The sequence below is a fragment of the Macrosteles quadrilineatus genome, unplaced genomic scaffold, assembly GCF_028750875.1.
Source record: "Macrosteles quadrilineatus isolate MER2022 unplaced genomic scaffold, UCM_ALF_1.0 Scaffold_1__1_contigs__length_201487025, whole genome shotgun sequence".
In the NCBI taxonomy this organism is placed as follows: Eukaryota; Metazoa; Arthropoda; class Insecta; order Hemiptera; family Cicadellidae; genus Macrosteles; species Macrosteles quadrilineatus.
The window spans coordinates 178,348,030-178,492,208 of NW_026542594.1; the positions used below are offsets into that span (position 1 = coordinate 178,348,030).

Here is a 144,179-nt window from a genome sequence, read left to right on the forward strand (position 1 = left end):
TTGGGTATTATATTTCTCTTGGGTATGAACAAATGATTAAGGAAATAGTGTGATATTGTTAGTCAAATATTTTATTTGCATTCATTCTATTCAAAGACTTATTTCAATACGGAATAATTCAATATTTTGGTAAACATATTACTACTTGAATTTGTATCCAACAATTTTAGTTATGACTGTTCGGAATTGTTTTGCTAAAATTTCAATTCAGGTTTGTCAGTTTAGTAAATGATTTGTTTTGGAATCTGAAAGGACGTCAGAATTCTCTATACGAGAGCGAGAAGCTCATATTTGGATAAATAATCCATGAACCATGTAAAATGTGTAATGAATGTTATTTGGTCGAGGTAAGTAGATGTTTTTAAAATAAAGGGTTATCCAATAAGGCAGTTTTGAGGGGCGTTTTTGACTTCAAAGAGAAGGATTTATATTCGATTCATTGTCCACTTAGTTTACTTTATGAAACTGCACACTTTACCTATTCTAACAAAGGTTGTAGTTGAAATTTTGATTTAGAATAGGTTTATAAAAGTCGTACGATAAAATAGAAGATTTGACAATATCGTTTGTTGGGCGACTTTTATTAATTTGGCAAGATTTTTTGTAATTCTACGCAGTATTATTAAAGTAATTGTTTCGTTGAATGTTTGTAATAGATGAACTAAGCTGAACAATATTGCGATTGTGTGAGGGCAGGCCTATATTAAATTAGTTAATTCAAATAAAACCTTATAAACCAATATACAATATATAAATCAATTAAGTGTAGCCTACTCAGATTCAATCTTGTTTAGTTGAAGAACATTTTGGGGCAAGTTTCGAGGTCGTATAAATAAAGTCTTTTTACGTTTTCCATATATTTATTTTATTTTTAGCTACTTCAAAACTTTTTACAAAATAAATCAATCAGTTGGATAACAAGACCTATTGCCCATTATCTGATATTTTGATGCAAACTAAAGCTCACACTTCCAATGTTACCCTAAAAACCATACGAAAACTGTTAATATATCCAATATGACCATAAATTAAACAAACCCAATCTTCTTGAGGTTTCACTGATACTAGAGTACTATTAAAAATACCCCCGTGACAGCAAACCTTCAGACTAAGCTAATTTTAATTTGCCCGATTGGATTTACACTAAAATATCTCCTTAAAAATATCACTATTATTCCCTATTTAAATAGAATTAGTTTAACGAGTACTTAGGTTTGCTGCAACAAGGAGGGTATGTGTTTTTTGTAAAATGTTAATAGTTGAGTATAAAATAAATTCATTCACCAAATTTGATCAAATTACGTTCATAAACGCTAACTACAACAGTTTACTTATTCTCCATAAGAATAATATTGAAATGTTAAATTTACAATCTTTGGAATTTTTTCCGTAACTATTAGGCGCATAACAACGCTTTAATATACTAAATTATTTGTTTTTTTCGCTCTATAAAATGGTGTGGAAAGAAATTGTAAAATTGTCAATTTTTAGGGTCAAAAATGGGAAAAACCATTTTTTACCCCATAAACCACCGTTCCCATAGTCCTATCATGCTGGTTCGCGAGCTCGTTCGAATAATTGTAGGTTTACATGTTTGTACAAAATTTCATTAAAATCGGATGATTTTTGCTCGAGTTATCGTGCTAACGGACACATATAAATAAATAAATGTATACATTTGAATTCGAACGGATGGTGTTTTTGGTCTCTATTGACCTCAAAACGAAAAAGTAAATCGATCCCGGGTTCAGGTCTTACCATCAGTATTACGGTAAAGCTAATTTCCTATGTGGGAAATTCGCTAATAGTATTTTCTAATGTATTTATTATGAAGAATAACGTTTGCCATGATGTATAATTTACAGTGGCTTTAAATTAACCACTTGTAGTGACTTTGTTTGACTGAATCTGCTTTGGACATTCACCTCTCTCACCTGATACAAGTATGATTGAAATATGATCTCTTGTTACAAATATATGGTACTTATAATATTTCATATCTTGAAAACTTTGATGAATTCGGGAATGGTTTATTTAGCCCTTTTAGTTAGACGGAGACATACTTTGAAAGCGTATTTTAGACTGGATATACTGTAAATGCAGATGAAAATGGAGTGGATAATCAGCGTGAACTTGTATTAACTAAAACCAGCAGTTATTTTTAAGTATTTGTTGAACCAATAGATTATTACAAATTCCATGATAACTAAACTACAAGTATAATCTAGCCAGGCATGGTACACAATTAAACTAAAACTACATTATTGTAAGTAGTTAGATTTTCATGAGGTTTTAAAACAACCTAAATTACCGAAGTCTTAATTCTTACTTTTATTGTTGTTACACACTTCACATGTTTTTTAAATTATCAAAATAGTTTAGTATTACCTGAAAACTTGGTGATATTAAGTTTATTTTTCGAATGCAAATTGTATTTTTGTTATTAGGTGTGCACTTTAGGCGGTCGTTAGATAACAATTTCGTAATGGTGCAGCGTTATACGGACCATTTCTAGGATCGTTGGGTTTTACTATTATCGGCATGTACCTAAATTACTTCAATATTGTAAAGTGCCCCAGAAAAAACGTCCATACATTGTTGAGTATCATTATAAATAGTACTTTCCAAATTGTCTATTTATATGTTTATTAGAAAACTATAAGCAGGGTGGTCTTAGATGGTGCTTTCATTTCCATTGGGTGTTAACTACTTAATAACTTTACAACTTGTTACTTATCAGAAACATCATTTACCTGCGTATTCAAAATAAGGCCCAAGACAAGTTAGCTTTAGCTCTCAATTTGTGATCTATTACAAAAAGCCTACATAAATAATTTGTATAGCAATGACTTTAAATTAAATGATTTTTACTATTCGTAAAAAAAAAATAGTTTTTTTGTCAAAAAGATTATTTTATGTACAACAGTTGTATATCAAGGTAATCCAGATCCATTCAAGTAATTAGTATTTAATTATAAAGTAATTAAGTAGTATTAAGTAGTAGGTAGTAATTAGTAAGTAATTAGATTTAAACAGCAATTCACTTCTTAAAGTAGGTTGGATTCTATTGTAACTTTATTTTTGTGTGATGACACATTTATAATGTTGTATTCGTTTACTTTAAAACTTATAAATGCACCAATCCAGTTTGCATTGCCTGACAGTGTGTAAATATTAAACCAACATTTCTAACACGAATAAACAGACCAAGAGCAAACTAAGCTGTAACGCTTCCGTTGTTGATTCTTGTCGAAGCTTCCGAATAAATATTTTGTATACTATAATATATAATAAATAATGCAAATACAGTTATTTAAATGATATTACTAAGCAACATAACTCGTTCCAACTACATGAATTCGTATACGTTTAGAATTCTCATCTGTGTATAAACATAAATCTACCCTAAAGAGATTACTTTCATGCTAACATTTTATAACGCACAAACTAATTAAACCCATTAAACAGTTTTTCTGGTTTACACTATTTAGTGTGAAATATATTTCCTGCAGTTATTATTCAAAATATATATATTTATAAGTATATTTTAAACATTTGAGTACAAGAAAAAAACTTCCGACCTTTTAAGCTTGCAATCGTATACTTTCTGCTCATTAATAAGTATTTTAAAAACTTATTGTATGCATTTTATTGAATAAAATCTGTAAACTAATTTTGTATAGTAATTATAACAATATTTAGTTACAGAATTCCACCTCACCTCACAATAAACTATCAATAACTATCAATAAAAAGCATACATCTTTCTTCATGGTGCTACCAACGGATTTATAAATAAGTTGATGTACTATTAACACAATTTTAAATAAAAATTCTATATTTTGGCTGAGGCCTTCCTCAGGAACAGATCAACAATAACAAAAACAAACAATGTGTTTATCACACGAATCAGATAGTCTTGTAAAAATAAAAAAAATATATAATTTTTATGTAAATAAAAAAGATAATATTGGAAAAAAATTAAAATTTTTGAAATCAATACTTTGTAAAATATCTCAAATTTTGACCAGATAGTGTTTTAGATTTAAGTATTAATTGGTGAGCTCGCTCAAGCTGTCCTAATTTTATGTCTGAGGCATCATTGACTATTTTTTTTATTCCTTTTAGTTAATAACAATGTAAATGTCGGGACTTCTCTCTAGATTTCTGATACATTCCTTTAAAATCCAATGTATTTTGTGTAGAACAAATAAACTAAATAAAATGTAACTTATAAATAATTGTGTTTGAAAATGACTTATCTCAGAATACCCCCTCCTTTATTAGATTTTTCTTCCAACTAGTTTAATTTCCTGTAATATATCTTTGAATTTGTTCCTGCTATAAGTGCAATGAGGCTGCAGAACAGAGCTTGGATTTGACAACCCAATAAATCTTGACAACAATAGAACCTTGGTCCACCATTGGCCAGCCATTGACTTGAGACCGATTAAAACTTTGGTAGATGTAGATCATTCACATAAGGCATTTACTGTTTCTAGCCTTAATCGATTATGGTAGTAAATTTCAACTGTTCTAACGTTTATCGTGTAGCTTCTTTGCTCCTGAATTTGTACTTTAAACTTTACGAGTGGTAGAACGATACTGAAGTTTAAATGTTGCAAACAATAATTGGAACTTGAAACGGATATAATATTTCAGGTTTTAGGTTTCTTTAATATCTTTAACTAAGTCGTAGTCCTAATAACTAATGAGGCAGCTTACATATTTAACGAGTTTCAATCAACTAGGCTCTCATTTCGTTGATGATTTTTCACCTCTTTCAGGAATAAGATTTTTAGGAAATCAAGACCCAGATAAAGATAAATCAATGTTGGATGAATCGTGGTCATTGAAAATGTTTTTAGCGAATTTCCCTATAGGGAAGTAGCTATTACCATAGGTCTGATGGTAAGACCTAGGCCCGGGACCGATTTACTTTTTCATTTTGATGTCCCCAGAGGCCAAAAACACCATTCGTTCAAATTTTTATATATGTATTTAATATCTAATATAGATATATATATGTGTCCATCCGCACGATAACTTGAATAATCTTTGTCCGATTATGATAAAATTTGGTTTGAAGGTGTAAGGTGGGATAAACTTGAATGAGTTCGCAAACCAGCATGATCGGACTATTGGAACGGGGGTTAATGGGGGGTTTTATGGGGTAAGAATAAGTTTTTCCCATTTTTGATCCTAATAACACAAAATTTCACAATTTCTTTCTGAACCATTTTGTGGAGATTAAAAAAACAAATAATTTAGTATATTGAAGCGTTATTATGCGCCTTATTGTTACGGTGAAAATTCAAAAAAATTGTAATTTTAAAATTCCCATGTTATACTTATGAAGAATAACTGTTGTAGTCTGCTTTTTTATAAACATATTTTGATCAAATTTGAAAAATACATTAATTTCTTACTAAACTACCTTTTAACATTTTACATAAAAATAAAAATAAAACTTTTTTACCCTCTCTGTTGCAGCAAACCTAAGTCCTCGTTTAACTAATTCTTTTTAAATAAGGAATAAATGTGATATTTTTAAGGAGACATTTTAGTGTAAATCCAATCAGGCAAATGGAAATTCGCTAAGTCTGCAGGTTTGCTGCGGTGGGGGTATTTTGTTTTCAATTAACTAAGGTCAATTTAAGCTAGATACAGCTAAAAATTCATGAAACTTTGATTAATTTGACTTTAACCACTAAATCCTTAGTATCAATATGTTATAATAACAATGAATACAAATCATTAATACGTACATGATAAGTATTGATAGACATTTCTTATCAATGTAAGTGTTAATGATTGCATTATCATTAACTGTCAATGTTTTTAACTGGATTATATACGATACTAAATATGTCTTCCACAGGAAGCATAGGCTACAAAGGTAAGCACAGCCTACAGCGAGAAATACCATACTAATGTATCGAAACATGTAACTTGATATATGGACAGAGTGCAGCTGCTAGAGTACTCCAACCTTTTACACTATTGTGTCCTGCCCTGAGAAATTGAGAGTTTTCTTTGACATTGCCAGCATTTGACCATTTATTACTTCTCTTCCACTTCCAAATTGACCACTGCACTTCATTTGTATTTATGCAAACTATTTACAAACATCCCTATTGTGTTGGAATAGCTATGTGATTAAAATGTATCGTGTATTTGATCGATTGATTTATACATTTAGTTAAATCTATATTTTTAACCACTTTTTGTTCATAAAAAATTTGTATCCAAGCTAATACAATAAATTGAATTAAATACAATAAAAATAATACAATTAGAAAATTAACATAAATACACTAATAACTACTGAGTTAATGTTGTATATTGTAAGTATATTTACCTAAAAACTTAAATTTGAAGGCAAATTTACATACCGTTGAATCTATTTAAACAAGGTCGACATCTTGTTTAAAACATAGGCAAATAAAACTATGTTCAGCAAACTTTCATTCTTGGCCAATTCCCAGTCCAATTATTGAGTTTATATTCGAAAAAAGATAATAAAAAATAAATTTACAATATGACTACATGCCTGGCATAAATAGCATTGTAATATTTAAGAACTTTTTTCATGCTACATTTTTAATTGCCTAGTATAAAGTCTTTATCTATATAAATAAAATTAGAGTTTTGTCTGTACATTGCTTAGAATAATGAACTTTTTGGTTATTTTTACATTTCATAGGTCAGAGAAACCGAATCAAACCTTATCTCAATTTCTGTCTGTCTGTCTGTCTGTCTGTCTATCTGTCATTCTCTTGGTAACGCTAAAATACGCACTTTATTACAACTACTCCTCAATAACTATAGCACTGTCCCGCCTGAAACTTATTTTCCAAATACTATACATATATGAGATGGTTTTAGACGTATTTCATCGAATATGAGACAGTTAGATATTTAACAGTAAACCCTTGAAAATCAAGTTTTTGTCGATTTTTGACGTGGAATTTCTGGAAGCCCATGTTAACCTTATGAGAAATGAAATTATTGAATCTTAACAGCTGTTTCAATTAAACAAGTTGGTTCTGTTCTGTGATGTTCAATAGCATTAAAGTTACAAGGATTACCAACAGGGTGCAGCACTAGCACTATTATTTCTTTTACATTTATGACAACAGCTAATTTGCAACCTGGAGGCGAGTGAGCGTAGCGAACGAGCTAACCTGAAGGCAAGTGAGCGTAGCGAACGAGCTAACCTGAAGGAAAGTGAGCGCAGCGAACGAGCTCCAACATACAGGTGAGTGAGCGTAGCGAACGAACTTCAACCAGGACGTGATTGAGCCATGCAAACGAGATCAGATAGTAAAAATAAAAGTAAGCCTACCGTTATAGGATCGACCGGCAGACACAGAGGTAATTTAACCTTTTATTGATTGTCATACCGATCCGGAACAACAAAAAACAACATAAAATGAAGCTATGTATAATAGTTTGGCCAGCATATCTTAAAATATGCAAACCAACTGCTGTTCTTTATATAAGAAGGTTTCAACTGAATATTATAAGATCCCCGTGCGTAGAACGGGTACACAGCTAGTACAGATTAAAAAACTAACATTTAAACTAGTTATGGTATAAACCATTTAATCTATTGGATGTATAGCTTAAATGCATGATGCCATAATCATTAGGTTGTATACATTCATACAGTAGTACAATATAGACTACAACACAACACAACAATTGTAGTTTTGTAAAAATTAAATATTTTTGCCTGCCATTGATCTTTGAAAGCCCTTAAGGCAGAGCCCTAGGTTAATATAGAAGTGTTTTATAGAGCCTTACTTTGGTGTGCACACCAGTTAATATCTACTACTACTACTATGAGTAGGTGGCAGTGCATGGAGAAAACGTGGTACATTACCCACACACACACTCCTTTTATATATATAGATTTAAACAATAATTAAAACAACAAAAACACTCTCCACTAACACAAACCTTTCTTTATATACTCGATGTTCATTAAATATTGAAATATAATTAGAAACGCAGCTGTAGATTTAGATGCTAATGTACACTACCATTTGATTTAACATGCAACCCTGCTTAAATTTTAATGTGGTTCTACCTACGCTGGATACCCACTGTATTTACCTTTAAACTTTCAAGTTTATATTTACTGTTTGAATAGATAGTTAGTTTGTTTATTTTTGTGTTTCAACAACATTCCTTCACAAAATACCAGTTAGTCATTTTACAAATCACACATTTTAAAATCATTAAAACTTTTTAATTTTATTTTAATCACTGTTAAGACTCAAGTTGAATTACAAGAAATTTTACAATAATTAATAGCCTAAACATATATATTTCTGATCTAAGTTAATGAAATAATTTGTACATCTTTTTCTTCTTAACAAATGTTATGTGCAATTATCAATTTTACTCATCTCTCTCAACTGGTTCTTTTCATTGTCTAAAAAAAATACGTTTTAGTATCTATTGTAATACTTTGGTTGTCAGTGCCTCTTCTTGTATGAGGAGCTAGCTGGTCTAGTGTTAAAGCGCGGGGCTTCGGTGCCCGAGGTCTCAGGTTCAAATCCCGCCATTCTGGACTAGAACTAATGTCCTAGGATGTGAAGGTTGGACAGTACAAAATTATCTTTTCTTGTAATACAATACTGGTGTAGTGCTAGTGCTAAGAGGTTACGCCTTCTGTCCTAGAGACTGAGGTTCAAGCCCTTCAATTCCCGAATGACTTTTGGCCACGTGAATACTGTGAAACTTTCTTCAGATTTCAATTAATTTGAAGTGTAAATTCACGAGACCAGATAGTAAAATCAATTTCTCATTAGTTTAGTTATGGAAAAATCTCTAGTCAAGATAACTTCCAATGTTGTATACTTCAGTGGTTTTAGATATAACAAAAAACTAAATCATTCTGTTCAAGACTTTTCCCCCTTGATCTGAATTTAACATGTGTATATTTATTTATCATATGTTATTTTTTCTTTCTGTTTACTTTTTCATTACATTGTTTTTATTGCTCAAGTCAACATGGTTTCTTTTTTATAATCTTAATTTTACCATTTTCCAATCCAACACATTCAATGTTCTAAATAAGTGTACGCAGATTTACAAAGATACCAAACAACCTTACTAAACAACCTTTTGCATTGCACAGAGAGATCTTATTTTAATATTCAACCATTCCCTTTAATATTAATACTTTCAAAGATTTCATCCCCAACGTAAGTTTTTTTTTGTAAATAAAAAATACATTTCTTTCAATTCAACCCTACTCCCGATGTAGAAAGACCTTTGACAAGACGCAGCAGTGCGTAGCGCGAACTACTTGAACAGGTCGATGGAGGAAGGGATGTTTCTATCAGTAAGGTGTCAATGATTGAGATCAAGCTGTTATCTAATGTAAGGGAGTGGGGGGTTTGGGGGGTAGTCTGGTAGGGAGATGTACCACCCCCTGGTATCCTAGCAACCAGCCAAGCCAGACGCTCTGTCCTCAGTACTTCGTGAGACTTCGTGTCGTGATGAAGTGCGTTGTGAGCTCTGTTTAATATATGTAGTCAGTTTGGGTGAGTACTGAAAATATTTATTTAAACGCTTTTGAACGTAACAAACATAAAACATACTTGATTCAATGTAAATGGGTTAAGTCATTATAAAAATACTTAACAATGTAATGAAAACGTGAAGAAGTATTTACTTAAATTTTGTACTCATTTTGTTTATTCTAACGAATTCCGTCAGTTAGGTGTAATAAAAAAAAACGCGTAATTGATCTACAAAATATAATTATTCTTTTCAAACTTTTAAGATATTTTTTTAAAAGACCAAGTTTTTTTTTTGTAAAATTCAACAAATGTTTGTGATTGTAAAAGAAATTTTTAAATGATAGGATTATCAAAGGTTGTAACATTTATCATAGTAAAAATGTGTAATGAATTGCCAAATATTCGGTAAAGGAAAACCGACTAAAACGATATTTGTATTGGACAGTTACTCATGACTTATTCATATTATATCGAATACAGTTAAAGATAGCTTAATACTTAATACTTAATTATTAATACTTAATAACTATCTATTAATTATCTATTAATACTTAATAGATACTTAATAGCTAACTTATTTTTCTGTTAGTTAGATTTCCACAGTTACACTTGACATATTCCTTTCGATTACAGATTATGTCAGAAAAGGTCTACTACTAACTAAAGGTTACTTGTGATATTTTTCATGGTTAGTTATGGATTATATAAAATGCAGACAAAGCTAATGCAATAATAGCTGTCATGCATTTCGTAGCATTTAGTATAAAATATTATCAACTATGGAGCATTAAAAATATTCTGCCACGAATTTGCTTACGACTTAAATTTGTAACATGTTTTATTCGTTAAAATGCTCGTCCAAACACATTATACAACAGTGCTACGTATTTGGGTATAAAATATGTTTTATTTCACTGCCTTTTATTATATTTTTTATTTATAATAAAAACATCACCAACATTGTTGTAATTTTAATTTAATCTCAAGTTTGGTGAAAAGATACAGATCGGAATACGTTGTACTGCTCTTTACAGGAGATTTATAATTTTATGAAAGTGTTATATCTATATATTTAATACACTAGGCATATTTTTGTCATAATTGTTTTGGAGCGGTGGTGCTACCGATCACCATGTCCAAGGTGCCGTTAGAAAGGTCTTAGAATGTAGTTTTGCCATCAAACAAAAAAACTTTGGAATTATATTGGTATAAATTTAACATATTTGAGCTTCAAGATTTATTAATGTTTTTCAGGGACGATAATTGACAAGTCAACGTATGTTAAAGAATATTGCATTAGACATCTATATAATACCATTTACATATGTAAATAAAATGACAAAAAACACAGCTCAGGGGCTAAAAATTGATTTTAATTGACAAAACACGCTAATTACTTTAAGTAAGATGATAAAAAAAATTAAGCACAGTAAGAAAATAAATCTTTTAATGCAAATGCTGAATGAATATTTAAACAATATATTTAGATTTTAGAGGACATTAAATTGTATAAGTAAGACTTAAAGGCCATTATCCCCGTGGCACTGGCTACATTATCCTTAATGGAAGTAGCTTCTAGTTTAGAAACAGAGCCAGCCAAACTTCGCAATATCAAATGACCTTGGGTTATTGGATATTTTGGGCAAAGAAGTCCCTCGCTCCCAGTTTGCTGCGAAAATTACTCTCGGAAATTAAGACGCATTGAAAGCAACCCTGTTTACAAATTCCCTTGAATATTTAGATGTAAAATTAAGATAAAGCATTTCACCAAATATTTTTTACTTTAAACAGAAAACTCTGCTTTTACTGTGGAAATTCATCTATTTTTTTCTTTAATTAATATTAAAGTATTTATTAAATCGTTATTCCTCAATAATGTTATATTTAAAAAAAATTAATAAAGCATAGTGTGTGGCCAGAAAATTAGTTTTGATACTATAAATTGAAGTAAATAACTATTATTACTATTTATATGATAATTATACTGGAAAAAGTTTTTACTAAGATATTGTTACAAAATTCAGACTAAAAAGACGTTTACACTTATAAAATGATATTACGTAAAACCTCTCTAAAAATTAGAATACACCATAGTTAACTATATTAAAAGCCATATGCAATCTAACCGTATTTTCAAGTAGGATTTGACTGACAAGCGATATCAGCTCTCACCTTAAAGTGCTTCAAATCAATACATAGAAGATAATTTTTTCAACAACAAAAAAACCTTTGTGAATATACAAAAAGTATGTAGTTACGTCACTGTATCCCTCCACTTTCACCTTATCCAGATAAAAAAATAGCTCTGCTATTTGTGTACCTTGTGAACTGGAATCTTAAATAATACTGGTAACAATCACAGAAAACAATTTTGTGAAAGCTACATGGTCAGCTTTTGCTTAAAAAACAAATCAGCCAAATATTTTGTTAAATATCACATCTTGACAAAAATACAAAAAAACCTCATCCCATTGTAAAAAAAGGAGTCTATTCGTCCATCGTGTACGCAAAAATAAGAATTATCTGGATCACTTTAGACCAGTTTCCGATATCAACAAAGGGAACTGTCCCTAAGGATTGTGAGTTTTGAGATGGGTCTATGGAAAGTGAAGTTTGGTCGGATTTTCAGGGAACAAAAATAACTCGACATTTTTGTCGTTTGGCATTCTCGAATACTCCATATATCACACTAGCTTATATATTTTTTGTTTTACACTGAATTGTAAAAAATTATGATAAACATAATAGGCCTAAAATTAAATATTATGTTTGTTTACCTACGTTTATTTAGCCTAACCTGTACACCAATGATTATAGAACCAACTAAATTTTAGTATATACCTGGGCAATACTATCATTTTTCACACAATAGCTTTCAAGTACAAATTTTATTAAATGATATTTTTTTTAAAACATTACCATTCATAAAATTGAAGTGATCGTAAGCCCTTGATGTTTTCTATTACTATGTCTTAATAGTTTAACCTCTTAAAAACTTTATGAAAAAAATAAACGGGCAGATATGTCTCATACATGTGCATTGGAGCTTTAAAAATGTTGAAGTAAAATGCAACTTTTATAATATGTATCAACGCATCAAGTTGGTGGTTATATCCATAAGTGGATAACTCCGAAACACCACCACATCACGAACAATCACAAACCCAACCCTTAATCCCACACAAAACTGGATTGGTCACCCAATCCATCAATCCAGTTTTGAATAATGATGCATTTGCTTTATGTCTGATAATGAATATCCTTCCTGATGATTAATGGATTTTAAAAGTTGAAGTAATCAGTTAGAATTATAAATGGATGCTATCAAGGGTGATATAAATTAAGACAGATTCGACATTTTGGCCAGCTTAACTTTTAAATAATCTTTTTTTTACACACACATTATCTCTTAAATATTCTAGTAAATTAGTTTTTTAATGGTGATATAGGAAATTAAATATTTATAATTTATAAGCACTATATTTTAATATTTTCGTTACCACTATCTTTTCAACCTTTATAATTAAATTATGACTTTTTGGTATTAAGGTACCAAAGGTTCTGTGTAGCTTTTACAGGTACAATAATTGGGAAGCTGTGTAAGTGTATAATACATACAGTTATATAATAGTTCATTTAGTTATAGTTGTGTTTCTGTCTAGTTTCTGTACATGAGAACTAATAGTTGTAATTGAGATTCATGATTTACCCAACGAAGTTTAAGTTTATACATACAGTACAATAAGCAGTAGAAACAAAAATTTTTTGTGTTTGTCAATTGATAAATGTTGGCAATAGCAGACAAACCAAATATTTACTATATACAAAAAAATCACAGTTTTACCTTTGCTTACAGATGCATTCTTGCACTAATGAGTCAGAAGGTTTGTCTATTTTTACCTAAACGTAAAAGTTAAATATCAAACATTGAGAAGAATTTTATTTTTACGTCAACTGTCGTACTTTGACTTCTGTGAAAGTTCAAAATATTAGAATTGAACATACCTAATGGACTACTTTGTAAAAATATATTATACTTCTAAAATGGTATGTGGTATCGATTATGAAATTCGGTGACACTTATTATTTATTATCAATTTTTACTAGTTAATATTGTACTCATATCAATGTACGTATGTGATTCATCTATATGTTGTTAATATAAAAATACTTGGTTGTCTTTGAGGGGTTGGAGCATTTACAACATTGTACAATTCAAAGTTCACTTCTTAGTACGCATTAAGGTAACTTTAAATGGCCGCAACTGCTAAATTTTAAAGCCTGAATATCCGTTAAGGATTTGAAAATCTCACCTCAAAACTTTGGACGTCCAAGGGGCGAAGCCCTAGAGGAACTCAGGAAAGTGAATAGTCCCGAGTCCTATGACATTCCTAGGTAGAACAATCTTTGTGCTTAATTTTGGCTGTATTGGATGAGATTCATCTATATATTGGTTGTAATAAAATATTCAGTTGTCTTTGAAGGATTGGAGCATTTATTATAAACATTGCACAATTCAAATTTCACTTTTTAGTACGCATTCTAAGGTACCTTTTGAGGGCCGAAACTGCTATTTTAAAGCCTTAGTTGGTTTAATAAATCGGTCAGCTTTAACTGAAGTTTCCATCACTCCTTGTGGTTGATCGTGTAGCACACCAACACGCTATGCTTAAAGCTTATAACTACCTTGTGAAATACCTCCATGAGCCATCAACCTTTTTTCTTATGCTATTGTAATATAACTTACAAAACGCAGCTAATAACGTAACATGAAAGCAAACATCATCAAACAAAAAGAATTGGCATCGAAAATTCATCTGGAAATGTCTTCGGTCCTAGGGACGTTTGGAGGATATTGGCAACTGTAGTAGGTAGTTTGTTACTGAGCCTCCAAATAATGTTTTATGGGAAAACATTTTGCAAATACTGTAGTAAAAAAATTATCAGTAATGGAACACAGTTGTTTTAAACGTAAACAATCTATATAATATTGGAATCAAGGCTGCACTTAATATCGTTTGAGGTTTTAAAAGGACGGCGAGGTAAACCGTTATTGATTCATCGACTGCAGCTATATAGGTTCAAATTGACTGAAATAGCTAAGACGACTGTGCGATTTTTTCAGTTTGTACTAACTCGTCGTGAATATTTTTAGAGTTTTTTTTCCTAGGACGCTAGGCCCCCGGATTGTTTTTCACATTATTTCAGGCTATACATAGGGGTTGTGGCATTATCGCATAGATAAAATCCAGTGGTGATTTGGCGGTATTTAACCCGGGATCTCTGGAACCGAAGCTTTGCGCTCTAACCACTAGACCAGCTTGCTCCCCAAATATTTTTAGAGTGGTACTATCCGTTACACGATTCCAATTAAATAGAGGCTGAATACCCTTATACAGAATACTGAATACTTTCCCACTCACCGCACATGAAACCAATTACTCAATTCAAATTTACTGACTGTACGACATAGATTTTCTGATTTGGGAAATTGTGAAACATTTTATGATTACGTAGACATTTTATCTTGTGACAGAAAGCTGGCAAGTTTAAAATGTTGTCTACAGCTGTGGGGGTGACAACTATTGTAGCTGTCAGCCATTCATATTCATTTAGAGTTATTGAGAGAGGTGGATCAATAACAGACTTCCTTAAACAAGGTGTGCTGTATAATAAGGTTAATTTGGCCTGAAAATTAAATGTCAAAGAAAAAATATGTTAAGGCCTTTATTTTTGTCCCTCTCCCGTGAGAAACGGCTTATTAAAAAATGTTTTCAAACGTGGTTGTTAGGGTAAGCAAATATAATAATACTTTTAAGGTTTGCGCACACAATAATAAGCAAAGTCTAAAATAATATTCATACATAGGCTCCACTTAGGAAATAACTTTTCACTGAAAACTTCAAGTGCTATTTCGGTTGCCAAGTAGCCATGGCAATTTTAGGAAAAATTGAACGGATGAAAACACGGTAGGGCACACGGAAGGGACTAAGGCCAACATATCTTGTAGTGTCAGCGTTCGCCGCCAGAACCGCTAAGTTGAAAACATTTAATATTTTTTTTATTTTTGGACTGTATAAGATAAAAATCTAATTAATGATTACTTATAATTTTTAATTTTATTAATTTTAAAATTCAGTATTATAAAATTAAACTGTCATAACCTAACCTAACCAACCAAACTTGCTGATATGAAATTTTTTTTGGCAAAATGTTAGTTTTATCAGTGGGATTCGAACCCAGGACCTCCTGATCACCAAATCGAAACGCTACTGACTATGTCACGAACACCGCTGAAAACACATCTTTCGTTACGGTAGTCGTGTTGCCTCAAGAGTAGACATTAGCCACTAGAGATATGACGTCACTACACCTTTAGCCTTAGTCCCTCCCGTGTGCCCATTCCGATGACAACATGCTTATAACAAACCATCAGTAGTACACAAGAATATTACTAAATACACAAAAAAAGCAAAGGCCTTATACACATCGAGGATAAATACCATTATGTATATAATACACTTAACTTGTGCGTGGATTGATGTGGACTTTTCATATAAATAACCAAAATAATCAACTTTTCCTTAGTGCTCTATAAATGAATAAATGTAACTATTGATACTTTATAGATCCAAACGCTTTGTTTGTTATTATTAATTATGCCAATAAAAGCTAAGAGCTGAGAATGAGTGAGGGATGTGGTGTTAGGGGGAGGGGGTAGAATTGCAAGAGAACCCTTTTGTAGTCTAGTTACTGACAAACTGGTTCATTAACCAGGTTCATTAATAACTACACCACTCCTCTTGTGGTAGGATTGTAAACTTTGAACTATTACGTGGTAACATTCTTGTTAGTAACTTGACTGAAAATATTGTTGAATTTTCAAAAATAACTTTTTTGAATTCAGAAAATGACTGTTTTTTTGCATTTAAAATCCAAAATATCAACCATATCCCTAACTGGTCATCAAGGAATCAAGTAATAAAATGATTTATTGGGGGAAATATCTGAATATTGGTTTTTATACGATGCATTTTATTTTTTACACCTACAATGAAAATCTACCTTCGCTTTGAGTACAAATACCTTGTTACAAAACAGTATTTTATTCACAATTACCATAGAAGTTGAAACTAGCCTTAAAATAAATATAAATGTGAGTTACATATATAATATGTAACTTTAATATAACTTTAAAGGGTTTTTTTTCAATAGATTCAAGTGAATCTCTTATAATGTGCACTATTGATTTCAGACAACAGTGTTGGTCCTTGCATGAGGAAATTAAAATTGTGTCCACTTAACCAACCCTAAGGAATAACAAAAATATTTAGAATATATGTACAAAATCCAGAGGTTCACTAGTTCAAATCTCACAATACAAAACATGTGTCTTACATCATGTAAGGCCATTAACATACACACATTTTTTCGAACGTCTGGGCTTTTTCCTAAGTTCACAAAGCATTTTACATGTGTTTGAGTTATTTCTTTGAGAGATTTATTTAATTGTTAATCATTGCAGGACCAGTGACTTGTCTGAAGTCAATACTGGACACCCCTTTACTGAATAATATATCTGCAGATATTTAAAATGTTGCTTTCTTTGTTAATTCTTCGACCATCGGGCTTTGGAAGAAAGACATGCAATACCTCTGGCTCATTATATTTAAAATATTTTATACCCTAATGAATATTTACCCTTACAAGAGGTCAGCTGTAGGTTTGATCACAAATTCGCGTGTCAGACATAAAGCGTGTGCATTACTGAATTCAATAACACAGGACAACAGAATGATTGACACTGACTTACTGCATGACTGCGGGACTATTTATGCTGGTTTAATGAGTAATACGCAGCTGTATTTGCATAACACAGTATGCATAGCTGCAATTAAGCTTGACATTTACTACAAATTGTTACTTATGCAACAGTGAACTGAAGCTTAAAATAATAAGCTTTTGTATTTTAATAAGCTACCATAAAATCAACTTTTTGAACTTCAAAAATCTACGTCGATAAATGTTTAATAGATTTACGTTTACTATTATATATATTAAAAATATTATGTAGATAACAAATGGGGCTTAGTTATGTTCCTAATAATTATGATTTTAGATAAAGAAGTTATATTTTTTAGTTGGCATAGTAATAAAAGCCAACATCATATCCTGATTTCGCTACTGAGTCTGTCAATTGTAAAAACTATTCTAAAGATTGGTTGTACTATTAGTCTTAATTCATGAAAGATAGCTTAAAACTAACTATCCTAATTAGGGTGAAAACAATCCAGTTTCTTATCATAGAACAACCGGTTAATTAAGTGTTATTCCCAGGGCATTTATACCTTATTGTGTAGTGTAGCTCTAAATTAATGTTCATAAAATCAATTACCAGCTTAAACAACCCCCTTCCCAACTAGCAAAAACTAATTCCATCTATGTTATTTATATCTAGTTTTTATGTTGTACATTTGGTTAATTTAACTAAATTTTTAGTAAATACATCTTGTTATGTATTGAAACTCGTGATTATTTTTTTTAAAGAGATTGGTGGCTTCTTTTAACCTTGCATTTGCCCGTCTACATAGACTATAGATCTGTGCGTGAGACGTATACAGCAAAGCAAGGGGTGAGCCGGTACAGTACAAAGGTGAACTGTACTGATAAAATGTTTGAGGCAATGACAAGGATCCGAACCCACGACGCGCTGCCTTGGGCTTAAGTCCGTGACGCTACCGACTGAGCCACCGACTCACCAATTATTACGCTTAAAGACTATTTTATATTATAAATTATACGGGTATTTATTTATAAAGCCGATGTTAGGTAAAAAACGTAATTAATTAATGGGGAAAAACCGCAGGAAAATGTTGGTGCAAGTATATTTTTAAAAATCGCACCGATTGTGTAATTTTTAAAATATCTCTCCATTGTGTTTTATAAAATATCTCTAATCTATAACGATATTTAATCTTCAAGCCTTGATTGAAAAAAAAAACTTTTTTGATTGTATAAAAGATAATAGTTATAATAACAAAAAAGCTCATAATGGAGGGTAAAAAATAACAAGAACTACTTTGAAATAACTCCGTCTTAATCTGTGTTTTAATATTTAGTAGGATTTATGCTAAGAGTTGCCATATATAGTATCATACCCGTTGATGGAAACCACGGCAACATGTCAGCTGATAATACTGCTAATATAACCAGAGGATTATGGGTAATAGTGACTGGTGTCTGTCGTAATCGTGATACACAGGTATTACAGCTCCATAACTGCTTACAGGTAATACGCTGCGTTGTTGTTGTTCTAGTCATGTAAGAAAAAACTAAACTATAATATTAGATAATTAAATATATTCTTTAGGCCAGTTTAACTATTAAAATTATCTCCAAAAATATTTATAAGGCAAGATTTTTTCCTAAAACAAAACTACATCACACTATTGATAACTAAGTACCAGAGATTTGGTTTTTATAAAATAAATCCTCATGTTAGGTTTTTATTTTTTTTTATAGCTGAAAAAAGTAAACTGTGGCAGAAAACAAGTCTTTGATGTAAATATTTGATATCGGATTTACTCGATTCTCAGAATGGTTGGCTATTTTATTCCATTTTCAGAAAGAACATAACTGGTGTATTTTGTCGAAATTAAAAATACGAAAGATAATATATCATAATGGCGGAAAAGCAGACTACAATGTTAAAATTTAGATTATCAATTATTATAAACTATGTATTTATCAATAAAACTAGTTAATTTATATGGGTAACATACCATTTCACAAAAAACTTAGTGTCAAACCCTTTCTAAACTTATGTTAGAAAATGAATCTTTTTGAGATAAACTTGTCAATAATTGTTTCACATGTAATTTCCTCCTAAAAAGGATCAGAAAACTTTTTCCGTGAAATATACGATTTATATCCGTCTCAGAGCGTAATAATTGAAGAGAAAGTTTTATTATTCAGTCAACACCTTATTATGCATACAACAAAAATATGCAACGAAATTAAAAAAAATGTTTTCTATGAAGGTTTGAACTCAGTAAATCTTACTGTTGGTTAGGAAACATACGTCATCGATTGTTTATTAGTAATAAATACATTACCTAACACTTTATCATGAGTTAAACAAAAATAAAAGTATAAAAATATAAATAAATAAAAAGGTCTTTATTAATCGAGCTTTTACCAGTAAACTAACTTTTCAGAAAAACCTTCGTCTCAATCAATAACAGTATAATTAACTAACAACAAACAAATATAAACAATAACATAGCAAGAAATAAAACAATCTAAAATCATCAAAAAAGAAAATAGTTTTTTATTATCTTTTTATGGATATCCAGTATATGTCGAGCTAGTGACAAAGCATTTAATATTATAAGTTGGTAATTTCAATTCTAAATAAAATCTCTCTACAAGAAAGAATCTATGAATTATTTTGATATTTAATATCCCACTATTAACCTACAAATTAAACAGTATCCCCAAAAAATGGAAATATTCCAGTTGTGTTATAAACTTTGTGTCTTGAGAACCAAATTGATCTATTGATCTCAATTCATCAATAAACCATCCCATTGTTACTGTTGGTCATCTATATTCATTAGGTTAGAAGATAGATCGATAACGTTACTCAGATAACGAATAGGTTGTAGGTTAAACTTTGGGTTGAAAAGAGGCAAATCGCATGACAATGATAATTCTCCTTCGGGCTGCATTCGTGACAAAGACTAGTTGATTTTTCTTAACCATTTTTGGAACTAATAATTAATATCACGATTATCAGAAATGACTGAAAATCGAACCAAACTTTTTTAAAAGTTAAGCGTCTACACATAGTTGAACTAGTGATCTTACGGCCACAGCGTGGACATGTAGCAATAAAAAGCACATATAATTTTATTTTTTTTATTTCACATCCAAAAAGATTTATGAAGCTGTAACTGTAATTCTTGCTGTGATTTAACAATTGATTAGAGATTGCACTTAATGCTTACAGCTATTGACGCAGATTAAATCTTATATTTCAAATTAAAAACCCACAACCTTTTTAAATGGCAAACTTTCTAAAATTTCCATAGTTTTTATTAGCATTCTATAACTGGTTTTATGATTTTTATAACAGCCCTATTCACTACACTACAATAATTTGAGTAGTTGACGTCTATTTGGAAAATCTTTGGCGTAGTTCGCCGTGGAAAAAGTGTACAGGATACAACTTTGTGTACAAGTAAGTTATTTGAATAAATAGACACAGATAAATTGACCACTTGAGTTTTAAGAAATGATTCGTGCCAAATAACCAGCTGAAATTTCTCAAAATAAGGGTTCCATAAAAATATTTTCACTCATAAAAAGCTCTTGTTTGTCATAAACACTGGTTTGGTGCAGTATAAAGTAAAGCTTCCATAATTCATTCTATCTTAACTTTGAAATAAGTTCACTTAGAGGGCAATGTTCTTATTGTATATATTTTAAACAAGAAACTATTTTTGTGTATGGGGTGGAGTAGAAGTTATTTAGAGTATTTTTTTTTACTAAAGTCACTTCTTTTTAGTCAGGAAACATTATTAAGTTAATTTTCAGTAATGTTAAAATATATCCGCCTGAGAATAGTTGTTAGTCTGATATTAAATCTGTAACTTTATATTGATTGTGCTATTTAAAATATTATTTCTTGGTATGGTTATGACTGTCACTTCGCAAATAGATTTGCCCTTATTAACTTAATTCTCCCTAAATTTTCATTTTTGAAATATCAAACAACCGCAAAATAAAGTTTGTTACTATATTTACACGGAACATATCTTCAAGTTCTGATTCGAGTTTTTCTAACATACGCAGTACAAAGTACGTAGGTTGTCAAAGATGCAATTAAATAGCATTCTTATACAAATGATTTTTGGTAGAGAAAAACCAAATGATCTGTCATTATAAAGTCTATTGTACGTTTGAAGTGAGATTAACTCTTGTCATTTTATTTTACTTATCGAAGACTTTCTCTTTGTTACATTTAATGACCTGTCTTTCTTAAACTAACAGTATTTTTCTATTTATTTTGAGTTATTTTTAGTAGCAGAGTTGTTTTAGACCCTATAATATTTTAATACAGTTAAAGACCTTTCTCTATCACACATGCTACAAGTGTTATTTTATAATTCCTTATTGTTGATTTTGTTGCTGGATTATGCATTATATTACATTATATGAAAAATACGAAACAGATGGCCTTGAATTTTCAAATTTTTTACATTAATCTTAAAAGTTTTATCGATGAATATTGCTGTTTCAACTACCATCTCAATGTGTTATTCACCAATTAAATAATAATATTCAACAAGTTAATTTATTTGATCAAAATGTGTTCGATCAATACAAGATGCTCAGCATATAAAAATATTGTATACCTTTAGGCAAGTTTAATATATTTTAGACTTAATCTTAAATACAATTAAAAAATATCAAGTAAATATTTTTCATTAAGTGTAACGAAAAGTACAAAATAGAAAAAAAACAATGTTAGTTTTGCATACTAGATCTCTTTTAATGTATAAACTAATAATACTATAGTAACTTACGAACTAACCTATTGTAAATCGAAGAAAAGTAGAGAGTACAAGCTATTACACATGTAGATAAATATTTTAAAATTAGACCTTGCACTTTGTCGTCGATAAAATGTGTAGTTAAATCAAGCAGCTGATTCAGAGTACATTGCATATTCAAACGTCAACAAAGTCTTGTTTATTAACACGGTATTACCGGGACTTTGGCTGTTTATATTTGCAAATCACTCTGAATGTGGTAAATCATTTTACATATCCTGGCTAACTACAGGGCGTTGTTTATTACATAAAGTGGTTTGGATTAGTGTCCGATTGAATTGTATGGTAAACAAAACAAACTTTACTAGATGCCTATCCATCACAATACAGTCAATGTTTGTTGCGACAGCACCACAGACTCTTTTTAACAAATATTATATGCAATAGAAATAATGTGTAAGGATTATTATTAATGAGAACTTGCAGGATAAAATTTATGCTTTAATACTTTTTAGTGAAATTACGACCATACAAAGTAGGTATTTTAATCCAAGTATGAATAGGGACGAGTGTAGGATGAGTGGTGCGATCTTGTAGTGCAATGTTAGTGACTAAGGCTGACATTTCTCTTAGACAGCTGTTAATTAATAGTCCTTACAGCTAATGGCAACTAAGGGACCTACAGTTTATAGTGGAATCCGAACCACATTTTTGACTTGGGTATGTACGAATTGGTCTAATTATCAGGAAATTATTGCGGATAGTTTATTATCCAACTAACGTAAAAAATTAAATTACTGTCGTTTAAAAACTATAAAGTTCAAAGAAATCAGGTAAATTTGTGACAAAAATATACAAACCACCATTCTTCCCAAACCATCCCAATTAGTATACAATATATTCGTATAATTATTAATTCTTTTTACCAGTAAGAAGGATATCAACAATGGAAATATGGTGTATCTGTTGTTAAATCACCTCATTATCCCTGCATCATAGCTGAAGGATACAAACAGATCTAATGTGACAGTTGCATTGGTCGTAATGCTCAATGAAGGATATTAACAATGGGAATATGATGTAATTGGTGTGTAAATCACATCATCATCCCTGCATCATAGTGATAAAGTTGGAGGATACACACAGATCTAATGTGTCAGTTACATTAGTCGTAATGCTCGATGAAGGATATTGACAGTGGGAATGCGATGCAATTGTTGTATAAATCACCTCATTATCCCTGCATCATAGTGGTATAGGTGGAGGAGACACACACTGATATAATGTGACAGTTACATTAGTCGTAATGCTCAATGAAGGATATCATCAATGGGAATACGATGCAATACATGTGTAAATCACCTCATTATCCTGGCATATCGTGATATTGGCTTTATGATACATATGAACGTATCTTTGATTTACAATTAGGTATTACGTTATTAAATAGTATATAATATAAAGTTTTACTTTGTAACAATATCATTTATTATTTATGACTTAAAGTGTGTAAACTATTTGATAAATCTTGTTGTAGTGTGTTTTTGTGTCATTCATGAAAATTAAGTCGGAAAATTGATAAGCTATGATAACGAGAAGCATAAGTATAAAATACCCCCGCCGCAGCAAACCTGCCGTCTAAGCGAATTTCCATTTGGCCGAATTGATTTTCAATTGATCTATTTAAATAACATTAGGTTTAACGAGTACCTAGGTTTGCTGCTACAAGGAAACTAATAAAGTAGTGTGTTTTTAGTAAAATATTGATAGCTTACTATAAAATAAATAAATTTGCCAAGTTTGATCAAAATATATCCATAAACAAGCAAACTACAACATTTTACAATATTCTCCATAAGAATAACATGGGAATTTTAAATTTACCATTTTTTTAGTTTTCTCCGTAACCAATAACCGTACAAAAACACTTTGATATACAGAATTGTTTGTTTTTTTAAGCTCTTTAAGAAGGATTAGAGAAAAATTGGGAAATTTTGTGTTTTGAGGGTAAGAAGTGAGAAAAACCAATTTTGACCCCATAAAACCTCCCATAAAACCCTGTTCCCATGGTCCGATCATGCTGGATCTCGAACTCATTCAAGTTTATCCCGCCTTACACCTTCAAACCAAATTTCATCAAAATCGGATAAAAATTACTCAAGTTATCGTGTTCACGGACACACATATATATATATATATACATATATAACAATTTTAACGAATGGTGTTTTTGGCCTCTGGGGACATTAAAATGAAAAAGTAAATCGGTCCCGGGCCTAAGTCTTACCATGAGACCTACGGTAATAGCTACTTCCCTATAGGGAAATTCGCTAAAAGGAATTAAAAAATAATTATTTGAATGTTTAACACAGATTAGGTGCCGTTTATATTATTTAAAAATGGCTAAAAGAGCACATTAGCTGAAATAACTAAACACTTGTTTTTAACCTAAGTTAAATTTAATTTTTCAATTTGATGTCCACAGGGGCCAAAAATACCACGATAATTTACGTAAATATCATCCGATTTCGAGAAAACTTGGTAAAACGTGTAAAACATTAAACTTATTCGAACTAGTTTGCGGATGAAAAACGAAGTTACACATTTGGAAGAATAACCTAAGATTGCAACCCATTTCATGTACCACCAGTATCTTTGAAGTTCAACCATATAAATGGCTTGCGCTGGTTAAACCTGTTATTATTAACATAGATTAAACATACTAGCTTAGGGAGTAATACCCTTAGGGAGTATGTTTAATCTATGTTATTAATTACAAATCTTATTACGTCGTTGGTATGCATTTTTATAAAATATTGAAAAATTATACATACTCTTTATTGTATTTTCAAATGAACTCGACAACAAACAAATATTATATATATATAAAATACTAGTTTTACTGTTGTGAAATATGTATCCGATTTCGACCCGAGTTTTAAAAAGTAGGAACGGAGTTGTTTCTACCATGGAGCCTCATTAAAAGAACAGTTAAAATAACAAGCAACATTTAAATCATAGTGGAACATAAAATTTAAGTTTTATTACTAAGTTTTTTTTTTTTTTTTACATTTAAGATGTTGTGTTGTATTATCAATTGTTCTTTTATTTGATCTGAGTTGTTTTGCAACCGACAGTTCTGATTTGTGGAAAAATTTCTAAAGGAAATAGCGTCCTCAATAAAAATAGTTTAAATAGTTAAAAATGCGATTTTAATTTTTTATTGACAAACCAACACGTTTCTGACGATACTCATGCAATGCCTCTGGCTAATAATATTTTTAAAATATGTTACCCCCTAATGAATATTAACCCATACAAGAGGTCAACCATGGTTTGATCACAAATTCGCGTGTCAGACATAAAGCGTGTGCATTAATGAATTCAATAACACAGGACTACAGAATGATTGACACTGACTTACTGCATGACAGCGAGATTATTTATGCAGGTTATATGTGAAGTTCGTAGCTGTATTTTAACATATATAATGTGCATGGCTGCAATTAGGCTTGATTTTCAATTTAAGTAGCAATTAAGTAACAGTATGACGAATGAAAAAAATCATATTTTTCAAATGAGTTATTGGAAACTTCTTTTATTAAATCGGCTTGAGATATAAATTAGTTTACATACTTTAATACTTTCCAATGAAATGGCAGCCATGCAAAGTAGGTATTTTAGGCCAAGTATGAATGGAGATGAGTGTAGGATGAGTGGCGCGATCTTTTAGTCTTGTTAGTGACTAAGGCCGACTTATTCCTTAGACACAGCTGTTAATTAATAGCCCATACAGCTAATGGCAACTAAGGGACCTATTTCAATTTACGTTGGGTTCCATTCGGTTAGCTGTTATTGACAGTGTAACTGTACGATAACATAAACTTACGAACATGAAATACATTTATGATATTTTGATCAATAAACGTTTACTTTGAAGCATTGATTTTTGGATACTGAAGCTTTGAAGTACATGTTTACATTTATTTTTACAGGGTGAGGCAGACGCGTACTCGGTGGCTTATGTAAACATTTCTAAAACTTCTTTTTAAATTCTCTATCAAATAGTTCCAAGTTTAAAAAGAACAAATATCAAAAATCTAAAAAAATCAAGATTTTTGTTGTACGTACCTGGAAAAATATGACCAAGCAAGAAAATAAAATAATTAGGTAAGAAATAAATAAGAAAATAAGAGTTAGCCTTATTGTGCTCTAAAAATAAAAACTTTCTATACCATTATATAAAAATGTAATGGTGTCCGTGTGTGTTTTATTCAATCACGTAAAACTACTGAACCCACTGGACTTGAATTTAAAAAAATATGGTAGAGCTACCACGATTTAATATTAAGCAGCTTTATCTCGCCTGAACGTCAGAAACCATGTTTTCATAAAACTTTGAACAATATGAATAGTTCGTTTATAAAAATATGTTTTTTAATCGGAACAGGAAACTTAAAGGCTAATTTGATAAAGAAATTACATAGGATCTGCGAGTATCAAGATGAATGTACATTTAAAGAAAGGGGAACTCTTGTATTTTTATTTTACTTGTCAAAGACGTTCTTTTAATGACCTGTCATTTCTTAATGAACCTATACTTTGCTTTTGAGGTCTTTGGCATATTATAGATTTCTTCTTTTTATGAAATATACGTTTACAGCCCTAAGAGTACTCTAGAACCAAACTAGAATTTAACAAAAGATAAAAAATAATATTGCTAATATATTTTATGAAAAGATGTTTTTATGAATATTATTATTTTGTATACATAATTTTGGAACTCTCACATATAAAAATAAATAAATATTTTTTATCTTAAATGTAATCTCAAGTTATTTTGCTATAACGGCTACCGTTGTAATATAGTATCTTGTTAAAATTAAAGGAATTTAATAGAATTCCTCCGTTTACAATAGTTTAAACTAATAATTTGTTTACAGATTTCATAATTTTGATAAATCAATTTACTAGAAGCAATTACTATACGAGTAAATTGATCATTATTTGTTTTAAATATTAAATAGAAAATAGTTTCCACAACACCTTAAATTATCAGATACATCGTATAAATCTGTATGCAAACATTTTTTTAAAGTACTTAATGATAAATACACATTGAGCTAATCATAAAGTACGAAGCCCAAATTTCATTAACTTAACAAGCGTGTATTTTTAATCACTAAATTTGCAATTTAATCAAGCAACTGGTACGAAGGAAATTGCATATTCAAGCGTCATTTTCATAGTCTTGTTTATTAACACGGTAATAGCGGGACTTTGGCTGTTTATATTTGCAAATCACTCTGATGGTGATAAATATTGTAATATATCCATGATAATTACTGACCAATCGTTGTTTATTTCATAAAGTAGTTTGGATAGCTATTAAATTCTACGGCACAGAATTTTAATTTATATGAACAGTTCAGCTACAAACTTAATTATCATTTTACAATTTATATTCATTTTTAATGCAATAACTGCTATCTTTATAAACGCCAAAATTACTTTGTAAATCGTTGAAAGTACGGGTTTTATCATTGACTATTGGATACTGAAGTGGACGTCCCATCTAAATGGACCAGCTGTAGCCACCTTTTGCTAAAAAAGAACGTAGTTGTGTGAGCCAGTCACAGAATGTACTAGTGACTAAAATTCTATTTCCAACCTTATTTTTTGATGCTCGCCAAGTTAATGGGTAATAAAAGTTGCTATAGATCACAACAAGTCATTCCATTAGTTTAAATTGTTAAAAAGATTATGTATTCAACATAAATCAGTAATTTTGTTTAGCACAATCCGTCGGTGGCCAACATCAAATACAACGAACAATTTTAGTTAAAAACTGGCTACAAATATAAATAGGGATGGAATGTATAGTTGTATTAATAGTCAAAGGTATTATCCAGGTGGCGTTGAAGGGTAAAATTTGGCAATAGTTATTTTGTGTAAACCGTAAAAACTTAATTTTTAAATGCCATAATGTTTTAGAAACATATACATATAACGTTGTATAATAAAACCATTCTGATACGGGCGATTTGTGGATCGTATAATGAACTCTTTGTTACATCATAATAACCTTATACTGTGGCATTATGTGGTTATCACAGAGGTTTAGCTGGAGGATAGACACAGATGTAATATGACTGTTGCATTGGTCGTAATGCTCAATGAAGGATACCATCAATGGGAATACGATGTAAAAGGTGTGTAAATCACCTCATTAACCTACATCATAGTGAATAGCTTGAGAATACATACTGATATAATTTGATAGTTAAATATGTCGTAATGCTCAATGAAGGCTATCAACAATGGGAATATGGGTCAGGTGGTATGTGGATGTGATACAATTGCTATATACATCACCTAATTATGCTTGTTTCACGTGGTATCACCTTTATGACACAGTCAGACATTTGAATTTTTATGTTTGAATTTCATTATAACTTCAAATTATCAAAAACTAAATATACAAAATAATACAATACATTGCAATAGATTATTTTAAGTTTTACATTAATATGTTTACTAAACTTTTTACATTATGAAACATGCTTGTCTTTTCAAACTTATCTCACGTAAAGTTCATATTGTTTATTTGCCTAAAGAAAATATATTGCATACTTTTTTAGGATTTAGAAAGTGGTTAAAAAAAAGTAAAGCGGTTTTGGGGACTGAAGATGGCACAACAACCCTTTTTTTCTGCACTGAGGTATTTATTTTCACCAAACGATTTTTAATTTCTTTTTTTCTTGTGAAATATTCAGAAAGCACTTCTTTACTACTTGTTTTCTATATTAATGTTTTTCATCTACCTATCGTGTCGAAGTTGGTTTAAATCACAATCATTGTTGATTTTATTACTATAGAGATTCATTGTGTATTTATAGCATTTTTGTTGCTTAGGCTGGCAAATCTTCTGGGTGGACAGTAATTAATTGTATCATTTTTTTTTTCAATATAATATATACTATCAACTATTTGAAATAATAGGATGCCTCTGTATTCTTATCTAAAAAGTACTTCTGCATATTTTATTTTGTACATAGCAATTTTCTTTTATTACGAAATAACTTTTACAATCTCTTTTAAAATTTTCAAATTCGAATTTTTTTAATAGAACACTTCTGAATCTTGAAAATTATTTATTGTTTTCATTGGTTTTTACTATCATAAAAATACAGAAATGGTGCCTAGCAAATATAGGTACTAACTAATTATGTTTTAATTGGCAATTACAAATCTGTATACACCCCCGTAACAAATCATGTGTAAAGTGTAAGGCAATATAAAACAAGTAAGATCCTACCTAAAACTTACTTACATAGGATTGCATTGTTATAAAAACCATACGATCTCCATACCAGCCAGACATGGTGAATTTATGACTAATTTATTTTCAAAGGGAATTGCTAGCTACAAATCAGCTGTTATGCTCAGGCTGCTTTGGTAGTCAAATAGGGCGACCGCGATACGATCACAATGTCTGTATTCTGTTTGTCTTATAGGGGTTCCTTATCACTAATCATGATCATGATCATGATAACTATTGGTGTTTAGGGTAATAAATAAAACAAGTAAAGGAAAATTTGTGTAACATTTGAGTGCTGCAAAAGTAGATGTGTGGGGATCTAAGATAGAAAATACTGTGTAAAGATGTTTTTAAATTAAAATCCACCGGTCGTTATCACATTTTGGTTTCTTCTCAACTCTTAGAACTTACATGTTTTAGTAACTTAAACATAATTGGATTTGTAAAATTATAACTTTGATCGAAGAGGGTAGATTTATTTTCAAGTTGAAATGTAATCAAAGACGAATTGATAGAATTCCATTAAAAGCCAAAAAGTAAACTAGATGTTCTGAATTATACACAGTTTTAACTGTCTTCCCTTCGTAGGACGAGCCAACAGCTTGATTATTCAGTTTTAAAACATTAACAAGAAAACTCGTTTTAAATATTTAGATACATATATTTTTAAACATATTTTTTTGCAAAAGAATTATTATTATTATTATTTTTTAATAATAATGCTAGATCTGCATTGAATGAAACAACCAATGTGTTTAACACCAATGTCATTAACACAACAACTGTGCTATATTCCCATTGTTCGTGCCCTTTATTGAGGATCATTACGACACATGTAAATGTCACTTTAGATCTGTGTGTATCCTCAAGCTATTTCACTATGACGCAAGGGTAATAAGGTTAATTGCATCGTATTCCCATTGATATCCTCAATTGAGCATTCCGACCAATAGAACTGTCACATTATATCTTTGTGTATCCCCCAGCTCCATCTCTATAAATGATGACACAATAAGGTTATATTGTTGTGATAAAGAGTCAATGTGGTCGATGAGTCAATCAGTTCACATATCATAAATGTCGATTACAATGGTTGGTGAACAAAGGAATACATTTATCTGACACAATGTTAATAAATACCAAGAAACAATTAAAAAATATGTGTCAAGCAGAAACTATTTAATGTCGAGTCTAAATAAATGTTTAGAAATTATTTATGTATTAATTGCCATAAATAAATGAAATACCTAGTAATATATTTTTATACCTTAGTTGAAATAGGATAGAAGTTATAGTGGTTTAATGTTCCAGAGTAATATTTCATTAATCAAACAATACTTCAAAGTATCACATGCAATAAAAATCAACTATCCAGCTCATTTACTGTAAACTGTCAGCTGTTATGAAGGATTTTTTACAAAAATTACAACCATCAAAGTGATTTGCAAATATAGACAACCAAAGTCCGGCTAATACCGTGGTAATAAACAAGACTTTGAAACGACAATTAATGACTTATTAACTTTGAATTATGACCTAATGATTTGTATCAGTGGCTTTATTGAATCAATTACATATTATTGGATAAAGATAAGCCTGTTTGTTTGTTTTGACTTGTAAATTATGTTTGTGTCGTAATTCATTTGTTGTTCTTTGTATTGATTTACAGTAGTTCTTTTTTGGGTTTGTTTTGTTAATATAACATGTTTCCTTTTAAGTATCATCGTGTATTATATTTTCAGTTTAAGTTCTATTAAATGAGATATAAATATTGATTACGGGACTAACTGTAACCACATTATTTATCAACACAAAATGCAATAAATAATATTAAGTTTTGATAAGTAAGACATTATGCTTCATATGTATTTTTTTTTTTAATACAGCTTCTGCAGTATTCAAGCAAGAATACAACAATAGTAAAAGAGTTGCTCCTCTAAGAATATTCCTTTGTAGTGAATTCCCTTATAGGAAAGTGGTTATTACCGTAGGGCACGGTATAACATAGACCCGAGACCAATTTACTTTTTAATTTTAATTAATCTCGCAAGAAGGCAAAAACACTAAACAATTTTCTAATTCTATTCATTCATCAATGCAAATTAGATGATTTGAAAATGTATTTGCGAGTAGCCGGTTTAACAATCAAATGCATAGGTAATACGTGTTCTTATTTGATATATATTTTTTCTATGTTGATAGTTCATAATTTTGTTAATTAATTTCTCGGTGAATTTCTTTATAATCAAAGTTGCGACAATATCTGTGACACAGTTTCTAAACTGTGCCTATTCTCTGGCACTAATCATGGAAAAATATTTTAACCAGGATGACTTAAAAAAATAATGATATTATACAGGGATAGGATTGAGTGGGATTGAGATGGGAAATCCTTTACTTGTTTATTCCCAAAAGAAATTTATAGCTACAAATCAGATTTTATGCTCTGGACGCTTTGGTAGTCAAATAGAGTGACTACGATACGATCATGATGTCTATGTTCATGCTGTATGTCTTATAAAGGTCACTTAGTATCCCTTAATGGTAACCATTGTGTTTTATATGTATAAACATTTTGTAATTGTATTTTAGAGGTTGAGTAGGTAAAAAAAATAAAAAATCATACTCAATCACATCACCTGTCAGACATCATGTGACTTTTAAGATAAGGTCATTTATTCAGCATACAAGTCACAGTCACAATAATCAAAACATTATTTGGTTTACTTACAAGAGCTTTATGTTATCATACTGAGATGTATGTTAGCTCTCACTATAAAATATAAAGTTTTATTGTCCTGGCAAGTTATTAAGAAAATTAAAATAAAATATGTCATACACACCTCTAATTTGGATAGGACTATAAGAAAACTATACATATTTTTTATTTCTTACCCACATGCATCGAACATAAGAAACGTACGAAGTTTTTAAGAATGGTGTTAAATTAAAGCAGAACTTTATAAAAATTACTTTTAAAGTTTTTCAGATAATACGTAAACTTTTTATATCTAGCAGAAAATAAATCCCAGCATAGCATATCATGTGGTTAGTGATAATTCTAGGCTAAACCAAGGGCGTGACGCAGTCTAACGGATCAATAGAACAATATGCTAAAGAGAGTGTTCTTAAACCGATATTACGTTGTTTTGGCCGTGAATAATCAAGTTAACTTATAGATCCATACCTAAATATATGTATTATCTAAAAAATGAGGATACGTGTTTGTTTATACCCAAAACTATATATTTCATTGCAAATATTTATTTATTTATCTAATATTTACTGGAATCTGAATTTAAAATAACAGTTTTTTTTACATAAATCGATTTAAGTAAGGTGAACACTTCAAGAAGTCTCCGTTTTAATCGGAGTTTTAATAACTATTCTTCAGATTCACAGAAAACTACTTCTCGAGTTTAAAGTCTATATGAATCATGTTTAATAAAAAATGTTGATTCCAAAGTAGTGTTTGATTCCACTATCATTCTTTATTTTTAAATATAATAACTAAGAACTGACACCTGCATAGACCATTTGTACTGAGCGACCTACATATTTATGAAGCTCTCTAATTATTTATGCCTTATAAAAATTGTGTGTGTTTACAAATGTTAAAACAATTGTATAACACAACTTAATACTTGATAATTGTTGGGGGCGTAATGGGTGAAAATGAAAATAATTAATAACTCGAAGGACCAGAACTAATTAATAGTTCAAGAGGAAAATGATTAAATTAGAGAAAATGGCGAATCTGCAATTTGAAGGGCACTGAGGTCCCGAGATGGAATAAAATGTCTTGTGAGGGGCAAATGAGATTAGTTTTAGAGTCTAATTAAAACACACACAAAACTTTAAGGTTGTACCTTGAGTCCAATTATCCAAAGGTGGAGAGTATGGCAGCGGCGTCGTCTATGGTGGAGCGATGGCGGATGGCGGAGTCCTTAGACCGAGTGCTTCTGTTTTGTAGAATTTTGGAGAACGCAACGCACCCAAGTTCATAATCACAAAGAGCTCACTAATACGCGGAAGTCGCGGTGAAAACGTACGGAAAGTCTAGAAGTAATACACGGACGCGCACACACTGTCTTGAGGTTTGAAGAGTCTGAAAGCACTAGATCACAATTTAAGTAATTTAATCACAAACAAAAGGGGGAAATTAAAATGTATATATAGTTAAATGTACTATAGAGGAGAGGGAGGCCAGATATAATTAATCTATAGCCTAAAAATACGTTTAAGAGAGGTAAAATGGGCAATTAATGTCCCGAGATACGAGAAACGGAATACACCGTGAGTTATGGACGCCGACCGTGGACAGACAGACGCCGATCGCCGGCTTCACACTTTGAAAAATGCAATTGCGGTTTAGAGGGGTCTAGGAATTCGATGGCCAATAGGAAATGCGATTGAAGCAAACACGGCGTCAGGTGATTCATGGGTATGTAGTACAGGAAAATAGGCCTTACTGTGGCGGGAAATTCGAGCAGGCTTAGCAATCTCATTTGAATATTGAAAGCGGGAGTCTATTTACAATAAATTGTTACTGAGACTAAATAATATTACAATAAATGTGGTGATTTATATACACATTAGCATGATTAATTAACCAGTGACTTAATTAACATAATGATTAATTTCTAAATACTCTAAAAATATGAATACCGAACATTCCGGCCCCCTTGAAGCATTACAGCTTCAACAGACAATTAATTAAAAAACACAAGAGCAAACGTAAACCACACTTAAATCTAATATGTACATAGAGTAGGTTTCTTGGACTTAGTCTTCATTGCATGGCAGAGGGAAGACCTTGTGAACAGGCCGTGTGAAAGTCCCAGAAGCTGTCTTCACTGTGACGACTCGAACTGTTCCATCAGCGCCAGGGTGAGTGGAGACGATGCGTCCAAGAGGCCAGGTGAGTGGAGGTGAATTGGAGTGAATGAGCACCAAGTCTCCGGTCTTCAAATTCTCATGAGGGGTGGTCCACTTGGATCGCTGCTGGAGGGAGTGGAGATATTCAAGCTGCCAACGCCTCCAGATACGCTGGTGAAAAGCCTGGACAAGCTGCCACTGACGAAGACGATTGAAGGGCACTTCAGACAGGTGAGGTTCCGGCAGGGCAACTAATGGAGCTCCGATGAGGAAATGTCCAGGGGTCAGCACAGAAATTTCGGAAGGGTCTGAACTAAGAGCTGTAAGAGGGCGCGAGTTTAGCATTGCCTCTACTTGAATGGACAAAGTTTGAAATTGGGTTAAAGTTAAAATGGTTTCACCAATTACCCGTTTCAGATGGTATTTTGCACTTTTAACGGCACTTTCCCATAAGCCACCTTGATGAGGTGCAGAGGGGGGGTTGAAATGGAAGTTAATTCCTTTGGGGGTGGTGAAATGAACAATTTTGTCCTGCGAATCAGGTGTAAGGATGGTTTCACGGATTACCTTGCGTAATTCCGAGTTTGCACCAACAAAGTTGGTTCCGCAGTCAGAATACAGATCGGAACAGAGTCCGCGTCTCGACACAAAACGTGTGAGAGCGGCAATGAAGCCTGAGGTGGTAAGATCGGTGACTACCTCTATATGAATAGCTTTGGTAGCCATGCAGATAAAAATACACAAATAGACCTTAATCTGTCTAAGAGCTTTGAGACTGCAAACGCGAACACTAAATGGTCCGGCGTAATCTACGCCTGTAGATGAGAATGGACGAGTAGGATTGACCCGATGAGCAGGTAAATCACCCATTAGAGGGATTTTGTTTCGTGGTTTATTTTTAAAGCACACAAGACACTTAAATATGCGCGAGCGGATAACGCTCCTGGCCGATAGAATCCACACTTTTCGGGCGAGTAGTGATTGAGTTAGTTGCGGACCTGAGTGCAAGTGTACCTGGTGGTAAAAGTCTATAAGCAAATTCACTACAGTATGAGACTTGGGTAGAACAATAGGGTGACGTATGTCATGAGCAAGCGAACAATGTGACAATCGGCCACCGACGCGTATGAGACCATTAGGGTCGAGGAAGGGGGTGAGTTTCTGTAATTGTGCAGAACATATTGAGCCTTTATTCAATAATTTAATATCCGCACTGAAATGGAGTTTTTGCACTAGTTTAAAAATTGTCACTTCCGCTAGATTTAATTCACTGAGTTTTAAGTGTCCAGAGAGTTTGTTTTTAGACCTGGAATAGTTTATGAATCGTAGTACATAAGCTAGCACACGGGTTAGTTTCAACCAAGATGAATATTTAGACAATAAGTCCCATTCCGAAGGGGCGACTGTTGCACTAAGTACACTAAGAGGAGTTTCTTTAATTTCGTCCGTGGGAGTGAGTTCAGACGGCGAAAAACATGAGGGGGGCCAGTTGGCCGCAGGGAGCTGTAACCATGGTGGGCCAGTCCACCATAAGGGATGGTCAATGAGAGATGAGGCTAGAATTCCTCGTGAGGCACAATCAGCGGGGTTTTCCGTCCCTTTTATGTGCCGCCACTGATAACTGGGAATGATTTCTTGCACTTGGGCTACACGATTAGCCACAAAGGTCTTTAGTCTGTATGGAGGGGTTTGTAGCCAAGTAAGAACTACAGATGAGTCACTCCACAATACAGTGGTATTCGTAGTAAGAGAGTTAAATTGTTTTTCACAATAATGCACTAGTTTTGATAAGAGGTGAGCTGCACACAATTCCAAGCGGGGTAAAGTTACCTTTTTTAACGGGGCAACACGAGTCTTAGACAATATTTGTTTCACAATAACTGTTTTGTCACTAGATTCACACCGGAAATACACTACCGCGGCATAACCGCATTCCGATGCATCACAGAAACCGTGAAGCTCGATATCAGAGGAGTGAGCGAGCGGAAATGCTCGGGGGATCTTAATTTGACCGAGGTGGTCTTTAGTGTTACTAGTGAACACATGCCACTTATGTGCGAGATCAGAAGGGAGAGGGTCGTCCCAATCAAGACCTTGAGTCCATAGTAATTGCATGAAGCATTTTGCTACCATGATTAATGGGGACAAAAATCCGCAGGGGTCATATAGTTTGGCAATAAAGCTGAGCACGGAGCGCTTAGTCAGCTTTTCAGACGGGGGGTTGAAAGCGTAACAGAAACAGTCTTCTTCAGGAGACCAATGGAGACCTAGGATGGAGTACTGGGGAAGCTGAGCGTCTTGCAGGAAACTTGGAGTCTCTAGATGTTCCGAAGGAAATTTTTCTAGAAGAGCAGAGGAGTTGGAGGCCCACTTGCGAAGTTCAAAGCCACCACGATGTAGAAGTTGGATAAGTTGGTCCTGTAGTTCAAGAGCAGCCTCAACGGAGTCAGCACCCGTGATAATGTCGTCCACGTAGGTGTGATGACGTAGAGAGTGAGAAGCCTGAGGGAAGGCATCACCTTCGTCTTCCGCTAACTGCATTAAAGTTTTAATAGCAAGGTAGGGGGAGCTGTTCATGCCGTAGGTGACGGTAGTAAGTTGAAACGTAGAGATTTCCTTTGAAGGGTCGTCACGCCACAGAATCAGTTGAAACTTTTGATCGTCAGGGTGCACTTGTATTTGGCGGTACATTTGCCGAATGTCACATGAAAACACAATTTTATGAGAGCGGAAGTTCAAAATTACGTCACAAATGTCAGTTTGTAATTTACGTCCTGTCAAAAGAATATCGTTTAAGGAGTGACCGGAACTGGTTTTGCTACTGGCGTCAAACACTGTCCTTAAATTGGTCGTGCTAGAGTCCTTCAGTACCCCATGATGAGGTAGGAAGTAGTGTGGGTGTATGTCTTCAACAAAATCTAGTTTTGTCATATGGCCGAGAGTTTGATATTCAGACATGAACGTCTTATACAAGTGTGAAAAATGGGGTTGAGCTTTAAATTTCTGCTCAATAGACAACAAGCGCTTTTCAGCAATGGGCCTAGATTGGCCTAGAATGGAGGGGTCCGTCTTGAACGGAAGTCGCACAACATAACGACCTGATTGATCACGAGAGTGTGATTTTTTATAGTATTCATCACAAAGAAGCTCTTCCTGTGACTTAACCTGGAAGTGAGGGGGTTCCTCCTGTTGCCAGAAACGTTGAAGGGAAGAGTGTAGTGAATTATCACTAACAGAGAGAAGAGAGATTGCAAAACCTGACACGGGTTCCGAGTTAGTTGCACAGGGAGATTTACCCATCAGAATAAAGCCAAGATGAGTACCTATCACATGAGGCATGTGCGTGCCGAGGGAGTAACTTTCATGAGTCCAGAGGAGGGGTAGCAGAGAACTACCTATAAGCACGTCAATGCCACCAGGCAAGTGAAAAGTAGGATCAGCTAGAACATAGGGCTTGATTTTTGTTAGCACTTCCGGTGATATAGGGGAGCGAGGTAAGTCGACGGAAATCTTATCAAGAATATGGAATTGATGGTCAGTGGCTATTACTCGACCTGAGAGAGTTTCAAGATTCAAGTAAGTTGACCCTTTAGTACAGGAAGCCATTTGAGAAAGACCAGATATTTTGAGTTGAGAAGACTGGCGTTTTATATTCAGGAGATTCGCAGCGCGTTCTGAGAGCAGATCACACATACTGCCAGTATCTAGTAGAGCACGAAACACATGAGAGATACCCTGAGGGGAAGTCAACTTGACCAAGGCGGTGCCGAGTAATACAGTATAATTACCCGAAGTCGTACATGAGTTATTTTGGGCAGAATAATTGCTTACATCCGCGACAGTGGCGGAGATAGAGGCTTGTGAATTAACATCACCAGTCTGAGTGTGAGATGGACCTGAAGTGGTCGGGGAAGTTCTTTGACCTTGAGGTCGAAAAGACATCTGAGAGGTTTGATTATTATCACCAAGGTGTAAGAGAGAGTGGTGTCGCTGTTTACATGTGCGACAAGTGAACTGAGAGCGGCATTCTTTGGAGCTATGTTCACCCAAGCAAGAAAAACAACGATTATGTTTTTTAACAATGGCGTGTCGCTCTCGAGGAGATTTATTTTGAAATACGTCACAAGTGTAAACTTTGTGATCATTTTTGTTACAAACAAAACATTTGTTATAGACAGGACTATTTTTAGTCTGAGAGCTATGAGAGGGGGGAGCATTAGATCTCGAAGTAGCTACCATGGCTAGGCCTACGTCAGACCGGAAATGCACCTTTTTTGGTATGGTTTTGTGAGGTGAAGGTTGAACGCTTCTGTGGGCCGATGACATGTTATGTATGTTAGCATCTTCTGTCTGCGAACATTCTTGGTTAAGAAATTTTATTATTTCACCAATTTCTGGTAATGAATGAGTAACTGGATCTTCGGTTTGACTGGAACGGAACGATTCAAGTTTTTTACGTAGTTCCTGGTCCATTTTACGCAAAAGGAGTGCGGACAATAGGGGGTTGTTGTCACTAACGTCACAATTTAATGCCTTAAGAGCTTGTGTGTGTTCCGTAAACAGGTTTACAAATTGGCGCAAACCTTTGAGTGAAGTTGCCGTAATGTTTGGCAGGTCCAACAATTGGTTAAGATGCAATGATTGCAATCTTCGATTGTTGTGATATCTGTCACGTAACAATTCATAGGCGACTAGATAATTAGGAGCGGTGAGATTTAAACTCCTTATTAAATTGAGAGGCTCTCCATTTAAGACAGAGAGTAAGTACTGGAATTTCATAACAGAGGATAATGAAGCATTACGGTGGATTGCAGTGTCAAAAAGATTGATAAAACTTGTCCACGTTAATGGATCGCCAGAGAATTTTTGTAAGTCCAGTTTAGGTAATCGTACTTGTGAGCTTGGATGAGTTTCTGAAACAGAAAACGATTCACTGAACGCGGAAGGGGTTTTTGGTGGTTCTGAGGGAACCAGAGTTTCAATCGTAGCTTGAATGTGAGAGAACATGTCTTCAATAGCATCTTGATCATTGGAAAGAGTCTTATCATCGATCCCTTCATCTTCCAGAACGAAGGCACGTTGAAGGTTATTTTCAAATTCACTGCGTTTCTTTTTTATTTCCAACGCGTAAGCGGATAATTTCTTAAGTTGTAATGGTGTTAGAGGGTCGATTTGAGTTGATAATTCATCTACTGTAGCCTTAAGTTTTTCAAAACGTGATTTAATCAGCGCCGTAGAACGGGTGTAGATTGCGGACTTAAAATCAGATGCTTTAGGAGGCATTGTGAAGTATTCACACGAAAATGGAAGTTATGGGTACACAAAAGGCTTGTAGCTAGGCCTATGAATGGTATTAGCTTAACAATGTAGTAATTAATTGTCCGCTGAATAATATAGAGATAAAATATTATAAATATCTAAAACATATATCCACCTACTTTGTAGCTTAATTGAGGCAAATAGTGAAAAACACTAAGTTATCAACACGTTAAATAGCAATAAAATATTTTTAAATGAGTGTGGCAGGTTTAATTCGATTTTCAAACTATAAATCAACAATTGAGCTTAGTTGAAAGTATTCAAGTACCTACGGTAATAATAATGCACAATAAAACAAGAGATATGATAGAACAAATGAATGAGTCACATGAAAGTTCACCGTTATTTACAAAAATAATAAATGGATCTAAATAAGTTTAATGAGAGTAGGCCTCATTAATGAAACAGTGTAGAATAATCCTTAGTAAACAAGAATTGCAACATAAAGAGTAAGTTATTACCCTAATAAATGAGAAAGGAACATAAAATTATAACCATCAATGAAATATGAATCACAATACAAATACGCTAGCTAACAGTTTTGTTTATATGTACAACACTAGTAATAAGAACCAGTAAAAACGGTTATTTTGAACTATTTATTAAAATGTTAATTGACAAGATAAAATTACCTTAAATATAATATCGCACGTTTGTCAACCAAAATTACAGAGATGAACTAATTTAACTTTACTTCATTTAAAATCAAAATTCAGAAAGCATAAACAATGTTAAATAACAATGACAAATTATTGTTTATTTAGTATGATATTCAAAAGAGCAATATTGATTCAAAGAATAATAGTAAATACCTAATAATAACCTAATAGTTGGTTATTAATAATATCAATCAACCTTATTACACAATACACCTTAAATGAGAAAATGTAAACAACAACAAACGCTGTACAGTGAGTGTGAGATATGCGTCTGCTACTAGTGTCGGCCGTCTGCACGCGACTAAATCCCGCAACTAAAACTAAATCCCGTTTTCGGGATAAAAAAGCCAAGTAGGGAAAAATTGTCTACTACTAGAGAGAACAGCAAATTGTACATGATTGTGACCTGCGCAGACGCGCGAGTGGAGAGAGATTGCTAAACCACGCCCACGAACGGAACGAACGCGAGCCGATATTTTACCAATATGGCGAAAATTGAAAATTGCAGATCGCTAAAAATATGGTTGATGATGAAAATTGGCTGAAATTAATTACCACAGGACTTTAGACAATGAATCCGGCTCGAAGGACCAAATGTTGGGGGCGTAATGGGTGAAAATGAAAATAATTAATAACTCGAAGGACCAGAACTAATTAATAGTTCAAGAGGAAAATGATTAAATTAGAGAAAATGGCGAATCTGCAATTTGAAGGGCACTGAGGTCCCGAGATGGAATAAAATGTCTTGTGAGGGGCAAATGAGATTAGTTTTAGAGTCTAATTAAAACACACACAAAACTTTAAGGTTGTACCTTGAGTCCAATTATCCAAAGGTGGAGAGTATGGCAGCGGCGTCGTCTATGGTGGAGCGATGGCGGATGGCGGAGTCCTTAGACCGAGTGCTTCTGTTTTGTAGAATTTTGGAGAACGCAACGCACCCAAGTTCATAATCACAAAGAGCTCACTAATACGCGGAAGTCGCGGTGAAAACGTACGGAAAGTCTAGAAGTAATACACGGACGCGCACACACTGTCTTGAGGTTTGAAGAGTCTGAAAGCACTAGATCACAATTTAAGTAATTTAATCACAAACAAAAGGGGGAAATTAAAATGTATATATAGTTAAATGTACTATAGAGGAGAGGGAGGCCAGATATAATTAATCTATAGCCTAAAAATACGTTTAAGAGAGGTAAAATGGGCAATTAATGTCCCGAGATACGAGAAACGGAATACACCGTGAGTTATGGACGCCGACCGTGGACAGACAGACGCCGATCGCCGGCTTCACACTTTGAAAAATGCAATTGCGGTTTAGAGGGGTCTAGGAATTCGATGGCCAATAGGAAATGCGATTGAAGCAAACACGGCGTCAGGTGATTCATGGGTATGTAGTACAGGAAAATAGGCCTTACTGTGGCGGGAAATTCGAGCAGGCTTAGCAATCTCATTTGAATATTGAAAGCGGGAGTCTATTTACAATAAATTGTTACTGAGACTAAATAATATTACAATAAATGTGGTGATTTATATACACATTAGCATGATTAATTAACCAGTGACTTAATTAACATAATGATTAATTTCTAAATACTCTAAAAATATGAATACCGAACAATAATACTTAGTAAGGAAGGGGGAAGTACTTAGATTCAGTAACTGTCCCAAATTAGACACATAACGAAATAGTAAAGTACTTTTAATGAGAATTTGAAAAAAAAATGATGAACTAAATATGTGAACTTCACCTTCATACAAATGATACAATTGAACCTTACCCGTATAAAAGAATAAATAATTCTATAACAATGTATGGGACCAATAATAAGCTGAAATATGCTATATTATATCCAGAAATGTCTTAAGCCTATCTGATACGTGTTCGCTCACTGCAAACAGCCATGTACAGACAGGAAACAGTAAATCTGGTTAATATTTCCTCCGTGCGTTTGCGTGAGCTGACATGCCAGCTGATAAATACGTGGCTAATTAAAGTTGTAGATTTAGATTTTAAAGGTATTTTTTCCATTTGGATATTGGATTTGGGTTGAAATAGCAAAATAAGTAAATGTAAAAATGTTTTTTGGTAGCTATAATTTTATTACACCCAACCTGGTTATATATTATATCCATATTACATTTGAAGGTGCTCAGATCATAAAGAACATTAAAATTGCTTTTTCAGTGTCTTTTGTCATCTTAGAGTTAGTCTTTCTCTTATAAAATATGACTGTCTCTAGAATGTTTAAGATAAACAGTTACTCGTATTATGTAAATATAAATTATTCATTTTTTAGTACAATTGTAAGACTAATTCATTTAAACATGTCCAATACAAATGTTTAATGCAGTGTAAATAAATCTATAGCTAGGCATATACGGTAACCATTTTTTATACCAAAATGACGATTTCTTAGATAGCCTGATAGCCTACATATCGTAAAGTCTAGAAATAAATATATATTCATAGATTTCTTGGAGCCTATACGTTGTAACTCATAAAACAATTACAAGAGTAGGACGGAAATTTCTAATTATAATTAGTTATGTCACAGTGCATTGGATATTTAAATACAAACACTTTGGTATTTGAAAAAAATATTTTGAGATGGTTAATAACTCTTCAGTGGCTGTTTGAAATTAACAAAATTAACATTCCTCTTTAGTGGTAAATCCAAGATGGCCGTTAGCATCCATGGACTCCCTTGGAAAACACTGAAATAACTACAAAGACCATTTCTGATCTCACAATGTAATATGTATTTAAATTACAAACACTTAGGTATTTGATAACAATATTTTTGGATGATAAATAACCTTCCAACAGCTGTTTGAAATAATCTTAGATGGCCGTTTGCCTCCAAGGACTCTTAATATAGAGAATGAAGAAGTCTCTTAATTAATGAAAAGTCTACTTGTCTTAGTAACTATATAGTTTATCATTTTCACTTGTAAAATATAAGGAACTGTGTGCAATATTGTATTACATTCGCGAGAGAATATCTACTCATCCCTATAATTCCCAGCGAAAGATCTTGACAATATTGGACATTATTCTCAGCTGCATAAAGCACTTTCTGCGATATTAAACTGACTGTAAAATACTTTACAACTTCCCTCTATTCAGTAATACAATGTAGCTAAGTATTTCTCTGTTTAATGTACAGCATAACTGTACTAACCGTAAATCAACTGGTTATCATAATATAAGATACTAGTAAAAACAATGTTTACATAATGGTTAACATTACATTTTGAAATAGTTATTCATTTCACACTGTTTATCATGATCATTGGGCTATGCTAAGATAGTTTTGTAAGACAAACTGTATGGATACAGACATTGTGATTGTATCACGGTCACTCTATTTGACTACCAAACCAGCCTGAGCATAACAGCTGATTTGTAGATGGAAATTTTCTTTGATAATAACTAGGCATTACTAACTTGTCATTAATAAGCCTTTTTTAGTTTGAGGACTATGCATTATGCAATGCTGTTTTTACATGTGATGGTTTTTAAATTATAAGATTTCTCTACAATTACTACTAAATACATTTAAATATGTCTGTGTCCAATGAGATTAAGTACTCTTCAGGACATCACAATTACAAAATCTATGTATGAAAAATATTTTTTTTTAATAATATCCAAATAATATAGGAACTGCTTTAGAAGTGTTTTTGCCAATAGAATTCGACAATGAAATACAGCCCTGCCAGTAACTGTGTAAAGCAATTTTTATTCTTATGTAATGAATGTGGGACATTAAGTGGTTGATTTTTAAAAGTCGTAGTCATTGAGCCAAATTAACAATCATATTTACATTGACCAAGTCCTTAACTAAAAAGGCTCCTCTACTCATTGAAAGTGGAAACTAATTAATAGTCTCACTTTTAGAAGCCATTGTGTGTAATTTAAAAATTAAATTGTCTTGAAAAACGTAGTCGCTGATAATAATTGGAATTTATGTATGCTACTATAAAAATGAATGCTTAGTAAATTTTCTAATTATTTCTGACTAGACCTAGGGGTTGCGGCATTGTTACTTAGATAGAATCCATGGGTGATTTGGCGGAATTTGAACCGGGGACCCCAGAGATGATTATATCTAAGGTCCTGCATTTGACCACTAGATCAGCTCGTTCCCCGGTCTACACCCTACCCTTAGTTTCCAATAATTTAAGATATAGTTAAGAAACTGTTCACTTGAATATTTAAAATGTAAATAAATAAAAGCGTTATGACTGACTAAAGAAAAGAGCGAGAATTTTTTTACCAACTATAATAACTTCCAAAAATAAGTTTGGAGTACCAAGTTGATGTTGAACAATAAGTTAGCACCAATAACATTTACTAGTTGACGTAACACCTAAGTTTATTCTTAAAATTGTAAGGAAAAAAAAACGACCTAAGAAGAAGAAATTATTTCAAACAATGTCTTTTCAAAAGAAATCAAAAAGGAAAGAATACGGTTCGTTTAGGAAAGACAGGTCATTAGTTGTAACAAAGAGACCGTCTTTGATAAGTGAAATAAAATGACAAGAGTTCGTCTCACTTTAAATGAACATCGATCTTGATTCTTGACAAAACCTAAATCTTCATTCATAAATAGGTTGGATTGAACTAATCCTTAGTCACTATCATTATTTGAATTATTTGGTGGTTGTTTTTCTACTTCAAGATGAAAATTAAGGCAAAAGACAAAATATCGTGCAGTTGATCTTAATTATGTAAAAATTACACCTATAGAAATTATACCTAGGAATTATTACTAGGAATTTAAAGTACACGATTTTTAATGGTACAATAGGCCTACGTTGTATTCGGATTTAATTTAAGAAGAAACCCAAGTTATGTTTATTATATATATTATAGGTTCACTACAACGATAGGAATAAGCAATTTTTTCCAACATATTTATTTAAATTTGAATGTTCAAGAAAAGCAGACGTCAAATTCAAATTATTGATATTTCTTTTTATAAACATAGATTTAACAAATTTTATAGTCAACGGTTTTCTCAGGTAAAGAGGCATACATTTTTTATTACTATAAACCTTACCCTGATCTAGTAAAAAAATAATCATATTTAAGGTAGTAAGAGAGTGTTATATTCCCTGTCAAAATGGATGAATATTTTTCAAAATTAAAAATGATCAAGGGTTTTGCCAGTTTTACTAATAAAACTAAATATTATATTTTAAGAAAAATCACAAATTATCCATAATAGGTTTGTTCTCTGTGTTCACTTTTTTATGATCTAAAGATCAAAAGATCAGCTGATCAGAGCCTAGACCTTTTATACAGGTTGAATCCTGCGTTCTCTGTTCATTGGGCTAGCAATTAATGATTGATTGTGAAAATCCAATCAGCTGCCCTTTGTCACGAACAATGCTACGGAAGAATTATTTCCTACCTGGTGATTTTCCTCTTTTCACCACAAACTAATTTATTGGGATAGATTATTGGGTTATATTAAAGCCTAATGAATATTTATTATTAATTCGATGGTTACAGTAAGGCCATATTTATATTTATGTATGAACTTCAATTGATAAATAGCCTATAATTAACTAGTGATTATTATTAATTATCATATATTGGTTTAAAATACGGCATATGAAATAAGATTATTTTAAATTTATTCAATCTTAATCAAAGTTACTAATCACCAATTAAAACAATTTTGATTTAATTTTGTAGAACTATATGGAGTATTTATCAATTGTTTCCTCTTAAATTTATTGATCCTGTTAATGTTATTGTTATGAATTAAATAAGTCACCAGGTACGCTAAGATAACTGATAAATTAATTAAAATCTGAATTTGTGGAGTTAAGTATAACAAATCTGAAACATACATAACAGTTTTAATTACAATATTTGTGGTAATCAAAGGCATTTTTTTCTTTAAGCAAGATTTAAAAATAAAAAATTTTGGAAGAAAACCTTGGCTGTTATTCCAGTTCTCAGAAAAGTGTTTCAGTTTACTGGTATTAATAGGGAGCATTATGGGTATATATTTTTTCATTGTAGACTCAAGATCATCAAAAATCAAATATTTGGAGTCAAATTAGATTTTTAATTATTTACAGTGAAACTAAATAAGAAATTAGAACACAGCCCCAGGTGATGAATGAAGGTATGTTTTCATTCATTATATTTCATGAAATGAGCACATGTAAGTTTTTATTGGTTAAGTGTTGCTATTTAACTAGGAATTACAGAAAACCCTGATTAAATTAGGAAGATTTAAACGTAAACATTTTAAAATTGGTAATCAGTATAAAATTCATAGTGTACAGTATAATTATTAGTATACTAAATTATAATTACAAAGTTTAGACTTGATATGTTTTAAAGTCAGGGTTTGCGTAACTATTTCGATTTACCCTGGACAACAATTCAGGGTATAAGCTGCAAGCAGTTATAAATGAGCTGCAATATCTGTGAATCATGATTACGACTGACACCAGTCACCATTACCCATAATCCTCTGGTTGTTTTAGCACTATAAACAGCTGACATGTTGCCGCCCTTTTCACTAACACAGTGTATGATCGCGATAATTTTGGAGGGTAAACAGATATAAGCTTTCAAACTTATGAGTTTAATATTCAGTTCTGTTATTTTCTAAACTTTCATGTAATTTGAAATCAATGTTAATGTTTTATTTCCATAAATAACTATTTTATTTATAAACATAATGTTTCAATATTAAATGGAAATGATTTAATAAAGAAGTCAGAAAACAACAAGTGTACAATATTGTTGTTTATTTATATGCTTTCAAAGAAACCACGTTTTTATTTGACATTACTATTTTTTTTATAATACTTCAGAGTATACCTTGTTTTGAATTTACTCTCTCAACAGATCATGAGTATTTTCACAAGTTAATCCGTCTTGTTACAGGGTTCTAAACAGTATTTGTACGTTACAGGTTTATTTTCAAATATACTTATAATAAAACTTATTCAATAGATAGAAATATGTTTTTGTTCACAACAATAATAAAAGAATATTTGAAAAAGAAAACTTTTATAAACATTTTGTTTATTTGTGAACACCAACCTTATTTTTAAATACTACTAGTTAACCGCCCGTGCTCTGCCACAGGAATATTGTCAGCAATAAAAGAAATAATAATTAACAAATACTGTTTATCTTTGTATTTTATTTAGGGGTTGTTTAATTTTTTACATGAAATAGAACTGATAGTTTGCCTGTATAAGCTATTTTATGTTAATCAAACCGATATATTATTTTAACTAAATGAATGTTTTATATTAATTCGAGTTTCATTTGAAAAATAAATAGTATACGAACTGGGCAATGCTGATAACCTAATAAGCAGCTATTTATGCTATTTAGATAATTTGCTCAAGTATATTCCTATATTCGTAGTTTTTTTTCATTACATTTGTTGTATGGAATAAAGATAGTCACTTACCCTACATGTAAATCACGCATCAGCAGTTGGTCGCATTTCACGAATCTTTGACCCATACTGTGAGTAAAAGCTGTGTTTACGTCGTATATATAAAGTTGGGCATACTTTGTTCAATGTTAGAGGGTATTAACGGTCCAATTTGATGGAAAAGGAGTCGTGGATTTTAAAGCTATGTAGACTACCACTACCAGAAAGATGTTGATTCAAGTGAGACTTTGAACTGGCCATTTCTAATGCAGATTTGTATTTTACTCAAATAGTTTTTTGTCTCTTTTGACCCTGAATACTTTTTTTATAGTCGCTGTTGATAAGATTTTCCATAAACTCAAAATGTTGATAAGGAGTTCATTTTACCTTCCCCTTGTGACAACATAAGGAAAAAATATTTGTGTCCTAGTTAGTCTGTTCTGACTCAAAATTCATAGATTTGCAGTACTGACAAATCCAATCTAACGACCCCAATTCAAAAAAATTGGTATTTTTTAGAAGGGACTTCCAGAACACATTTAACACCATCACTGCTCTTTACCTTTTTAGTTCGATGGTTCTCTTAAACTTAAACTCAATTACCACTTTCCTTCAGATCACTTTGCAGGAAAACTAAAACATTTCAAAAATAAGTTAACAAATACACTTTCCTTGATCAAAATCGTGTGTTTATAAACAGAAACTCCAAGTTTAATAATTGCATACTGAAAGTGAGGTTATAAAAATAATAACAAATGTCTGACAAACATTAAACAGCTGACGAATAATTTATAAACTGTGTATTAATATTCTTCAATAAGAATTGTATTGACTCGACCTTTAAAGGGCTGTAGGTCGTAGCCCTTAGAAAGAACGTAAATTCTAAGGAAGTTCGGCAAATCTACACACTATCCCCTTTAATTTGAGGCATAAATCTTGTAGATCGGTCCAGTAGTTACTGAGAAAACAGTGTTACAACTGTGTATTAAATATATAGATTCAATAGGACAAGGTTGGGACCTTTTTCGTTTAGCCCACTACTACCTTATAAGCTGCATGTAACAATAAACAATATAAGGTTTATGTAATTCTTAGGATCTAATAAACATGAACTGGGCCTAAAAAAGTTCTTTCACGGGATTTGTTGATACATAACATATCAACCTGTAAACATCACAGTGGAACTGAAACAAAGGAAAACTCTTATGACAAGTAGTTATACATTTATTTTTTACTACTTAAGTACCTGTTTTCCTTTGCAGTAATCCAACTCGAGAGTACATCTTGACCCTATTTCATGATGGGATTTATCAGTTAGATGGGAAAATATGTATATATGTCATATGAAAACAGTACTATATACAATAAAATACTAGTTCAAAATATTTACTGTATGTGTTTGAGATATCATATCGGACATTTTATATCCTGATTAGTAAAAAAAAGTTACCATGGTGAACAAGTATTTACAGTTAAACATAATTTCCGTTTAACTGTGTAAAGTAATGTATGTTACTCTTTGCAGTAACAACTAAATCCAATTACAGCAATACATACTATAGTTATGCAAATAGAGCACAGAATTCCACACAAAGCCTGCATAAATAGTCTAGCTGTCATGCAGTGTCAGTGTCAATCATTCTGTAGTCCTGTGTTATTGAATTCAGTAATGCACACGCTTTATGTCTGGCACGCGAATTTGTGATCAAACCCACAGTTGACCCCTTGTAAGGGTAAATATTCATTAGGTTATAAAATATTTTAAATATAATGAGACACTAGGGTTGACGTGTATTATTTGAACCCAGGGGTTAAAAAAACGATTCTGTCTCAAAAACTCATGTTAGATGGATCAACTTAGTAGACGTAGTCGATGGAAGACGAACAAAGTTTATTTGCAATATACACTTTAACTTAGTATACTTAACCAAACAGCCGCAATGATTATCAGTATATACATTTAGGTAAAAAGATTGAATTAAAAATAATTAGAAGTACATTTACAAATGTTTGTATAGTAAATATTCACCATGAATTTTTATGGTAGTCAGTTGTAAATTTAGTTTGTACTCAATGAATAGTTTAGATAAGCCACCAAAGTAATGGTTATATCTTTTGTTGTAAGAATATTTTTATGTAGGGTTATTTAGATTTTTAAAGTAATTTTCATAGTAGGCCTTCGAATTGAATAAGTATACTACCTTTCAGTTATTATAGTGTCGTATGCAATATTCAATGGTGCAATATAATAATTGTATAATGAAGCCAAACATTAAATATACTAACAAAATATTGCAAAGTACAATCCCAATCCTTTCCACATTTCAAGTGTCCTTTTCAGTATCTAAACAGGGTAACAACACTGTGTAACTAACAACGCGTTGAAAGCTATTCAGAATATCAGCGTTTCACGAAACCAAAGGTTAATCACGAATGTTATTTGAGTTTTATAAAATTATAACTAAAGTTGTTTAAAAGAAAAGAAAAATATCGTAAAAAAAACTGTCAAAAATGATGAAAAGCTAGTAAGTAATGTTTCCTTAAAATTTAAAAAAATATACCCGTGATGACCGACCTATCAGAATAGCGGTTAAACTTAAAGTCAAATGGATTTTAAATCAGTGTATTTTTACTGAAACCTGACCAATAAAACACAGATGTACTGTGTAAGTTCTCAGTATATTTAAAGAGTTCATGTCTAACGCGTTTGAATAATTAACATTAGTTGCATTAGTTTAATGCAACATTATTACATTTTTGCTTGTTTAAGGAAGTCAGTTATTGATCCACCACTCTCACTAAACTCTAAATGAATATGAATGGCTGACAGCTACAATGGATGTCACCCCCACAGTTGTAGACAACAATTTAAACTTGCCAGCTTTCTGTCACAAGATAAAATGTCGGTTGAGCCATAAAACTTTATGTTTACAATTTCTCAAATCAAAATCACCGAAGGTAGACATTTACATGGTTACAACCATCCCGTCTTACAATGCAATAATATAATTTTTTAATAAACTATTCCAACTATTGTTTTCCGCCATGAATTAAGTTATTTTAAAATGTAGGTTTTAATATGTATTCTTGAATTCAACATCAGAATAGATAGCAACATGGCACATAAACAAAAAAATTACGTTAATGACCCGACATTTTTATTATCACAGTAAAGTTTTCTTGATGGACGAAAATTTAAACAGTACCTAATGTCACAATTAATTGTTGGTATCGACTCAAAACATCGACGTCATTTGTTTACATTTATAATCATTACCTGTTCTACAATTTGAAGTCATATTATTCTTATATGGGTTATATCTATATCTAAGATTCTTATTTGTAACAGAGATAGCTAAGGTAGATTTGTTTGTAAGAAATTAAAACCAACTTCCAGATTTTATATTTAGATTATTTTGTCTTGTTTACATTTTCCCACCTTCATATCCAATGGGAACTGTTCACCCATTTATAAACGATGGTTTATTTATGTATAAGGACTTATTTTATTCAGTTGGCTACATAATTAGTGGTTATTAACTGTTTTTAGCTTACCCAAATAAACGTTGGTATTTTTTTTTAATATGATCTCAAAAATATCGGAAACAATCCATCCTTAGATGTGTAATAATAGTTTAGTATGTCTACAATGTGAATGTAATTCGTGTCTAAATAGCATCATTAACGTAACATCACAGTAATATAACTAGATAATACAGACAGGCTTAATGTGACTGTTCCATACATCGTAATTTTGTATAGTGTGTGATGATATAACCAAAATAATGTAACATACATGTCTAGGTTGAGAACGGTGTTTGAAGCAATTTTCGTAAGGTAAATACAAGAGAATAAAAAATTCTTTTAAACGATACTGTGTTAGTTTATTGCGAAATAATACATTGTGAATTGTAGTTGAAAGAGTGGTTAAATGTGGTTGTAGTTAATAAAGAATAATTATTCCTAGATATCGCTAAATTGTATATTGTATGATCGAAACTGAGTAAATAGTATTACCAATACATTAGTTTTATGTTAAGATTTTCCCATTCATACCTATAAGGATATTATGATTTACACAATAATAATTCTAACCACGAAACCAAAAAGGTGTTACTTTGAATAGTCAAATTAATTTTAATAAATTACTATCCAAATTAAAAAAAGCCTTACTTGATATTTAATTCACATTTGCTTTTCCTGGATTTTTGACACAACAATACCTCTTAAGTCTTTAATTTTTTCAAAATCGTTTGTAAAGTATTAGGAGCCGAGCCACATAATATTCAAGGGCATAAAAGGATGAACAGTTAATTTACGTCTAAGTGGCTATCATCACTAGGTCATCATTTAAATATTTAGTTCCTGTTTAAAATTGTTAAATAGGTTTGTACTTGCGTCACCGGATTTTCAGATCTTTTGGCTGCCACTATCGATAATGTTAATTTGAGGTTAACCATTGGCAGAAAACTGACCAATGGAACAATACTGTATATTAAAGAACGTTAAACTACCTTATAATATTTGAAACTTCTTGGAAGTTTTAATCTTCTTGGAATAGAATATGTAAATGTTATATGTGTGATTCATTTGATTTATACTTCAAACTAAATTTTGCTCTCTCTTTGCTTAAAAAAATGCAGCGATATTTGATTAAAATAACCACAGTGATTTTCAGTACTATTCTCCCACTCACACTAAATGATTTTAAAAAGTAACATTACATTTTTGTTAGAATATAGCTACAGTAATATTGCTCACCCACTCAAAACATTTATTTTAATTATTGTTTGATTAGTGATGTGGTAACATATAGCTCATGTTAAGGATACAAACCAATAAATTATGTTTCTGTCCTGAGCTATAATATTATTTATAATTACACCATTACCCATGTAATTTTATTGAATAGTATACAAATATGTTAAAATACAAAAGTCCGTAATGTAATATTAATGGGAATACTAAAGTGAATAATATATATATCCCTTCATATTACTTAAAATAAATTTAAAATTATGTTTATTACATAATGATTGTTGATGGTACGATTTGGTCATAATGCGTCACGTAAAGCTATTTTATAATATACAGGGTGCTTCAAAACTCTCTCCCGAAACTCTGTGGTCATGTTCCTTGGATAAAAAAAAGATTCATATAAATATATGTCCTATTTCGCTTCGTTTTCCGTCTGTCAGTGCGTATGGTTTTTACTTAACTACCCATAACTTTAGAACCACTTGAGGTATCAACCTCAAACCTGATACGTGTGTGATAAATAATACGATATATTCATTCCCAAAGCATCAAGTTTCTACGTTGTATAGTTTCGAAATGGCGCCCATTTTTATTTTTCAACGCCTAATAATAAAAAAACCATAAGATTTATAATAAAGTCACAAAATGACAAAAAGGATAGACATTTTGTTTACAGAAATGTAAAATTTTTACAGGGTTTACACAAATGACGGAGGAAAGAAAATTTGTTTGAAGTTATAACCACAAATTTGGGCAAACTCAATAAACTAGCGATACCCTTATAAAAATTAAATTTTTTCTCAGTACACGTACCCAGTTGGTTCCTCAATTGGTTCCAATGTTATGAGAAGCTATGTAAAAAATACATACATACTGACAGACGGAAAGCGAAGCGAGATATTGCATGTTTATACAGTATGATAATTTTTGTTTGTTTTGACTAAGGAACATGCCCACGTAGTTTCTGGAGGGATTCTCGAAACACCCTGTATAGTCATCAAACTTACTTTCATCCATTGATTTAAATTAAATTTAGATTTTTATAATGTTTCCTAATACATAAGTATTACGGATAATAATAACATGCATCGTGATGGCTCACAAATTCTTCATACCAAATCCATTAGTTTTTTCGCTTCGCACAACCATGTACAGGCAGGAAACTGTAAATCTATTTAATATTTCCTCCGTGCTTTTGCATGAGCTAACACGCCTACAGATGAATAATTTAATTTATAACGTCTACATTTCCTAGAAAAATATGGACCGAATTCCTAAATAGCCATTAACATTGTAAAATACAAACGAGTGTTGCACATTTTATGCCTTATTCAATTGCGGCTTTACAAATTACAATCATAAAAATATTGTATCTATTTTTGACGTTTGCTGATACTTGCAATTTTCATTTTTATTGATGTGAACCTATTAATTAACAATATTTTACAAAATAAAACATTATTCTTAATGTTCTTTAAGAATTCATTATTCTGAAAGTTAATACATAATGGGGTTTTTAAGTCTCAGCTTATAGGTTGATCATATACCTAACTAGACCTTCTGATGAATGTTTTATTGGAAGTTATTTACTTCCTGTTAATCTTTTGTAATTTTTTTAACTAATAAGTATTTAAAGTCATAAAATCATTACTTATATTTATAAGCACATATTTTTATAAATATTAGAATTTCTAAATCAAGTAGAGTTACTTTGAAGCGTGGACCTTTAAATATTCAGTTATTTTAAAACTGTTTTAAGATACGTAAACAAACATGTTTCCTAATAAAAAGATATCATTGGAGATTTTATTTGTATTCAATTTGTAATTCGAGTTTAAATAGACCAAAATCATCGTTATCGGTTCTTGAAAGTACATATTAATTTAAAATAACAACATAGAACGAAGAAAGTATTTTGATTTTTGAAAGAAATATTCTTTATGATTCTACTTGAAGGAGTCTGGCAATATTAAACATTATTTACAGCTACAAAGTGCTTTCCATGATATTAAACTGACTGTTAACGTTAAAACTTCCCTTTATTCATTAATACAATTTCATTTTGATAGAGATTGTTTCCAGTTTTTTAGTACAATATAATTAAACGAACCTTCCTATATCCATTGCTATAGCTTAAGTATTACTGATATACAAATAAAACTTCAGGTGTCATAAAGGCTTTTTTTCCACAACAAGTAAATAAAAAAATGTATATATTAAGATACGAAAAGAAATGTTTTGATTGCTAAATTAAAAGAAGTTTAAGAATAAAACAGCCTTACTAAACCATTGTTACCACAAGATACATATGTTAAATAAATATATTCACTTTTTAATGGATTATTTGAAGTAAACTGAAGAAAAGTTGTATTTAAACTGATCATCATGATCATTAAGGGATACAAAGAGACCTTTATAAAGCTAACCTCATGGATACAGACATTGTGATTGTATCGCGGTCGCTCTATTTGACTACCAAAGCAGCTCGAGCATAACAGCTGATTTGTAGCTAGCAATTCTCTTTGTTAATAACAGTCATGCATTATTAACCTGCAAGTTAAGCATGAAGTCTCCGTCGGTTTAGTAACCATTGATTAATAATATTATATATATTATGTCTGTTCATGTTTTGAATTTTATTTGGTTTCACAAGAACTCAAAACATTGATATTTTAGTAATTTGTATAATAATACAATATACAAATATTATAAACATGTTGGGGCTGTGTAATCTTCATTGTGTAATGCCACAATCTTCATTATACAATAAAAAATTGTGAATACAACTTTTAGGGCGCTGTTTTACTAGTACTTTAATAACATCCGAAATAAATCTTAGTAAGAAGTAAGAAGCTACAACCAAAGTCATTAATCAAAACGTTTAATAAAAATAAATGCCTTGTCGCTGTATTAAGTGGCTTCTTTTGACATCCCTAGCCCCAGAGACTTCCTTTTACTTTCCTTCTATAAAATATAATAACATATCCCCTAGAAAATATAATTTAGAGACTATTTATGATAAATTTATAAATATTATGAAGGAACATAAAACTAATAAAGCACTATGTTTGTTTTTTATATATATTACGATGGTTACGTACCTATTTCATTATTATAATATAAAATAACCCCAGATTTAAAATACATGCTGTTCAAAAAAATATTATTCTGTAGGTTTTGTATCAATTTTAATCAATTTATAGAATTTTCTAACAAGACACACATGATTTTAATTCATCGGGTTTTTGGGTTTCTAATACATGACACATTATACCAATGTAACAGTCATATTATGTACGTTTGTTTCCGCAAGCTTTGTTATTGTGATAAGAAGTTATTTCTGCAATTTAGACAACATACCATTTGTTGACATACTTAATTTGCATTAAACATTAAGGGGTAAATTTAAACATTCGTTTATGTAATTATAATTATACAAAATATTGTTCCTAGATCATATCGTTTCGTTGAAATTTTATCACGAGTTAATATTTATGATTGGAACTCAATTACATATGCATTTTTATATAAAAACTTGGTTTTTTAACCTAGCTAGAATGTAAGCTAGTAGGTTTACATCTTTGATTCACAGTTGGATCTTGGTTTTAGTTGCTCAGTTAGAATATTCACATTTTGATTTTGTATACTTTTAATTATTGTATGGTGAATTACCATTGAAGTTGTACAAATCAACACTTCAAATTGTAGAAAACGACTCTATACAACTATTATTGATAAGCAAAAAATAAGAAAACTATTTTGACAGAAAACAGTAAAAAAAATATTTAAGCCAGGCTAATTAGCGATCAATTATTATGCATTCAAATCTAAGTATCATAATTCCATTACTGACCCGTTTAATTCATCAGTAATCAAAACCATGTGCTCTAATACGTTGAGCGAGTAGTTAACCATGATATGTTAAATTATTTATCGGTATCAGAGTGTTTTGCAAATATAAACAGCTGACGTCCTGCTAATGGCACGTTAATATAAACGATTTTTGAACGCAGCTTAAATATTCAATGGAATCTATCAGTCACGTGATTGATTATAATGTAGGTATTCAATAAAAAAATATCTATAAAACCTAAAGGGACTTTTAATAAGTATTGATTATTTTTTTAGGAAAAGGAAACTTATCTGTAGAGAAGCAATGTAGAGCATGGTATATCTGATTGTTTTTACTTGTATTGTTATAATTGTAGTACACATTACTAAACTTATATTATTATGATAGTAATCAAAGAATATTTCGCTTCGTTTTCCGTCTGTCGATGTGCTTGTATATCTTACATAACTCCCCATAACTTTAGAACCCTTTGAGGTACCAACTTCATTCTTGTTTCTTATATGATGACTAATAAGAACGATTATTTTACAAAGCATCAAGTTTTTACTTTGTATAGAATCAAAATGGCGCCCATTTGAATTTTTTAAAGCCTAATAATTCAAAAACCATTACATTTAAAAAAATAATTGCAAATGACGCTAAGGATGGAAATTTAATTCACTTTACAGTAATATTAATATTTTTATACGGTCACAAGACAAATAGTGGAGAAAAATAAAACTTTCTGAAGATGAAACAAAAAATTTGGACAAATTCAATAAATTAGCATGTATTTCCTTTATATAAACCCTCTGGGTTTTTAGTTATTGAGCTTTGAAAAATTCAAATGGGCGCCATTTTTATTTCAAACCACAGCTTACCATTATCACAACCTTAATTTAATCACCTTTTATATGTTAATTCATATAATTCAGGGCAATGGAATCTCTCTCTTTTTATTGGAATTGAGTTTTTGTCCGAGCTCTCTTATTGGTCGACCTATACTCTTAATGGGTCCGAATGACTAATATTAGCAGGGCTATAATTTATTGATGTAGCTGTACGTCACCACTCTGTCAGTTCTCTTAAATTTCAACATTTAACGAAAAATTCTAAATTAATATTTGTTCTTCAACCTATTTTCTTCAACCTAGTAGCATGGAGCTAACCTTAAAAATAAATGATAGTCCACCCTTAATATGACGTGAACACAAAAGGCAGTATGAATAGATTTAAAGTTCTATATATTAAGTGCAACCAAACCTTTTAATCTCCACTATTAACAAGCAGCATCTTCAAATAAAAAAAAAATAAAAAAAAAAAATTACCTGGTATTCGATCTGAACTCAAACAACTTAATGTAAATTACAAGCATTATTAATACTATAAGATTACGTGGTAAATTAAAGGACTTTAAGTAACTCATTTGTACTCGTTAATCATAAATATCTGATTTTAACTTCAAGATAAGAAATATAACTCATTGATGAATGCTGAGAGTTTTGCAGAAGTCGTTATAACTTTTGTCATCAATCAGCGGTTGGATAATGAAAATGAATAACCATGAATTTGTATTAAAAGTCACACAAATTATTTTTATTAGTACTACAAAGTATAGATGATAATCTGAGGATGCACTAATAATGAGGTAACTAATTTGTTAAAACTTACTTGGAGTTTTTGTATACGTTACTACTTGGATAAAACCAATTGGAAAGCCACACATGGTACAATGTTACCTTAACACTTATTCATATATATTGTCAAAATGTACATTAACAGTTTTCTGATATCAATCACTCAGTTCAACATTCTTGTTTTGTTTTAGTCAAACTAAATAGTATAAAACAGCCTTTATTAGCTCATATATTTTAGTACACGCCTTCGCACATGATAGTTGTACAGAAATTAAATTAAAATACGATGAAATTATAAACTACGTACATAGCAAAGTAAGCTTATAAAATACAATTAAAATATATAAAATATAAAATACAATAACAAATATATTAAAATATAAAATACAATAACAAATATATTAAAATACATTATTTATATTGCGTGGTATTCTTGTATATTTGAAATTAAGCCGCAACCCACACACACACACACACTGATAACTAAACAACATAAAATAGTTATATATTCTAAATAATAAAGAACTTAACTCTTAACATTCACCTGGACAGATAAACATATGTTTAATGCATAAGGAACGCATATAATTCCGTTTCAACATATTTTGTTTTATAATTTCTAAAGCTATAATAGGTCACTTATTATTATTACTTTAATTTTTTATTGTTAGCTCGTGTGTACGCCAGGAACATTTTTGTTAAAGTCAAAGTTAGCTTAAATGATTTTCAGGAAAAAACTGTTAAAACCCATTAATTTTTTTTTGATGTGCCGGGAATTGAACCTGTCCCGCCCGCACAGAAGTCCGTGACACAAACCACTTGTATAGCAATACAACGGTTATTTGGATTTATAACTAGTACTGAATTACCACAACATTTTATATTGTTTAAGGCAACAATGAGAATCTCCCCTACATTTATACGATTTTCTGAGCTTACTTTCTAAAAAATAAAACGAAATAATAATATTTATATTTGTTTTTCTTTTGCCATAAAGTTGGTTCAAACGTAACATCCAAATGGTATTTGGTAGGGCGGTGTTTAAATACAGTTGAAACATGTTTCAAACGTGTGTACATTAGTACCCACGCATTTAAAACAAACTCTCATGTTTGATGTGACCTCTGTTCAATAGGGTTCTAATCAAACCCTTTAAGTGATCATAAATTTTAATTGAACCCAACGTTTGCACAGTACCTTTTGACAGTTTAAAAATACGTTTAGGATTGAGTTTGCTTGACATTGAACTCTTGAAATAGGGGTTTTAAAATCAACATAAATTGTTTGATCAGTCGAAAAGTATAAATAATAAGTTTGAAAATGGTAGTGCAAAAATAAATTGATGTAAAGGAGAGTGATGTGTGTTGGTCAAAAAGCTATTGTTGTTTAGTTAGTTTGGATAAATAACTTTTCGTATAAAAAAATGTTAATCTACGTAAACAAATAAATATTTCAAAACATGGATTTAAGAGGCAGCATCCCTTGTAAAAAATACTCATCTAGGCTATCAAGCTAATCAAGTATAGCATGTTTAATTTTGTATATAAAAGCTTAAATATCACATGCTAACATGTTTACAAAATCATACACATGCGTCTTAAACATGTTATGATTGATATTTGTTTAAGAAACATGAATTATTGTTGGAAATGCAGTATTAATCTTATTACAGCACAGTTTGTTTAAGAAGTCAGTTATTGATCCACCACTCCCACTAAAGTCTAAATGAATATGAATGGCTGACAGCTACAATAGATGTCCCCACAGTTGTAGACAACAATTTAAACTTGCCAGCTTTCTGTCACAAGATAACATTTTAGTTAGACCACTTTTTATTTTACTTCTTTTGCTTCTGTTTCACTATTTAGTGGCCCTAAATGTTCTTGGGTTGAATAAAGAGAATTGGAAAATTAAAATTTTAAACACACACTTGTTAAACTATGGTTTGCCCTTAATTGAAGTTGGTAGAACTAAAAAATTACTTGGCACGTGTTAGGATTGAAAATGGTGATTGTGTGAGAAACTGAAATAAATCAGCCTTTTCGATATTGATTACATAATTACGTAGTTTATTCATTGATTACGTCTTATTTTTGTTAATAACTTGTATGATGTTATGCGCTTTACAATTCATAAAAAGAAATTAATGACAAAACAAAAACAGCGATATCAACTAGCTTGGTAATGGATATTATAGTCAATTGAAACCACTATATTTCCAGTTAATCTTTATAACAATAAGTATGGATTTGAATTTAAAAACCAATTAATCATCGATTAAGAGGATCTTTATGAAAAGGGTACAATTAGTACACATTTATTAAACTTTAATTAATATGTTCCAGTAGTAGACTCCGTCACGGTTTCATATGAGGTATCGGTTGTACGTCTGCGGTGGGCCTGACCATATACAATCCCAAAATACTATTTGCTGCTATTAACCTATTTATATTTTAAATCTAAGATGGCTAGAAAATTTACCATATGTTTGCTGAACATTTCTGAAAAATACAATAACAGTTCTCTAAAATAGCGTTATCTCCATCCAAAATATTTATAATTCATTTCTTGTTGAATAGCTGGACCAAAAACTTAAAGGTTGGTTAGAAACCATCTTCCTTTGGGGTTTTTTAGAGAAGTAAAATTTATGTAACATTGCATGACCAAATGTTTGTCTGATATCAATACTACTTTTATTATTATCAATCGAGATGGGGACAAATAGAGTGCGTTTGTTAACCCATGAGTTAAGGATGAGGGTAGAATGGAAATGATCTGTATAACTTTGTAACTGACAAGATAAGGTTTTACATATAGCCAGAATCATTTATTCAAAACCCGATGCTACGGACAGCTGGTTATATTTTTGAACCGTCAAAAAAACTTCTGACCATTTGCTCAGGATAAATCTGGCAACTTTTGATTGTTAGGGGAACTCATATATACAGGGTTAGTAAAAAGTGTGGAGACCCCCTGTTATTTTTTTAACGGCCCATACTAGAACAACTAAAATCGGAATACCATTATGGCATGTTATGAAGTACTTTTTGGGCACAACCGCCACTTGGTGCAGATCCCCAAAATGGGAGATTTTGGGGGAAACTCAAAAATTTCAAACCCAAAGACCCATCGAGTGACCCCTCATTTTGAAGGCCCTCGTAAAAGAAACCCAACAACGCAAGCTAGAGGTCACTATATCAATGCAGTAAAACAGGGGGTCTCCGCACTTTTTACTAACCCTGTATATGAAATAGATGTATGAAATCCAGTTTAATTGATTTGATGGCACCTTAAGAAATTCACCCTGTAAATTCACTATTTCAAAATGTAGAAGCTGCTTAAAGAATGTCACTCTGGTCGCGAAATTCTAACAAGCTTACTATTAGATAAGATTTACGAACAAGTGAGGCAATTTGGAGGCGTTCTCGTTCGTCACGCCGACTTTATTTATCGAAAAAACGCTGACTAAGTTGTCTCTTTCTTCTTTACTGCAGGGTATATTTTTATGTACCATTTTAACATAAGTAATCAACACTGTTGGTTTTAATGTGTCTTATTTAGTTTTAAGAGCTACGGATTAGTAAGTATTTGGTTGTAAAAAATGGACTAAGAGAGCTAAACACATGTTTTGATAACCTTTAGCACTGCACATAAGAAAAGCATAAATTTCTGTACTATTTTTTTCCTTAAAACTGGCATTAAATCCTTATTTGGCCTCATTGACTAGACTGACGTAGATTTTAAGTTTTAAAAGATTATTACAACTATTTGGAATTGCTGTTCGTGTTAATGTTATTAAAAGCTTTTCATATTTTCCTCGTTCAAACAAAATTCTTAAATAAATGGTAAGCACAAAAGAGTGTTTAAAATTGCAGGAATAAATAGATACAATGCTGTGTAGTTGACTTGTTGGCTTGTAGATAGTAGGTTACTATTTTTCGTAATTATTTTTCAATGAAAATTGTGATTTTAAATTTGATTTTTACTGTATGTTTGTGTTTTAAACACTTGATGCGTCAACTAGGTGGACAATGGACTGCAAAATCACATTTGTGCTGAGGTTTTAGACGAGCTTTAATTAACACTAACAATATTAAAGTGATACATAACTAACCAGCCGGATACATAACTGACATTGTTATACGTAATTTTCCTATAAATTCTAGGAATACAACATGGCACAAACATCATCACAGTAACCATAGATACTGCTGTTGTTGATAAACGAACCATTCATTACTGGAATGCAATAAATTCTTGATTTGCGTGGAATGCCAGTCAGATTACAATAGCAGAATGTTTGTCCCACTAAAATAGGTCACTGAAAATAATATACATGGGTGTATTTTTATATTAATAGCAAAGGATATGTTAATATGTATTTAGTATATACATTTATAAAAATATGATTTAACTATATATAAACAACTGAAATTTTTTCCAAGACCTTCAAAATCTTTTTGATACCGACAATTTCATGAAACCCCATTATCTAAGGATGTATTTGGTAATCACTGAATTTAAATAATCCAGAATTGTAGCAATTAAAGTTGTTATAGGCATATACATATTAATTATCTATACTTGAAGATAAAATATAGCTTCATAAATTGATAATTTGAAAGAATAATGGATTGGAAGATTTCAAAGTTATTTAATTTTACAGGGAAAAATGATTTAATAAAAAAAAACTGACTCTTATCAGCATTTATCCGACTACTATACAATTAATTGTTTGTTAAGATAAGCTATTCGTTAAACAATTAATAATTGGCGTTTTTAATTTTCACAAAAGCTATGAAAGCCTTCACAAAAGTTAGTCTGTGGTTGTGCAATCAACGTCAAGTGTAAATGACGATATCATGTCCGGCTATGATGGTCAAATTACTCAATGTCAAACCATAAAGGTTCGTTTTAATTGATAAAATTGATTAACGAGTACAGACCTTGTTGTAATCAAAAATTTATATTGTATTGTCATGCAATAACGTTACACGATAATGCTTTTTAACACCCTTATGAACTTGCAACCAACTGAACAAACTTTGTCACGTTATTTAGCTTGTCAAAAGAAACAAAAAATATAACATAACATAAGTCCTTTCTCATTCCGTTTACTTTTATGCTTTAATACTTTTCAATGAAATAGCGACCATACATAGTAGGTATTTAAAGGCAACTATGAATGGAGATGAGTGTATGATGAGTGGCGCGATCTTGTAGTCTTGTTAGTGACTAAGGCCAACTTATTCCTAGACACAGCTGTTAATTGATAGCCATACAGCTAATGGCAACTAAGGGACCTACAGTTTATAGTGGAATCCGAACCACATTTTTGCCTTGGTATATACAAATTGGTCTAATTTTCAGGATGGTACTGCGGATAGTCGCAGTACTCACTTGTGTGGACGTTAATCCACACCAGGGAGTATCGAATCCACAGTGCATGCCTATAAATATCCACAATTTGTAACCTCCTAGTAGTTGGGACTGGCCACCTGTCCCAGTTTCGGTCTGTTTGTATGTATGTAATTTTTAGAAAAATATTCATAACTCCATAACTGCTTAAGCTACAGCGTTGAAATTTTGTTAACATGTTCTTTCTTAGTGACCACTATGTTTTTGTGGAAATAAAAAATCTTTAATCGTTTAAAAATGGCGGCTTTAAAAACTATTTTACGCCAAATTCCATGAAAACCGTTAATTTTATTAAATATTTGTACGACATATGAAATATAACAAATGTTATGCAAATTACAACGATTTATTATAACCTTATTTTGGGCAAAGAATAACTGAGAAATAGATTTTTACAATGTTAAATTGATAAAGCTACTTTTGAACATTGTTTTAATCTAGAAAACTAATCTTATGAGAAAGAAAAGAAATCATTTCTCAGTTATCTTTTGTCCAAACTAAGCTTATAAGATATCGTTGTAATCTGCATGCAATTTACTAGATTTTGCATTGCCCTCAAATATTTGTTAAAATTAACAATATTCATGGAATTTGACATAAAAACTTTTAAATCCGCAATTTTTTTAACGATTTAAGAGTTTTTATTTTTCATATTTTGCACAAAAATAGTGGTCAACAATATAAATATATTTACAGAGTTTCAACGCTGTAGCCCAAGCAGTTATGGAGTTATGAATGTTTTTGTACAATAACCACATACAGACAGATATGCTAAAACGGAATGAGATGGGACACATGTTATGCTACATTTTTTTTTATTTTGCCATGCTGAATAACCTGTCAAATTTTGTTCATATGGTTGCAAGACACCCCATTACATTTAGTATAACATTTAGTTGGGTTGACCAATGGTTCGGTAAAAACAAATATTTTTTTCTTTTATTAATCTTAGTTATTGCTGTATCTGAAGAATGGTTATTCTTTGTAGTTCAAAAAGACAGTTGTATCACAACACAATCTTAATATGTTTAATATTTTTAGGTTGGAAATAGAATAAAACTTTAAATAAATGGTTACTGAAATAACATTTAAATAAAAATATGTGATTAATGACGAACCTTGTTACCCAAATGAGCAACAAAGAAAATAGATCAAATAAAATGACAGGTCATTATCGAAGAAGACGTCTTTGATAAGTGAAGCGTAATGAACACACTTTCCATTTACCCTGATATTAAACATGATTGAGAGTTCTGGTTATTCTATCTTTTAATAAAATATTATATTTTAAAACATTACTACAGTTACATAAGACAATGATAAAATATGTACGTACATTGCCTTGTTGTAATACACAATGCCAAACAACTTACATATTTTCATCCATCTGTTTTAAATTATGAAAACATAGAATTTATTAAAAACAAAATAAAGGTTAAACACTTAATATTAAATCAAATATAAAACCTTATAGCTTTTGGTTTGTTGATTTGAAACCTGTACAAGGTTGAAGAGTGTTTAATTACTTATTTTATTCTTGAGGTATGTTTATATAATAAAATTTATTATGAAATAAGATTTTATATTGTCGTTTTGTTACGGGTTTGAATTAGAGTACACGTCATTTTTTATAATAAAGCCTAAACAATATAGTTATTAAAAGCAATAATTGTTTGCTAAATATTGTTAAACACATAACAAGTCTCCGCAGAAAGTAAGCTGGGCTCTGGTTTCAAAGGAGATTTCTCGCTGGAATTCCTAGATGGGGTTTTAATTAACGCTAATACAGTAATTTAGATTAATAATTTCATATTCTTGGTTCTTAAAATTTTAAACAAACTGATCGTGACTAAAATGGATAACAGGCAGATATTAAATGTAAACTATGTTATCTGTACAACTTAGTACTGTATAAGATTATGTGGCTATTCTGTCTGTTATTTTCATAAAACATGTTTTCCTAAAAAAAAGTGTGGATGAAAACAGTTTATGTTTGCTTCATATGCTTGGAGACAATTAGGAAACTAAGTGGCCACATTTTACTGTTTGCATCTTGAATGTACGGGTAAGGCTGTCAGGTTGTTTAAACATAGGGCCCACGAAGTTGAGTCAACCTTCTAGACTCCCATTAATGGCTAACCGGGTCGCACAGTGGTTAGAATGCTGGCCTTAAATATTAAAATGATCAATTGGACAGTAGGAGAATAACCTCTTGACCCAGTCGTCATTTGTGCAAAAGTAGGCTTGTAATAGGATATCAATTATAAATGTAAAGCAAAATATCGACTTTTGAAGACAATTCCAGAGTTTCGGCCGATGGATTACAATTAGCGTTAAAAATTCCTCCTTTAAAACCATAAAAAGGTGAAAATACCCTCGTCATTAAAAAATTCAATATTATAAATACATACTGTCAATTTATCCACCAATATAAAAGTGTACCTCAAAACCTTGTGATGGTTTGGTATATAATATTATAAAATGAACGATTAACATTTTACACAACACAAAATTAGAAGGATATTAAGTTTCTATATAAACCTTAAAACAGCCAAAGAGTTTTATGATGTAAATTTGCTATTTTCATAGAAATATACTCATTAGAATTCTAGGAATTTTTACAAAACATAACTAACACCAATGCACTACAGCTCCACTATTGTTTGTCAATGAAACATACATTTCGTAGATGTAATAAATTCTGCAATTACATGGGATACGTGTCAGATAACAGTGGGAGAATATTTGTTCGATCAATAACAATTGCATTATGCTGACTGTACATTAAACAAACAATATAAATACATAGTCATGACTCAGATTTACTGGGCTAACAATACTCTAGTTTTTAAACCTTAAGATCAGATTATATCATAAATAAATTACGTATCAATCAAATTAGTTTTTCATATTGATACAGAGTAATTTTTAGGCACCTGAATTTATTATTTTTACCTTTGATGGAAATGCTGCCAATCTGAAACTACTACTAATCTACTAACTTTAATCTGAAAAAATCAGTAGAAAATGTTAAGATTGTTTGGGTAGACGAATGGTTATAGTGCTTGTCTTCAAATTGTATGTTTGCTGGTTCAGTTGCAAGTAAGATTGTTACCGAATCCAGATGCCATTTGTAATTGGACTATTAGTGATTCCTTGGCCATTTCATGATGCTATCTAACAAAAAGTTGAAGCTAGGTAGTAAAAAGACCAGGAATCAGACTGTTACCTTAAAAAGAACGTAAAAATTCCCAATGGTGTAATTACGATGTATATAACCAATCATAGTTAAGTTTGGTAGAAATCTATAAAGAAATATTCCACTATTTATATAAGTTAACGGAGTTATTTATTTTCTTGAACGAGTTAGGGAATCAAGCCTAAACAGTATTTTAGACCTGATTGTACATATTGAAGTATAACATGTAAGTTAAATTTAATGGATTGAGCTGTAATGGGTCAAAATTATAGAGGGGTTAAGTTTTTATATTTATTATTTAATTATCAGTAGGCCTATTCCTTACCTGGTTGGTGATAGTGGTAAACCTATCATGGTAAGGTAAATAGGCTGTTCTAGGCCTATCCTAGGGTTGAAGTAGGGATAACCTCACTTTTGGCAAAATCACTAAAGACACTATTTTTGAGATTCACAAGTCACAGTATTGCATCGTTGTGTACAAAACGAGTGATAAACCGTTTCCGGGTAACCCCCATACCTAATATACACCTTTGGGAAGTACGGTCAAAGTTGTTGTTTAGGCTAGGGTGGTGAACCGCGATCACGAATACAATATCACGTACATAACATGCATACACTTTGTCGCACACTAAGCTACACGTCACGGGTGGAAATTATACTTTTTGTTTAAACCAGCAATGATATTAAAGTTCTGCGTATAATTTCACAGTCGGCGCAGGTGCATAACAACATTAACAACATAACCTGTACTACTAGTCGGCTGTCTTGGCGTTGTGTTGTGACAGCGCCAAGTTTGAACTCGTGACGTCACCGATCAGCTGGGAGTCGAATCAGCTGATTCTCCATCCCTAGAGGATTAGGGAGGGGGAAAGAGATGATCCCTTGCGGGCTAGGGATGCGAGGGTGATTCTAATTCTGCGATTTCCAGTGTTAGGACGTGTCTTGCTTTGAAAGAGTGATTGCTTTAGTGATTTTGCTAAACGTGTGTTTTAGTGTGTCAGTGAAGATCCCTGGAGTATACAGGTAATTCGCCGGCTTTATCTTAATAGTGTGTACTATTATTTTTTATTATTTAGCGATAAACCCTCATTTTATCCTTTTAGACATAAAACTCACGGTAGGATCTTTGTCGGGTGTTAGAACTTGTATAAGTCCGCTTTAGCGTATGCTAGGGCTCCCGTGGGTGGCAATAAAGAGTTTTAGGGATACAAATTTCGTTTAATATTGTGTTTACAATATATATTGAGGGTGACGGGGTTTTAGCGAATATTTTGCCGGGATATTCAGTAGGTGTTGAACTGCTGCGGCAAAGCGGGCAAAATTGAACCCGTCTCTGCAGGTCGTGCAAACACGAGGTCGGGTGAAGCACGCTAAGTATATTCAGAAGAAATATTCTAAGTGTTGAGGTTGACGAAACTGCAACATTAAATTGTTTCAAAATTTCGTTGAATGGTTTTTCATTATTTTTAAATTTAATTTAATTAGCTGTTCCCAGGTGTGAACGATGATGATGGTACAGTAGCGTTGTTGGTTACCGGTACTGAGTTCACACCTGATTCACACTACATTTTTGCGTAAATACAAATCTGTACCTGTGCTAGGTTGTGGAGTTAATTAAACAAATTATTTTATCTGAACCCTGGAAACTTCCCAGCACGCCGACTTGAGCGATCCGCTGGCGAGAGTTGGTGACGTCTTTCCCGCTTTAACTACGGAATAGCGCATATATTCCGAGCGGGAAAAACGGCACGTTACAGAGCAGCACCAAAACAATTATATTGGACGTACAGAAATTCCTAATGTGAAATCTATAATAAATGCATAATGAGTGTCTGTTTAACAGGATGTGTTTATACACAATATACTCAATAGACGGGAGAAACTCATGAGAAACATGGAGCTTTGATGTTTAGATCGATTGCTTCTCTAACCTGTTTAACATCCATCTCATCATGTATCTCAGTCCATGACTTGGACTCCAGTACTCTGAAAGAAGATTTATTTGTTTTATAAAAAGTGTAGGCATGCCGTTATAATAGTTTGAAATTATGAAAAAACTAAAACCCAGCATCAATTATTAACTTTCAGTGCAACATAACTGCTATAGTTTTAAACTAGAACTTCTGAAAAGAAACATTTTAATGTTACTGCCTCTGCCTAAATGAGCTTTCACTTAAACCATCTGTGATGTCTGTTGGTTACCCGGTATTTGTTTCTTATAAGTTTCATACTGTATCAAGGCATGGTCATTTCTTTAGTATTAAATTTTAAGAAAAAAACCCAAACACAAATTCATTTTTTGTCCAGTCAATTCGTCACATAACATTTACAATATACCAGATATAATGAAACTTGCTAGCATATATTTTACCAACCAAAAATATACACTAATGAGTCAAAGGAAATTTAGGTTTTATCAAAGCTAATATGAATTCAACCATTAGTATATACGTTTTACAGGAAAGTTCTATTATCACCCCAATCAGTATCTCTACTCCATTTGGTTCATATTCTGACGGTTTCGTAAATAAATTTCTGATTTCGTTACAAAGTAGTAAAATAAAATCCTGGTATTTTCTCAGATTGTATTTTCTAAATAATTGTTTTAACAAATTTAATATACTTTAGACCCTTTTAAGGCTGATTAACCTTTAGAAAGCTAATGGGTTGTTGGACTTTCCTGGTAATCTATACTTAGGTTGAATGAAAAATTAAATCTTTCAGACATTATTTCTGGATCTATGTTAAAAGAAAACGACCGTTTATCCAAATGATACGTTATAACAAACACATCTTGGAGGAAAGCCATGCTAAATAAAGGGTCCCATTTTTTAGTTGTGTATTACACTATCAAAATGTCCCTTTCCAAGTTTGAGGTTTAATACTCTATGTAAATTACCATCACAGATTACTGTGGCGTGTAGACTAAGCATATCCAGGCCAGGCGAGTAGGGTCATTATCCGGTTGTATGGTCAATCTTCATTGCTTCAATCTGTAAACACATGGTACAGATTTTAAAACCATCTCAGCTCCTAAAGCAATGATGGTTTGAAATAAATTAATTTTAGTTCTTTTACCAAGTAAACCAAAAGAAGTTATACATTCGAATAGCAATGTATTAACATTACTAGTTATTTGTACAAAATATATCTAACTTTAAAAGATGTACATTTTATAAGTATGTCTTTGCAGAAATTTGACAGTATAATTTACTAGACAGTTGCATACTAAGTATTATTGTTTAGTTTTAAATGTTTATTGCTTTTGAAGTTTCTTACATTACAATAGCAGTAAGTTTTATGATTTTTTACTTTATAAACATTTGAGAAAGAAATATGTGTTTTAGAGCAAGAAGTAAAGTCTTAACAATTTGTTTTGTGTGATTTCAGATACTTGAAGAGTTTGCCAATTTGAGATAGTTTCCTCTTATTTACTTCCCCTACTGGTGAGTAAGTACCTTTAATATGTTAAACCACAAAGATTTTTTCCTAATTAATTTCCTTTCTAGCCCCTGAGGTTTATACTCAATTTGAACAATAGTCTTACATACCTTATCATCAGAAAAAAACAGCTAAATTATCACACAGTGTTGTTTACATGTTTCAGCTTGTATCCGCAATTTTCAAAACATTTCAGTAAACAACTTTCAGTGTCTACAACGGATAACAAGCTTTCTAACGAGTTCATGGGGCTTTAACTACTTATAAGATTACATTCGCACAAATAAAAGGTTAAAAATAAGCCGATAATTATTGATCATGGCTATGTTCTATAGGTTAGATAGGTAAAACAGTAAACAAACTAGGATCATTTTAAAATATTACAGTCTGCATTAACTTTTTTTACTTAAATGTAATCCGGAGGTTGCACAAGTTTTTTGGAAAGATAAAATTAATAATGTGCACGGTTAAATACATTAATGCTTTGCCTCACACAGCTGTAGACATTTTACCAAATGTCAAATATTTAACACAATAAAGCTAATAAATTTCTATTATTACTAATCCATATAAAACTTTGCCTAAAGGTTTTAGAAATGTATACAATGTGTGGTAATTTCATAGAATATATGGTTTTTTGTTCTTTGCTAATAACATATGCTCATTTTCATAACCATAAGGTAAAAACATAGGTTTGGTGTTAAACTTTTAACTCTTACAAAACAGAACAGCGTTCTATATTGTATTGTTGCTATTGAGCCCCCCAACCAAAAAGTTAACAACCCGTCGTATTCTTTAGAGACACCCTGAGTAACGTTACCACGAGATTTAATTTATTGCCACTATTGGATTCTGTTTGGTTACAATCAAGTTTTATTTCGTTCAGTTCATTTATTAACTTAAATGTTTAAGGAGTTTCCAAAAAAATGTCCAATATGTGGATATTTAGTTTTTTTATTTTTATCTTAGAGTAGACTCTAAAAAAAATGTAATTTTAACTGTCAAGTTTAATAAGTAAAATAAAAAAATACTCTATTACAACGAGTCTAAGTGGGTTATCTTGGTAAATAAGAGAAATACTTGTACACTCAAAATGAATTCAATAAAAAAAAGAAATAATTTATAAATTTTCTATCTAAAATTTTGCTGAAAACATTGCAATTAGACTTGTCTATAATTATCAAATATTAAATAATCACTAATTTGCCAAAAGTGGTCAAATTTTCTAAATATGGGGAGTTGGTCTTAGTGGATATAAAAAGGTTTACGCTTTTCTTCTCTACACTTATATTTAGCATAAACTACACGAACTACTCATCATAAAATAATACCATGCATTAAAATATTAAATGTTAATAAAAATTAAGCATAACTACATTATGTTGACAATTTTTGCTATGCCAAAAAAAACTAATACATAAACATATTTCATAACACGACTTTAAGAATACAACTTTAATACACCCAAACCTAGGAAGTGAGCATTGAGTATACAACCAGGATAATGCTAACCAACACGACCTACCTGGTGTGCTTAGTCTGCACGCTACTGTGATTTGTGGTGGTAATTTACATAGAGTATAAAACGAAGCTTATGTAAGAAAAAAAATGTTGATACTTACCGAGCTCTGACACAATATTTTAACCAGCTACTTGAAAGTTTAATTCTTTAAAATAAACACAATCGAGTGTTATAAATCCTAGATGTTAAGGACATTTTCTTTTTACAACACCACCAATCCATCATTACCATTTAGTGTTATTGGAAACATATTCTTGTATTCTTGCGTTAAATAATAGTCAAAACATTTTTCGATTTAGTATGAACGAAAAAACTTTATTCCTGTTTGGTTTGATACTTGGATTTTGACTTTGACCGTATCAGTGCGTGTATGATTATTATTCTAAATAACCTAATGAAAAGTTATTTATAATCTGCAATCATTTTTAGATTACAAATAAAAAGGAAATTATAATTTTAAACAATATTTAAACCCGATGTCCGTTAAAACATAAAAAGGCAATGCGGAAACCAACTCTGCTTAGCTTTCCGTATTTTGAGTTTCTTGCAAAGGTTTCTTTAAAAATCATTTATCCATTAATTTTTTATCTCTAATCTATTTAACTAATATACAGTATTTTATAAAAATAAATATATGCCAAATGCTGATCCTAATGTTTATCAATACACTTTACAGTATGGGAATAAAGCAATATTTTCATAAGTAGAACTAACTGTACTACTCAATGGGTAAAAGTAATGCATCTATTATAATTGTAGTTATTGTAGTTAAAACTCTGTATACCCCTTCAAAATACCATATTTATCACACAAACTGAAAAACTTATATTTAATAAGACGAAAACTTAACCGAGTTTTATAGATGTACCATCTAGTTAAAATATATTTTAAGGATAGTAGGCAGAAGCTAAAGCCTGACCTTTTATTCTATTTACCGAAAGGCATGGCGTCTTTGATAATGATTTGACATATTTTCCGAAATACGCATATACACTACTACGAACAGGGACGTATATAAATATAGTTTTTTTTATAATGATATTTATTTTAATTTAATAATTAGTGAAAATAGTTTTACAACTTTCTGTAGCTACAAGATACCTGTGAAATAGGAGATTGGGCTCATACTTTCAAACGTGCATATTTCTAGCTAAGCACGTTCATAAGAACGACTCATGTTTATCAAAATACGTAATACCACCTATTACTTTAGTCAGTCTATCTATTTATTATCCGCAAGTAAAAACCAGCAAATGATGAAGCTTAATCACTTATAATTTACGCTCAGAAACGGTAAAATATGTACTAAAATCTTACATAAAATTTAGGAGATCATTACTTTTATCTGGTTAGTTTTTTTTAACAAATCCCCAAAGCCTTCTTCGCTTATATATAGTATTAATTTTTATATTAAGTACTTATTTCTGTGTGTGTAGTATAAGCCCTAATAAACGTAATAAGAAATGCCGTGTTTGTCAAACAATGTTTATAGGATGAAGTATAACGCAAGATGCTGGCGTTATCTCAAATGGCTGTCGTAAAGTTAAGACCTTGCCAGGGAATACTTGCGGATTATTACTTGAGAACATTTACAGCTTGATGGATTTATACATTATCTTACTACAACCCACATGACAAACAATATGTTACAGTATAGAATGTAATAATTATTGTAGTAACTTTAATTGAAAACTAACGGTATTAATTGGCAAAATAGTGCATTGTGAATCTATTTACTGTATTTGTATTATGACTAGTGGGAAGCTAGGAAAACTATCTAATGCTTGATATGGTGGGGAGAGGACAGGTTTTCAGCCCTGGAAATGCAAGTTCAAATCTGATCAATCGCCAACTTTTAATCTTTGTTATGATCACCTGTTTGTTTAGTTTTCATCTAAAGCCGTGTAACTTTTAGCCATCTCTTTTCCTTTGGAAGGCATATTATGTTACATTAGATTTTTTCATCAGTATTAAATTCACACATCGTTGTGAGAAAGACTTATCTAAGTCCATATTAATTAATGTATTGTTAAAATATCGTATACAATGCAAAGCAGTGTTTTAAATTTGATGTAATTCAAAAGACTGTAATATAAATGACACTAAACTTCTAAAAAACATATATTCTGTAACTCTGCTGGATATTCCTCTTGTCAATAATAATTATTTTTGTCTTAAAGGGTAATTGCCAATTTTGAAGATTGAGAAATGTAAATGAATAATACAACTTTTATTTATCCTGGTGTTGGAAGGTATCTAGAACACTTAAACTCATCGCAGTTGCATAGGTAAAGCAATAACACTCACAGATCTATGAAGGTTAATATAAAAAAAAACCTTTATTATGTACTGAAGAGAGCAAGCAAACAATAATTCATATGAAACATAAAATTTAAGATAAAAACTTAAAACTACCTGAGAAGGATATATTGAAACTAATTTGAACTATGGTAATGAGTTAAGCAAACTCGTTATAAATTACCCAACATTTTTACGTAATATATACTCCTTTGGATTCCAGTTACTGCTGAGCCCTCAGGTACTCAGGTACCCTCAGGTTACTAAAGAGAAAAACTCCTGAATTAAGTATTGTTTGCAGATACTTATTTAGCATAAGACTTGAAGTTTAGCTATAAAGTTTAACACATTTTTGTAATGTGTTTTCTTAAGAACTTTCATTTCACATGTTGTTCTAACCCAGAATGTGTGAAGTTCTGGTGTGGAGTAGTTAAGAACAAGCATTACACTTATAAATGCAGTAGTTTCGAAAACTCTTCGAATCAGGGAACTTGCATGTGATAAAGCCACAGTGTTTGGATAAATATAATTTTCAAATACCACCCTGAATATCGTTTTACAAGTATAATAAAATAATACAATATTCATAAACTGAATCATAGAACTATATGTGTAGATAGCTAAAATATATAAATATTTTCAACACACAAAAAAAAATCAAAATGTTTATTGAAGACATTTTCCATCACGATGATAAAAAAGCAATACACAACGTTACGGGATCCGAAATCTAATCCTGTGCACAGGTAAAAAAACGTAACTAACACATTACAACTAACAATACACAAACACCCAACCCAAGTTGGAATACACTACAGAGAGTAGCAGTAAATAATATCATAATATGCACTGTAAATTTTGACTGCTACTCTCTGTAGTGTATTTTAACTTGGGTTGGGCGTTTGTATATTGTTAGTTGTAATGTATTAGTTAAGTTTTTTTCTCCTGATTACGGTATCAGATTTCAGATCCGGAAAAGTTGTGTATTGTTTTTTACTATCGTGATGGAAAATGTCCGCAATAACCTTTGAAAAACAATAACTCACTATCACAAACAATGAACTTCAAACAAAATCGAAAAGAGCAAAATTTACCCATTGAAAAAAATATATTGATAACCCATGTGAAATAAAAAAATAAACATTCATTGTGTATCATTTACTTTGTAAATATTTTCGTGACAGTGGGATATAGGAGGCGACATCAGAAGTTTTCAATGTCTTAAGTATAAACTTGTAATTGCCACAAGGCTGGAGAACTGAAAGACTAAACTTCTTGTTCACGCACTAACAAAACCAAAACTTAATCAAAAGATGTTAATTTTGCAGTACAGAAACGAATGAAAAATACTGTGAATAGAGATGTTAAATTATAATGCTCCCTGATATGGATTCATAAATGAATATTTTTCTTTTTAGTGATTTTTGCTATGTAATAATGATTATTTAATTAAGTTCGTGAAGTATTTCATAAAACAATGAATATCAAACAACTGTGGAATTATTGTTTGATAAACTAGCTGTCAACAAAAAAGCATGTTTTTATTATATCGAAGTAACATCCTTGTTCTACTTATTCGAAAGCTGCATGCCGTTCTAAAAAATTATATTACTATTGATATTGTGTTTAATAACTTTAATAACACATAAATATCAGTATTTGGTAGAGTATATAGCAATATTAAAAAACACTTATTAAGTAAGAGTAATGAGTTAACCTTATGAGTAAAATGTAATGATTAGCATATCATACGTTACATTTAAAAAATTTTACCATTTATAACAATTATAGTAGCATATCAACGCGTCATTTAGGCTTTCAAAGTGATTTCAATAAGTCAATTAATATATTTACACATACAAACTCGACTTTATTTATAGGTTGCTTTAAGGTAATTATTTACACATACAAACTCGACTTTATTTATAGGTTGCTTTCTTTGAGGTAATTTTCTAGAAAGCTGTATTGTAAACCGTATCACGATAAAAACCTTTGCATGTTTTTGAAAAGTAAAATACATACAAGTTTACACAACCACAATGCATTAAAAAAATTAAAGCTCCAAGTATAAATAAAGTAACAAAGGTTTTACTATTCTGGTTAAATTGAAGTTTTACAGACAGTTAAAATTTAATTCAACACCTGTGTTTCCTCATTTAAACTTGAAGAACCAACCAGTCTGCCTTAGTCGCGGATTTTCCAGTTTGGTTAGTTAACCACTTGTAAAACATATAATTTTAATACTAAACACTGAATTTATGTGCTTCAATTTACTCTACGGCGCAATCCCACACTCAATTTTAATATTTTATAATATGTATTCGTCATATTGTAAAACTCTTTTTTGAAAAGTATAAATTTAAGTTCGTTGTACAAATTCGGGAAATTTATCCTGTGCAATACATCTAACACTTTGGTAATAATTTCGTTAATGAAACAATTCATTTTCGTTAAACGTTCATTCCATGTATTAATTTAAGGCCCTATTTTCCAAGAAAAGCCTGAGCTATGGAATTTCGTTTTCGATTTTTGTGTTACACAATAACAATGAGGAAGAAAATATGCACAATTGTTAGACAATGTTATTGTGCCAAAAATGATAGAAATATTCAAAAAAATACACTATATAAAAGAAATATATTTAAAATATACTAACACGTTTTTATATTAATTTAAAGAAAAGGTATTGATGAAATTAAGCTAGGTCTGCTAAATTTTACACATTATTTCGTTTATGCTTTACACATTGCTGGGAAGCATACGGCACACATATTGATCTTATTTCATAAATGTATTGACTGAATCCCCAAGGTAAAGATGTAAAATTTTTTTAAAATTTTTAGAATTGAAAAATAAATCTTCATACATTTTTTCAAGATGTTCGTCCATTACTTGTTCTTAAGTATTTTTAAATGCCCGTGAATGTAAATTAGCTTAACACTTTTCTATTGTATCAAACGCGGTAAATAATTTTGTACTAGCAACCACTTAATTTTCATTAATATACCTTTTATATTAAGTAAGACATAAAAAGATTGTATTTCAAAAAGTTTACCTGTTATTTATTTTTTTCCGTATGGTCAATAAATAAAGTAAAACATATTTATGTTTTACATTGTTACGTATAAAAGTAAAAACGTTTATCTGGTGTTCATGATGCACTTGTAAATGTGTGTTCGGTTGTCTAATTTAAATCGTATAACACTATATTTTCGTGTATGAAGATCACTCACTGGTTAATATATAGCACAAAAATATCATATTTTATATAACATTGTTTTCTTAGAAATTTCTTTATAGAAAGAGGTAGACGAAAGACATTTATTTACAAAGCTCGTGGGATAAGATGTTAGATTACACAACAGCTCCACTAATCCTTCGCTGTCTCGGAAAATCCTTCGGTATTAACGATGTTTTAAAATTATACAAAGCATATTACACACTTTTTATTACCTATGGATATTCTTACAAATAGACTATTTGTGATTAAAGTGTGTAATATGCTTTGTACAATCTTAATATATATATATATATATATATATATGAAATACTAAATTTACAAAATAACAAATTGAAATAATGACCAAAGATTCATTAAAATCATAAACATTTCTACAGAAAGTTGTTTTTTAACTATAAGTTAATTTACTTAGATTTACAACTTTGAAAAATGATATAGTAAAAAGATGTTGATGAAAATTCGATATTATAAGCTTCCATGTATTACTAAAATTTCTTTTGCACTTTAACATTCTTAGTTGGGTTTTTACAGATAACTATTACGTGCAGACCGTAGAAGAAATTGGAGTGGTTAAGTGCTCACCTAACAATCGAAAGGGTGACAGTTTAATCCTGAGAAAGATTATTAGGTTTTTGATGGTTCGAAATTGGATCATGATACTGGCTTTCAATAAATTATTCTGACTGATGTAACAGCTGATCTTAGTCAGCAATTCAGCTACACAGATCATTTCACACCATTCTACTTTCAGCCTTTACTCGTATCTGGGTTAAAATACGCACCTAGGCTGCGTCCCAATCTTAAATGAATGAATGAATGAATGAATGAAATGAATAAAATAATATTTTATTTCCCATTAATTATTTACAGATAAGTACATTGCATATTTTCTTTACTAAAATATGATACAGCAAAACGTTACTAACTAGACAACAAAACAAAAATTATATACTGTAGAAATAAGCAAATAAAAGTGTAAAAAAATACATTCTATAAGAAAGGAAAAAGTCTACATAGGCAGGGCCTGTGCGTAGACTTGAGTTGTGAAATGATTAATTTAAATGGGAAGTAAAAAATATATAGGAGAAAAAGAAATCGTATAATTTAAACTTTTTTTTTGTCTTGCTTGAAACTGAACTTTTAATTAATTGATAACTAATAATTGATAATTATAATTGAGTTTGCGGTTCTTGGTCTTGAATTAGTTGATTACAAAGTAGAATTTCATTTACTAAGTCAGAAACGTACCCTGTGTACGTAAATATGAATACGAATACGTAAGGGCAGTATGCGGTGTAGTTTTGCAGCTTTTTACTAACTCAAATTAGCCATTTATTTAGCCAAGACAAAACGTTTAATCTTCTGCATTAAAATCTTAAAACTGCACTATCAGAGGCTTTCAGTTTTCCAACTCCTTAAAAGTCCTGCCAAATTAAGCTTGACAAACTATAACCAACCAGAATTAATTTACTCATAAGAGTACAACAACCAATTCCCAACGAAACCTGAAATGTTACAGAACCTACCTAGCTTGAGTATGGTCTGAACGTAATTTAATTAATATTTGTTTTCCCGTACTCAGTCACTTTAGCAAATATGTCATAATCATAATACACATACTAAAGCTACACTTACTCTTTGTTTCACATACAGCTTTGTTTTACAAGATACATTTTGGAACAAAACAATATTCAGTTACTAACTCTTATGTAATTCCACCTCACACTATAGGAGAATGTTTAGTATCTTTATTAATAATAAATATATTTTCACCACACTATGATGTATTTGGCTTTATTACATACGTTAATTGGTGGCTGAAAGATGCATTTTGCTGGCCATGCCAGCTGTCATCGTAATTTGGGGACCGAACAGGTTTTTACAGGCCGGGACGGCAAAATCAGCTGTCCGCTTACTTACTTAAAACATAAATGCATTTTAAATACTCAATCAAAATCCATAGCATTGCAATAGAATTGTGTTATTGTCACCGTTGCCTAGCAACTATTTATTTTTATTTTTGCTGATTCCTCAAATTATTTCTTCACATAACCTTAAAGTTGTAGTTGTGTTGACTATCAGTGTGAATTATTATAGTGGTGAATAGTGGTAATACGGTATAGTGTGGTGAAAAATAACGTTCGTACCACGGACCGAAATGGTTTTGCGATTGGTTTTCTCGATCGATTTAAGTTCTCGACCTCGTCTCGAGCCGGCAAAACCTCATTTTCGGCCCTAGGTACGAAATATACTATTATTCGCCATATTGAAAAACATCATTAGTCAAAAATTGGCTTAATTTGTTTGCAAAATATGTTCATACACAACCAAAAACTATTTTTATAATCTAAAATAGAAAAACACGTAAGTTGTAGAATTTAATACTATTCGGTAATATATTTTACGAAGATATTTAAAATACTAAAACGACTAGAGAACCATTTTAAAACTCTACAAAACAAAAGTTTGAGTTCATAGCAACCTAAGTGAGAATTGGACCAAAGTAATTTCATTGGGAACGCAATATTCAGGAAACAAATCTTATCATAGACCATTTGAATACAATCACAGACTCAATGGAACCACTGATGTAAGTGATTCGTGGAAGTTTTGCTGTCGCAGAGGCATTTTGTTGTAAGAAGCTTAAATACTATCTTGGGACGGGGTAAGAAGCTCAGCAAGAGCGCCAAAAGCATCAACTATTCAGAACCAATATTGGAGTAAACGTCTCAAAATATACTAACGTATAACATTATTACAGTACTGAAATAAAAAACGAGATAAAATTTTAAAGAATTGTAAATAACGAGCCAAAATAGTTTTGAAAAAAATTTTAAAAGTCTGAGAACTGTTTTTCTTAAAGAATTTCTTAGTCATTATAACTAACTGAATTGACACTAGTGTTGATATATAAAAACAGATCATATGTTGTATTTATGTTGTTAGTTGTTACACGCAATTGCAAATGTCTATTGTTTTGCCGAACATTTATTTTGCTTTTCCTTCATTTTATTTATTCAACAGTTATAACATTTCAACGTCATATAGACATATGTATTTGATGCATGAAGAACTATAAATTTACGGTATCACATTTTTAAATGTTTGATATTGTGAAATAATCTTACTCAACGATTGTTGACACATTTAAATTATTTTTAACATTAATACAAAAACTAAAATTATTGAATTATTTACTTTTAATGGAACAAATATTTCATTATGTAAACTTAATTATGTTGTCCCATCAACTGTACAAAATTACAGCTCAATAATTTTGTTTGCGCTCAAATGAGAAAATAATTAGATTGACGATTAAATAGTGACCGTCACAGCAAAATATGCAGAAGAGAGATGATTTTTAATCACATATTTAATCAATTCAGCAAAGGTAAATATAAATTCAGTTATTTGGTTTGACAAGGATCTCATTTGTAATTATTTAAATGTAGCCTGTATATTGTGTGTGTGTTAGTTTAAAATGTTTTAAGTGTTCCTTTACATTTTATTACGCATGGTTTATATTTTATTATGAATTTGGTAATTGAAGCTTACATTAAATAAACTTTAAATCTTCGTACAGTAATTTTTCTCATTGGTAATTTAATTTTTTCGTTTATTTTAACCATGTGTAAATTTGAAATACATATAATAATATGAAATTGTATCTATTATCTTAATAAAAGTGTTTATTACAATTGAAAATAAATGTTTTAATAATGTTAATAAGTGTAATAGCTCCTAGGGAAATTTTTTATTGAAATAAATAAAACAGCAAAACCTCATGTAAAATCAAACTAAGTATATTTACAAATAGATACTCAACATCCACGGAAATCATATGATACTAAATATAATGATACACAAAAACTACGCTACAGTGGTGAATATTGATTTAACTAAGTAGTAAATAACAAAACTGCACAGTAAATATTTAAATGTGGGGAATTTCCAACGACAAACATGCAGTATGTTTAGATAGCACATTACTTCATTAGCATACATATATAACTAGTGCCAAACGTGATTATGATGACATTTGAGGTCTGCTTATGTGAAAATAGTCCCGTTTGAACTGGTCAAGCTGTATTTGAAATAAATATGTAAATATATAACTAAACTCAAAAATAACATGGTGTACAAGAGAACAGTTATGTTTGACTTGCTTTCACTTTTTTACTTTTTTTGTTTTTTACTGAAACACATGTGTATCAACTTTTTAATAAGGCTTATCTGTGATGTATCTTCCTACAATATATTTGACATAAAACATATACAAGTTCCAATAACAACAAAATAACGCTCTAAAATCTAAATTTTTGTAGTTTGGTTGGATGTATTTGGGAGAAAAAATACATTATTTTTAATTAACAAAATCGACTTATAAAATTATAATTAACTTACATCAAAATTATATGATCCAGATATAACTATTGCAAAACAAAATATATGTATTAAAATTGTAATAGTTACACGTAAGCATTTAAAATACAAAACTTTACATGGCTTCTAAATTACTCACATTGTCAGACTGACAACTTCAATGGTTGTAAAATTCTATAGGTAACAGATTTTTTTTATTGAATCCATAACACGATGATTGAAACACAATGTAAAGTATAAATGGTAGCCTAAATACATTTGTGTTTATCTATACCATAAATACACCGTGTCCCAAAAAGAATGGATCATATCTACAGCTTAATATACTTGTTACCAAAGGTCCTAGAAAAGTCAACTATGGCTAATTTTAAAGCTGATATCTTAGAGTTTCTTTCGGTAACTTTCAATAGAAATCAGCTGTTCAATTGTTGTAGCCTGTTTGAATTTTTTAAACATTGCCGGAATATAGTAAATGGAGTTGCTGTTGAAAGCACAGTGCATTTAATGGTTTATAAAGATAACATCTGTGGTGTGATTTCTTTAGGTCTTGGGGTTTGTGAAAGATCAAGTGTGTCTATCGCTCATTTATCTCAACTATAGATCAATTTAAAGCAAATATAAGGGAAGCCTTTGGAAAAAATACACCACAATGTGCAGTCAGAGCTGGAACATTGACTTTCTTTGACTAAATAGCGAAGAACATGTACAGATTAGGCGGTGAAACAGTGGTAGGAAAAACTTATGAAGTCAAGGAAAAAGGTGTATATACAACTTTTAATCTTTAATAATAAAGGATTTATGCAAGTTTACGTTAAATCCACTCTTTTTGGGACACCCGGTATTATTCGATGACTATATTGTGACTCAAGTCATAAACGTGCAAGGAAGTATAAAAAGTAAGCAGTAAGTTAAATAGCTTTAGATAAAATTACATATAATATTTATCTATAAAACTAGGAACTCTTATATGACAAACAGTATCAGACCGCATATCAACTTGGCATTAGCTTGTTTAGTTAAACATGAACATATGGGAATTCGGTAAACTCATTACATTGTTATAGAAGCTTCTAGTTACCCTTAAACATAAAAATGATGTTATATGGACGATTTTATTGCATAAGAAAATCCTAAACACAACCTGATCCTTGAAATACGATTTGGTAGAGAAGGATGAAGGCAAACATATTATTCTGATGTCCTTCCATTTGTGTATTTCCTTATCACTACAACTTTTATTTAAGGATTGAACACGTTCTACTAAATATTAGCTGTTGAACGTGTCTAGTAGCATAATGTTGTCAAAGGATAATATATTCTACTCAAGTGTGGAATTATGATGATGTTTAAAAGGCCTATATATTTTTGTTGTTGTTTTACATACAAAATAAAATCATGATTTTGCACACAACAAATAAATTATTTTTTTTCAACATTTAATTTACTAAACACGTTTTCTACAAATCTTTTATGATAATTAAGTGCATATTTTAAGGGATATGGTAGTTAAAATGAGATTTGTTTTGTTAGGGGCGAATCCTATGAGAGGAGAGGCATTAACTTAAATATTTAAATACCTATGGGAAGAGAAGAATTTATAAAATACTCAAACAACTAAAAAATTTAAAATGTCCTTCCTGGTTACTGGTGCCCATTATTATTACTTAATTAAAGTATGCATTGAGTGTACACAAAAATAATTATTTGTAGTAGATATCGTTATTATATCTTTTTTTTTGACTAAATCAAACGAGACACTTTTTGTATCGATCTAAATTAATGTAGAGTTTGACTATGAATATTGATAAAGCTTGTAGCATTTTTTTTTATTTGTGTATCATTAGTTTCAATCATGATATTACAACACCAACATTATAATTACGGTATTATTATGTTTAGTAGTTTTAAAATGCATTTGTTATTTGGTCAACGAATAGAAAATGCAGTAACTTAGTGAAGTATCAATAAGAATGCTTCTATCTCATTTTCATAATATATGAATTCTTAAATTACTTAAACACGAATCAATGCCCAAACTGAAGCTAACTTATTCAACAATGAATATTCGTGAGAACGTGATCAAGAAGGTGTTGGGAGAAGTTTGCCAATATATTCAATAGAAACTTGGAACAACCAGTAACAAGGCTTTCCAGGAACTGTGGAAATTAGATAACTTGTTCTTAAAGGGCAAACGACAAAGGTTTAAATAGTTCCGAGAATGTATTAAAATTGCCTACATTAATGATGCAGTTATGATTTATTTGATTAACGCTACCGTTTCATTTGGTATTTTAGTTTAAGTGTTATCTAAACATGAACTATCACTTTTTCTTCTACTTTAACACTCTGGTCCTCAAATATATTTAATTCCAAGTCTTGCTAATACTAATGTTATATGGTAATGTCAAAAATATTATTAAATAAAAATGTAACATTATTATTCCTAAAAATATTATTTCAATTTTACTTACTGTACACAAGTGATTTAAACTATTACTTTATATATACGTTCAGCAAAATTCTGGGAATATTTAGCTTTTTAGTATAAATGAATGTAAACCAACCGAATAATCACATACAAAAAAATGTTATTATAAACTCATAAAAACCTTCGGTAGTATACTGGTTGATATGTTCAATATCCTTTGGTATGATGAACATATACTTAAGAAAAAAAGAAGACTAGAAGTTTTCAAACTTAGGTTGCAACATTGATTTGGTATAATTTGACGTGAAGGCGAAATTCTTAAACAAAATCCAATATCTTCATGGTAGAATTCTAATTTAGGTATAATTGTTCTGTTAATAACACACAAAATGACCTTACTTTTATAATTAATCACTTTATCACATGACAAATGAAGAAGGTTTACAAAACAAATCTGTTAGTAACCAAGCATTCACGTATTACTTTAATAACAAAATGATAATTATTTGATGGTCTAAGTTGACCATAAATAATTTTAGGTATAATTATATTTAACCCTTTTGAAAATCAGCTTAAAAACAACAGTAGAACCGTAGCAATTGACAGTCTTACCAACTAATTAGCTTTCTTTTAATTTAATTCGCTGTGAAGTACTTCAGTTGTTTGAATATTTCCAAGTGGTTAAGCCCTTTTCACACCTCAGCGACTGGCGGCATTTCAATTCTTTCTCTGCCTGAAACTCTTTTATTATTTTTTATAATTTCTTATTTGTGTACTGGCAAGTCTAAGAGGTGAATGTTTGGGTAACATCACCTAATTTTTTTAATTGCTTTTTACGATAGGTAAGTGAATTAAATACACTAAGCACCACTAAACTCATAAGTATGAAAGGTCACATGTTGGCCTGACTTGAAGTAATGTGACAAACAATTCTAGGTCTGTGTCCAACAGAGTAGAGGGGGTTTTTTAGTGAGTAGTCTGTGATAAACTCAGGAGTCTCACACTACAGGGTGGCTACCTGTGTGCGTAAAAGCAATTTCCCTCCTTTCCCAAAAAAAAAAAAAAAAAAAAAATATATATATATATATATGTCTGAAAAGTATTATTAAATGATGAAATCCTGTTGTAAAAAAACAAAATATTTAATACGATTATAAATATTACATTGATTCCAAATTAAGTAAACTAGTACATACTGAAAGGGTCTACATTAACCAAAATTATTACACAATACAATATTACAATATTATAACTGTCAGTCTGCAAGCCTTAGGTTATACATCAGGATATAAAAAAAGTATTTGTGTGTGAATTGAATATAAAACCAGCACATAAAGTTTTACTTAACAGCTTAAAATAGTTAGCATGAGGCGTACAAATATTCATTTTATTATTTAGCTAAATAAAAACCATGATTTAATAAATAGTCTAGCAACTTACTTTTGAGCTGACTCCCAAGAAGATGTTAGTAAAGGTCTTACAAAAAACGATCTAAATCTTTACAATCTTAACTATGAATAGTAAATTATCTACTACAACCCTTTGAACCAAAATCGATGTGATCTTGTTTTTATTGTTGTTACCTACATCAACTATACCTATTTGACAGATGTTTTTGCTCTGAAGGTTTGCAAAATATTTATTTGGTTTGGATAATTATTATATTTTTTGCATTTAAATAACCGAAAAAGATAGTATTGCATGTAAAGAAATGGTCCTAGGTCTAAATATTTATTTTTTTTAATTAGGAAACAGCCCAATTTAAATGTGTTTTAGAATATTATGGTAAAACAAAATAATGTTATTTGTAATCCTTTGTCCTAATCCCGGAAACGGAAATCAAGCTGAAAAGGATTTACTTGATTGGTCACTCATTTGATAATGTTTATTTAATCTATGTTTTAGTATTTCTCTAAAACCCTGGATTAAATTATTGTTGAATTGATTGGCAATATTCTAGGTTGCTTTATTTACATTTAATAATAGAATAATTCCTCGGATTTAATGGTTTTTTATTTAAGTGTTATTTGAGATCATAGCAATATATTTTTTACAAATTAAATGTTTGAGAAAAATGTATATAGCTACTTGTACCTTTAATTAAGCATAACGATATTAAGCTAGTAACGGTATGTTACAGTATCATGCAAAATGTCTATTATGAGGTTCAAATATTATCAGATAGTGCGTGATAACTCATATTGGTAGCTAGTAATGTGATGGAATAAATAATAAAGTCCTGTATTATCATCTCGTCAATCAGAAATGTTAAACTACCTGAATACATTCCATTTAAAAGACCATAATAAAATACAATAGAAAAACATAATAACGAAATAATATAAGCGTGACCAAGAGTAGGAGTTCTCATTGTGTATAACAGTTTGTTGCTGCTTACTTCAATTTGAATAATGAAGAAACCTCATAACCAAAATTTTTTTGCATATTATCATACTAAAAAGTAAAAATAATGAGAATTTTTGGTTATGGGATTTCTACAATAATCGATTCAAATTGGCTGTTGTCATACAATAAAACAAAACCTTAATAGCACTGCACTCTGTTGGTATGTTGCACCTTGCAACTTTATAATACTATTGAACATTAGAGAACCAACTTGTCCAACTAAAACAGCTGTTAAGATTCATTAATTCCTTTAAAAAATGAATACTCACAAAGTTAACATGGGAAACTCCAGAACCACTGGGGTGGAGCCCAAAAGCCCGATCAGAATATCAACTACTCTGTTCTCCCATTTAATGCCTAATGAATCAGTGTACCAAATTTCAGCCTCCTAGTTAAATGGGAAGTAGGAGAATTAGTGATGAGTGAGTGAGTCAGTCAGTGAGGGTTTGTTATTTTATAGGTATAGTTTTCAAAAAATCTGTTGGTAAATATAGTTATTTGTGTAACTAGTGGTGAAAGTGGCACTTTGCTGCACACGAGAGCAATGTTTACGCACGAGCCGCAGGCGAGTGCGGAATGATCTCGAGTGCAGCAAAGGCCTTTTTCACTCGTGTTACACATTATATTTTTCCTACAGTCACTATAAAGCATATAAATAATTAGTCTTTCAAACACTATACAACACGTTTTTAGGTTCAGCTGGCAACACAAATGGTGCCCTAGAGAAAGTAGTACCCGCGGTCCGTATCACTCCGCTATTTTTCCTCGGCAAGAAATGTGCTCCGCGTTTTGAGAATATAGTTCCGTATTTTTTTGTAATTTGAAGTGGTTTCCGCGCCTAAAGAAAATGCTTTAAAGGTATTTTCTTGTTTATTAAGATCGTAGGAATGTTTTAAAAACGTTTAAAAGAAAAGTCCAGAAAGTTCAGAAATACCGAAACTATAAACACGAAATGACAGGTTAAATCGTAGTTATAATAGTCAATCAGCTGCTCATAGTATTATTATCATTAAGTGTTGCCAATCTATTTCCAAACGTACACGGATTACGTGCATAATAGAACCACACTGTTTTGTGTTGTTTCGTTGGAATCCTGATATGCGGCAAAGTATAAACCGTACGGCAAAGTATAAACCGTACGGCAAAGTATAAACCGTACGGCAAAGTATAAATATGCAGCAATTATAGGTCGGCCGCTTAGAAAACGACCTCCTCCAGCATTGGTTTAGCATTAGCGCGCAGGTCGTTTTCTAAGTTGCCGAACTATAGCAGCTTTCTGTACTATAAACAGTACAATGAAGCCAACTTTGTCGGGTGACTGTAGGAAAAATAATTTTCATTCTGTATAAACATTCTATTTCTGTATTTTACATTTAAAAGTACAATTGCTAGAAAATGTTTTTGAAGGATTGCCACGGACGTTTTCCATTACGATAAGTAAAAAGAAACAGGTTTTCGCACGTTTTGGGCTCTGAAATCTGTTCCCGTCTTCAGGTGAGGAAGTACCTACATTATAACAAGATTAGTAAGAAAACCCTTAAACCCTCTCCAAACCAAAACCCCCATAAAACCAACATCACCGAAACTGATCCTTAAACAAAGTCTGGAACAAAGTACTTGAAGACCTTAAAGACAGTAAAGCATATTACAAGTTTTATTTAGGTCAATCTTGTAAGTCATTAAATTGATTTAACACTTTGTTTTTCAAATTGTTTTGACCATTACCGATATAAATTTATTTGCGATCACAGTAAATGAGCATAAATTTCACCTTCTGTCAATTCCTTGCAATGTTCAATTTCTGTTGTAAGAAGATTAAATGCTGTCTTGGGACGAGGTAAGGAGCTCAGACCGAGTGAGTTGAGTTCTCAATTATTCAGTAGGGAACTTGAGGACGCTTCACAATATAGCAACAAAGACATATTATTCTGTATAATTTGGAACGGAATCAGAAGGAATACGTTTTGCATGGTGTAAACCACCATTTAATTTATATATTTAATAACATTTCAAGATTATTTTAACGAATATTATTGACATTTAGGTTTAAAAATTAGTGTGACAGTTACATTTTTTGGTATTAAAATTATCAACATTACAAAATTAATATTTTTTGTTAAACATATTATAAACATTATTGAATGTAAATTGTAATATTAAGTATATTTTATAACGAATTGTAATTTATTATACCTACACCATTTTATAATAAACAACAATACACTTTGCGTACCTATTTGTGTGGTGGACGCCAACGAAAATCCATATATAAATCTCAAAGTACCCACGATCTTTTGAGAAAACTACAAGTTACACCCCCATAAACCATAAACTTAAAATGTTCGTCATGACAAGAAACCTTACAGAAAACTATCCATTGTTTCATAAATTGCCCCTTAAGGTTGAAATTCCTTTTTAAAAGTAACTTTCCATACACCTAATGTTAAAAATACCTTAGCTGTACTTATTTGTATGTTATTCTTTCAATGTAATACCTTATTAAATGAGGTGTGAATATTTGTTTGTTTTACTGTACCTATTCTGTTTTAGTTTTGTTAATACTTATGAGGTCAAACGGATTGAAGCCCGTGGGTTACAGCTAGTAAATAATAATATTGAATTATTATAGTTGCATATTTAATTAATATTAACTCTTTTTTTACCCGAGATAAATTAAAAATTGTTTATTGATTTTTTTTAGTGGGATTAAAATACTTTAGTATCGAATACAAAATTTTATTTTTTAGTGATTTGCTTTTAACAAAATTTTTATAATGTGACTTTTTGAAAGTATGGTATAAAATCACATAGTTTAAATTTGACTAGCCTTAGTACAACTTCAAGAATAGGGATTTTCAAATGAAGAAAATAGTTAGATTATTCTTTTAAATCCAAGAAAAAATAGTAAGCATAATAATAACAATGGCACAAAAGCAAAGTAAATAGTCTATGTAAATAACAATATTTAATAAACCCACACGATGCAACAAAAGACCATACGAAAATACTAACTCATATAATAAATTCTTCTTTTATTACGATCTACATTAATGAGTGAGTCAATTCTCATAGTATACATTCATTTATAAACCTTTATTTGTGTAAATAAAATGATCTCATTTATTTTATTGTAATTTGAATCTTCTTCACTAAGGACATCAGTCAAACGTCGAAGACTTATGAATACTGTCAGCGATGTTGAAGTATAATGTATTAGAAACACCCAATTTAAATGCACATATTTTTCATTCCGAATGTAAGTCTCATACTTTGTCACAAAGAACAATCTTTGTGTCCTGAATAAACCAGGTTTTTCATATCCAATACAGGTAGTGGATTCTCTTGAGAATCCCTGACATTTAACAAATACTTTTCCTGTTTAAAAACAATCTTCTACATTTACTTAAATCATGGTAATGCATTTCAGAATACCACTCATATGATGGACACACACACACACACACACACACACACATATATATATATATATATATATATATATATATATATATATATATATATATATATAGATATATATATAGATATATATATACACGGCCGCACCCGGGAAGTCAGTCACATGAAATATACACTGGAAGTCAGTCAGTTGCACCCCCCAATATATTTCAAGACTATGATATATATATAATATATATTGGTAAATATCTTAAGCCTAGACATTTCTGAATGTATATATCTCTTTTTTTCTTAAAAATACTAAAATATAATTACGTAAAAACTGCTATGCTAATGCAGTCACCACCGCATTTGCACGGGAAAGCCAGTCACGTAAAATTTGTGCTGCTAAGCCAGTCACTATATATTTTACCGCATACCACTGGAATCCAGTCACTGAAAATCCACCGGGTATCCCGTCACTTCAGTCAATTTCACCCCTGCCCTTCTACTTTGTATAATATTTATTTGTTCTACAAGCTTGAAAATCCGCACCTCAAACAAACGGATAATGCTTCAAGCATTGAGCACTCTCATAACCAATCTTTCGCACTTCATTTTAATTAGTTGTCTTCCAGATTAGTTAAAAATTACTATTCTACAGGTTAAATACCTAAATGCCAATGTAATCTTTGGTCATCTTAATGGCGATCGTCCTGCCAACTGTGGATAAAAATATGTACCGAGCTAATTAGCAAGCGCAAGGGGGGGAGTTATTGCTTTATAGTCGCACAAGTAGGCCTATTGTTGAGTCCTTGGAGGCAAGCGGCCATCTTGGATAATTTCAAACATTTGCAAAATTTATCGTCCAAAAATATTTTTTCAAACACCAAAGTGTTTATAGTTTAAATATCTAGTATACTGTGGGATTAGAAATGTTCTTTGCAGTTTTGAATTATTCTCCAAGGGAGTGCATAAAAGCTAGTTCACAGCTATAATACGAAAACAATATCCTGTGTTGCGCGGGCCGTAGCACATAGATAGTTTTCCCGCCTCAAACAATCGAGGGCGGGGGGAACAAGGCAAAATTCTTGTCTCTTGCGGCGAGAGGCAGGGGTGAACCTAACGGGTTCCATTTGATGGGCTACCTACCGACCGACCTGGGGTAGCGACTAGCGAGCCAGTGGATGGTTAAAGGTTCAGCCGGTTATTTCCAACTTATTGCTGGTTCTCGAGCTTACTGAGCTCGTTGTACAGTGAAATCTTACTTCCCTATTATATATAGCCACAATCGAAGCGATTTTTACATGAGAATGAAGATATAGACTCAGTGATGTGTGGTTACTTAATCAAATCATGTTTCATGATTGTTTATCTTATAACGGCCAATAATCAATCAACTTATATTTTCTTTATTTTTCGATTTATTATCTACATAAATTCAAGAGGTAGCCCTGTACCTGGTTAACACATATACCAATTACTTTTAACGTGTTTTCTTTGAGTTACGCCCCATGGGATTTTAAGTTTCACAATGTTTACATTTTTGAAGAATGTAGATAACAGAATGTTAAACGAAGTCAGCTGTAAATGCAGTGCTTTGATTTTACGGTCCAAAAGGTAGAAACTATTCGAATTGTGAAACTTTTAATTTTTGCTACGAGCCTGTTAATTGGAGATTGTGACTTTCTTAATTTAAGGAAGTAAACGTATTAACATGACGTGTTTGGAGTGGGATTTGATATATGTGACATGTTTCAAACTTTTTTCTCTTCAAAATCCTCTCCGATGCAAAACACGGGTACAGGAGCTAGGTTTATTGGAATTCAAAAGTTTTTTATGATTAAAATTGTCCTCCAATGTTAAGAAATTATTTTCCGATCAAGTTGTTTAATGAATAAATAATTGTTTTGCCAAATTATGTTTCGAAACCAGGAACTCAAAATAGATAAGAAAATAGATATTTTAGTTCAGAAAACAAAGCCAATCAAATAGGCCTACGTACTTTTTAAATAAAAACACTGCTCTGATGGTTTGTAAATTGTTCTTTATTTACTTCAATAAACTTCTAATAAAAATCACCAGAGGTACAAATCTATATAAATAAAATTAGAGTTTTGTCTGTACTTTTAGATTATTTTTACGTTTTATACATTCAAGAATCCGAAACAAGTCTCATCTCAATTTCTGTCTGTCTGTCTTCAGTCTGTCACGGACCAAAAGCCATTTTACACTGCCTTCTCCTGAAAAACAAATATCTCAAAAAAGTACCTATCAAAATCCAAATCATTTTAATGTGTTCACTGGATTGGCAAAAGTGTCTTTAGCTATTAAAATATGGCCTCACTAATTTGTAAAAAAACTTACGGACGTTTAAAAACCCAATTTTGTGTGATTTTTGTCAAGTTTTCTTACAATGTTTATCACATAGTCATCTATGAAATAGCGAACAGCGGTTCGGATCAAGATTATTTTCTATAGCTGTCACTGATATGTTTACATTGAGTGTTGTTTACAAATACCGCAATCATTTCCGATCACGTTTCAAAAGCAAATCCAAACCAAGTTGGATTAAAACCGTGTTTCCTTACATAACGGATTTAATTAATCGCAAATGCAATAATGTGTAGGGTAACCGTAAATGAAAAAAGAGCTTCTTTGTGTATAACATTTTATTGAGTTTTGATAACCTGGGAAAAGACCTTGAATCAGTGTTCTATATGGCTGGGAAACTTATATTTTTTACATAAGCGTTACCAATAGCTTACACAAAAGGTTTCAACTCATTGATGGCACTTGAATGGTGGTTGTGTAAAGTGTACAGTGACAACTGCAGTGGGTGATTGTAAGAGAGGTTTACGGATTATGCTCAAATCGCTTTTCCAATGTGTCTTCTCAACGCTATGTGCTGCTCGCTGGACCATACAGCCAATAGACCAATTGCCCATCTCTTGGGTTCGTAGGCCTAAACAATTATTTATAAGTTGGTAGCGCATATTACTCAGTGTTCCGTACAGACAGGAAAAGAGCACCTTTGATAGTGAAATATCCAACCTGAATGTTTAATGGCGAGGTTGGAGTATAGTATTTTAACTTTATGTCGTTTGGTTAGTTAGGTAAGGTTAACCTAACCTAACTAACCAAACGATATATTGAATTAAACAATCGAATAATCATTTAGTTGTTTGTGCCATCAGATATAAAAGTGTACCCCACATAGATCTTTACGCATTTTTTTTACTTGAAACTGTCAGATACTGTATTTGTTTCTATATAATAGTTTGGCCAGTATATCTGAAAATATGCAAACCATCTGCTGTTCTTTATATAGGAAGGTTTCAACTGACCACTTTAAGAACCCCGTGCGTAGAACGGGCACACAGCTAGTAATCAATATTTAATTAATACATCTTATCTTACTAATCTTACTAATATTATAAATGTGAAAGTTTGCGTGTTTGTTTGTTTGTTTGAAGTTCAATTACGCATTAATTACTGGTCAGATTGAGCTGGAATTCGATATGAAGATAGCTCACAATCCAGATTAACATATAGACATACTCTTATCTCAAAGATCCTTTCGGGCTCTACCCTAGTGGCCCTAGGAATTCCCATGTTAACCTTATCAGTATTCATATTTGAAATCAATTAAAGAATTTTACCTGCTGTTTCAATTACACAAGTTGGTTCTATGATATTCAACAGCATTAACGATTTATAGGGTTTACCAATAGAGTGCAGCACTTTTTTTTTCATTTACGACAACAGCTATTTTGAACCAAGCCGCAACAAAAACCTTTGATACACAATTGGAAGTGACAAAATAGGATTGTTTACAGTTATGCTTATGTTTTTTATTTATAAATAATTTGTCGTATTGTGCGAATTTTTGGTGATTTACTTGTTTCTGCTGTTTAGATGCAGCGGTAGAACCTTATTATGAATATGGTTGATGTTTATACTATAGCATACCGTAATCTAGATTTCTCGGAGTAGGCAGCGTAAATTTACATTTTGTCGGTACATACAGAATGACAGAAAGACAGACAGACAGAAATTGGGATGATACTCGTTTCGGCTTTCTTAGGCTATGAAACGTAAAAATAACCAAAAAACTGCATGATTCTACGCAATGGACAGACAAAACTGTAATTTTATTTCTATAGAAGATGACTGCTACTCAACTAGTCAAATTTGCACAGTTTCGAGCACTCGACACACGACAAGCTGGTCGGAGTCTGACACCATTGAATCACTGCAAGGGATGCCCGCAGAGGTAGAGGAACATTCAGATGAGTTCTGAGAATTTCAACTTTCTCGTTTTGCAATGTGCCGTTATAGCCTTACTTGGAAGAGGGGGATTTTTGGACCACGAATGAGTTCGTATTTGTTTAGTTTAAAAAAAATCCGACCTGAATATAAAATAGCAAATGCAAGTCCGCAGTTTACGTTTTTGATCAGTAACGTAATTAAAATTTACCAAAATAAAGTAAAGTGTATAAATCTAGTGCAACAAACCTAAATATTGACTACTGGTTTTGATTAACGTCAATTAGTAATAGCCTACTTAACGTTATTTAAGGCTATTGTATGTTTGATAACTGACCTCCTGAATTTTGTTTAAGTTCCTAAGTACAATATTATTGTCAAACAATGCAATAATGTTATTTCATAAAATTTGTACCTGAGAAATTTAAAAATGGAAAATGCATTTCTCGTGTAAGAAAATCTTAAAATGATACGATTCGTAATGATACGATCTTAAAACGAGCAATCCAGTATTCGTATTGAAAACACCAAACACCCGCCACTGGATCAAAATATGTCCACTACAAAGCATTAAAACAGCATAGTACAGTGTATGAAAGAGGTGTGATTTATTTCTTGGTACTAAATTAAGTCATTCTTCAAGTATAAGTAAAACTTCAGCATGGGCATACTCTTTAACGTACTATCATATGATGGATTAGCTGAAGGCAGATAAGTCCGATTTAAGCTTATATTGCTTACTATAAAGATTGTTTTAATACAATTATATTTAACTAGTGGTCGTCCGGTGGTCGAAAACTCGACCAAAAATATGTTATGTACAGGTTTCAAATGATTTAGGCCCAAAAATCTTTAGCTGTGTGAGTAACTACGGACTTCTGGAAAATTTTAATATGACATTTAGATATGTGCTTACTCAGGAACAATGCCGTTCCGGGACACTCTGTAAAAATGGACGTTTACGTGATTATAAATTTGCATTTTACATAGTCAAAATACAATAGGTATTGCGCAACCATGTTATGTTATGTCATTAACCTTGGTTCAGTAATAAAAACTACACCATGTGCTTACTCAAACAAAACAAAACTTGCTTACTGTTCAGCAATAAAATACGTAAAGAACAAAACAAAAGGAAATCTAGACTAGTAGACTACGTAGACTACTGATACCGTAGTCATCATAGGCTACTACTACATGATGTTTCAGAACAGAAGTATGGTGATAAAAATATTAAATAACTCATAAAACACTATAAAATCATAGTACTGTACTTAAGTCTTTCTGGTAATAACAACAGTGATGAAAATAAGATAAAGATAACAATGATGTAAAACCCCTCTTATTATTTCTCTTTGTTCTATTCTTTCTTTGGTTTATCTCCATCCACAAGTTGTCATGGTTACTAATCATCCAACGACCCAACCACAAAATGTTGTAGTGTTGTGACAGCAGACAGGAGCAGACGATTGTCAGTATGTCAGTGTCAGTGCAAGATTGTCAGTCTGTAGGTGCGAGCGTATAGCTTGACCTTGAAGCTACTGATCGATATTTCTCCGTTTTGCTTCCATCTTATTTTTGTCAAATGAACTGTAATGTTTCAATAATGGGGAACCTACTGCAGATAAAAATTGCCGTAAATAGATATATAGTTCATATCGAAATATTAGACTGAAAAACACAATTCATAAAACATTTTCTTGGGATTTCTGAGGTTATATAATATATAGGCATCATGTTGATCCGATCCCAGTTGAGCGAGGTTCTAATGTATTTGCAAGTTTAAGTTACAAATAGAAAACCCCATCACATTATGGTTAGTATTCAATGACCGATGTATTATCAAAAACTAATTCATAACTTATTTTGATATTAAACAGAAGCATTCATTACAGCTTGCAGCACTTATTGGTATATATAAATATCCAAGTTACTATTACTAAAAAAAATAAAACACGAAATTGTGAGGCCGTTCAATTTTTATAAACACAGTGTTAAACATTTTACTCTGCAGAATACCGGATGGTAAAGAGTGTTTGGTTTCAAGAAAACAAAATAAAAAATAGTTTAGCCAGCTTTACTTTTTATATAAAAAAAAAACAATAGAAAGGAAACCATAAGGATAGGTATAGGATTGAACTGAAATAATTGCAGGGAAACTTAAATAGTAAAGTCCACAAACTGTACATCGTTAGAGAGAGAGAGAGGGGGGGGGGAGTGAGAGAGAGAGGGAGGGAGAGAAAGAGAGAGAGAGAGATTTGATAAGGAATCTGAAAAGTAAACAAATAATCGTTTCTGGCGTTTGTCATGGTGTACCCCCCCCCCCGTATTTGCACTCGTGACCACTTTTTGTTGCTTCCTTATCTTTCAGCCGTCCCAAAATAGAATTCCTGTAATGGTTTGTTTAAAATTAAAATTATTATAAACATCTTTTATCTATCGAGTGTAGTTTCGTGGTTATTCATATCAGATAGAATAATATCGTTGCCACATGTAATAGTTCCTCCTTCGCGTTACGCAATAGCGTAAAAAAACAGTTTCCGTATCTCAGAGAAGATTCACGTATATTTCCCGAGATAAAGAAAATCCGTATAATTCCCGATCTTCCCGGTCCGTGGACACACTGTAAATATTGTACGTCAATAAAGGAGATATCGACTAAAATTTCTACTGAAGGTGAATAAAAAGAGAACTTAAAATTTGGGATGATGACCGGGTAGGTTTTTAAGATTCAACCATTTATAATTAATTAATATTCGTAGTTCCTTATTAGAGGTGCATCATCTTTATTTGGAATATGAACACGTTTAAACATTAACACGTAGTTAATCACTTTCCCAACATCAATAGTAAGTAACAAGGAGTAAACGAAGGTTACCGACCGCTGGGTGTTACCGCTACAAAGTAGGCGAGGAGGGTGCCGTACTGGCTACACTACTCCACGATAGAACACACGATGAGACAGTCTCCGCATTGGTATTGCAGTTACGCTTATCGACACAGGCAGCAGCACCGGTTAAGCTGTTTTCAAACGTATAAAGTGCACGGGAAGCCATACCTGACTGGCTTTTGGGAGAGCTGACTGGCTTTCGGGCGGGTGACTGCCACACCGAGTAAATTACCAGCGCGGTGACTGCCTCTCCGGGTGGGTACAAAAGTATATATATATATATATATATATAGAGAGAGAGAGAGAGAGAGAGAGAGAGAGAGACGTAAAAATTTGAACGAATGTTGTTTTTGGCCTCTGAGGACATCAAAATGAAAAGAAAATCCGTCCCGGGCCTAGGTCTTACCATGGTACCTACGGTAATAGCTACTTCCCTATAGGGAAATTCGCTAAAAGTAAAAATATTTACTTATTATTTGGTTACTTCACAATATCCTTTGAAGTCTGGTACACAATTCGCGGCAACTGCCACATCTCCGGGTTCTTTTTAAAATGTTGTCATATATACAATTTTACATTAAGAATTAAATAAATGTTCACGAATAAACTTATTTTACCACACCATCTGATCATTAATAGAACAGCATTGAGGTGTGTATGTGTTTATTTGGGTATGCGGTGAATCGCCTCATTAATGTACGATGATTGTTTTGAATCTGTTAACAAGTGTTCTGTGTTTAATGTTATATTTTATATATAGGGAATCAAAGATAAAAGATAAATCTGAATATGAGGAAGTCACGACGATAATATAGCCAGAACAAACATCTAAGTATATTGCAAGGTAGCAAAATACTCTAAATTAATATACACCAATATCCAGATTAAGACAATGATTTCTGGTACACCGATAAGAAAATTAGAAACGTTAAATCTATATTAGCCCAAGCTAAAAGTACAATGGCGTCCCTCCAATGGAAGTTTAGTCTTGTTACTTGTTTTGTTCTCTTTCGTTAAATATTCAGCAACCTACGTCTTGACCGCTGAGCCTACGCTCCGTTGTAACGTCTGTTTCTCAACTCATAAACTAAAATTAAATTAACAAAATTTAATTAATAAGTTATAGCTGTCAAAAATAATTGATAGCTTTGACGTATCCAATAGTCAATGTTGTTAGCTTATGCTCTTTAAGAAATTAAGTTAAGCTCTTTAAGTTAAGGAATTATAATACTTTATATAAACCGTCTTTCTGTGCTCTACCTGAAAATTAACTGACCATCTCTTTAAAAGTGCCTAAATTGAAAAAGGTATTTAACTCCAAAACACGTCTTAAATAAATAGATTGTTTATTTTGTTGCCTGATAGAAATAACGTAAGTACTTCAGTATTTTATTATTTCAAACAGCTAATTGGTTAAACGTAAATTTTAAATAAATATTATTACTTTTGATTATGACATACGTGAGTATATATGTGAATTGACAAAAACAAATACTTAAACTATGTAAAAAATATATAACCATAATGAAAAATCATAGAACATAGACTGATTGTCTAACAACATTATCTTAATAACCTTAAAAACTGTACACCATAAGTTTGTGAAAAATAAAAGAAACAAAAAGAAATAACAAACGTTTCTCCTAGTTAGAATTTGGATCGTTTATAAAATAGCTTACCTTTGAATCATAAATAAAGTATAAATGTTATAACATTTGCATAAACTTTTTACCCTACATATTAAAAGAAAACGTTCAGTTCAATATAAGAAAAATAAAGTTACAAAGGCAAATCTACAAGTCGGCTAAATTTTGTCTGCTGCAGTGCGTTGTTTGCTGACGGAGATAATTATTTTTCTTTTGTTTCAAGCTGAAGAACTGTTTACGTACTTTTTGTTTGTATTTCATTAAAAAGTCCTTGGAATTGCGTCAGTTTTTTCTTCCCTAGTATTATAAATGAAATATCAATAAGTATTATCATTGCTAAAATTAAATTTAAGCGAAATAAACTCGCTAATACCCTATTATCTGAATAATCAAGGAGAAAATCTTGTTTAAGCCGGCTTACGATTAAAGTGTGAAAATTGATGTTATAAATATATTGCGAAATAGTGTTAAATGCAGTAATAAATAAACTGTTAATACTATGACATATGTATTTTTTCATTTGGGATTCACCCTTAAACTCAGCATGTAAAGGAGAAATAACTATGACGATGAGCACGGAAATTTCCGGATATTGTATCTAATTTAGCATACGAAGGTAGTGGAGTTGTGATAAATGTCTTTTACAAAGTAAGATAAATATCCTCCATTTGAAAACTTCTATAATGCATTGTACGCATTGTACGTATCCTTACATTGATGTATTGCTCAAGAGTCTACATTATAAACTTCTATAGCCGGAAATATTTATTAAATAAAATTATAATTTAGTGATAATTTTATGACAACTCTCTGTTTAGCGTTTAATTTTTTTAAGCATGTAGGTTGGCTCATATAAAGCAAAAAGAATACAAAGAATACATAATGTAAATCTTTTTGGACACTATGCTTTGGTTAATGACTTGCCTAAAAAATACTTACAAATAACCTCTAAAATTGTAAATCAATCACTTAAAACTATTGTGATAGCCTCACGTGATAATATTTAGCACTAGCTCAAAAATATCAAATATTTATTTTCGAGGCTCTTTAGAGAAAATAAATAATTTTACTAGCTTCAACAACCTGGTTCGACAATCAATTTGAGTTCAGATTATAAAACCATAGAATGAATAAACACCAATATATTTGGCCCATTTTACAAACTTATTTCTTTCGATTTGCAATAACGACTTACCCATCGCTCTCAAGCTATTTTCCTTTGTATTTAACATTCCTGCGGTAGTAGGAATGTTAAATAAAATACCCCTGAAGCTACTTTTGTAGTTTAAGGCTTCAAAACAAAGCAACGAGTTAAATTATGAGTATGGACCCAAGTCTATGTTTGTTTAGTTTTCTTTTTGCGTATTTAACTACCATTCAACTTTTACTGTAGTATTGATTGCATTAAGTAGCAAATGAATGGGCAACAGATTCGTATAAATTAAGTTTAATGAAATTTAGCAACTTTAAGTTTTGAGTTGGCGTATTTTCTATTAATGACACCCCTTTTTCTAATTGGTTGTCAGTTGATTTGTAGGAGGTAAACACTCTATAATGAAAATAAAACTTAAGAAATAGAACGATCTTCATGCTAAAAGTATTATTTGATTCCAATAATTGGTTAAAGATTGCTTTCGTAAAGATCTAGAGTTTAGTCACAAAATATTCAAACAGAAGAAACAAAGACTCAAGCTGAGTACGACAGATGGACAGAAATATGAGTCATTTGTAGGGTAAATACTACGGGTTTAACACATTAACGGTAAGCTTTAGATGTGACAAAATAAATAGGCCTATTGTACACTGATTTAAAATCGATAAAAATATATCTATGTAGCTCCTTAAATTTTCCTGACTGTTTGCAGTAGTATATGATATTGCCACAACTTGCAAAAAGAACTTAGAAATGATAGAACTGGAAATGAATGGTTTTCATCAGAACATCATATTATTTATTGAAACGGATAAAACAAATGAGCCAGACAAAACGTTTACACTCCACACACATAGGGTAATAGCTAGAGTTATTGGCACTACCATAGTTATTGGCACTTTTTTCAATGGCTTGTACACCTACACACACGGTGGAAGATGGGAGTTAGTTGCTGAAATGCCCACATGAGTTCTCCGTCCTTCAGTGTGTGTTTAGTTATTTCATAGGCCATGCTAACTTGCACAGAAAATATTGTTTTACAGATAAGCAGATTTGAATTGACTGTTTACATTTTCTCAATTATCTTACAAGGATTTTAAGACCTTTTTATTGTTTTCTACCTTAGACACAAAGTTTATACTCAAACTGAATGTTTGAAATACGTTTTCATCAATATATTTATTCATATATATATTGTACATCCCCTAATTCCCAGTACTTTCTAAAAAAAACCTAGAAATTAAAAAAAGGTATTACAAAGGAGCTGTAGTAGATTTTCTGTGAGATTTTCGTGACAAAAAAAACAAATTTTTTTCGAAAATATGATTGCAAAATCACCAAAAATGCATTGCTAGTAGGAGTATTACAATAACGTTGTCGTTATCCATACGAGATAAAAATAAACTTGATTACTTTGAACATGTCCGCAAGTATACTTACTATAAATATTACTGAGCTATGCGATGAAATTGAATCATATTATGCTCAAGTGCATGTATAATATATTCCACAATTAAGTTTTGTATTTTAAAGAGATATCGCATTAAAACCAGACGAGCAATTTCAACACGTACCAGAAAACCTGACAAAATCCTCCAGGGAATCTTTGTCAACGCACAGTTTTGCATTGCTATTATATTTGTCCCAATGGTAAAATCATGTTAAAATAAATTATACTAAATTTGTTAACATTGTAAATTTATTATATTCTAGAGATTTACAGAATAACTAAGCTTTAAGAAATAATTCACAAAATATAAAAATAAATTGATTATCTTAGGAAAACATTTTCAATATTTATGTTTCTTCTTACTTTTTTACCATTATAGAGTTTCCCACGTCAAATAATAATAATTTATTAAACACCAAAAAGGATGAAAACATAACTATTCATGACTTAAGTCATAAATCAATTATTCAATCATTCAATTGTGTGCAGCTGAGCACTTTTATAAACAGTGAACGTTAGCAAAATAAGATTATGCACTTCCTTAACCCTCACTAACAAGATCTAGGGTCCATTAATTATTACAAGCCATGGGAGCGTACAGAGTATTACCTGTGTCCCTTTATAGTTAACTGACTTAGTTTGTAATGATAATAAATCCTCTAAGCGATGAGGATTATATAAGCTTCGCTATTAATATCATGTATGTTACGTTTAGTTATTTATATTCAATTGTATATTTTTTATGGTGACACAGCATAAAATGAATTGTTTTGAACGCTAAAGTCAGGTCTTTTTTTACTTATGGGATCTCTACAAGATTCACTTTTTACCTGGTTTGAATGGCGCGTGCAAATTTGCATTTAGGCATGTACATGCAGGTATGTGCACCCTATATAATAGATTAACAAAAGGATTTACTGAAAGGTAAAATCATCATCACCGATCATAAAAGCAACAATCATATAAACAAATACCCCCGCCGCAGCAAACCTGCCGTCTAAGCGAATTTCCATTTGGCCGAATTGATTTTCAATTGATCTATTTAAATAACATTAGGTTTAACGAGTACCTAGGTTTGCTGCTACAAGGAAACTAATAAAGTAGTGTGTTTTTAGTAAAATATTGATAGCTTACTATAAAATAAATAAATTTGCCAAGTTTGATCAAAATATATCCATAAACAAGCAAACTACAACATTTTACAATATTCTCCATAAGAATAACATAGGAATTTTAAATTTACCATTTTTTTAGTTTTCTCCGTAACCAATAACCGTACAAAAACACTTTGATATACTGAATTGTTTTTTTTTTTTTTTAAGCTCTTTAAGAAGGTTTAGAGAAAAATTGGGAAATTTTGTGTTTTGAGGGTAAGAAGTGAGAAAAAACCAATTTTTACCCCATAAAACCCCCCATAAAACCCTGTTCCCATGGTCCGATCATGCTGGATCGCGAACTCATTCAAGTTTATCCCGCCTTACACCTTCAAACCAAATTTCATCAAAATCGGATAAAAATTACTCAAGTTATCGTGTTCACGGACACATATATATATATATAAATCTATATATATATATATATATATATATATATACATATATAAAAATTTGAACGAATGGTGTTTTTGGCCTCTGGGGACATTAAAATGAAAAAGTAAATCGGTCCCGGGCCTAAGTCTTACCATGAGACCGACGGTAATAGCTACTTCCCTATAGGGAAATTCGCTAAAATTGAATTTTCTTAAGTAATCATAATTATAAAATCGCTAAAAGCATTACACTTTGTTACAACCAATACACCGACAAGAATTTCTTGTGAAGTATTGAGCTGAAATTGTGAAAAACAGCTGAGAAGAGAGACGATAAAATGAAAAGTTCATTTTCTTTGTAAAAAGCTGGTGATAAACGTACCGCATCAATCTGTGAGATATGTTCTTGACTGAGGCCATAAAAAACTGTGTGACTCAAAACTGTATTTTACTTTTACAAATTACTCTTTTTTATCATTATTTTTGAACTTCATGATTAACGTAATCCAACAAAAGCATAATCTCTAATATCATGAAAATGTATAAATTTGTCATACATATACATATACATATAATTCTACATGTCATGTTGAATAGTTACGTTTTAAAAGTTAAATATATATTATATTTACATCTTAAGTTTATTTATAAATTAAGTTTGAATTATGGTTGAAATTTAATAAACCTGTAATAATTATTGCATATTAATACATTGCATTTTATTTTGTTGCAGAAAATGCTGTGGAAAATAGTTTTGTTGACGTATTTCCTCTCACAAGTGTCGCCTGCTAAGATAGGTAAGTAAATGCTCAAATTAATATACTTCAAGAATACTATAAAGAATATGATAATAGTTTTGATTCACACAATAAATCTAACCTTAAAGTACATTGAGTTATACTCTTGCATTTTTTGAATGCTCTTAATATATTTTCAAAAACAGTTTACTCCATAGTTATTGTTAGAAAAGAAATGTACTGCATATTACTGGTGGTTCTGGTACGATTCCAAAGACTCCAAGATACATTGATTATGTTTCCAAAGTATTTAAACTGTACCTTTGTATGCAATTTTTGGTATTATTTACATATTAACCATTATCTGTTAAATATGCTTGATTAAATATAAATATTTATTTCTTATTAATTCTCCATGATGTAAAATTCTTTGAAAATAACAAACCAACTGAAATCATCTAAAGCTTTCTTTCAGTTAAAACTTGAATCTATGTTAAGGTTCGACCAATTTCCATTACAGCTTTTGAATATAAAGTTCTTAACTGTGAGTTGGTAATACAAAAGAGTTCTTATCAATGAGATTTCCAATAATTAATTCGTGTTACAGGTTATTTTTGGCACATAACTGACATTCATCTAGATACCCACTACCACTCCTACAAAGACAATAGTGAGTAGATTTTAATCATTTGAGTGTATACAATAGTGTGTAAACAATATGAATAGAATATAAATATAGTCAGGGTGTGTCTTAATGTTAATAAGTCGACATTTTTGGACCTTGTATAGTCCAAACTTATTACATGCTATCTGTAGCTATCATATAGACAGAATCGTCCACAATTAATAAGAAATACGTTTTGAAACTTAAATGGTTGATTTAATCAAAACATTTTCAAACATCTAATTCAATTTATTATAAAGAGATCATAAGTTTAACTATTTAATATATATATTTTTTATTTGACTAACCATTCATGGTTAGAATGGGATGGGATGAGAGCTGGTAGAGGGTCTGGTAGCACAACAAATACAATTTTACTGGGTTTTAATAGATTCCAATCTGATATCCACTCTCCAGTCCCTCGTTTTTATCATTGTATAAGCCTGTATCTCTCTGATCATAGATATTTGAAATGTATTTTTACTAACTTATATCTCTCTGGTGTATCAAAACCCATAATTAGCTACAACTAGCAATTTTGAACATTTTGATTTAGGGTCCAGCTTTGTGCATACAAAATATGCATTTAAAATCAAGTTTATTTGAATATTTGTACGGGTTATTAACGTGTAAAACGTATAATGTTTTTTTCGTAAAGTATTTACATACTTGAATGTGCTTATGTTCTTAATTGGTGTTACAATCACAGCTCCATATTAATCTAATTAATTTATTTACAATCATAACTACCCAACCAATAATGGGATTTTTTCAATTAATTAAAAGTTTTGGTGATAAAATTTACTCCCTAAACTATCAACTTTATTGTTTGTAATGAAGTTTCAATAATTATATTGTTACAGTTCATATTATAAACATGATCACGTTTTTATTTCTAGTTAATTGCTTTCTCTCAACCTCCTATTTTTCGATCATATGGATCTCAAAGGTCTGTGCGAGGTACATATCCAAGAGAAGGATAAGCCAGTAGAATGTAAGAATAACCAATAGAAACTATGCAAAACTTGAACAAATTCATAAATTATTTAGTCACTCAAACACTTCGTTAGGTTACCAACTGAGCCGTCGAATAACTAAAAGAACACTCAATAAAGCTTCTCCCATGTGTTACAACAATTTATTATTCTCAACGTTTAATGTAAAATAATGTAAGATCGGGAGTGAGCTGGTCTAATGGTATAGCGCAGAATATAGGTCCTAGTGGCCTCGGGTTCATATCCTACCAATGGATTTGATCTAAGTGATAATGCCACGACCCACTCTAGATCCAGCCTGAAGTATTGAGTAAACCAATTCTATGCTAGAATATAGAGGAATAAGACAAATTAAGAAAGAAGTGGAAATTGTATCTTTTACTATGTTAAGCATGTGTTATCCCTATAGATTGCTGGCGAGGAGGCACCAGCAGACTGACTCTAGGCAAGTACGGGGACTACAACTGTGACTCACCCTGGCCTCTTATAGAGTCCGCCGTCCTGGCCATGAAGGCCAAACATGGAGAGAACATAGAGTTCGTGCTCTGGACTGGGTAAGTCTTCATCATTTATACAAACCTTGATCGAATATTGATGGCTTTCGAAATTAGGTATATTCATAATCCCTTATTATTCATATATTTAAAAAGTTCATACTTATTGCATATATGTATCCATCAGATTTTCAACTGTTGTAGAACGGTTAGGTTTTCATAAATTAAATTATAAAAGCACAAAACTATGCTAAGATTGATGTCCAGGAAATTAATTTGGATTTACCACTACTACTACGTGCTAGACTTCCCATGTAATGTAAAAATGTAAATCCAAAAAAACCGAGGTGCAATCTGTTGAGATGGTCACCAGCTAGAGACAATATTCTGTGTTATATTTTAGTAGTCCTTAAACTAAATTCTAAAATCTATTTTCCAGGGATGCACTGTCCAACCCCAGCCGCCAACACCTAGCAGACAACTTCGCCGCTGTCAGGAACCTGACTCATTTGTTGAGCCACGCCTTTTCCAGCAGTTTTGTGTTCCCTGTCCTCGGTCACAACGACCCGAGGTCAGCCGCCGCCGAGACGCAACCTTACCGTCACCTCAGCTCCATGTGGCGGAACTGGCTGCCACCAGAGGTCCTACACACCTTCAACAAAGGTACAACAATAGATTGATCTCAAAGAAGTGTTGCTTTTGCTTCTTGCTTCACTTGTACGTTGGATGGTTACCTGGTTTTTGTGACGACCAGAGACACATATTACTTGCATACAAGTGAGCCGTAATACTTTTGATGTAGAATTTTCAGATATCAAGAACAGAATTATGCGTAATTTACTTAACAGGTTTTTATATTTTTTTAAGCATGATACAATCTAGGTTCGGATATACTATTTTGCTACGGATATATATATAATTTATTTCTACTCGTGTATACTGAAGCTACACTATACAACGGGTAGGAGTTATTTTTGCACATTGCACACCATATATTTACAGGTATAACTTCATTAAAACTCTGTATAAATTCTTATTATAGTTATATGTAATCTTTAAATGTATGATAATAATAAGGCAAGTCTTATAACAAATATGTTACAGTTAAATACATCAAAGTAGGTTTTATAATGTACTTGTATATTCAATTTTAAATTGTCAAGGTAAAATTATATATAATATCGATATACATTGCATAACCATAGATTTCCTGATTTACCCAAGCAGTATAAATGGTCTTTATCTAATTCTGCTACAGTATTTATACGCATTAAATTTTACCAATAATAAATTGAACAACTATAACTCCGTATTAGACTTGAAAGAACTTAAATGGAAGTGGTAAAAAGCGACAAAAACGCGAAAAAATAGGTTGATTCCACATTTATTTCACTATCCCAACAATATTGCAGGAGGGTTTTACTCAATCGAGCAGAAGTCCCGGCGACTAAGGCTGGTTGCTCTCAACACCAACCTATGGACCGGTGAGGAGGGTGGGGAGGATCCTGGCGGGCAGTGGCAGTGGCTAGAGACTCTCATGGCCAAGTCGTATCGTCTCAAAGAAACCGTAAGTAGGCTACTTTGAACTAATAAAACATATAACAAAATTATTGCAAGTTCACTTAGATAGCTTATTCCATCTAAAATTGCTATAGTATGGCACTACCAAATGAAAACGTAATCTCTTTCAATATTTCCTTTGTATTGCAACGCAAAACACTTAGAGCTGATTGAAAAGTGTTTGGAGCTAAGTCAAACGTGTTTTGCGTTGACAAACTGATTTAATAGTAAATATGTTATAATGAAAATATAGTGGCTATCCTTTTTCAAAAGAGCACAAAGACTGTTTATTCTCGTAATACACACAAGATTTTTCCTACCAACATAATTATTAACTTATAATAACACACATATTAACTTTGTAGACGTATATAAAATGTGATAATTCAGGTTACGCTTGCTTTTTTATGGTTGTATTATTTTCTTACCGGGTTCCAACTTACGTGCGGGATCCACGGCCATGGTTGGCCTAGAAACGAAAACTAGGAAATCGGCTGATTTCCTAGCATGCGGGAACGAGTAAGTTCCCACTCTAGAGCGGCAGGAAGCTATGCTACCTGCGTACTGTTTACAGGTATGGCAATGTGATCATATACATGAAGTGGTAGGAAAACATATAATACACTATGTAGACCTACAACCTGTAACCAATGTTAACCAGTTTGCCATTGGTATTTCTTGAATGACGTTACTCAGTTTCTTAAACACTCTAACACAATTTCATCTCCAGATATACCTGGTGGGTCACATGGCCCCAGGCACGGACGAGCGGCTAGGCAGTCCTTCTCGTACCTCCATGGCACCACGTCACAACAGCCGCTACCTGCGACTGGTTCGTCGCTACGCAGACATCATCACAGGCCAGTTCTTCGGCCACCTACACTCTGACACGTTCAGGGTAGTCTACAATGAAGCAGGTTTGTATATGATAAACTCTCGTTTAGTACTAGTATTAGACAGTGTGATCTGGTTTAGCAGTAGAGCGCGAGGCTTTGGACCCTGAGCTCTCGGGTTCAAATCCCACAAATTATCCATGAATATAAATATTGTTTTCTAAACATAAGGAATAACAGTATTTTTTATGTCCCTTCACATCCTTAGACGCTAGGTACTAACACGAAACTGTTGAACACATTACTACAGACTAGTCCTAGAGGGTCACGGAATTATTATATAGATGAAAATGCGTTGGTAATAAGCGGGATTTAAACCCAGGATCTCGGGATCCGAAGCCCCGCGCACTGACACTAGAACAGGTTGCTCCCCAACACAGAATAATAGTACTTGAAATAAGGTTCATACATCATTAGTAATATAGAATGTTCAAATAAAAAATCGTTCAAATTTAAAATTGAGATGGAGACTAATTTGTTTTCCTTGGATTTAAAAGTGTATCCATCCGAGTACACACATTTGAATCACTAATTAAAATACTAAGTCAGAATTTGGTAACATAAAGCAGTATAAAATATAATGACTATTGAACGTAAAACCTGTACACGTTAAAATTGTACCGAATTTCTGCTCCAGATGAAGACAGTGTAGAACGCCAAACACGGGTTATAAATTACATGTTCAAGAGAGACGACAACATTAAAATGTCACTCCAGAGTTAGCTTACGTCTCTCTCATTGTTGCAGTGTTACATAACCAACCATGCAAACTAGGACACCAGCTAGGGTTTTAACTAAATTAACTTCATTCACCATGGCTTCTATAACAACCACTTTTGAAGCAACTGTTTTCAAAATGTTCTTAGTTCGTTTGGGCGAAAATCACTTATGGAGAACACTCTAGTAGCTTACGCAACGGCCAAGTAAGGCTTATCTTAACGAAACTAGTGGAGAATTTAAGGTACGAGCCGTGGCGAGTGCCTTTAAAACGTCTACGAGTGTCGCTATAGCTAACTGTTTCTTAATTAGTAAAAATCACTACTCATTACTTCCAAGAGAGGTTATGTTTTCGCGTATAACCTCTCATAGCCACTGATTAATTGTTTACACTAACATCAACAAAATACTATCTCACTCACATATATCTGAAAATTTTCAATTTCATTTCAACTATTCATAAAATCCTCTCCTGTAATAACTACGTACTAATTACGTTGGTCTTATAATAACTGATAATTTGGCGTTCGAAGAATTACAATTTTACTTCTTTTCTCTCAATCCTTGAACCTCATCGGTCCATTACTCGTCTTGTAGGAACATCAATGCCGTAAGTAACCAATGCTGTTAGGAGAATATTTTCAATTCTAAGAAAAACTGTCGTAGGTAAACTTTTTGGCTACACCATTTGTGGCTGTTCTATTTTATTCTTTTAATTTTCATTTTTCTTTGCAGGACGACCAGTGTCCAACATTTTCATCGCTCCTTCAGTTACCCCTAAAAGATGTTCCAGTGGGTTCAACAATCCTGCTATAAGACTTTACAAGTTCAACAGTGACACAGGACAGGTAACATAACGTAGATATGATGACGTAACTATGATTATGATTGTTTAGTGTGAGTTTGTCTTGTCAATTTAAGATCAAGTTGAAATCTATAATACGAGTAACGATTATTATGACTTTCTCCACCTGCTAAAATATGTGCTCCTAAATGTAATAACCTTTCCATTTGCCTGATTGGAATTTATCTACATATATTTAAACTTGGATTTTTCCTCAATAAACAAAAAAAAAAAACTATTTATCCAGTACATTCATTCTTTGCTACAGGAAAGCAAATGTTTTGAATGAAAAATGCAATAGTATAGTATGAAATAAATGAATAGGTCAAATTTGATTGAAGAAAATATCCGTAAACATGCATACTACAACAGTTTACCTTTTCTTAATAAACCTATCATTGCCAATTTGTTTTGGTATTTTCTCCGTAACCTTTAATTATACAACAACGCATTGGATCATTCAAATTATGTGCTTTGTTAACCTCTACACGATGGTTTTTATGAAACTTGAGCATTTGTATGTTTTAAGGACACAAACGTGATTTTTTTTAAATTTAAATATTTTATAAAACACAACTTGTACCACTATTTATCTTGCCGTTTCACGACTCATGCAAGTGTATACAGTCGTTTATGCAAAATGAAATCAATATTGGACCAAAATTACTCGAATTATCTTGTTAACAAATATAGGCCTTATCTATTAGTCTAAGAACTCTAAAATTAAAATATAAATCGGTCCCTGGTCTAGGTTTTACCATGCCACCCACGTTAATAGCTACTTCCCTAAGGAAACTTTGCTAAAACCCAAAATAACAGAACTCTCCTTCAAGGAGAAAGTTCTATTGGGTATTGAGCATTACCTCGACACTAAGCTACTAAAATCCAGGATCACTGAAACTAATATTCTAATGAGTTCATCAGGAAGCAGTGTTTACACAAGGTCAGTAGCCTTGGAGGTGGGTCACCTCAGTTTGTGTATTTAAAGTTACCAGAGGCAACCTTTTTCCCTACCTTTCTTCTGTAAGTAAACTTAAAAGATATGAAAATTCAATCATTAACCATGCAAATCATAGTCTGACTTCATGCACACCCAATCTATCAATTCTTCATGTGCTATAAGTGCTATCATACTAACATCGTGGCTGTGTTTTCAAGGTGATAGACTACGTACAATACTACCTGGACCTGACCACAGCCAACCAGAGGGAGTCAGCTGACTGGACGGTGGAGTACAACCTCACCTCCTACTACGGCTTCCACCGAGGAGTCTCGGCCGGGGAGTTCCATGACCTCGCAGAAAGCTTCACAGTCACCGACGGTCTTCCACTGTTTGCCAGGTACGGTAGTTGTATTGTTGTTACGTGTGGTTGATTGTGTAATTATGAGTTATAAACTTGTTGTGTAACAAGACATAACCGTCCACCTCAGGATTTGGATTTTCCAGTGTTTATTTAACGGGTCTTTGTTCTTTGGCAGGATACCAAGTTATTTTACTTGATAGCCTTATATTGTTGAAATATAAACTTAAAAACACTTTGATAAGTTTGCATGAATAGCTCTTTTCAATATAGAAGATTTTCTTAATAATGTCTTCCTAAAAAGCATTTTCGCACTTAGTTTTTTGTTTCAACTATTCTAAGTAAGGATATATTGAAAAAATATATATTCGAAAAGCAACTATGATTGAAAAAAAACCCCCCAAAACTCTTGTTTTCCAATAAAGTGAGGTACTTCTATTAAGAATTGTGTTTGGACTCTCTCTACTATTCCAAGATACAATTTTAAATTGGTTTGCATGGCAAATTTCCCTTATTCAAGCTCATGTATTCTTTGAGACTTATTTACATCTTTTCAAACAGAATTATAACATAAATTAACATATTTGTAGGTATTTTTTCCCTCGTTTAGTGTCTATAATGATCCTAAAATCCGTACATTAAACACAGTATAGTTATGGATACAAGGTTGTTCACAAATTTAATTGAATTTTACGGAAAATTCTCTACTTTTGGCTCTATTTGTTAATCACCTCTATTTGTGAATTTCAGATACTACTTAGTGAACTCTGTCAGCACATCAGGAGTGATGGCGTCCATGCAGCAAGCCCATAATCATTATTGCGCCATCACAAGACTAGACCCTGGTCAGTTCTACAACTGTCTTGCCTCAGCACCGAGTGCTCTATTCTCTTCCGCATCTTCATTGGACGTTTCGTTAGCCCTTATATTATCATCTATTTTAATACTGAAACTAAGGTGACAATAGCTTCTCGACCAACAAATTCGTCATGAATATTGTAAATACTGTAGATAAAAGTTTTGTACTTGATTTGTAAACTAAGTGTGATGGTCTGACATTTCGAAGACGTTTTCTGTGATTGGCGAATGTTTAGGTATACTACAGAGTGTTTTTATTCTCATAAGGCTAAGGTTTTTAAATGAGCTGATTTTGAATTGTCTTTGGAAATATATTAGTATTTTACTTAACGCCTATCGATTTATTTGTGGATTGTTACCTACAAATTACAACTGAAGTAGTAAGTAAAGTAAAATAAAAACTCTTCAAATGATCTTGTTTGTAACGACTACTATGTTTTAGTAACATCTCTAATGCGAGTTAAATAATGCATATTAGTATACTGTATAACTTCTTTACATGTATTTGGATAAAGAATAATTATTTCTTCATTTATTTAGAAGAAAACTTTTATCAAAAAGTATATTTTTATATGAACCTAACGACATAATATTATTTCAATTTCAGAAGTTGTCTTATGATAAACATAAATGATTTATTAAAAAAATAGTTGATGTAGTGAGTTTTATGCTTTGTATATATGTATAAATGTATGAATGTTTGTATTAAAGATATTTTTATCAAGATCAAGTTTCTTAAATCAACCCTATCCTTAATAATATATTAATGTATAATTTTATGAATTTGAAAAATTATGCAATTATACAAATCATAATTTTTCAAAATGGCTTGTGACAAAGATTTTTCGCTTTTTTATACTACCACTCTATTTATTTATGTAGCTAATAGGGTGCGGCAAAGGTAGTTTGCTTTCGAATTACACATTAATTTTTTTTATGTGTAATCTAATTACAGTATATAAATAATTAGTCTTTCAAACACTATAAAACATGTTTTTAGTCTAGGTTAAATGCAAACATTGAACGAAATGGGAAACGCTGCACCAGCTGATCGTAGTCGTAATATCTTAGGTGTTGCTAACTTAATTTCAAGCGTGAACGTATTATGTGCTTAATAAAATCACGCTGTTTGTGTTGTTTGGTTGGAATACTGGTGTGCGACAAAGTAAAAACCGTGCGACAAAGTAGAAAGTGTGCGGAAAAGTGAGTAAATGCAGCAATTAGCAGTTTTCTGTACTATAATCAGTGCAAGGAAGCCCATTTTGTCTGGTGAATGTAGGAAAAAGAAATTGAGAATCTGTTTTTTTTTTTTTTTCATTGGGATTTGGCATACGTAATGTATATTTTTATGTAAATTAAAACCCCCAGATGGAATAAGTTTACTTGGAATGCCTCAGTAGGAAATTAAGTGTTGGTGGGAGAGGACTAAGAAAATATTTGCAGTATTTGATCGGAACTATTTTCCCCCTATATCGAGTTATCTTCAGTTTAATCTTAATCTTTGCTCAATAGTTACAACTGAAGTTTTTCCCCTTTTTACTGTATTTTGTAATTTGCTAGTATACTGCATTTGTAATTGGTTTGTTATAAACGCATGTGGTGGTGACAATTATTTTGTTAACTTTTCCTAATTATTTTGTTTCACCAACATAGTTACTTAGCAACCCACAAGTCCAATATTAACTTTTCTTAATTTTCAAATGAGTTGTGCAGCAAAATGCTAACTTTCCTGAGGTACTTGCTTTTACAATCACGATTTTATGACTATAAGTCCATAATTCCAAAATTCAGTCAAAATATCTCCACTGGATATATACGTGTTAGAGAATAGGATATATTGTTCACAAAAGAACATGTCCACAAGCCATATAGATTTTCTTAAATTAATTTTTAAGTATTCAAGTAGCTGTAAAAATACCACTTAACCAATACTAAAGGTTGGCCTGCAACCTGTTAGGTCTAACCTTTTATCGAACTAAATTAAAACTGTCCAGTTTGGGATGAGAGGCAATAACTTTTATTGACATCCGAGTCCAACCAACTAATATTGGCGAACCCATGAAAACACGGTGCTTTTAATTGGTTTGAAAATAGATTGTTACGTCTTTACAGCATTGCATATTGTTACTGTTGCTTATATATATATATATAATATCAAATACTGTTGCAATGTAGCTAAATGATAATAGCAAAGACTACATAAAAAATGTGTTTCAAAGTTCACATCGTTGTGTATTGTATAATAATAACAATTTCTTTTTTATTTAAAAATTTATATACATGATTTAACAACAATATTTGATTTTTAAGAGGTTTTATTATTATTAAATTTTTAACTGTTTCAACAATGTTATAATGTTAAATTTAACAATGTTAAATTTAATGAGGATCTAGAATGCGCTAAAAGTAACTTAAAACAATAAATATACTGATTTTTTATACAGTATATTATCATTTAATGGATTATTCATATATATTTTCTGTATGGGCTAAATTATTATATATTTTATGACTTAAAGTATACCCACTATGAGAATGATTAGGTGTATGTTATCAAATTCCTTTAAATAATACTCCATATAATTACGTACAATAATTACCAAATTTCTATGATAATGTAGACACAATTTCATATACAGGCTGACTAGTTTGGATTGAATCTTTATCTTTGAGTTCTGTTACTTCATAATCCATAAACAATCAATAAAAAAATAGTTGGGATAACTATTTTAATAATAAGAAGAATAAATATAATAATTCTTAGATTTATATAATTTTTTGCCCGTACAAAAATTATTTTTTACTTTCTCCCCCTATACCATAGTATATGGAGAAAGTATAGTTTTCGTCAAAATTTTCGAGTTTGAGTTTTGAGTGGATATATTCGTTTTGGGTCGCCCTGGACCCAAAAAAGTGGTTTTTGAAGTGATGTCTGTGTGTGTGTGTGTGTCTGTGTGTCTGGATGTGTACAGAGCTAGGGACTACACCTGTGGTCCGATTTCAATGAAATTTGGTATGTAGGTTCTAATCCGTGGTATCTCCAGGCGTTTTTTTCATTTTTTTGAAATTTTGATTTTTTATGGGGATTTTCCCATAAAAGCCCATAAAAAACTGGAAAAATCGGATTTTCTCAAAAATGGCCCGAACGATTTTGATAACAATTTAGTATGTTGTAGCCCTTAAAATTCTGAACAAAATGGTACAAATCCCATTTCTGTGAAAATTACGGTTCATAAGTTATGGAAAATTATGTTATTTTCCCATAAAACCCCCATAAAATAACAAAAAATAGGATTTTAGACAAAAATCTGGTTTTGATTTAACAGAGTATGTTAGGATCCTTACAATTTTGATAGTTTTCGTCATTTTTTAGAAAATTTTATTTTTAATGGGGATTTTCCCATAAAACCTCATAAAAAAACTGGAAAAATAGGATTTTCTCAAATATGGCCCTAACGATTTTGATAAAAATTTAGTATGTTATAGTCCTTTATATTCTAAACAAAATTATACAAATCCCATTTTTGTAAAAATTACGGTTCAAAAGTTATGGTTACTTATGTTATTTTCCCATAAAATCCCCACAAAATAACGGAAAATCGGATTTTCCCAAAATTAGCTAGAACGATTTTGATAAAAATTTAGTATGTTATAGTCCTTTAAATTCTGAAGAAAATTGTACAAATCCCATTTCCGTATATATACTCTCACCGCTTACTCATGAGAAAGGTTGTTGACAATCTTATGGGAGAAAGTATGTGTCAGAATGCTGATACCGTTTATTTTATTTTAATGACAACTAAAAATATATATAATATCAAAAAAACAATAGTTTAATATTTAATATTTATTGATAAGTAATAAAATATATAGATGTTACCATCTTTCAATATTTTTATACATCATAGACGTTGTTGTATTGTTAACAATAAAAAACAATCTAATTAAATTTCCATAGCTTCTAAGAGCGATAAAAAGGTTCTTGGAAATATTTAATTCCCTTTCGTTTTCATTGGTATAATAGAGTCCTCCTTTGTTCGTAGTAAATATATTTAACAATAAGTGTTTAAACTGGCGTATTTCTATTAAGTTGAGCTATACAACAAGTGAAATATGTTTTTAGAGTGCATATCTTTCAGATTTAGCCATAATTTCAGCCCTGATGTAGCATGTCAAAGCGCCATCTTGGGAGCCACATGTTGACATAGGTTGGCACGAAACTCTAGGAGTCTGCATATGAATTGAGCATCAAAAATATATATTGTGTACCAAGCAATCGATCACAAATATATATGGTAATATGTGAGGAGCTAGCGAATGTCAGTCAATGTGTAAATGTTTAACACTAAATTATTGACACGTTTAGAAAATTAATAGAAACTACTTTTTCATCCTTTTTTTATAAAAGGGAGATTAAAAACTCATTGAACAACCATAATTTCATGCCATGACAATATCACACTTTTATACAAACTGTTAGAAAAAACCTCAAGATATGTTCGTTAACTTAGCAATACAATCGCCGAACATTTAACCTTTTGGAGTTAAAAAGCAGGATAAACAAGAATACTATTATAGCAAAAGCAGCTTCTTGATAGATAAATAAAAACCAAGATAAATTAGCTGTAGTTTGAACAAGTTAGTCCTTCCCCCCACTACTTCTCAATTCATACAGCACAGACAGGACAGGAGGTCCTGAGGAGTGCCAGTAAATCCTGGCATAAAAGAAGTAATATATTGCATGGTAGAACGACAGCTAAGTTGAAACCTTTTTTCACTGTTGCATCTTCATTCTTTATTTCAATTCCTCTTGATAGTATAAACATTTTAATTACAATAGGTTTCTTCCATAAAAACTTATAATATGTTGTTGAAATGAAATAAATTTTTTTATGTTCTTATTATGGTGTTTTTATAAAATTTGACCAAATTGAACAACTTGATTCTTAAAATACAAACATTTATGGAAGATTTTATGAACCTTGAAGAGGCATATCTCTCAATGTGATAGGCTTATAATCACAATTTTGGTCTTAAATTGTGAGTAATTTAATGCAGTTTCAAAGTAATTATGGTTGTTTTAATGAAAAATAACGATAAAGTTATGCTTAAGGGTTAACGTAAGCCAAACTTAAAAAAAATTCAAAATTTGGTAATTTTAGCCGTTGTTTGCGGAGTCATATCTTGAAAACTATTAGGCCTGTAATAACCATTTTGGTCTTATATGATAGGTAATTTAATATACATTAAAAATGGTTATGCTTGTTCTTTATGAAAAAGTGATGCTTCAGGGTCAAAATTGGACAAACGTAAAATAGTGCGAAATTCCACCGATGGTGATCCGGAAGGTCGCCGAGGTCGAAAATTTGGATTTAGCATCTCGGTACTATTACAAACAACATAAAAAAAAGAAACCTACTAACCCATTTCGTGCAAGGTAAAATGCGTTAGATTGCAACTGCAGTTGTAAATTTGCAATTATGTAAGAGTATTTAGACACCTGATGTCTAAGTTCAATTTAATTTATGAATTTTAAAATGTTTGAAAGACTAGTATGTAGTTATGCCTCAATGACCAATTATTTGTACTAGTGATCGTCCAGTGGATGAAAATTCGACCAAAAACATGGAATGTTCTTCTATTGACTATTGGATACTAAAGTAGAAATCCCATCTATATGGACCAGCTGTCACAACTTTTTTAAACACATAGTTGTGTGAGTAATGCGTGTTTTAAATTCTTTTTTATACCTTATTTTATTGTTGCTGACAAAGTTGATGGGTCATAGCAGTTGCTATAACTCATAATAAGTCATTCCATAAGTTTGACTTGGTAAAAAACATCGTGTATTCGACAGAAATTAGTCATTTAGATCAGCGCAATCTGTTGGTGGCTCACATCAACTACATTGAATATAATTGGTGACAACTTTAACATGGGGATGGAATGTAAAGGTACAGGCTCTTCTAAATTTTCACCCCACGCTGTTAATAAAACACGTGATTGTAATTTCTTCCATTTGTTTTGATTTTCTGTTTATATTTTGTTGTTATTTCGTCGCCAACATGGCAACCCATAAAGCCCATGTTATTTTTTTTTATTTTAAATTCATTTTTGGCTCTTATATTTGAACTTATTTTAATTTTTAAATGGATTCTGCACTTCTACAGGAAATATCTTTCTAACAATATTCGCAGATTTTCCCTATGATGCACACGAGCTGAGAAAAAAAGGTTTTAAAGAAACATGCTTGCCTATTAATATATAGATAGATATGCTAACTGATGTTTGGTTTTGGGAATTGTTCCTTAGCTTCATTATTAATTTTGTATAATGTTATCACCTGAATCGTAACGTATCATAAGATTAAGTGATTTTACATTGCTACTGCTTACTACTAATACTCTTCACTGGTGAGAAACCAATCAAATATGTGTGGTAAGTTATTCAAAATTGACAAAACGTCAAAATTGCTCATTATAAAAAATAATTTATTTTTATTATTGGTTTGTTACTATTTAGAAGCAGATTGCAATGAAAACTGTCATACAACTCATGAAGGTAATTGGGTGTATTCTATTTGGGTGTAATCTAGCAGTAAATGGCTGATATCTTATGAGCATTGAGCATCCATAATTCCGTTTCAATTTTAATTGGGACCAGATCACGTAAGTATTTAAATAGACGATGAATGTTAGGCTACTATCAACTGTTTAACTGGTTTTAATAGGCACTCATTTAAATCCACTCCATTAGCATACGTTTAAATAAATGGGGAAATTACTGACGAGTGTTTACAAGTTTAGGTACAACATACAAAAATATTATTAGGGCAAATAAAATCGGATACTTGCCACAACAATTTTTTATATATTGTATCGAATGTGTACATTAGAAAGGGAAGAAACCAAAATAATTCCAATATCTTACAAACTCTATTCAAACAAATAACAACATGAAAACAAGTGCAATATTTTAAACTCGCAGTAAAAAAATATTATTCATCTCTATAATTCCTTTTGAAGGAGCCTTGCAATATTGAACATTATTTTCAGCTACAAAGCACTTCCCGTAATATTAAACTGACTTTTAAAGACGTAACAGCTTCCTTCTTCTTACCAATACAACCTAAAAAAAAAATATTGGGGTACCTATCTTATTTGTTTCTTGATTGCATATAATTCTTATAGAATCTAGTCAAACATAACTCAGTCTCTTAGTGTCATAGACTCCATAGACTAATGATAATCACCTTGCAAGTGACTTAATAGATAATATACTAATGTATTTACCAATTAGTTAGTTTAAAAGAATTGCTTTGTAATCATAAAAATCATATCATGTAAGTCAAATTGAAACTAAAATATCTATAAGACAGTTTTAAGTAAATAAAGATTATTATAACACACATAAACACTTAATAATCGAGTTTGCTAAAAACTAATCAATAAGTTACGCTAAGATGTAGGAAAATCTGCATGGATACAGACATTGTGATCGTATCGCGGTCGCTCTATTTGACTACCAAAGCAGCCCGAGCATAACAACTGATTTGTAGCTAGCAATTCTGTTTGATAATAACTTAAGTTATGCATTACAGTATTAACCTAAAAGTATATATCATGAAGTTTATTTTTGGATTAGAAAATTTTTATAACTAAAAGTGTAGGCCTTTTTCTATTCTGTTTTTAGTTTAATGCATTTCTACAATTAATTTTAAAATAATAACTCGTTGTATTGTATTTTAAGATTTTTGTGGCTTTTTAAACTGCACGCGTTTACCACATTTAACACATCTTACCATCACTTAATAATACAATTGACTAAAACAATCATACTTATTAAGGCTACTATTTAACTTATTCGCCATTATGGGAAATAAATTTTAATAAGAAGATAACAAGATGTATTTAGAACCAGATCATTAATCAAGAGAGTTAATAAAAATAAATGACTTGTTGCTGCTTTCAGTGGCTTCGTGTAAAGTACTCAGCCTCGTTGCCTTCTTATTGATTTGGCTTTTCCCCTTGAAAATCCACCAAAACATTTATCAAATCCAATTTTGTATATAACATGTATTAGAAATTCATTAAAATTACTAAGTTATCATATTATATTTTAGCGAATATCCCATGTATAGGAAATAAGCTAATAAAGTAGGTCTCCTGGTAAGACCTAGGCCCGGGACCGATGTAATTTTTAATTTTGATGTCCCCAGAGGAAAAAAAACACTATTCGTTCAAAGTGTTACATATCAGTAAACGCGATAACTTGAGTATTATCTGTCCCATTTTGATGAAATGTGGCTTGAAGATGTAGGGCGGGATAAACTTGGATTAGTTTGAGCGCCAACATGATTGGACCATGGGAACGCGGTTTTATTGGGGATTTATGGGGTTAAAATTGTGTTTTCTCATACCAAACGATATAAAGAACTTACATAAATGATAGTACCCCTACGTACAGACTAAAATATAACTCTTATTATAGACCTCAGTTCTCACTGTTGAAGTAATTTAAATTTTATTGTTATATTTTTTCATTGAAATATTTTAAAGTTAGATCGGTTGATGGGTTCAAAAAGCTAAACAGGCTGTAAATAAAATTGTGAAAAAAATTATAATTATGTTTTGGTTAGTTAATATTGATTATATGAGGTAGATCTCGTCATACCTGAGACAAGATAAAACGTGAAGATTTGTTAGTTCATTATTTATGATAATGCAATTGAAAAATATAAATGCCAGTAATTCCCTCTTAACTTATCAGTTGAGTTATCAAAACACTCGACTTATCAACTAACCCACCTTAAAAGCCTGTATACCTGATACGCGGGCCTTGCTTCTCAATAAGTTAGTAAGTGGTACGATAAGCTTTCTTCTACTTTAAAAGTTATATGTTTTCTAACCAATTCAGTACAATCCAGCCTAGTGGAAGACATATAACTGCTGTGCCAAAATTATGGCAGAGTCGGTAAGTTTATTTTTCAAAAAGTGAATCCATTCATGGGTTTTTAGCATTGTTACCAAATAACTTTATGTAGTCCTTCAGATTAGATTGAGTTGCTATCCTTGTGATTGTTATACAGAAAATGTTTAGTCTAAACAAGTGTTAAATTTCGTTTCCCAACATTTTTGCAGTTGTTAAAGTGGGAATCAACTATTGTCAGTAAACCGAAATGCTTATTTAACTAAATAACAATCAACAGAGTAAGCAAAGAAGAGTTGAGTGTGATTTTCAAAATGTTGATGTTAGGTGCGTCTTTCTTGTAGCTGTAAGAACCTTCCTAGTGTTTGGTATTTTCTGTATTTTTTTTCAACAAATTAAAAAAGTAAATTAACTAGGTTAAAAAACTTTAATAGTTACTTTTTACAACTGTGTCAATATTTAATAACAATCATTAGTTTAACAAGAAAATCCAAAGTTTATAAACACATATGATCCATTTGAGGAGGCAATACTTATTTATTTAAGTAAATTATGTATGTGTAACAACATATGCTATCTATCAAAGATTTTGATTGAATTTGAAACAGTTCGTTTCTCTTTTCCATTTAATGCATTGATCTAAATCCTGCGGTAAATTTCAAAACATAACCCAACCCAACCCACATCCCAGAAGTCTTGGCTCTCTTCTTGTTACTTAATATTTAATTTCAATATTTTGTTTGAAAGCATTACTAATTAATGAACAAATAAGAGATGGGAAGTGGGTTCTAGATTAATCCTTCTCAGCAAACTTTTAATTTGTAGACACTCTAAAAACCAACAAGAGCAAGTAGTATTCCTGAAATAACGCATCCATACTTATATGAAAACCCACATTAGGATTTAAGACGAAACACAGTTGAAGCAACTTTAGTCAGTCTGTTAGTAGTCTCGTTACCTTCTCAGTTTTGCGTTTAGTAGTATTAGCTCTCGAAATGGTTTATATTGTGGTTTACTACAATAAACTAACAGCTCTTTCCGTTACTTACATATTAGATGCCATAGGTATTACCTTTGACTATTAATACAACTAGACATTCCATCCCCATGTCCCAGGTTGTCACTAGTTTCTTGATCAAAATCGTTGTAGTTGATGTGAGCCACCAACAGTTTGTGCTAATGCAAATTACAGATTTGTTTTGAATACACGAACTTTTTAATATGTCAAACTTTTGGAGCAACTTATTGTGAGCTAAGCAACTGTTATGACCTATCAAGATCAACTATGTCAGCACAAACATTTTTTTAGAAAGTAGAATATACAACACTAGCACATTATATGACTGGCTCACACAACTACGGTCTTCTTTGATAAACTGATGACCACTGGTCCATATAATATGGGATGTCTACCTTAGTATCCAATGGCATTACTCTGTCAACGCAATAATGAATTTAACCTTTGATTTCTCACTAGGGGGGGAAACTACTCTAGCTTGCAAAGAATGAATTGTAAACACCTTTTTCTTATGAAACTAAACAAAAAGCTGCCCAAATTTTTTTTCTTTAAAATATTTAAAACATGATAAAATTAATAATATTTGCTTAAACTACTAACTGGTCGAAGCAAAGTGTGAAACCAAAATCTTTCTTTTTTCAGGAAAACTATGAAATACTGAAGAACATCACATCATATCTGCAAGAGATTATAGAATGTCCCGTGTGCCTGCACACAATCCAAATTCCATTTAAGTTATGCAGCAGAGGTCATGGGGTTTGCAACAGCTGCTGCGAGAAGCTAAAGGATTGTCCAACATGCCAAGGTCCATTTATAATAGAGAATCCTGTGTGTTTGAAAAATCTCCTGGAAGCCCTGCCTCGTCAGTGCAAGTACCATGGAGATGGCTGTGAACACATACTAGAGCCCGGGAGTGACCATGAGGAATTTTGTGGTTTTCGACCTGCAGAATGTAGGTGCCCCGATTGCAACCATGTGACTACTTTGATAAAACTGATGGATCACTATAAGAAAGAGCATCGTGGTTATCACTACGAATTCAAAGCAGATTGTCGATCATCTAATCCTGGTATTTGTTTTGGTTTTAATCCTGAGAATTACTATATTGATCATCATTTGATCTCTGGGTTTGACAATATATTCTGGATTACCGAAAACTTAAATCAGAAACATTTTAAACTTGCCTTTGAAGCAACTCCAATTGGAAAGTTGAAAAGTGAATATTTTGTAAAAGTAGAGATAAAAAAAGATAAGTTTTTATATGCATCTACGTTAAAGGCTTCTGTGGTGAAGTGTTCTGAAAGATGGGGAAACGATGACTCAGATGATGAAGATAATTGCATGAGAATTCCACAGAGCACCTTACATAATGTCATCAATGAAAGAACTCTTGAATGTGAGATTACGTTTTTTGAACGCCAAAAGTAAAATCCCCTATGAAACTTGTTCAAGTTTTGCTGAAAGATAAGTTTTGTGTATGAAGTTTGCCATTTAAAGTTGTACTACCTCAGTTGGGTAGAATACCAATCAAGATAAAACTTGAACAATCTATTAAGCTATGTTTTGTATTATATCAGATTTTTTAGATTGTGGTTAAAGTGTTAACTTTGTTAACTCGTGTTATGCTATTTTCATGGAGAATATGGTATAGTACGGTGCAAAAAAAATACTGCCTAACCTCACCTCTTAAGTGAACAGTAACTTATGTATCCCAAATGTTCAATGTAGTACCCCTATTTTATGAAAAACAAATAGCCCATTTTGATCTTTGGAATTTTTAAAGCTGAAAATTCTGTAGTTTTTTGTTTTATTTCATGACATTTCTCGATAAATTTTAGCGCAAAACATGCTATTTACAAAAATCTACAACACATTATTGTTCGTGAGATATTTAATGAAAACCTCAAAATATACAGAACTTTCAACTTTAACCCCCTTCCACTCTAACCCAACCCCAAAATGGTGTTACCTTTTACCATAAAATATGGGGACTATTGAACTCTAGAAGTCAAAAGTTAGCTTTCACTTGAAATTTTGGGTTTAGGTCTAATTGCGTCGTACTATAGTGAGTTGGATTTTTTTAGGGTGCCGTGAATTTTGTGCATTATAGTTCATTCACACAATTTAGACGGATGAAGGGAAAGATTTCCTAGGTTCCCCACCATTAGCATTCACTGATCAGCTGATCGTCGTTGTTGAGGAAGGAGCATTTCGAAGAATGCGAACTTCTGCCCACTTCAATTTAGCATCTACACACACGAGGAAACAATTTCCATCCAATGGACCGGCATAATCAATATGCACTCTTTCCCAGTTACCACCGGGCTGATCCCACGGATGTACCGGAGCCTTTGGTGGATTGTGACGAACTTTAGCACAAGCTTCACAGCTTTTCACTAGTCTTTCTAATTCTTTGTTCATACCTTCCCAATATAGCCCTACATATTTTCTAGCAAGCTGTTTCATTTTAGTAATTCACGTTTATTAATGTAAAACTGTTACCAAATATTAAGACAAAATGAGTTTTTCTTCAATTATAGCAAAAAAGTAGAAGATTTTTATTCTTGTATAAAAAAACTACTGAAAGTCAACCAAAAGGGAAACAATGAACAATGAATATGTAATTGATTAAACTTGGAATAATTAATTTTGACCAGATGTGAGTAACAGTGTCTTGGAACAAAAATTAAATAATTATATCGAATCATAATAGAATGCATATTTTATGACCACCCGTTATAACTTATATTCAACAAGATTATTTAGACTGTGTTTTATTATATTGGTTTGTTGGTATATTCAAACAGAACACAGCATTAAAACTAGTCTACATTATACACATCTGGATTCTCCAGCTACATGCCTGCGATGTTGGGTTAATGATGCTATGTATAGACCAATTACCATGTATACTCGTCGTTGTACCCCTCATTCTGCTATTTGATGCAGCAACAGTTATATAATGTGTGTGTACATCCTCTAGTTACATGCATTATTGCTCAGATAATGCAGTCCCGTCTACCCTTTAGCTACATACAGTAATGCTGAGTTAATGATGCTATGTATAGACCAATTACACTATATTCTCATTGTTAATATCCTTCATTGTGCCATACGACCACTGCAACAGTCTCATTATGTATGTGTGTATCCTCTAGCTACATGAAGTAATGCTGAGTTAATGATGCTATGTATAGACCAATTACACTATATTCTCATTGTTAATATCCTTCATTGTGCCATACGACCACTGCAACAGTCTCATTATGTATGTGTGTATCCTCTAGCTACATGAAGTAATGCTGAGTTAATGATGCTATGTATAGACCAATTACACTATATTCTCATTGTTAATATCCTTCATTGTGCCATACGACCACTGCAACAGTCTCATTATGTATGTGTGTATCCTCTAGCTACATACAGTAATGCTAAGTTAATGATGCTATGTATAGACCAATTACACTATATTCTCATTGTTAATATCCTTCATTGTGCAATACGATCACTGCAACAGTCTCATTATGTATGTGTATATCCTCTAGCTACATGCAGTAATGCTGAGTTAATGATGCTACGTATAGACCAATTACACTATATTCTCATTGTTAATATCCTTCATTGTGCAATACGATCACTGCAACAGTCTCATTATGTATGTGTGTGTCCTCTAGCTACATGCAGTAATGCTGAGTTAATGATGCTATGTATAGACCAATTACACTATATTCTCATTGTTAGTATCCTTCATTGTGCAATACAATCACTGCAACAGTATATTTATGTATGTGTGTATCCTCTAGCTACATGCAGTAATGCTGAGTTAATGATGCTACGTATAGACCAATTACACTATATTCTCATTGTTAATATCCTTCATTGTTCAATACGATCACTGCAACAGTCTCATTATGTATGTGTGTATCCTCTAGCTACATGCAGTAATGCTGAGTTAATGATGCTATGTATAGACCAATTACACTATATTATCATTGTTAATATCCTTCATTGTGCAATACTATCACTGCAACAGTATCATTATGTATGTGTGTATCCTCCAGCTACATACAGTAATGCTGAGTTAATGATGCTATGTATTGACCAATTACACTATATTCTCATTGTTAATATCCTTCATTGTGCAATACGATCACTGCAACAGTCTCATTATGTATGTGTGTATCCTCTAGCTACATGCAGTAATGCTGAGTTAATGATGCTACGTATAGACCAATTACACTATATTCTCATTGTTAATATCCTTCATTGTGCAATACGATCACTGCAACAGTATCATTATGTATGTGTGTATCCTATAGCTACATGAAGTAATGCTGAGTTAATGATGCTATGTATAGACCAATTACACTATATTCTCATTGTTGATATCCTTCATTGTGCAATACGATCACTGCAACAGTCTCATTATGTATGTGTGTAACCTCTAGCTACATACAGTAATGCTGAGTTAATGATACAATGTATAGACCAATTACACTATATTCGCATTGATGCTATCTATTATTGCGTAATACGATTGATGCAAAAGTACAATTATGTATGTGTGTATCCTATAGCTACATACAGTAATGCTGAGTTAATAATGCTATGTATAAACCAATTACACTATATTCTCATTGTTAATATCCTTCATTGTGCCATACGATCACTGCAACAGTCTCATTATGTATGTGTGTATCCTCTAGCTACATGAAGTAATGCTGAGTTAATGATGCTATGTATAGACCAATTACACTATATTCTCATTGTTGATAACCTTCATTGTGCAATACGATCGCTGCAACAGTCCCATTATGTATGCATGTATCCTCTAGCTACATACAGGAATGCTGAGTTAATAATGCTATGTATAAACCAATTACACTATATTCTCATTGTTGGTATCCTTCATTGTGCAATATGATCGCTGCAACAGTCCCTTTATACATGTGTCTATCCTTTAGCTACATACAGTAATGCTGAGTTGATGAAGCTATGTATAGACCAATTACACTATATTCTCATTGTTGATACCCTTCATTGTGCACTGCAATAGTCCAAACAGTCCTATTATTTATGTATCCTTTTAGCTATACCTATACAGTCATGATGAGTTTACACACGAATTGAGCCTAACCACTGTTGTCGAAGTCATCCACTATCATAACCAGTAAAATTACCACACATAATGTTTATCTGTATCCTCTGGCTAAACTAATGCGATGCTGAATTGATCATGATATTCAGACATCAATTACACTACATTCCCATTGACATACTTCATTGGTATTATAATTACATGAAAAAGTTAATTCCACATGTCACTTCAAGTATTTATGCCTTTTTCATTGTAAATCTCTTAAAAAAAGGTGATCTGGAAACGTTATGTTGTTAGATCCAATATTGTAATTTAAAAGATAATCAAATTAATGAGAATTTATACAAATATATTTCAATATCACAAAACCTTTTTACCACTGTAATTTGACCTTTAACATAATATTATTACAAACATTATTTTAACAAAGCTAATCAGGGACCAATTTTCATTTTGTGTAAACACCTAAGTAAGGTATTTTAATTCCATTGTTAAGCCGTCCAAATCATCGGTAATCCAAACCACGGACTGTAATAAACAACGACAGGTGAAGATTATCCATGACATGTTAAATAATTTATTGGTATCAGAGTGTTTTGCAAATATAAACAGCTGAAGTCATCCTAATGTCATGTTAATAGCCAACATTTTGAAACAGGTTGTGAATATGCAACATGCTTTACGTAATTAAATTCATATTTTGTTTTGGAAATTATGTATGTAATCTATTTAAAGGGAATTTGATCGAACTTTTAAAATAGTTTAATATCCATTGAGTAGGTGTTGAAAGAATAAATTGATCTGCACATTTTATTTTTCAGCATTTAGTAACAGGGAGCAGTAGTTAAAAGACAAGCAGAAAAGTATCAATTAAGCTACTAATGCTCAAAATCATCACTTTATTTGTTTCTGTTCTGTTGTTCTTTTTGTTGTGCAAAAATTCCACTTTTATTATTTCTAATGCAGTCTACTTTAGGTCTATACTTGTGATATTTTTCAAAACGTGAAAACTGCAACAACATAGCCGTTTTTTAAACCATTTAAGTTACATTTGGAAAACTTTAATTTATGTTGTTTTTTTTATTGATTTACTTAGTTAATTAAGTGCGACATATTCGGCTCTCCAATATTTATCCAAACATAGCTATTTGGGCAGAGTTCTCTTATTACTGACCTGATTGCTTTTTTCTATGTAATAGCTGTGTTTGATCATTTATTTTTAATCATGAAGATTCTATGTTGCCTTCCAATTGGGTAATCATGATTAAAAATCTGGTGTTTAAATACAGCTGTGAGGTTTGTTTGGACGTTGTCTACATTATTTTAAGCCAACGTATTTAAAACAAACTCTTACATGTTTGATGTTATCCTAACTCAAAAGAGTTCAAATCAAACACTTTTAAATGATCACAAAGTTTGGATCAATGTTTGCCCTGATCTTTTTGATGGTTTGGAAATACGTTTAAAAATTTAATTCGTCATGCCTTTAATTGTACTATTAAGATATTATATAATGTACAAAGCTAAAGATATGTTTATTTTGTTCATTGATGAATAAAAAAAGGTAAGCGTGAAATCGAAATTATATAAAAAGGTGTTTTGTGAAGTCAATGAGAAGTTTGCTCGTAAAAAATTCAGGTTTGGTTGGTAACTTAGTTTGCCTACACAAGTTTTGTCTGTAGAAGAAAAACTGTTATTAACGTACATAATTAATTTACACTTTAAAACATATTAAACTTAAAGTTTCTTAAGGTTAGTTTTAAACCTTATTTAAAAACATAATTTCTACAAACAAGTCGATTTTAAATCGTTTTATGGTATTAATCAAGGATTTACAATTTTTGCAACGTCAAACATCATTGATATCAAGCAAACGATTTCCTTTATAATTTTTAATATGTTAACCCTATTACAGTCAGTTATTGATCAACCACTCTCACTAAAATCTAAATGAATATGAATGGCTGACAGCTACAATGGATGTCACCCCACAGTTGTAGACAACAATTTAAACTTGCCAGCTTTCTGTCACAAGATAAAATGTCGGTTGAGCCGTAACTTCACTTTTGTGGTCCATTACATCATGCAGCTTTCCTTAGTGAAAAAAACTTTCCTTTTCTCGATGAGAAAAAAAAACTGGAGAGGTAAATGTATTGTTATAGTGTGTTGTATTGTTGTTAATAACTATATTAAACACACAAACATGCCCTACATACGGGTTTTAAATTGAAAGTTAATAAAGATAACTTAAGGGATAATTGTTCCATATGTGTTTTTGAGATTTTCGTTGCTTTTTTTTAAACCATGTATGTCTAAACAAAATTAAAACATCTGTTATGCAATTTATTAAATATTTTCATATCTAATTTAATATGAAATCAATTTATTATGATAATGATCTCGATCTAATTGTATGTAATTTATAGATTTATTTGTTAAAACGACTCGAAAAAATTTTTAGTGCTGTATCAATTTAACTTATGACAAACTAAACAAGTGCTTCATTCTGTTTTTATTATAGACAAAGTAAGAGGCTTGCTGGTGATCTTAAGTCACCTATTTTTAATTTTAACATTTTAATCTACCATAATTTATTAACCAATTACTCATTCATGAAAAGTATTCATTATCAGAAAAAGAACCATTAAACATTGTTATTCAACAGTTGGTTGATAGTTTTGTGGATCGTCATAGTTTTGGATGAGGGATTTCTATGAAATAGGTTTGTTGTGTGGTAGCCTCTATCATTCGAAAAAGTAACTAACTATGGTTTCATTACTCTTTTCACTTTAAAATGAATTTGTCGCTAAGATGAGTTCAAAAACTATAATAGATTATATCGTAAGTTATATTTAGGTAAATCTCAGTCATTCAAATACTTTTTACTTAATTTAAATAGTCATTATTCAGTGAAAAAGTTAAAAGTCTTCTACTTATATTTAGAAAAAAAAAAAAAACTGCTTTTATAACGTAATCAGCCCCGTATCTATTTGGACAGATTTTACTTGAATGTGTATTGTGTTGTCTAAAAAATTATCATGTTAACGATATAATTTCCTACTAATTTTTATTCAAGATTTTAACTAAAGTCTCCTTGCCTCATATACCTTTTTTTGCTGAACCTACAGGTGAAGGATCCGAATCAAAATGTATCGGCCTTTTACCATAAATAAACACCATTGGGTATTGTTACGGGATTTTAAACATTATTTACATCCCCGTAATGAGGTTTATAAACAACAAAACAACTCTAGTATATGTAGATAATCACAAGTTGTATAATTTTCTCAGCTCCTACCACACGTATTCCAAGAAACCGGCATTTTCCAATTGCTAAAAACATGAATGCACTAAAATGTTGAATTTGAAACTTAATCAACTACTGCGTGGTTTTAAACCATTATAACCATATATTTTCAATTGTAAAACGTAGAAGCTAATTATAGGATTTTTCTTTGTACGTGAAATTCCAACAAGCTTACTATTAGATAAGATTTACGAACAAGTGAGGCAATTTGGAGGCGTTCTCGTTCGTTGCGCCGACTTTATTTATCGTCAAAACGCTGATTAAGTTGGCTCTTCCTTTTCTATTTACAGTACTAAATATTTTATCTTAGTGTAACATTTTACCATCAGAATTTAACACATTCATTTTACAATTATTACTTTTTAGTTACAATGTTATACACTATACAGTTTTTGCGTAATACATAATCGAGTATGTATTTTTAAGAAAGGTACTAAAACAATTTTAAAATTCAAAAACATAATTAATATCTTACTCATTTTCTAAAATATATTTGATGGTATACATAAAACAATTAAGTTGTGTCATCGTTGGCTTTTAAACTCTTTAAACGTACAGGGTGTACCGGAACTCTACCAGTATTTTAGGGCATTGTTCCTGGGTAAGGAAAATATCTAAATACCTTAAATTGCCCGGAAGTCCATAGTTACTCACACAGCTGCCATTTAGTTTTTTTTTTCACTTATTAATTGTTTTCTGAAAAGTCGTTAAACATACGAAATTGAAACTTTGCACAACACATATGACAACTAGACAAAGCTACAAACAAAATTTAGAAAATTTTCCAAATGCATAAAACAAAATTGCGGCAATTTGTAATTAAATTTCTTAAATAACTCAACCCGTTGATTTTACAAAAGTTTTACAAGAATAGATTTTTAAGGCTATTTATTTACAAATCGATTGAGACCTTAGTTTTTAAGATTGGACGAATATTAACTGAGATATGGCAGCATTAGTGATACGTGACCAAAATATTGGTAGAGAGTTCTGGGAAACCCTGTGCAGTATATTGTTTACATACATTCATTGTAAAAAAATTTTTTTCCTCCAACATTATTGGAATTATTTTTTGTTGATTTTAGGACGTTTCTTAAGTCCTCAAGTATTCTGGCAATATAACGTATGAGGTATTTTTCCATCATGTGCATGAAAATACATTTCATGCACATGATGGGAAAATACCTCAACTTAGCCAGGCTGAAGCTTATACTTAACCTATACCTAGATTTTCTGTTTAAAAATGCTATATAGTTAGCTGGTGTAGCAAGTTCCCATTTCTCCTAATACTTTATATTCTTTGTGAAAATATCAAATAAAGATGTATATTTAATTTTACCTGGATTTTAATACTTCAAACTGCTTGATGAGTCACCGACGATTGATAAAGGGCTTGATAGGTATTGGAAGATTTCCCCTGTGTTAAGGTTTTAGATGGAGCTTAATACAGCCTTTAATTAAAGCGAAATTGGTTCGTTAAATTGGGATTATAAAAGGTAACGTTAGTATTAGTTAAACAATGGTCTTCACTGGTTAGTTTGTAATTGTATAAAAATTGAAGTTTTATTGATTAATGATTGTTTACAAGTCATATTGGTGAACGGTTAGTTTATGTCTATTTTAGTTATTGGTGTAAACTTGTACTGTTCTAAGGTAGTTTTAAAATCTTTAAACCATTAAATAGTGTAACGGCTGTAAAAATCCTAAACATGTGCAATTTGGTAACCTAAAGTACTATTTGTAAGTAGGTTAAGTATTACACTTAACCTAAAGTAGGAGTATGAATGTAAAATACGTGTACTGTATGTTAAATGTTTTATGTATGGATTTAATTTTGACTATGTACCTATTCTAAATGTTATGACATGTATGGAATGTTTTGTGCAAACAAAGTATGTCTATGTCTATGTATGTACTCAGAATACCATTATAAACACTTAAAGGTACTAATTTGAGTTTAATTTAAGACTTAAATAAGTCTTTACACTTGGTGTAAAGTGAAATAAAAATGCAGTGCTGAACAAATAGCAGAGCTATCCAAGACCCAATATAATTTAATTAAGGAACATAATGTAAATAAAAGTCAACTGGTACTTGAGCACATTTAATAATAGTTCAGTATGCATTTTTATCGAGTGCTTCCCTTACAGGGTTCAATTCATTACCTACCCTAGACGGTTTTTAGTGGGATTTTAAAAAACTAAGCAAGGTTTGCCGGTATTGTTAAAATAATTTTGGAAAGATAATATTTTAGTAAAGGCTTTTACAGGAAACGTACTTAAACGAAAACAACATTTTGATGTATGAACGTTTTCTATTCATTCGATATATTTTTCATATATATATTTCATATATATTTCGGATATATATTTCATTACCCTTTGAATCCCAGAAAAGGGCACAAAGCGCAAACATCACCAATGTAACTATAGATACAGTACCATTGTTTATTAATAAACCATTTATTACTTGAATGCAATAAAAACAGGATATTCGTGGAATTAAAATCAGATTACAATACCAGAACGTTTGTCCCGTCAAAATAGGTAGCTATTTTGCACACAATAGACTCGGATGTAATTAAATGCTTTTACATGAGGAAAACAATCTAATATTAAATTTCCAATTTTAGAGAAATAATAGCAGAAATGCATTTTTTTTATATGACAGGTAATATTTGTAGAACGTAAATGTTTGGTATCAAAGGATATGTCAGATATTTTTTTTTAAATAATCTTTTTATATCGATTATTATAGGACAATTCTTTGGGTCCTGCTTTCTAACATCAATGTATTATGTGTATCGACATAGTAGTCAATGTGTATGCCAATGACAATTTTTTATCATGGATAAATATATATTAGAATATGAAGATTTGCATTTTCGTTCAACTATTACGTAAGGAGTTGAATGCTCGATTTATACTGAATTTAAACTTATTAAAATAGAATAGAGAATCCATGCCCAGTTTAGTAAAATAACAGATCCACAGCAACTAATTCCTTGGTAAGTTAAACCATCCGATCAACAATCTATGATAGGTGATTTTTTGTAATCACTGTCACGCAAAAGTTGTTAAAGCGTGTCATGCTTTGAAGGTTTAATCAATCAATGTCAAATAATTAACGGTTGCGTAATTTAATAAAAATGATTAATGATAACCTTTGAATTAATCTAAAAGGTATTTTTTATTGTCATGAAAAAAACTTATGAATTAAATGATACTCTTTTTAATACCCATACGACCCAGCGTGACTTTTATGGTACACCTACGTGACTATAACAACAATATTAATTTACACCCATATTTGGTCTACTATATGCTGGTTTCTTGTTTAGGAATAGGTTAAACAATATTTAGTAATACGAAAAGATTATTACATAATCTCAGTAATGAAATATATCTAAACTTATAAATAAGAAAAGTAATAATTAACGAAGCAGTTTTTATATATTTTCAATTGATTCTTGTAGGCTATGTAATACATTTATTAAATGACCCAGATGTTAGTTAAAATATGGAAATTTAATTTTGATTATATATTTAGAAAATATAGACTTAGGACATTTTCAGCCACTAAAACTAAATAACACAGTAAAAACATACGATAGGTTTCCAAATATAGAACCTATCGTATATAGAAATATAGAAGAACTGTAATTTGAAACATCTTGCAACCTTCAGTTTTATTAAATGCAAATACTGAAATAATATACAGGGTTATTACAAATGATATTCATGATTTCATACATACATAAAATATAGTTTTATTTGTTATAGAAAGAAATAAAACGGTTACAACTTTTGAAAAACTCAAAAACTTTCGACACAGATACACAGAACTGTAAATACTCGATACGGGAACCCCTTGTGGTATGACAGATGTCAATAATGTAGCCAAGCTCTTGCTAGACTTTGAAAAGTGTGTCTAGGTCTATTGTTTCGATAGCATTGGTAATCCGTTGCTGGATCTCAAGTATGATATCTGATAATGGTGGTGTGTACGCCTTATCTTTAATGTATCCCCAAAAGAAAAAAAATCAGGGGGTGATGTCCGGAGATCTTGTAGGCTAGTTCAGGGGTGTGTCATTATTCGGACCACCAAACTCGTTCCATATCTCAGGCAGCACATTGTTAAGTTCAGCCCTACTACAAGTAACATTCAAATGCAGCCATTTCTCTTAAATTTCAAGTGTCACTTGCCAATATAATGGTTACTAGGAGGATAATCGTTAAACCTGGTTATAAGGTGTCGTTGCACAATAATAACAGATTGGATAATGTAATATTCAAACTGGCAAAAAGCTTTCCTGCCTTCAAATTCAGCCATTACACAACACTTACAACAATTGACTTGACAAACAGCTGATATGCACCCAAACCAATGTAAATGAAACTTTATGAGTTTTTCTTTCCAATCCAATGGTACTAACTAAAATAGTCTTGAAACAAATTAACCCAGTAATATTTATAATCAAAATCAGGAACATCATTTGTAATAACCCTGCATATTACAGTTTAAAGGCTGTAGCAAGTAAAATAAATGAGCAATAAAGATAATATAAACAACTGAGGTCGTTATCGAAGAAGAAACGCCTTTGATAATGGACCATAATGACTACTACAGTTGCTGCTTACTTTGTTATAAAAAATGCTATTTTAAAGTTCATATTTTCTCGTTGCACAGAATATTGTATTTACAGGAAGGCAATATATTGCATATTGTATATTGCATTTTAATCATAATGTTCAACTATTGTAATTAATGATAGATTATTGTTTAGAAGAAATTAGAAAACCTAGAAGAAAAGTATAGAATATGTGTTTTCTAATTTTTACAAACCAAAAGTAGATAGTTAATAGAAGTGAAATGCCTAATATTAATATAACATACATTTTGGAGTTATAAGATCAAATGTTTTTTTTTTATTACAGTGAGAAAAATAATATTTTAGTTTTAATTTATTTGATTACAAATTGATAATCGATTAAAATTCCATCCAGACATTTTTGATGTTTTGGAATACATTACATAGTTTTTTTTTGTATACTCTAATCAAAATAATCATTATAAGCAACATATGAGTGCATTTTATGTCCCTGAAAAATTTCTACCATGAACGTTAGGCGGAATCTAGGAATGCCCTTTATATGTTCATAGAAAGCTCCTAACCAACACAACTATTTTGGATTTATAGGGTTGATGGCGTTTTTTTGGTCTTTTGGCCAATTATGCGCAGTAATATAGCTAACCTTACGCTAAAATCCTGGTTAGCCGAAACCACCATAAATGTCAAATAAATTGGGTGAGCTAGTCAACTGGTTTTCTGTAGCATGTGTATTTAGTTCGACGTAGCAAACGGAATCTACTTAAAAGAGCAGACTACGACATGGATCTCATGCATTGATATGTATAGATAAAGTTCTGAAAACACTGTTAATAAAAACAATCTATTTTCGTGGGCCGATACAGTTTTAAGGTTTTTAAATGACATAAAATTAAAATTATATAAATAACTGATGACGTAGATTTTTTTCAAAACCTAGCCCTTGAATTCCCACTATTAATTAACCGAAAATAGGTTATCTGAAACTACTTTGATTTGGTTAGCAAAGATTTAATATGGCAATGAATAGCCAATATGTACACCAGTATGTTTTTTAGAGTGCCTAAAACCAGCAAATGAAAATAGTATATGTGTGCATTTAGATAATTTTACCCCAGGATTGCTTAAGGCATATCCTGTTCTGATACTGGTCTAAGAATTTGTCCCTCGGGCTTCTAACATTAAAGCCCCTCACACACTACCAGAGCAGGCCTTCAGACCCGACCGTCTGGCTGCAAGCATGCCGTCTTGGACGGCTCTACACTACTAGACCAAACATAAGTAGTTGAGACAACGTGATGAGAACGGGACTGCCTATTTTCACGGTATCTCAACTACGTATGTTTGGTCTAGTAGTGTAGCCGTCCAAGACGGCATGCTTGCAGCCAGACGGTCTGGTCTGAACGTCTGCTCTGGTATTGTGTAAGGGGCTTGAGGGTTTTTGTAGTATAGAAACAACAAGAAATCCCTAGTGTTTAAATTTTAATTATTTCTGTTTCTAATTAATTGGTGTAGCTATATACCATGACTAGAAAGCTGATCGGATAAAATAAGAATATTTTTAAGCCATGTTGTACGTTTACTTATCCTAAGATAATAGCTATTTTCCTTTTAGCGAATTTCCCATATAGGAAAGTAGCTATTACCGTAGGTCTCATGATAATACTCGAACCTGGGTCCGATTTACTTTTTGATTTTGATGACCCTAGAAGTCATAAACACCATCCGATCAAACTCATTTCTATATGCGTCCGTTATCAAGATAACTCGAGCAAAAAGATCTGATTTCGATGAAATTTGGCACAAACGTGTAAACCTACGTTTTTTCGAAAGAGTTCGCAAACCAGCATGATAGTTAGGAACGGGGTTTTATAGGGGGATTAATAGGGCAAAAATTAGGTTTTCTCATTTTCGACCCTAAAAACTTAAAATATAGCGTTTTCTTTCGAAACTATTTTGTAGAGCTTAAACAAATAATTAATTTGGTATATTGAAGCGTAATTATGCGCCTAATAGTTACGGAGAAAATACAAAAAACTGTAAATTAAAAATTCCCATGTTATTCTTATGGAGAATAAGTAAACTGTTGTAGTTTAATTGTTTATGAACATATTTTGATCAAATTTGGAAAATTCATTAATTTCATACTTAACTATTAGCATAAAAAAACCTTATCACCCTTCCTGTTGCAGCAAACCTAAGTACTCATTAAACTAATTATATTTAAATAGGGAAAACATGTGATATTTTTAAGGAGACATTTTAGTGTAAATTCATTCGAGCAAATGGAAATTTGCTTAGTCGGCAGGTTTGCTGCGGCGGGGGTATTTTTATTTTTCGATTGGCTCAAAGCATGAGTAAGGAATCCAATGTGTGATATACTTAACATACTTGAACCCACGAGAAACTAAGTTAACTTTTCTAGCTTCCCTTAATGTTTCATGGTCAACCCGGTTAGCAGAGTGGTTGGAGCACTCACCATCAAATATTTAAATGATCAATTGCCCCGTCAGGTAGGATCGTTCCTTGACCCAGTTACACAATCACTGTTAGGCCAAAAACTAGGATTTAATTTGAAATGATAAATAGTTCGTAATGAAAAATCTACTTGAAAAATGATGTTAGGGATTTAGCCATATTTTCCAATAAAACACGAATAGAGACCTCAAAAAACTAAAAAAAAATAAATCGGTCCTGTAATTCTATAGCACACTTAACCTAAGAAAAAATTACAAAATATATTCGTAACAAAAATTTTATAATCCGAATACCTAGTCTGGTTGATTCTGAAACCTACGAGATATAATAATATGTGTGCATTTCATTCATTTATATGAATTAATTGTGTCTATCAATTAATCTGCTATACCACACAACATTACTTAAAACAAAGAACACATGTTACCAAGCAAAATCTAAAAATATGAAAACGTTAATTTAACATCTATAATTAAGTTTCAGTTAGTAAAGTAAATCCCAATGTCATTTCCGCATTGTATCCATTCTATAAACGTACATAAAGCACAAACATCACCACAGTAACCATAGATACTGCTGTTGTTTATAAACAAACCATTCATTACTGGAATGCAATAAAACCTGGAATTATGTGGAAAGCGAGTCAGATTACAGTGACAGAATGTTTGTCACATCAAAATACAGTTGTATTATTCTCTTTGGACACTAAACAAACAATATTGATATATTTACACGCATGTTATATATATATTTGACCTAAAATATACTGGTTTCTGAAAACTCAATCATCAGTTGATTTAGTTTATACAATTATACTGCATTGTCTTTAAACATAATCTTTAGTGCTATTTACACAGAATTTACAAACTTATAACTCTCATTAAAAAGTTTCAGAAACTGTTCAAAAAGCTGATTATTTGCATAAATCACAATAAGTAGTAAACATCAGGTAAAGTAAGATGTTTAACCCACCGTAGTTATGGTTTGTATTACATGAATATATATATTAATTTTAACTTTGTCAGTAATTAATTTTTTTTTGTTTTTTTTACCAAGGAACAGTTCTAGAATTTGAGATCTTTTGGTGATTTTTTATGTAATTAGATAACACCGTAGCGAAACGTGCACACAAGATGTCTGATTTTAAAAGATACACTTAAATAAAAATATGTATAATCAGTTTCCATAGGCAGGACTCTTTTTATACACAATATACTTATCATCTGTTAGAAACTATAGAGAAATAGAATGCCTTGATCTTTTGTTCCATTGCTTCTCTAAGCTGTTAATTATTGTATCCCATCAACCATGAACTACGAACATTTATATATTTTAACAAATGAGGTTTTTGGTCTCTTTGGACTACAAAACGAAAAGTAAATCACCCCTGGGCCCTGGTCTTACCATAAGACCTACGGTAATAGCCTTTATAGGAAATTCCCTCAAATAAAGATTTACTACATTTTACGTTATCATTCCAAGAAATATTATCAGCAATGATGAAAACCCAATGATGACCTAGATTGAAGATCTAGACTATTCTTTAGTGTATAGAAACGTTTCGAAGGATATTGATTTAATAAGGAAACTCTAAGTTTGATTAGCAATGTGGACGATACTAAAAATAAGCCAATGGATTTACAACATTTGATTTTATGATTTATGTGATAATTTTATATCAGTTTTTTAAAAAGTGATATACAAAATTTAGAACCTGAAAAATTATTTTCGGCCTGTTCCGAAAAGTCCCTATATTGTATCGTAAAAAATTAACAAAAAAAATGAATGCAGATTCTAAATTAGAAGTTTTTAACCCTATAAGTATTTTGAAGAACCTTACTTATTATTCAAAACAAGCCTTTGCTGCTTTGAAACTCAATAATAAACATGTGAGTCAGTGGCTCAGTTGGTAGCGTCACGGACTTCGGGCCCAAGACAGTGATGTCTTGGGTTCGGATCTTGGTAAATGCCAAAACATTTTATCAGTACAGTGCACCTTTGTACTGTACCGGCTCAGCCCTTGCTTTTCTGGATACGTTCCATGCACAGATCTGTAGTCTATGTGGGCGGGCATATGCAAGGTTAAAAGAAGCCACCAACCTATAAAAAAATATTACACAGTATAAATTCAGTACATAATCGTGGGTTTGAACATGTATACCCATTACTACCGAATGACAACATGGTTTAACTTCGATGGCCAAGTAATTAGCCTTGTATTTTAATTACGTAAAACGTAGTAAAACATAATGATTTAGTTTAAAAGTTTTTTTAACATTGTTAAAACAATCTTTGTATCAGTGTTGCCCATTGTATTAGTCCTTCTCCCTGTGTTTTACTCCCACCTCACCATTCAACCACCTGTTGTACTCTCCAGAGACGATCTCACTTTGCCAATTAATTATTGATTTCAACGTCATTACTCGAGTGTATAAAATTACAGTACAACTGAGTGTTTGATTAGTTCACTTAGGCTAACTTATACCTTTACAATGTTTTTTTTTGTTTCCACCTTAGCATGTACTGTTATCTTGGATACTATTAAAATATGATTTAAGAATCAAATGTTATTGTTTTTTACAATACGAAAATTAATTTTGAAAAGTGCTGTACTTAAATTTTCAAAATGAAAAAGAATTGCGACTAACAAACGAACTTACACGTGATGTTGTACAATCGCTCTAATAATTATCATAAGTTGACAGTAACAAATTAATAGGCAGATAAACAATAATCAAATACATATTTATATTCTTAGAAAAGCCTCACTGATAAGAAATGCTTATAAGTGGAATATCTTAATTAAATTGAACAGTACAAGGAAATTATACCAATCATACTTCAAATACAAGCAAATGTTTAGCATTTTATGGAAATAAACATATTTAACTAAGTAATTAAAATAATTACCGAAAAGTTCCGAATTTTTCACTATACAACTCTAATAAAGTATGTAATAAAGTCTTGAATATAATAAGTCCTAAATATTGTCTTTTAAATTGAGCAGCGTCGCAATAATGTTTTACAAATCTCAATTTTGTCATTATATTTGTGTTGATGAATGCAATATGATATTAATTAAAACATAAAGTGTTTTTCCGCCATTTTGTTACTAAATTAAATTGGCGGAGACACATGTAATGTTACAGTAATACAGGTTTATTACTATTAATTTATTTGAAGGTCAATTAAACGTTTGGCACCAAAGCTTTCACTTTATTAATCCCATATTTTATTTTAGAATAAAATACGACGATGATGTGTAGCAAAATATTAAAATAAAACAAAATACAAAAGAAAAATTATTGTTTTAAACTAAATTATTAGGTATTTAGTATTTAATTGACCACTCTTAATTCATAATCATATTTCCATAGCCGGCTTGAGAGTATGATAACTTAAATACCCTCAAATTTGCAGAAAACGTTTTACATATTGAGGAAGTGAGCATTGAATATACAACCAGGATAATGCTAACCAACACGACCTACCTGGTGTGCTTAGTCTGCACGCTACTGTGATTTGTGATGGTAATATACATAGAGTATCAAACAAAGCTCATGTAAAAAACAAATATAAATTTTCCCATACATTAAATGCATGAATACTTATGTGGCAAGGGAAGACTTCTTCATAATAAATTCTTAATATAATGGAAAAATGAAGTAACAGCTTACCCATTACCCCAAGGCACAGTTAATTTGCACATTGTTTATTGACGAATAAAGCGATTCCTTCATAACGCATCTAATATTATTTTAAAATTAATATTAACCATGAATTCCATTTACTGCCAAGCCACTAAAGAAAAGCTCCCTATATTATTGTTTGCTTATATTTATTTCTCTAATAATGTCTGTAAAGCTTTGTCTTTAAAATTTTAATTTCATGTGTTGTTCTGAAATTACACCAAAATGTGTACATTTCACGTACGAGAATTAAAAACCAACATTACACTCAAAAACCCAGAAGTTTCCGAAACTCTAAAAAAATTGAACTTTGTTTTAAGTATTATTCCACACAACTTTCCTGTAATTAACATGTAACAATTGTTTAACATTTCTTGTTCACAATTTAAGGCTTTAAATATGATTAAACTTCAATCCCACGCTGTTTTTTTTTTCTAATTTAAAATAGCAGATTCAACCAGAATTCCTCAGTCCTTGTATAAACCAACTATTTTTCACCTTGGCTATTCAACTCCTAGTGATTCTTGTTCAATGTTAATATTTCATACCAGTGTGGTATCTTTGAATGGCTTCAAAGTAAAAAAATATAAATAAACAGTACACTATTGAATTAAACCTTTTTATTGTTGGTTATTTTTGTTGCTCTATGTTTGACATTCACTTTTGAAAAAAATTATATTATTTAGCTTTATTCAATTGCTCAAGTTTGTCCTTTGGAATATATTATACGGATTATTTTATATTCTAAATCTGACAAATTAACTCTCAGATTGGTAATTGATTTACTTACATTAGTTCAAAATCTTATAATCAGGGGAGCGAATAGAGAAGTAATAGGACAATTGCTTTAACACATAATGACAATACCAAATGATATATTTACGTCCTTAACCAGGTTTTGTACTTTACATGGCACATGAAATATCACATGTTCTGAAACAATACAGCTGTTTGAAGAATTATTGCCATGTCTTAGAAATTTTATAAAAGTTTGGATCATAACTTACGCAATGCTAGGAGGCATAAAAACATGCTCTTCCAATTTCAGTGTAATAATAACTAGTGTTCCTGTTGCTTGAATTCGAGCAATTGCTAAGTATTAGGGCCTACAGGTATTATTTAAAAACAAATAACGTTCATAATTGCTGATGACTTAAAAAGATTCGACTCAAAGATTATGGAAATACTCAAGATGTACATAACAGATTATATCATTTTATCTAGGCTCTCTCGCTTTTTATATTGTAATATTTACGACAACCCAAATTCAAATAGTAAATATTTAATTTCAACCAAGTCAGTAAATGTTTGTAACAAACTTATTGACTGTTTACAATTAACATATGTTCTTCTTTTCACTTTTAATTTCTGACAACAGCTAGAGTTTCATAAAAATTTTTGTTTCCCATGTTAATTTAATGGAGAAATACGAAACTTTAAAGGATCCCAGGCCCCCACTCTCTAATTATTTCCATAAAAATTTCCTGCACAACTTCACGTTACGCTCTTTCCAATGACACCAAAAACATGTCAATCCGTTCAGTAGTTTCGGAGGAGTAATTGTCACAAAAAACCTGCTTGCGCATTAAATAAGTATAGAATAGATGTTGCAATCTATATTAAAATTATTTATAATATAATAGTATACAGCTATGAGCTCATCGTTTGTTGGAAATGGTTATAGCTACAATGTTAAATAAATATATCAAGATTATATTTTTAATGTTTGTACTTTAGACGTTGCATTTAATGAAAAAATAAGTCGTATATTTTGAGGAAAATGTGCACTCAATAATGCATTAGAACTCATTCTATTGTACATACTATATCCTTCTAGAAAACCTCTTTCTAGAAAGAGGTAGACAAAAGACATTTATTTACAAAGCTCGTGGGATAAGATGTTAGATTACACTTCAGCTCCACTAATCCTTCGCTGTCTCTGAAAAATACTTCGTTATAAATAACACGTATAATAAAATTAAATATCAGTGACAACAATAAAAACATATCAGTGATTATTGTATTCACATAGATATATTATGCAATAATAAATTTTACTTTAACATGTATATAGGAAAGTGTCCTTTAAATTTGCCTGGTCCAATATATATTATTGAAAAGGATTGTTCTGGATAAAATATAGCAAATTAGGATACCACTTAAAAAATTAAATATGTAGCAGAAGTATTTTAGTTAGTAGTTTAAGTAGTGTCTTCTAAAAGTTCGAAGCAGCAACTAACAACTTCGCCAGTTTTAGGTGGTCTTGGTCATAGGTATTTCAATTTTGTTGTTAGAAGCATAGAGTAAACATACTTAATCTATGGTCAAACGCTTAACTACTACTGTACTACGAGTTTCAAGCAAGGATCTCACGCTGAGAAAAAATGCAAATCATAATATGCAAAAAACTAAACAAATCGCACGAAGATGTAAAAAACACCTGTAGTATCAGACTACTTTATTACATACGGTAAATTACCTAAGGCTTAAGACAGCTTTCCACTATAATGTTTTTTCATCATTTACAGTTTAAAGAAAATATTTAATTGGTACCGTGCCTATAAATAATATGCCCATGTATAATGTAAGTTAAATTACGTTTTCCAAATTGCTTGTGTAAAATGATAGGTTATTAATTTGTTTACCCACGAATGAGAGAATAATTAGATTGGCGCCTAAATGACCGCGACAGTAAAATAATTATGTAAATGAGGTTACGCATTTATATACATAATTGATAAATTGCTGTAGTAAATGTCATAGTAATTATTTCTTTGGCGTGGTTCTCATTTAAAATGAAATATATTTTATTTATGGGTTGGTTATAATATTTAAGTTCTTCATTAATTGTCTATTTCCATAATTTTATTTCTGTATACATTAATTTTTTTATGTTTACAAAGCACAGCAAACGTAAGGTTTTAACAATAATATAATTATAGATTTTCTCATGTATCTCATTGGCTCTTAACTGAAATAAAAAAAGTTCAATCATGAAATTGATATTTTTGACAACGAGAAGCTTAAATTTACAACGTGTCCAGGAGTTAAGTACAAAACGTTTTGGAATAGGTTTATGGGTCGAAATAAAGAGAAAAGCACAAATAACTCATTAGCGAAATACTGCAAATTTGGTTTTTTTTTTTTTTTTTGCCTATTTCGTAAAAATATTCTTATTCAGTTATACGTATATAGCAATAGCTCACATGGAGAAATAGAAGATGAATTTTCAAACTAAACAAAAACACAAATAGTAATAAATTATATGGAATTGGACCAACATATTTTCGGTATGTACAGCAACAAATCATGTAAATTAAGGGGGTCCCTATACCACGCATGTTAAATTGACAAACTTTAGGTACCTATAACCCTTAGAATACTTGATTTATCACCA

General features: G+C 31.4%; 2 protein-coding genes across 2 annotated transcripts; both read left to right on the forward strand.

Moving 5' to 3' along the window:
* Window positions 1-9,501: 9,501 nt before the first annotated feature.
* LOC128990760 (acid sphingomyelinase-like phosphodiesterase 3b) lies at window positions 9,502-112,070 on the forward strand. The gene is made up of 11 exons (XM_054413325.1): window positions 9,502-9,560; window positions 69,932-69,987; window positions 103,326-103,389; window positions 103,937-103,999; window positions 105,398-105,542; window positions 105,922-106,145; window positions 106,895-107,049; window positions 107,773-107,959; window positions 109,388-109,500; window positions 110,655-110,836; window positions 111,548-112,070. Exons 3-11 carry the CDS (start codon window positions 103,329-103,331, stop codon window positions 111,756-111,758), a joined length of 1,341 nt encoding a protein of 446 aa, XP_054269300.1. The 5' UTR covers window positions 9,502-9,560; window positions 69,932-69,987; window positions 103,326-103,328; the 3' UTR covers window positions 111,759-112,070.
* Window positions 112,071-120,498: 8,428 nt separating this feature from the next.
* LOC128983257 (uncharacterized) lies at window positions 120,499-123,271 on the forward strand. Its single transcript, XM_054402493.1, has 2 exons — window positions 120,499-120,628; window positions 122,244-123,271. Exons 1-2 carry the CDS (start codon window positions 120,617-120,619, stop codon window positions 123,027-123,029), a joined length of 798 nt encoding a protein of 265 aa, XP_054258468.1. The 5' UTR covers window positions 120,499-120,616; the 3' UTR covers window positions 123,030-123,271.
* The last annotated feature ends 20,908 nt before the right edge of the window (window positions 123,272-144,179 follow it).

What these genes read in the sequence shown, in the direction of transcription:
- LOC128990760 (XM_054413325.1), top strand. Translation starts at nt 103,329, where the DNA reads ATGCTGTGGAAAATAGTTTTGTTGACGTATTTCCTCTCACAAGTGTCG. An exon ending in AGTGTCGCCTGCTAAGATAG is followed by an intron (nt 103,390 to 103,936) that starts GTAAGTAAATGC and finishes TTCGTGTTACAG; the next exon opens with GTTATTTTTGGCACATAACT. An exon ending in GAGTTCGTGCTCTGGACTGG is followed by an intron (nt 105,543 to 105,921) that starts GTAAGTCTTCAT and finishes TCTATTTTCCAG; the next exon opens with GGATGCACTGTCCAACCCCA.